Consider the following 144,179-nt stretch of genomic DNA (forward strand, 5'->3'; position numbering starts at 1 on the left):
TGGTTTTGTATGGCGTTTGTCAATTTCGGCTCTCAGGAGCAGAACCCCCCCCCATCCCTGCAGCGAGAGAGGGCCCCCATCCATCGGCCCACCCCCACACACACACACCCCACTTACCCCCGGCAGCGGGTGAGGAGGGAGGGTCCCCCGGAGGCCCTTCTTTCCCGGCTCCTCTAAAAAGCGCGGAGCTCCCCGCTTCTCACTCGTTCGCCTTTCCAAACCGGTACCCCTTGCGTCTGCGACCTCACCACATTTCCCTGTGAGAAAAGGTTTGAAAGCGTGAATATCTCCCCCCAAAACGGAACACCCGACCGCTCAGCGCGCCAGAGCTCCGCAGCTACCTTTCCATCCTCCAGGCTGAGGCCCGTTTGTTCACGTGACCTTCCCCCTCCGCCTTGGTTGCGTCATCTCTCTGCGCCGCGTCCTGAACCGAGGCCTTCCTCGCGCACGCGTACTCGTGCACGCGCGCACTGCAGGACCTGTGCAGTAAAGGGCTGCTGTGGCCGGGTCAGGAGGAACCCAGTGAGGCGCCTGCCGCGGTCCTTCTGGAAAGAAAGTAAGTGGAGCAGCTTGTCGCCCCCTACGACTTCAGGCTTCTCGGTCTCCCCAAAGGTCCGTTCCTGGCCCCCATTACTCGAGCGGAAGTTGTTCCTGTGACTGCAAACCTAGGCGCCTCTGGCATGTGACCGCGTGGGGCGGGGGTCTGTGAGCCCCAGGTGCTGGGGGCCTAACCCCGAAATCTGACAGATCTACCCCCACCTCACCTGCCACTGAGTCCTGACAAGATCTCGGTTTTCCACATGATTTGTTTCTTATTTTTATAGAGAAACACTAGGATTTTTCAAAGGAATATTCCATATGTAGTATGAATTTTAAATGCCCAAGGTGTGATCTTTGTAATTCGTAAAAAGGAAAAAAATCTGAAAATGCTGAACTATTTGGGAAACAAAGATATAACCATTTGAAATCTCTCTTCTGAATTTAGGACTCATCTCACTTGAATCTATGAAATGAGTAGCCTGGTATAATAGGAGATTGAAAACTCTCCTTAGAGTCAGGAAGGCATAGGTTCAAATTTCTTCCTCTGACATATACTGCCTTCCTAGCTCTTGGCAAATCACTTAACCTCTCAGTATTCCCACGCGACTGTAAGACTATGAGTAGGGAAGGTAAATGCTATATGCTAGTAAAGTGCTTCACAAGTATCAAATCATAGGTCTAGTTGCATCCCGTCCTTTCCTCACCCCCCGCCCCAAAAATCTGTTAAAATATAACCTCTGTAAGATCTCAGGTATACTTTGCTCTTTCCCATCGAGAACCTGGGAACATAAATATATGGAATTCCCCTAAAGGTAGTAACTATCTCCCTTTATAAGCACTCATACTTAAAATATAGATCAGCTTCATTTACCTAGTAAAGTATCCTGAAAAGATTCACATACATATCCTTAGAGTTAAGCCCCTATCCCTCCATTTCCTGCATTGTACCACCTTTCCCTTGGGGACTTATGCCAGGTAATTTATAGAACTATCCTAGGTACCTTCCCAGAAAGGGTAGAGGCCAGATTTCACTCCCTTCACACTGATGATCTTTGCTGCATTGCTCTTTTCCCAACTTCCCATCTGTGCTCCTCCACTGTTAACTATTCTGCCGTGGAGAAACAAATGTCATCAGGCATGCTAACTTACTACTCTAATTAGGGACCTTTGGATGACTTAAGGGGAATAGAGCTATCTCTTGCCCTTAAGATATTAGTTTCCCTAGGTGGTATCTGTCTCTCTGGTATAACCAGTGATGGAGTAGCAGTCAAAAAGCACTACTGCCTTTAAATTCATTCCTTCTCCCAATCTGTGCAGATGTCTGCTATGGACAAATCAACCCTGGCAGTATTCTGGATGTTTTTTTGATCTAGATCTTAACCAGGTTGTCTCAATGTGGCCCATCTAGTGATCCAGCTGCAAATTAGCTAATGGTGCCTTTGTGGTTCTCCAACCTTTCTTGCCACTTCTTCTCAGTGTCCTTTTCTAGCTTGTCATCTATATCATGCCTGCTAATTGTGGGTCTACTGCAGAATTCTATCATAGATCTTCTCTTTCTCTGCTTTGTGATATAATCCACTTTCATCATCTTCATGCAGATAACTGACAGATTTATGTATCCAGCTGTCTCTCTCCTGACCCTTTGTCCCATGTCACCAATTGCCTGTTGGATATTTCTAAGTGAATATCTTCAAGATCTCAAACATAGCTCATTATCTTTTCCCCAAAATTCACCTTCCATACTTCCATCCATCTGTCAGGGGTGCCAAATGTCCCAAATTCTTTCAGCCTTATCATTTTAATTTTCTTTAAGCATACATCTGATCATGACTCTGTCTTCTAAATAAACTTGAACACCTCCCTGTTGCCTCTAGAGTATACCGTGAATTCCTCTCCACCTTTCAAGGCCCTTAGAATCTGAACTCAGCCTATTTTTCCAGCCTCATTGTACATTACTCCCCCAAAATGTACTCTGATCCAGCCAAACTAACTACCTCCCTGTTCCTCCCACGTGGCACTCTCATCTCTAGAGCATTGCACTAGACATCCACCATTCTTGGAATGCATTCCCTTCCTCACCTCTGCTTCATAGAATCCATTACTTTTCTTCAAAAAAAAAAGTTATCTTTCTTTTATTTAACTACCTTCATGAACCCATTCCTTATTGTTGTAACAGTTATTGCCCTCCACCCAACTACCTCGTATTTATTTTGTATATGCTTCTATATGTACATGTTGTTTTCCTCAATAGATTATAAGCTAGTTGAGGACAGGCACAGTTTCATTTTTGTCTTTTGATCTTTAGCACATAAGGATCCTTTGTATCCTTAGCCTGACATATAGTAGACACTTTATAAATGCTTGTTGATTGATATATAGATCCCAGCTTCTTAAGTTGCCTATTCTCCTGCCCTTCTATTTTCTGCAAAATCCAACTGGTTCCCTGTGAGCAACAAGTGTAGCAATGACTTATTTTTTGAGGGTCCTTGACATTCTTTTATTATTATTATTATTATTATTATTATTATTATTATTAATTTATTTTGATTTATCAACAATCACTTCTATAAGCTTTTGAGTTTTAAATTTTTCTTCCCCTCCCTCCTCACCACTCTCCCCAAGACAGGGCACAATCTGATATAGGCTATACATATACATTCCTATTAAACGTATTTTCACATTAGTGATGTTGTAAGTAAAAATTAAAACCAATAGGAGGAACCATCAGAAAGAGGAAACTAAACACAAGAGAAGAAAAAAAATGGCAATTAGTATGCTTCAATCTGCATTCAAACTCCGTAGTTCTTTCTTTGGATGTAGATAGGATTTTCCATCATGAGGCCTTTGGAAATGTTTTAGATTCTTGTATTGCTGAGAAGGGTTAAGTCTATCAATATTAGTCATCACACAACGTCGCTGTTACTATGTACAACATTCTCCTGGTTATGCTCACTTCACTCAGCATCAGATCGTACAAGTCTTTCCAGATTTTCTGAAGTCAGCCTGCTCATCATTTCTTATAGCACAATAGTGTTCCATTACATTCATGTAACACAACTTGTTTTAGCTTTAATTATTTAATTTAATAATTTAATTGTTTAGCTTTAATTTCTTCATCTGAAAACTGCCTGTTCATATCCTTTGACCATTTATCAATTGGGGAATGACTTATATTCTTATAAATTTGACTTAATTCTCTATGTATTTTAGAAATGAGGCCCTTACCAGAGAGACTGGTTGTAAAAATTCTTTCCCAATTTTCTGTTTTCCTTCTAATCTTGTTTGCATTGGCTTTGTTTGTGCAAAAGCTTTTCAATTTAATGTAATCAAAGTTACCCATTTTGCTTTTCATAATGTTCTCTATCTCCTGTTTAGTCATGAATTCTTCTGTTTTCCATAAATCTGATAGGTAAACTATTCCATGCTCTCTCAGTTTGCTTACAGTATCAGCCTTTATATCTAAATCATGAACCCATTTTGACTTTATTTTGGTATATGGTATGAGATTTTGATCTATGCCTAGTTTCTGCCATACTCTTTTCCAGTTTTCCCAGCAGTTTTTATCAGAGAGTGAGTTCTTATCCCAGAAATTGGGTCTTTGGGTTTATCAAATAATAGATTACTATAGTCATTGACTACTGTGTCTTGCATACTTAACCTGTTTCACTGATCCACCACTCTGTTTCTTAGCCAGTACCAAGCAGTTTTGATGATTGCTCCTTCATAATATAATTTAAGATCTGGAATGGCTAGGCCACCTTCCCCTGCATTTCTTTTCATTAGTCCTCTTGATATCATGGACCTTTTGTTATTCCAAATGAATCTTGTTTTTTCTAACCCTATAAAATAATTTTTGGTAGTTTGATATGGCACTAAATAAGTAAATTAGCTTAGGTAGAATGGTCATTTTTATTATATTAGCTCGACCTGTCCATGAGCAACTGATGTTTTTCCAATTATTTAGATTTGACTTTATTTGTGTGAAAAGTGTTTTGTAATTGTGTTCATATACTTCCTGGGTTTGTTTTGGTTGGTAGACTCCTAAATATTTTATAATATCTACAGTAACTTTAAGTGGAATTTCTCTATCTCTTGCTGTTGGGCTTTGTTGGTAGTATATAGAAATGCTGATGATTTATGTGGGTTTATTTTATAGCCTGTAACTTTGCTAAAGTTGTTTATTATTTCAAGTAGTTTTTTACTTGATTCTCTAAGTGTATCATCATATCATCTCCAAAGAGTGATAGCTTTGTTTCTTCTTTGCCTGTCCTAATACCTTAAATTTCTTTTTCTTCTCTTACTGCTAAAGCTAACTCTTCAGTGTGATATTGAACAACAGTGGTGATAATGGACATCCTTGTTTCACCCCCCCCATCTTATTGGAAATGCTTCTAGCTTGTCCCCATTACATATGATGCTTGCTGAAGGTTTTAGGTTTAGATGCTATTTATTATTTTAAGGAAGACTCCATTTATTCCTGTGCTCTCTAGTGTTCTTAATAGGAATGGGTGTTGTAGTTTGTCAGAAGCTTTTTCTGCATGTATTAAGATGATCATATGGTTTCTGTTAGTTTTGTTGTTGATATGATCAATTATGCTGACATTTTCCTAACATTGAACCAGCCCTGCATTCTTGGCATAAATCCTACCTGGTCATAGTGTATTATTCTTGTGATAATTTGCTGTAATCTATTTGCTAATGTTTTATTTAAAAATTTGCATCTATATTCATTAGAGAAATTGGTCTATAACTCTCTTTCTCTCTTTTGATTCTTCCTATTTTTAATAGGAATGGGTGTTGTATTTTATCAAAAGCTTTTTCTGCATCTATTGAGATGATCATGTGGTTTCTGTTGGTTTTGTTGTTGATATGCTCAATGATGGTGATAGTTTTCCTAATATTGAACCAACCCTGCATTCCTGGTATAAATCCTACCTGGTCATAGTGTATTATTCTTGTGATAAGTTGCTGCAATCTACTTGCTAGTATTTTATTTAAAATTTTTGCGTCTATATTCATTAGAGAAATTGGTCCATAATTTTCTTTCTCTGTTTTGACTCTTCCCAGTTTAGGTATCAGCACCATATTTGTGTCATAAAAAGAATTGGGTAAGACTCCTTCTTCACCTATTTTCCCAAATAGTCTATATGGTATTGGAATTAATTGTTCTTTAAATGTTTGATAGAATTCATTTGTAAATCCATTTGGCCCTGGAGATTTTTTCCTAGGGAGTTCATCAATGGCTTGTTCAATTTCTTTTTCTGAGATGGGGTTGTTTAACTATTTTACTTCCTCTTCTGTTAATCTGGGCAATTTATATTTTTGTAAATATGTATCCATTTCACTAAGATTGTCAAATTTTTGGCATAGTTGGGCAAAATATTCCTAATTATTGTTTTAATTTCCTCTTCCTTGGTGGTAGCTTCACCCTTTTCATTTTGATACTAGTAATTTGGTTTTCTTCTTTCTTTTTTAATTAAATTAACCAAAGGTTTATCTATTTTTTTTTTTTCATAAAACCAGCTCTTAGTTTTATTTATTAGTTCAATAGTTTCTTAATTTCAATTTTTTAATTTTTCCTTTGGTTTCAATATTTCTAATTTGGTGTTTAATTGAGGATTTTAATTTATTCTTTTTCTAGTTTTTTAGTTGTATGTCCAATTCATTGATATCCTCTTTTTCTGTTTTATTCATGTAAGCATTTAGAGATATAAAACTTCCCCTAAGAACTGCTTTCGCAGATATGTTGTCTCATTATTATCATTCTCTTGAATGAAATTATTGATTGTTTCTATGATTTGTTGTTTGAATCATTTTTTAGGATTAGATTATTAGTTTCCAATTTTTTTTAGTCTATCTTTCCATGGCCCTTTATTACATAATTTTTATTGCATCATGATCTGAAAAGGATGCATTTAATATTTCTGCCTTTCTGCATTGGATTGTGAGGTTTTTATGCCCTAGTACATGGTCAGTTTTTGTGTATGTGCCATGTACTGCTGGGAAAAAAGTATATTCCTTTCTATCCCCATTCAGTTTTCTCCAGAGGTCTATCATACCTAACTTTTCTAATATTCTATTCACCTCCTTAACTTCTTTCTTGTTTATTTTGTGGTTAGATTTATCTAGTTCAGAGAAGGGAAAGTTGAGGTCCCCCACTAGTATAATTTTGCCGTCTCTTTCTGTAACTCCCTGGACTTCTCCTCTAAGAATTTGGATGCTATACTATTTGGTGCATATATATTTAGTAATGATATTACTTCATAGTCTATGGTGCCTTTTAGCAGGATGTGGTTTCCTTCCTTATCTCTTTTGATAAGATCTATTTTTGCTTTTGCTTTGTCTGAGATGAGGATTGCTACCCCTGCTTTTTTTACTTCAACTGAAGCATAATATATTCTGCTCCAGCCTTTTACCTTTACCCTGTATGTGTCGCTCTTTTTCAAATGCATTTCCTGTAAACAACATATTGTAGGATTATGATTTTTAATCCATTCTGCAATCCACTTCCGTTTTATGGGAGAGTTCATCCTATTCACATTCACAGTTATGATTACTATCTGTTTTTCTCTCCGTTTATGCTTTTCTTTTCCTTTCTCCTTTTCCCTTCTCACTAGTATTTTGCTTTTGACCACTGCCTCCCTGACTGTGGCCTCCCTTCTCTTAGCCCTTTACCTTTTCTTCCCTTTAACCTTACTACTTCTTTCCTCCTTCTATCTCCCCTCCCTTTTCTTTCCCCTTTTCCCTCCTACTGCCTATGGAGCAAATTAGATTTCTATACCTAACTGATTATGTTATTCCCTTCTGGAGCCAAATCTGATGAGAATAGGGTTCAAACTCAATGCTCATCCCCCTCCCTTTCCTCTGCTGTAATAGGTTTTTGTATCTTTTCCTGTAATTGTAATTTACCCTTGTCTGCCTCCTTTACTTTTCTCTCAGTACATTTTCTTAGATCAGATTAATCTACTTACTTGGATCCATTTAACCCACTTGATTAGATTTTTTTTTATCGTTATGTCAAAGTCAACTTATATCCACTCCCTGTCTGTATACCCCTTTAACATGGTGTAATAACAATACAGTTCTCAAGAGTTACAAGTGTCATCTTCCGTTGTAGGGATGTAAACAGTTTGCCCTTATTAACAATGTGTTGTGTCTTTCTCTCCCATTTAACTTTTTATATCTCTCTTGAGTCTTGTATTTGGAGATCAGATTTTCTGTTGAGCTCTGGTCTTTTTATCAGGAAGGTTTGCAAGTCCCCTATTTCATTGAATGTCCATCTCCTTCCCTGAAAGATCATGCTCATTTTCGCTGGGGGTCCTTGGTATTCTTTAGAGCTCACTGTTTTTTCGTCTTCTTGGTATGAGGTGACTCTCCACTATTCCCTTATTTTGTGTTTTTCCATCGCCACCCAGGTTTCATAGGAAGATTCTATTTCCCAGCTGGAATCCTGGAGAGGAAACTTAAGGATTTTTATACTGCTACTGTTCTTGCGCTCTGTGCTCTTCCAGGCTGACACCATGAAGTCATAACTCTCTCGACAGGTTTCTTAGTAGAATACAGTCACAGGTCTCAAGATCTTTCCCATCTTCTGAAACTCCAAAGCACAGGTCAGGGGCTTCCCTGTGGCTCTTATCCAGTCATCAGCATTTATGGAGTAAAATTGTAGAATCATTACCATTGGCCTTACAGGCAAGGAACAAAAATACACCATCCTATTTGGCCTCTGGCTTATTCCTTGGGCTTCAGTGGCTCCAAAATGTTTAGTAGGGTGCAAATTAAAACATTCTAACTATGAGTCTCCTTGATAATGTTGTAGCATAGTTCCGTATTTCTTAATTCTTGATGGCTCAAATACCTCTTTGAGTCACTTACTCTTAAAATTTCAACCTTAATCTGAATGAATCCTGGCTTTGAAGCTTTACTCCAAAATGCTTCCTCCATAATATGTTGGCCACTATGGATGCCATCTGGTTGCTCGTTGTAAAGACCTATATATAACAGTTCAAATCATTCACCACAACTAGAATGTTGCTCATTCCCTTTTAGAGACAAGAAGTCTGCACAGCTCCAAAGGTTCACAATTTTTATGTTCCTTAGGTCAGTGGTTTCTAAACTTTTTTGATTGCCTCATCAGTAAAAAAAAAAAAATTTAGTATTTCCTAGTATATGTATTTTTATAAATTATATCTCCATATATATAGATATACATGTGCTTATTATGGATGTTATAAATATACACAAAATGGAAATTTTACAAGAGTGAGAAAAGATGAAGTGAAGAATACTTTTAAAATAATTATTTTATTTATTAAAGCTATAGAATAGAAGCAAAGCACTTATCCTTAGGAACTATTTTCCCCTCTAAGGCTCCCAAACTTAAAGCCCTAGAAGGGTCCATACCTCTGGGTTAGCAGGACTGCTGGTTCCTCTTGCAGCTTGGGGTCCCCAGGAGTTGAGGTATTGTGTGGATCCCTGGCTAGATGACAAGCCAGATGTTCTCTGGAGTTCTCTTGGATGACTATCTAGCATAGCTCTTGTTTGGCTGAAGGAAGGAGAATAGTAAAGGCAGCTAGCAACTGCAAACATGATGAACAGTTTATTTACAAATCCATTATTTTTTAAATTAATTTTTTTTCAATTAACACGTCTCTTTTCTCTAGTTCCCATCTACCTTTGGGGGGGAAAGGTCCTTGTACCGGTTATGTACAGTCAAATAAAACAAATTCCCACAGTGGAGGGGCAGCTACATGGTGCAGTGGATAGAGCACAGGCCCTAAAGTCAGGAGGACCTGAGTTCAAATCCGGCCTCAGACCAAACACTTGACACTAGCTGTGTGACCCTGGGCAAGTCACTTAACCCCAATTGCCTAAGGAAAAGGCAAAAAAAAAAAATTCCCACACCGGCCATATCCAAAAATTATGTGTCCTTCTGTACCCTGAGTCCATCACCCCTATGTCAGGATATGGATAGCATGTTCATTCATCAGTCCTGGAATCATGATTAGCCATTGAGTTTATCAGAGTTTTCAAGTGTTTCAAATTTATTTGTTTTTATAATAATAAATATAATAAAGTATTTTCCTGGTTCCTCTCACTTTACTTTGCATTAGTTCATGCAAGTCATTCTATATTTCCCCTGGAATTTTGATTTTCATCTTTTCTTTTAGCAGTCTTATTCCATTATTTATATACTGTATTTTTTTCATTCATTCCCCAACTGATGGGTGCCTCCTTAGTTTCCAGTTTTTTACCGCCACAGTATTTTTCATACATGCATACGTACATACATATATACATACATATATACATACACATATACATACATACATATATATGCACATATATATGCTTTCCAGAGTGGCTGGGTCATTTCACAGTACCACCATCAGTGCCTTAATATGCCTATTTTCCTAAAGGCCTTATAACATGATATTTTCTTTTTGTTAATTTTGTCAATCTGATGGATAGAAGGCAGAACTTCAGAGTTGCTTTAATTTGCTTTTCTCAGTGATTTGGAATATTATTTTCATATAGATATTGATAGCTTGGATTTTTTCCTCTTCAAACTATTTGTTAATAGCCTCAACTTATCAGTTATACTTTTGAGTCATTTCATTATATATCTTAGAAATGAGATCCTCATCAGAGAAAGTCATTGTAAAGATTTTCCCCAGTTACCTGTTTCCTTCTTTTAGGGGAACAAAAAAAAAATTACGTAATTTCGTCTTCTGTGATCCTCTCTATGTTTTGTTTGGTCACAAGTTATTCCCCTATCTGTAGCTCTAGAAGGTAATTTCCTTGCTCCTCTAATTTGTTTATGATATCATTTTTTATATCTAAGTAACATATCCATCTGGAACTTGTCTTGGTACATACTGTGAGATGTTGGTCTATATTTAGTTCTCATTTTCTTCATGCTCCCCGGTGGGTTTTCTTGATTACTCCCTAGGGTCACTTTGGTGACTGCTCTACATACACTGTCTTTTTGATCTTGTAAAACCTGTTTTCCACCAGATCTAGACTTTTCTCTTGCCTATGATCATAAGATCATAGGTTTAGATATAGGTAATAAGTAGCAGAGCCAAGATTTGAACATAGATCTTCTAACATCAAATCCACCACTCTTTCCACTGTACAAAACTGAGGACTTTCCTAGCTATGAGTTACTAAGCTTCGATTAACAGTAATTACCTTGGAAGATTCCTTATAGCCAGGAGTTTACTGGTAAATTTTTAATAATAGGATCTCCAGAGGGATTGGGGAGAATGTAAGCATGACACTCTGATAAGTTTGCATTATTGATAGTTTCTCAAGTCCAGAAATACAACAGCAAATCAACACCTGATTCATAATGGTTGCCGATTTCCAAAGTGTAAATTCTCACATTGAAAATTTAACAGTTGACTTTCATGACTGGCCAAGCTGGCTCTAGTATTCCCCTTCTTTTATAGTCCATTACTCCACTATAATTTCAACTTTTGCTACTCTCTCAACAGTAGTTTGCCTTTAGCTTAATTCTTTAAGCATTGCATCCCTTCTTCATGGCCAGTATCACAACTTGGAGACCCTCATCCCTGTTCAAACTGGGTAATCGAGATTAGCTTCAGAGCTATGTATTTTTTTTTCTTACCAATTAAGGTGGCATACCCTTTTTTTTTAAAAAAAAATTCCAGATTCTTTGACATGGTTTCTTTGGTTTGAGGCCTTAATATAGTGCTTACTTCTTTTGTGTCAAAGATTACCTTCACCCCCACTTTTAATTCATCATGATCTCTGATGCATTGGACCTTTGGGATAGAGCACCTATCCAAAGTTGACTTTCATATACTGAAGTGATAGTTGGTTAAGGCAGCCTCCTATTTTTAGATGGTGCCATCTGACTTAGTGCTTGTCAAAATACTGGTCAACAAGTTTTCCATTCATACTAAAAACAAGCTCCATACATATAGTATTGAAACTTTTCAGGGTCAAGAATAGCTTGTAAATAAGATCGTGTCCTTTCCCCACTACAGCAGACTTCTGATAGTATAAGACTAACCCCCAAGCCATTTATACTGGCATCAGTGTGTAACACAGAGATCAGGAAAAGCTGTGTGAGGTAGCTAATCAGGTTCTTGAAGGCCTTACTGTATTTCTTGTCCTAATAGTTTCCTTAAAGCTCCAAGAGATCCATCCTAGGCCACTTCTTCAGGATGCAATTTGCTATTTCTGAACTTTCTGTCCTGCTTAAGGTTCTTTCCAACAATATATTTACAGTTGAGGTCATTGATGAGCTCTGTACTAATGACATCATTTTTTACAAACTCCATCAGTAAACCTTGGAATCCCAGAAGTACTTTCAGTTCATGATAATTTTTGAATGTCTGCAGATAAGGGGTGCTGCTATCTTTTGTGGACATGTATGTTGGACAGAGGCTTGGAAACATGCTAGTTGTCAAATGACAGCTTTAACTGGCAGTCTCCACCCAATCTCATACCTTGAGTAATTTCATGTACTTTTAATGTCTTTCCACCTCCCCAGATTAAATCATCCACCTCACCAATACCTCTTAAGTAGTTTGTGCTACCTTCTACTCTTTCCGTGAATCTCTGAAAAGGGAAAGGGACCCAAGAATCTCTTGACTCTAGCACAGTTGGATCTTTCTTGTCAAGGTCTCACAGTGTCCTTTGAGTCTAGGTTGAATGAATCCAGAGATGGTTGGGGCAGGGAATAATTTTTAGGTACCAGGCCCCACCCATATTTCCCAGCATCAACTCTGTGGCCTTCAGCTTGTGGAAGACTAATGATGTCTATCTTACAGTTATAACAGAATACTATCAGTCTCATTTGGGTATATCCTGTTGATAAATACAAAATAACATAATTTTACAATGCTCTCTAGATGCTTGCAAGGGTGTTGGTGCTATCTTAACTTGGCCACTGCTAGTGCAGAAGGCCTTTGCTCAAGGAGAGTGGGAAGAATGAATTGGGTTTTGCTGAGTCCCTGAACAGCCTTAACCCTAAATCACTCTGGTCCCAGACCAAGTCCTACTTGGTCACTGATTGGGTCCTTACTGAGTCAGTTTTGGCCAGAAACCCTGAGGGTCTTCCTCTCCCAGATATATTTTTTTTTTTAAAGAAGCCATTCTTTGCTTCATTTTTTTTAAAGCCTTAATCACTGAATGGGCGCTGCCTCAGTCAAACTGAGACCTGTTAAAGACCTTAGCTTGAAAAGGCCAAGGTCCCCCACTGTATCTTGGGCCATCTCCAGTTGTCCTGATCCATATCTGGCCACTGTACTCAGATGGCTCTGGAGGAGGAAGTAAGACTGGTGACTTTGCATAGCCCTCCCTCACTTAAATCCAATTCACTTGCATGTCATAGCATCACCTCCCTGATGTCACAGTCCTCTTTGAGGATGAAGGACAAACAGGAGCAACAGCAGCAAATGTAACATTTTTGTCAGAGGTTCCTTCCCTGCACAAATAAATCAAGTACACTTTAGGGACCTCTTTGTGCCAGCACCCAAGTAGATAGATTGGGAACTATGCTATTTGGCATTACCCTGGTAGCTTCCCTTAAAAACACTCAGACTCACAAGTCTTCTAAGCATAAAACTTATTTACATAGTACAAGCCAGAGGTGACTCATATCTGAGCTCCTAGAGAATCAAGAAACTATTACTAAGCTACAGACCATTCCCTTCTAAAGAGCCATCCTTCCTCTAGGACTTACACTTCTAAGGCCTGAACAAGCAAGGTGATTGGGGTTATTCCTCCAGGTCACTGATCTCTGTACTTCATTATTCTTTTATGAGAACGTCTTCCCTGGACACTGTTCCCAATTAGTGCTCGCATTTTGCTGTCACTACTTCTGATCTATAAATCCATTTAATCCTACTGTATCTCTATTATCAACTTACAGTCCCTCTCTCCACAATGATTCTTCCAAAACTTTTCATCCCTGCCCTCACTCTCAGTCAAGAACCTTGCCTCATTTTTTATAGAAAAAACTGAGGCCATTTGCCATAAGTGCCCTCTTCTCTCCTGCTCCTCATCTGTCATTCTGGTGCCTTCTGCCACTATCTCCTTCTCACCTGTCTCACATAATCAGGTGGCCTTATTCCTTACCAAAGTTAACCCTTCTATCGGCTCAAGCAATCCCATTCTATCCTATCTCCTCCAACAAATTTACTCCTCTGTCACCCCACTATTTCACTTATTTTTAATCTTTGCCTGTCTACTGGCTCATTCTTTACTGCCTTATTTCCCTGCTATCAGCCTGTATCTCTTCTGACCTTAGTAGCTAAACTTGAAAAAGCCATCCACGATAGGTGCCTCCACTTTCTTTCCTCTCACTCTCTTCATAACCCCTTACAATCCGGCTTTCTACCTTATTTTGCTGAAACTGCTCTCCAAAGTTATTAATGACCTCTTAATAGCCACATCAAATAGCCTTTTCCCAGTCCTCATCCATCCTGACCCTTCTGCATCCTTTGACACTGTTGATCACTCTTTCCTTCTTTTTTTTTTTTTTGGTGAGGCAATCGGGGTTAAATAACTTGTCTAGGGTCACTCAGCTAGTAAGTGTCAAGTGTCTGAGGCTGGATTTGAACTCAGCTCCTCCTGACTCCAAGACTGGCACTCTATCCACTGCACTACCTAGCTGCCCCCTACTCTTTCTTTCTTGTTACTTTTTTCTCTCTAGGTTTTCAGGATATCACTGTCTCCTCCTATCCATCCCCCAATTTTAGTGCCTTCCCTCTGCTATTTTCTGTTTCTCCTGTATATAGCTTGCTTTGCGTATGTTTATTTGTATGTTGTCTTCCCCATTAAATTGTAAGCTTCTTGAGGACGAGGACTGTTTTTTGCTTCTTTTTATATCTCCCCCCAAGTCCCCAGCTTAATTCAGTGCCCATCACATAGCAGGTAATTAATAATTTTTTTTGATTGATTATTCCTATCCTCAGTCCTGCTTTACTGTTCCCTGCTGTTATGCTCTTTAGTATATGGTGCTGGTAACTTTACAGAGCAGTTTCATTAAAGGAGTCCCTTCTCAGAATGCCTCTGGATCCAAAGGCCCAACACTCTTTTGTTTTATATTTGATTCCTAATCCCCTTCCCACTCCTTCCACAGAGTCTCTTCATGTTGCTATGTGAATACCTCTTCTTGGATTGCTCATATAGGATTTTGTTTTGCTCTTCAGGTCAGCCCAGCCCCTTGTCTATTTTGGCATCTGTCTTGTAGGCACTATGCCTCCTACTTGTATCAGCACTTCTCAGAGAGCTTTGAGGGATTCCAGAAGGTCATCTTCTTGTTGTTTATTTTTGTTTCATCTTCCTCTGCAGTAGCTTGGTCAAATTGTATAAATTACTTAGGCTACTTCTCCAAGATCCCACAATGGATGCTGTTCCCAGTGCAGATAGTTGTCACTTAGGAAGAAGAGAAATCCCTCACTAAACAAATATAGTGTGATACTTGAGGTGTTTTTTTTTTATATTAAGCATTTCATAAAGAAGTAAATGGTTTGACAAGCCCTGTTTATGAAATTACTACTATAAAATCCCAAGTCCTATTTGTATTCCTTTCCCCCCTCAAATAACAGGGTTCAATTTATGTGATATTTTAAAGAAGAAATTACTGCTAGCTTTTATGAGCTTCCCTATAATTTAAAACTGAAGGAGTATGTAAATAGCTTTCAAGTCTCTCATTATTGTTTTAGATTTCTGAGTCTTGTGCCTTTGTTGTGCATAAAATTCGCATCTTAATATATGTTTCTTCATGTGGTTCTTTTCTAGGCAGATTTATAGATTCAATATGCTGACAGTGAATAAGACATTGGGGGTTCTTTGTAGATTGCCCAAATGGCAAATACATGGATTTTTAAGAAGTTTTACTTTTCGTCCTGGGAAACAGTTTCTTCATAAGCTGGTATTAGGAATTGAAACCAGTTGTGATGATACAGCAGCTGCTGTGGTGGATGAAACTGGCAGTATCCTAGGAGAAGCAATACACTCCCAAACTGAAGTTCACTTAAAGTAAGTAACCATTATTATGATTGCTTTACTATAAAAAAAGAAATTAATGGAAGTGATCCTTTTGTATTTGTTATATGGTAAGAATAGCATTAATTTGTGTCATTATTATAATTAAATATTTTTGCCTATATTGATGATCACATTTGATCTTCTCAGTAATCCTGGGAAGTAGTGATAAGGAAGTTGAGATATAGAGAAATGAAGGGACTTGCCCAGTCAAGGTCACACAGTAAGACAGTAAGTAGAGCTGGGACTCAAATCAGGTCTGTGACCCATGTCTAGTACTCTTCAAAGCTAAGTTGCTTTTAACACCAGATATTTATAATGACCCAATTGGCCACAAAGAAGAGATGAGAAAATATGCTTTCTTTGAGAACCCTTTCTCCACCTTTTTAAATTGTCATCATTTTTTCAAGAGCTTACTTAGATCCTATCTTCCTCCTTGGAACCTTCCTTGCCTTTTAAAGCCCATACTGATTTCCCCATTCTCTGGAATCTTATACCACTTTTTGTGTCCCTTAATCTTGTACTACCTTGCACTGTTACAAAGTTAATCTGCAGGAAGCAAAAGGAACTTAAATGAAATGCTGATTGAAGAAGTTCACAACCTATTATGATTGGTCCTTCCAATGTTAGTAAGGTTTCTTATTTGTTAGCTTAGTAGTACTTACAAACCTACTTCCTGATCTCTGTCAAGAGAAGAGGCAGGCTTCAGTCATTGATTTCAGTATCTGTCTGAACTACTCAGCTCCACATTCTAAGGACAAATCACTAAGTGTTATTAAGCACTTAATAAGTGCCATGCACTATGCTTAATGCTGGGAGTACAAATGCAAGTAAAAGACACCCCCTTCCTTCAAGGAGCTTACATTCTGACAGGGGAAGACAGTATACAAAAAAGAGCTGAATAGGTAGGGAGGATACCCATGTAGGGACATGGTGGCACAATCAGAGAGTGAGGAACAGAGCCAGGAGAGGGATAAAGGGTGCCAGGCCTGAAAAGCTCCTCAATATAGAGGTTCTGGGAGGCATTCACCATTAGGAAGAGGAGACTTCAAAGGGTGAGAAGGCAGCAGAGGCCCGCTGGAGGAGGTGTGTGTATGTGTATACAGTTTTTTGCCAACTCCCCATTTAATTCTCTTGTTTCATTTGGATGAAGTATATCCATCTGTATGTACCATCTAGTCATGGATTTCAACACACCAGGTCTCAGGTATACCTGTGAGCTCAGATTTTCATTGAGATGTGTTTCCTCTTGCTTGTTGACTAAATGTAGACATTTATGTGTGGAAATTTCAAAATGTGAATTTTGCTAATGGCTCCTTAGATTTCATTTCTTGTGAACTTCCTGATGTCTCTCAGTCATTGTTCTCTCTTCGTTGAAGCTTGTTAGATAAATATAGGCAGTTTTCTCCCTCATGTATCCTTTTTATTTTAGAGGCCTTTTGATTAGAGTTTGCAAGATATCAGACAAATACATTTTTTCCAGCTTTTGTTAGAATGCTCCTTTGGTGAGATTTTTTTTTCCTAAAAGTTTTAAGCTATTTAGTTTGAAAAATATGCTTTCAAAATTATTCTTGTACTAAGAGAGAAGATAAGGTTTGATGAATCCAGACTTTCAGGGTTTTTTGTTTTTGTTTTTAAGTAGCATTTTTCCCCCCAGTTACATGTCAAGAATATTTGTAGCATTCATTTTCACAAGATTTTGAGTTCTAAATTTTTCGCTCTCCTTCCCATCCCCTCTTCTGAAAATGGTAAGCAGTTTGTTATAGTTTATACATGTGCTATCATGTAAAAATATTTCCATATTAGTCACAATTGTAAAAGACAAAACAGAGCAAAAGGAAAAAAATATGAAAGAATAAAGTAAGTGGGAAAAAATGTGCTTCAATCTGCAATTCAGAGTCCATCAGTTCTTTATCTGGATAGCATTTTCCTTTGTGAGTTCTTTCTACTGTCTTGCATCATTGTGTTGCTGAGAAGACCTGAGCCATTCATGGTTGATCATCACACAATGTTGCTCATGCTGAGTATGATGTTTTCCTGGTTCTGCTTGCATCAGTTTGTACAAGTCCAAGCTTCTCTGAAATCTTCCTGTTCATCATTTCTTATTGCACGATAGTACTTCAGTACATTCATATACCATAGTTTATTCAGCCATTCCCCGATTGATGAGTATCCCCCCAGTTTCCAATATTTTGCCACCATGAAAAGGGCTGCTATAAATATTTTTGCACATGTAGGTCCTTTTCCCTTTTTTATGATTTGTTTGGGATACAGACGTAATAGTAGCGTTGTTGTATCAAAGGGTATGCACAGTTTAGTTGCCCCTTGGACATAGTTTCAAATTGTTCCACAGGATGGCTGGTTCATTTCACAACCAGACTTTCAGTTTTGCGGTCTTATAATTTGATATGATAAACTCATGACCATTTTTCTCTCAGAACAGGTGGGATTATTCCTTCAGTTGCACAGCAACTTCATAGAGAAAACATTGAACAAATAGTGAAGAAAACTCTTTGTGCCAGTGGAGTCACCCCAAATGAACTCTCAGCAGTTGCAACTACTGTAAAACCAGGACTTGCTCTAAGCCTGGGAGTAGGCTTGGAGTATAGCTTACAACTAGTAAACCAGTACAAGAAGCCTTTCATTCCTATTCATCACATGGAAGCACATGCACTTACTATTAGAATAACTAATAAAGTGGATTTTCCTTTCTTAGTTCTTTTGGTCTCTGGGGGTCACTGTTTACTGGCCATAGTTCAAGGTATTTCAGATTTTCTTCTGCTCGGAAAATCATTAGATATGGCACCGGGTGACTTGCTTGACAAGGTAAGAGTTAATCTATGAATTCATTTCTTTTTGTTTTGGGGGCAGCTAGGTGGTACAGTGGAGAGAAGCCAGGAAGACCAGAGTTCAAATGTAGATTCAGATACTTAATAACTGTGTGACTCTGGACAAGTCACTTAATCTCTGTTTTCCTCATCTGTAAAATGGGGATAATGATGGCACATACCTCCCAGGGTTGTCAGGATTAAAAGAGATAATAATTATAAAGTGCTTAGCACAGTGCCTGGCACATAGCTAACGCCATATAAGTATTAGCTATTTTTATTATTTGTGTGTGTGTGTGTTTTCAGCATAGCACATAGTAAGTATTTAATAAATGGGTGTCAGTTGACAGTGTTTCAGTACCTGTGAATTTCAATTATAGATAAAGTAATTCCATTGTTACCATTCAATTCAATATTTTTAATAACTTTAATTAGGTAGAATAGTTCATAAAGACTTTATCTACAGTAAGAGATCAAATTGGAAATTGAGTATAGGATGGAACTTTGTAGTATGAGGAAATTTTTTTAGTATAGTTTCTATAAATCTAAACTAGGCCTTTTTTTAACTTTTATGTATCACTGTAGTTTTATAGAGTTTTCAAAACCTCTAAGATTTAAAATTGTATTTTGAGATGAATTTACTTGTAAATTTCAAAAATATTTGAAATTATCCTTCTTAGTAGGTTTCACTCCTAAAGACCTATTATTGGTGGTTGCAGGAACGCATTTCCTTCTGTCTGATTATTAAAGGACATATCATAGAATCATAGATTGAGAGGTGAAAGGAGTTTCGGAGGCCATGAAATTCCACCACCTCCCATTTTATAGGTGAAGAATCCAAGGCTCAGGGAGAGAGTGATTTATCCAATGTCATGTGAGTAGGAAACAGCAAAGCTGGGATTTGAACCTAAGTCCCCAGTTCTTTCTGTTATACCAGGCTAAAATCTTCCCTCTCCTAAAAAAAAACCTTTCATTTGATCCTAACATCCCTCATGCTCTCATCCTATAGCTCTTCTCTTCATAGCCAAACTCCTAGGAAAAACTACTGGTCCTTGTTGCTTATAGTTCCTTTCCACTTCATTCTTGGCCCTTTGCTTTCTGATTTCCCAGGTCCCCAGCCAACTGAAATTGCTAGTGATCTCAGCTGATAAGTCTGATGACCTTTTCTTAGTCTTTATGCTTCTTAACCTCTTCAGTTTTTGACAACTGTTGACTGTCCTTTTTTTTTTTTTTTGGGCTAGGCAGTGGGGTTAAGTGACTTGCCCAAGGTCACACAGCTAATAAGTGTTACGTGTCTGAGGCTGGATTTGAACTCAGGTCGTCCTGAATCCAGGGCTGGTGCACTATCCACTGCACCACCTAGCTGCCCCTCGACTATCCTTTTCTTCTGGTGACTTTTGACCACTACCATCACCCATCCCCAGTTAGTACTATACTCCTGGAAAGGGAGCGTCTGTTGACTGCTCAACTCCACATCCCTGTGAATCCCGAGATACTTCTTCCTTGGGCACCCCTCTCATGTATGTTTTGCCTCTATCTATGAGGAGGTTAAGCTCCTTGAGGGAGACTGTCTCACTTCTACCAGCACTAGCATAATGTTTCGCAGAGAATAAGCATTTAATAAATGTATTCATGCTTAATTGCTCGTCTGACTATTCTTCAGTCTCATTTACTGGATTATTATTGATGTTTGGCCCTTAAAAATGGGCATCCATAAAGGTTCTTTTCTAGACCCTGTTCTTTTTCTATACCTTCTCTATGATCTTACTAGTTCCTGTGAGTTTTACTCTCATTGCTCTATAGATGTGGTCAAGTATAACAGGCCTTGGTTTTGGGGTCACAGGAGTTCAAATCCTGCTGTTGATGATTACTTACTACTATGTAACCCTTGGACTCGATGAATTCTCAAGACTTTTTCAGCTATGTGGTTCAATAGATAGAGCACTGGACCTGGAGTCAGAAAGACCTGAGTTCAAATATGGTTTCAGGCACTTATTTACTAGCTATGTGCCCATGGGCAAGTCACTTAATCTGCATCTTTCTAGGTTTCTTTAACTGTAAAACAGAAATAATAACACCTCTCTTCCAGGGTGGTTATGAGGATCAAATGAAATAATATTTGTAAAACACTTAGCCCAGTGCCTGGCACATAGTAGGTACTTAATAAATACTTATTCCCTTCCCTTCTTTCTGTCTAGAAACCTTCAGTGCCTCACTCTAGGATACAAAACAAACTCCTCAGCTTAACTTCTAAAGCCATATATAATCTGCTTCCAGCTTGCCTTTCTGGATTTATTTCACTGTGAAATTTATTTCATTTATTTCTCACCAAACATTTCCTTGGTGTTCCCAGACTTAGCATTTTATCCTTCTCTTTCCTCCCTTTTTTCCAGGCTTTCTCTCATGCCTTAATGTACCCTTCCCTTATCTCACAGAATCCCTTGTTTTAGTTGAGGCTCAGCTGGGGTACCACTTATAGTGCCTTCCGTGATCCCTATAATTATTTATATTTTCAAGTTATCATGCATATACTCATCTGTTTCCTTGTTGTATCTTCCCAGGAGAAATGAATGCCTAGCATATATGTATAAGTACAGTGGCTTGCACATAGTAGGTGTTTTTAAAAGTATATGTGAGACTGGATTGGACACCAATCTAATGGCACAGTGTTGGATTTGGAGTCAGGAAGACCTAGGTTCAGATCCTGCCTCTGACATGAGTTCGCTGGCCATGGCCAAGGCAGTTAACCTCTCTGTGCCTCAGTTTACTTATATGTAAAGTGGAGATTAAAAATACCCATAGTACCAGCCTCACAGGGTTGTTGTGAGACAGAAATAAGATAATATAAGTAAAACATTTTGTAAAGTTCAAAGCACCATATAAAAGTCCGCTATTCTAAAGATCCTTATGGATTGTAATGTGCTTGCTGTTTGATCATTGAGGAAATATAAAACCAAAGGGCAGTTACTGTAGATAAAGTTCTTTGATTAAACTGGAGAAATGTTGGCATTAGAAAGTTGCAGATTTCTTTCTCTCCCTTAAAGCACTGTTAATTGTGGTGAAAGAGAGGGTGGCTGGTGACCGCACTGCTCTTGCTCAGGGTTAGGGAAGCAGTGATCTATCACTTCTATCTCCACTGTAGTTGAAAACAAAGAGGAGAGGAGATAGTGAGCTTCTCTTTCTAAAATCCCCTGGGGAAATGGAGTGGTTTCATCAATTTAAAACTGTCTAGCTCCTCACCTCTCCCACCTTCCCAACAAAGTGGAAGAGTAGAAGGAGGGTAATGAATATGATGAATTTATTTGCTTTGGTTCCCAGATGCAACAGCCTCCATCTATTACAAGCCAGTCCCCTATTATGAATTGTACCTTTAGTGGCTACTAGTCACAATCTTACTTTTCAAAAAATTATATTTTCATAATATAATATTCAGTAATAAATTTTGGTTTGTGTATATAGCTTGAAAAATGTGAGCCAATTATAATATCATGTCTTACAAAGCATTTTTTTTCTTTGCTAGGTAGCAAGAAGACTTTCTCTAATAAAACACCCAGCATACTCCACCATGAGTGGTGGCAAGGCTATAGAACATTTAGCCAAACAAGGAAATAGATTACATTTTGATTTTCAACATCCCCTGCATTACTGTAGAAATTGCAATTTTTCTTTTTCTGGACTTCAGACTGCTGTTGATAAAATAATAACACAAAAGGAAAAAGAGGAAGGTGTGTATGTAACAAAGTTGAATATATAATAAACCATCATGAAATAAACATTTAAAAATCACTAAACATTATTTTTGCAGGGGTTGAGAAGGGACATATTTTGTCCTGTGCTGCTGATATTGCTGCTGCAGTACAGCACACAGTAGCAAGCCACATTGCTAAACGAACCCATCGTGCTATTCTGTTTTGCCAACAAAGAGGTTTCCTAACTCCTTCTAATGCTATATTGGTAAGTGTTTACAACCTTTCTTATAAACAGTATTAGTAATACTTTGTTTTGACTTGTAGCAAAGAACTAGATTCTCTTGCATACACATGAAGAAGAAAAGATCTTTGTAACCATGCTGTTAGTCTTACAAGACTAACTATGTGCTTATGTGAAGTGAAGAAGAAACCATAACATACCTTGCCTTCAAGAGCCCTGCAGCTTTATTGGGCTTTTAATAATTAGCTGAATAGTCCCCAGAGACCCTTAATTATTGTTCTAGGGTATGGAGTATTGCAGGAATTGAAGGTGATGGGGAAGTTTTGTAGCAGAATAAAGGAAATTCAGCTTATTTTCATAATAAAATATTGTTGCAAGTGATCGATAAGTGTATCTGATGTGTACAGTTTAATATGCAATATTTTAGTGGGTAAAATACTACTAGCATCAGCATTTTCTCATTGAATTCTTTTCATAGCACATGTAATAACTTCACATAATACAGTTTGAAAAATGCTAGTTCATACTTATACTTTTGTGGTGGTTAATTTCAGCCTTTTAAATTCTTTCAGGTTGTATCTGGAGGTGTTGCAAGTAACTTATATATTCGAAGGACTTTGGAAATTGTAACAAGAGCAACAAATTGTGTTTTATTATGTCCTCCTGTCAAACTTTGCACAGATAATGGAATTATGATTGCATGGTGAGCAAAACAATATGTATTTTTATTAGCCTTAAACTATAATTTTAGTTCTATAGAAACATTATGTCTACTAGTAGTAAGCTGATAAGAGGGAATACTTTGTGGTAGAGACACTCTAGGATGAAGGATTTAAAATTGGAAAGAACATTATAGACCACTCATATTACAGATGAGGTAGCCCTACTCTTTGCCAAGGAAAACCTGTCTACCAGAACAAGTGATAACCTGTCCATCCTGTCTCTTCCAGCAGAATGCTCCTTCAGTCTTCCCCACTCTCTCACTTAATCTCTCCCTGCTTCCCTGTTGCCTATAAACATGTCCATGTACCCCCTTTCAAACTTCCCTATTACTTTCCAGGACACCACCATCCTTCAGGCCCCCAAGCTTGCAAGCTAGATGTCATCTTTAACTCCTTACCATCTGTCACCTCCCAGTATCAGATCTGTTGCCAAGGCCTGTCAGTTTCTCAAATTAACAACATCTTTCAAACATACTCCTGCCCCCTTTTCTCCCCTGAGATTGCCACCACCCCTGGTGGTATTCTGTTGTAGTCCACTCTTCACTTATGATCATCTCGGCAGATTTCTTAGCTTCTGGCTTCCTTCAAGTTCCAGCTAATATCCCACCTTCTACAGGATGCTTTTCCCCATCCCTCTTAATTAATTCTAGGGCCTTCTCTCTATTGGTTGTTTCCTATTTATTCTGTATGTAGCTTGTTTGTACATATGTGCTCATTGTCTCCCCTACTAGAATGTAAGTTCCTTGAGGGCAGGAACTGTTTTTTACATTTATTTGTATCCCCAGAGGCTGGTATAGTACCTGGTATGTTGTAGATGTTTATTGACTGACTGAGTCTAGAACGGTTAAACCACTTGTAACACAGAGAAGTGACAGAGGTAGGATTCAGAGTCAGGAAAATCTGGATTCAAGTCCTACTTCAGATATAGATCAGCTTTGTGACCATGGATAAGTCACTTAACTCCTCTGCGCCCCAGGCAGCTATCAAAAGCTGTAAGTTATAGATAAATATCTGAAGGAAGTTTCTGCACAGTTTCCCACACTGATGAATTCACAATTCTAGAACACAAGTCATTTTTTCTTTAAATCTTTGAAGTATTTATTTTGTTTCCATATACCTTCTTTAGGAATGGTGTTGAGAGATTGCGTGCAGGACTGGGCATATTATACAACACAGAAGGTCTCCGATATGAACCAAAGTAAGTGGCACAATTCCCATTTCTTCTTCAAGCTATCTTCTAAATGTCACTGCACTAATTTAAACTTGTGATCTCAAGTTTTAGTTGGAGTTTTATTAATAATTAATGTTAATATAAATATGCGGGGAAACCACACATAATTCCTTTTTTTAGCTTTGGTATGAAGGTGGCACCCTTCCAAGAAGTGTTTGACTTTGACTGTCTAAGAAGTCAAGTCATAAAAGTTGAAAGAGATTATGAGTTACAAACTAGACAGAGTTTGTGTATTGGAGCCAGGATAATAATTCTTCAACGTTTAAAGACTCAATAATGACAATATAATTTAGGCCTGTTGTGAACAGTGTTTCAGTTTTTTAAAGTTGTGAACAGGTGGCCATGATTGTATACAACTGAAATGACTGAACAACAACAAGAAGTGGTTTGGTAGAGTCAGACATGCTGGCAGCCCAGCCCCCCAGCTAAGTAAACTTCTTGGTTCAATGGTGTCCACCTAGGGCAGAGTGCTAAGGCTCGCTAAGCCATGGCAAGGGGACCTTGCTTTCTTTCTCTTTAGAGTAAGAGTAATCCCAGACCTAGGTTACTGTGAGTTTGTTGTACACATACTGGGCAAGAGGCTATTTTTTGGGAAGCGTTTAGCACGTGCCACCAAAGAGCAGGAACAGCCCTTCAGAAGCTGGGTCCGCAAACATAAGTTCTGTCCTTGGTACCTCATCCTCCATCCCACTTGCCCTAACTGTTGATGGACATTTTGAACAGAGACCTATCATACCTTTCCCAATTAAGAGTCACTCCCTAGAATATAGCAAGAGGATACAACAGATTCAATCCTCAAACGTACTGGCCTATATAACAAGTTGTTTATTAGCAGTTCCTCTCTCCATTCATCATTTCTAGCTCTAATGTACTTGAATAGTAAGAGACGGGCTAGAAGTTCTTCACAGGGTTGTTGTAATGAAAATACTTTATAACTCTGAAGCGCTATATAAAAGTGACCTGTTGTCACCAGTGATCACAAGTTGACATTTATAATAGGCAGCTGGTGGTACAGTGGATAGAGAGGATCTCCTGGAAGACCTAAGTTCAAGTCCTGCCTTGGACATTTACTGTGTAACCTTGGGGAAGTCACTTAACCTCCATCTGCTTCAGTTTCCTCAACTGTAAAATGGGGATCATAATAGTACCTACCTGATGAGATATTTGTAAACTGCTTAACACAGTGTCTGGCATATAATGTATGGGCTATATATATGATCAAAGTATACATTGTTGTTGTTTTTTTCTTTCACTCAGAAGGCCCCCATATTCAGTTTCCTTTACTAATAATTCATTTGACTATATGGTATATTATGGATTGTCTACTCTTTTTTCTTTTCTACATAAATAGGTTAGCTATTTCCATAAAAGATTGTTCTAAGAAAGTAATATGTCTGTTCAAGGACCACAATTTACCATGGATGGGAGAAAGATCCTTTATGTAGACTGCATCCTGCTATATCTTATAAACTGAGATTGCATATTGTTGGAGGACCTGGTCTCCTGATTCATTTTAAATCCTGGGTAAAGCTCTATCTCTAGCTCATGTAATATGACTGCTTGCTTTTTTATGCCAGGGCTTGGTTCTAGTCCAAGCTTCATCTTAGGGAAACAGAAACCTGGACCAACATCTCACCCAGGCGAACAAAGGACCATACATTTAGATTTCTGGAGAGGCTTCCAAATATTATCTGGTTGAGCTCTTCAATTTTATAGAAAACTGAGGTCCAGAAAAGTTAAGAGACACTCTCCCCCACCCCTTCCCCTCAGGGTTCTTAAAGGTAATAACAGATCTAGGAAATCAAAGCCCAGTGACCCTAAATCCAGGTCTCATACCCCTTCTTGGATAGCCATAGTGAGACTATAATGAACTAAAATAGGAAGAATGTTTTTTGGAATCATTTGGGCAAGAGGAGATTAGGAGGAACAGGAAGATGATTAATCTGGTCTCTCTGAAGACCTCCAGATCTGTAACCTAGCAGGATTCAAAAGGCCAGGTCTCTTCTTGTTCTGTGATCATCATTGTGGATCCCCTCTTCACCAGTACAAATATCAACCTAATCTATATGAATCTCTGAACTTACCAAAGTTATATAGTAATACATTGCATTTTTTATAATACAGATGTCCTCTTGGAGTTGATATATCAAAACAAGTTGGAGAAGCTTCTATAAAAGTGCCAAGCTTGAAGATTTGATACTTTATTTTCTTTAAGAAGAATTTTTTTTTTTTGCTTTTTGGTGAGGCAGTAGGGGTTAAATGACTTGCCCAGGGTCACACAGCTAGTAAGTGTCATGAGACTGGATTTGAGCTCATGTCCTCCTGACTCCAAGGCCAGAGCTCTATCCACTGCGCCACCTAGCTGCCCAAGAAGAATTTTCCGAAGGTATTGACTCAATGTTAGTACCAGATCCTGGATTTTTTATATGTTATATTCAAGAAGATATAAAATTGTAAATATCCATTAAAGCTCTTTTTAAGTATTTTCACACTTTCCCTGTTATGTTCCTATATTTAACAGGTCAAATAGGACTTTAGGGAGTCAAAATTTTGGTAACAAAAAGCACACAAAACGTAAATACAACCAAGGAGATAGTAGCCTAATATTGTAGAAAAATATAGAGGAAGTTTCTTTCCTTATTGTCTGAACACACTTAAAGGCTATAGGACACATGCACATATTCCCTTATGGCAGAGGAAGGGGTAAAGCCAAACAGGACAGCAGTAGTGAATCTGTCATGTGCTAATTTCATGTGATGGAGCTCTAACACCCATTTTTTCTTTCTATTCAAAATCCAGATAATAAAGGCTACCTTACAACTAGATACATGTCTGTGTTGGTGGGCCTAAGCCCTGTTAGATGAGGGAGTGGACTATTTCGAGAATGTTCTTCACCTAATGCCCAAGGTAGTTATAATATGAATGAATGAATGAATGAATACTTATGAAGTGCTTACCATATGCCAAGCATTAGGGATACAGATAGAAAAGTAAGATAGATTTTGTTCTCAGGGAGCTCATATTCTAAAAGGAGTAACATTTTAAAAAGACAGTTCATCTATCTGCAAGTCTCTTATAAATACTGGATGGAAATACCCAGTGGTCCTTAGGTGGCAGCAGCAAGGCAGATGGTAATGCATCTTTACTGTCATTTCTGTTGATAAAATGATATCCATTTCTGAAATTAAGCCATTTAACAGTGCTAAAAACTTTGAGGGCCAGCATCTTCTTTACCAGGTCTTTAATAATTGGGGCTTTTGAGGAAGAGGGGCCTGCAGCTCCCATTGCTGGGTCAAATCTGTACAGGGCATTGTTCCCCTACACAACGGCAGTAGGCCAGGCTGGAAGCTAGGCTGGGAGGTGCTATTATTCTTGGGGCTTATGTGCTCAGTGTTGGGCTTCCCCCCACCAGCATCTGAGTGGAGGTGATGGTTGATGTGGTGGCAGTGGTTTGGTATTCCTGGCATTCCACCTGCTTATTACTTCATCAGAGCATGTTGCTGCTGTTCTAGAATGTACCAAATCCAATTTATTTACTCTTACATGAAAGGTTGCAAATCTGACATTTTATGTGATCAGATAAAAGTAAATGAACTAACAGGGTGGTTCAGTCTGTAACAAAGTTACTTCTTTAGGCCTAAAATTTTAAATAGTAGTCATTATTACAACTAGTGATATGGTTTTACCTAATACAGAAAATATTAAAGTGGCTAAATGAAGTTTCCTTTTGCATATGAAGATGGCACTCACTTCTAAGTTTTCACAGTACTGATAGGTTTACATCGATCTGGTCACATTTTATCAAACAGTCTTTTCCCCATCCTGTTGACCACCATGATCAGTGGCATATAGTTTTAAGAGGTGAAAATTTGGGGTACAATCTGGGGCTGTAAAACATGTTGTTTTTCTAATTGTGGTTAAAATGACCTCTCTTGAAGGCTCACAATTGTGTGTTTTTAGAATTGTGATCCTAAATCATCTGTACAGTATTAGCAAAAAGTCATCCATTTTCTTTGGAAATGGAAAAAATTATGAGTGAAAACATATAAAGAGTATTCATAAAGTCCTTATATACTTTTAAACAGTAATATGGGTTGTAGACTTGCTACAGCATACATGTGTATATAGGCAGCTAGATGGTGTAGTGAATAGAGTGCCTGACTTAGAGTCAGGAAATCCTGTGTTCAGATTCAAATTCAGATTCAGACACTTATTAACTGTGTGATCTTGGACAAGTCACTTAACCTCTCTCTGCTTCAATTTCCTCAGTTGTAAAATGGGGATAATAGTGGCACCTACCTTCCAGGGTTGTTATGAGGATTAGATAACATTTGCAAACTTCCACGCTCTATTTAAATGCTATTATTATATGGCATTGAAAAGCAACCTTATTAATGTTTGGGATGGCTACATTACATAATTGCATGTGATATATTATTTCATACCTATGATAAGCTAAAAAAATAGTGACAGTAGACAAGGTAAATGATGACTATTACTCAGAACTACTAAGTTCACTAGTATTTCTTCTTATTACCAGAAAGATGGTTTCTGTTTTAACTGTAATCTAAGTTAATGAAAGTTAAAAGATTTCTGTGTTAAAAAGCATTAAAACTGTATGGTGTATTTAGGAAAATCCTGTACCTGTGTGTATATTTTAACCCCTAAAATTCATTAGAGAACAAGGAAAAGAGACAAGACAGAATATGGGATGAGAGCACACTATTCAGTGTTTCAAATATGGTGGCTGTGTAGCCACATCATGATTATTATGTAGCTATTGAGGTGACCCCGTTGGGAATCATGGAAAATGCCCTGATAGATGCTTTAGGGACCCCTGCCCCTCATACCTGAAAACAAACACATGTGTACAGCCCTGCCACTGTAGGAGATTTGAGAACCCTGCAACCTGTCATGGAGCCAGTTTCAAAGCTGACTCTAGCCAAAATAGTCCTTCCTTCTATAGTTTTCAGAAATGGCTCCTGGTTTTTTCACTTTGACAAGTGTATTTCAGTATTGTAATTTGTACATATATAGCCCATGGATGCAAAAAAATGGTCAATTCTTTAAGTCCTTTATTCACTCTCCCCCTTTTAGTAAATGTGTGTTTCCCCATTCCATGTATTTTACCTCACTTCACAAGATGCAGCATAGAACAGCAAAGCCGTTAATTTAGAATGTAGTGTGAAGGTTAAATGTCCAAATGTTTTTTTTTAATTACTTGTGTGCTTTTCAAGTAATAAAATATATTCAAATACTTAGCTACACTAGAAATCTGCTGAGATGTTCATAAGTGAAGAATAGATTGCAAAAGGATAGATATCGAAGCAGCTGCTCTGTGATGAGCTGAAGTGGGACGACTTCAAGCAGCATAGATGGGAAAAAGGTCTTTTAAGGACATACTGAATCCCAGTTTGCCCATCCAGACCAGCCATGGACTGCCATAAAATAACAGTGGTGGACAAGCCAGTCTGCTGTGCATCGATCAGAAATAGAGCAGTTTATTTTAAGCAAAGGCAGCAAGGATCCTAAAAAGGCCAGCCTTTGCAACTGCCAGCCAGGCCTTTACCCACGTGAGAAGAGAAGAGCTGATGATCCTTCTTTTACTTTTCAGTCCTACTTTTATACATGATGAAGTCACTGTCAGCAGTACTTTGTTTTACCTTCTTTTCCTCTATATTTTTAAAATATATTTTATGTTTTAGGACATACATTAATGTATTAGGCAGGGTTGTTTACCTTTTATGATCTTTTGTATGCCTTTTTAAATTTAGCCAGTTTTTAAAAAATCACCTAGAGGCAAGTGGTTAGCAATAATTGCATCCTCAGTACCTGGTACATAGTAGGTGCTTAATAAATACTTGTTGGTTGGTTACTTGATTGAATACAAATTAAGTGAAGGAAACTGACAAGCCTATATATATAAGCTCTTAAGCCCATAAGGACCAATGATTGGATGAAGAGATATCATTTTATATTACTATAATACATGTATACAACAAATGTGCTTGGAAGGCACTTTCCTCTTATCACTGCTTTGGGTCTATTGAGCTCCACCACCCTGCATACTCCCTTTGTCTCCCATACAGCACAGTCTTGCAGGGTCAACAGCTGATCAGGATCCTTTCTTGTCTCCTGCCTTTATTTGAAGGCTGAGGGACATTTGGGAATTAGAAACTAAAAGAAGAGAATCAGTCTGCTCCAGTCAATCCTCTTTATCCTCACGTATTTGTTTTGAAATGCTGCTTATGACAATATTCATTTGTTGCCATGGTGTTCATCATGAAATTTTATTAGGTTTGAGTGCAGTTATTCTAATTTACTATAGAAAGTTTTATTCACCGAAGCATATTTTTCACTATCAGTATTTGGAAATTCCTCTTTTAAAATGTTACCAGGCTGTCTAGCTAAGAATATTTTCATGTTGAAGTGGTTTGAGCATTTTCTTGAGCATCACAGGAGGCTTTCTTCTGTTTAATTTCCTTGATTTGACTCGAAGTCACTATTCTTGGCCTTGAGACTTTTATAATATCTGATGAAGCTGAAGTTGAAAAAGAAAAAAGTTTACGAGAAGTAGTGAACTTTGTTGCTTTGAGTCTTCCTACTAAGTTGCTTGAATAAGGTATTATAAGCAAAGAGTCTTTAGGCTGAATTTTTATTTTTGCTTTTCTTCTGTGTTCTTTACCTAGAAATTAGAGAACCAGAATCACAACTGTTATTCTCAGATTTTTGTCACATTAATGAATCATTTTCCTAAAGTGGAGTAAATGGTGAGATTGATTTTGATTTTCCTATTTCAAAACTCAGTTAGTGTTCTTGACCATTATACTTCAGTAGGCACAAAAATATTCTTTCCACCTCCTATCTGGGAGGTTGCCTCAGCCCAGAATTAACCCAACTAGCTCTCCCTCAAATATTGTCATATTATCACCCTGTAAACTTCTGGTTAACCCACAACTAAATCCATTGCAGCTAGCTCTCTGATAAATAAGTTCTTTTCCCCTCTTTCCAGGGAACTCACAGTTAAGCCAGCTGGCATTGCATCCTATGTGATCTGAAAAGGGTTGACAAGTAAGAATTCCATTCTCTTACCTATATCTTCTTGTAAATACCTTTGTAATTGTAAAATTTGGAGATTTCTAAGGTTACCAATCCTGTCTTCTAACTGGTTTCTCCTTTTATTTCGGATATGAGGCTTAAGTAAGTCCTAACTAAAGGTGTTTTTTTAGTCTGTTCGCTAGTACTAAGGACAAATAGGGACAAGCAACAAATTCTACAAGTAAATAATGTGTTATCTTATGTACAAGGAGACTGATATGTCTATATTAGGAGACAGTGAATAGAATCATAAAAATTTCATAATACAAAGTGCAGCTTACTACTTCTTTTTCAGTTTGAAAGACAAATAAGAATAAGGCGTTTCTCTTCAGGATTAGACTACTCACCTCTAACCACAAAAGGGTCTATTGACTACTTAGTATTTGTATAACATTACTAACTTTTAATTGATATACTAAAAAGTAAGAAAAAGTAGCAGACTTCAGTACAGGTTAGAGAAAATGATAGCAAGGGGTATTTCTAAGTATACAAAATGTGATAATATAGTAATGAGTCTGATTTTTGTCTGTGATTTGCAAGTTCTCTCATTTCTTTATTGACACTTCTCTTACAAGTCCAGAATGAGCACGAAATATAAATGAAATTACTGGAATAAAATCATTGACTAAATCAAAATGATTTAGAGAAGGATTGTTGGGTGTTGTGAGTCTTGTATGGGAGGGGAAGTGGCAGGGCTGCATTTTAGGCAGAAGGAATACATTTGAAACTTTGGGCATAGAGAATTTTTGGAAGGGAGGTTAGGGGTGATCTGATCCAACGTTTTTAAATAAGAAAACTAAATCTCAGAGAGATTAAGTTATTTGCCCACGTCTACATAGCTAGTTAGTAGCAGACTCAGGACTAGTACCTAGGTCTCCTGACTGATTATCTTTCTGTATTTTGCTGCATCTTATAAAATAGAAGACAATCACATTAATTCTCCCCACCACTACCTCACCCTCCCTCCCCCAAAAAAATCCGTTAGTATTCTAATATCACATGAATCTGCCCAGTCAAAATCTTCATAGATTAGTGGTGCCTAAGGGACAAATCATACTTTTACACCAAGCACACATTTGACTGAAGTGGAGAATGCATGAGGGTAAAGAGTTAGTTATGGTGTTTAATACCTTCATGTCCACAAAGAGAATAATTAATCCAGTTTTAACTAGCCAAAAATTTTATTAGAAGAAAAACATTACCTTTTTTAAAGACAGGAATTACGGATGGGCCTCCATTTATCTCTAGACTGAAAAGGAAATAAACAGAATGTATTTATTAAGTGCTTATTTTGTGTTGAACACTAAGAATACAAATACAGGGAAGGTGCTGCCCTCAAAGAATTTATATTCCAATGGAGGAAATAAGCATATATATGGGAATGATAGCCAGGGAAGGAAACGTCTGGGAAGTCACAGGGATGGTGAGTTGATCTATAGAAACATCATAAATACTTATACCATATATAGTTGGGTTTTTTTTAAAGATCATTTGTACTCCACATGCAGTCACTAAATGCTCTAATTCAATGCTCTTATTCCAGATTTAACTTGCTTTTGACACTGCTGAGTTGTACAGTTATATCCACACACACTGACATCATTAATGAGTTATAACTAAGTTCCACCACAACATGGCACCTCTCCATTGCCCAGTGATGGCAACTAATCCCTAGAGATATTAAGTCTCTTTTCTTACTGGTTGAGATTGAGAAATAATCTGCCTGTGAGTCTTTAAAACTCAGTCCAGTTAGGAGAGGGTTACTGAATAGAGCCAAGGCAACTGATAAATCACTAGGAAGGCCCCCACCTCAAAACCTGCCCTGTCCAACCCTAGATGGGCCTGTACTGTTCTATTTACATTTGCAGAGAAACTAAAACTGGAGAGAATAAGTTGTCAGTCTTTGTTGCTGTTTGGTCTTAGTGCCTCGGGGCTTTAGCATAGTGCCTGGCACATAGTAGGCTCTTAATAAATGGTCATTAGTTGGTTGATTGATTATGAGGTGGAAGAGGAATATATGAACTTGGAAAGATATGAGAAGATTGTAGAACTTGAGAGCCTACTTCACCCACTTAACACTAAGTCCTACCGTTTGTAAGGGCATATGTGGAGCAACTCATCTGTGCCTCACACACCAGGTGAGAAACTTCTGGGACTTCTGGTGGAAGGGAGGGAAGAGGTGGGAGGAGGAGTATTTGGTATTACCATTTTTAAGCTAAAATTTAAGATTTCTATGAAAATCTAATTTAAGCTTTTATAGTCTGAATTTTAGCTACCCAGAAATGAATGTCATTTATAATATTCCTAGGAACTCATGACTTAAATGCTATTTATTGCATAATAGTTTTTCATAGAACCAATTAGTAGAGTTTGGTGGCATATGCCTAGCAATAATAACTTCATATAGTAAATTGTGTTTGTCTAGCATTTTTTCATCCAAAAATCTCTATTAACTACATGCATCACTAGTTCACTGAAAATTTATATTTATAATGATGGGCCCCCAAAAGCACTTAAATATCTAGAATTTCCTTCTGAATCAAAGAGAAAAAATAAATTTTGTTCAAATTAATTTTAGTATTCAGTGTTACTGTATTCTAATTTTTTTGGGAAACTGGAAAACCTTCTGTGGCACATGTGGTAATTTTATATGAACTACAATATTTGATTATCCATGACACCAAATTCCCTGACATCTGAATAACAAATGTTAATTGTAAAACTCTACAACATTAGTTCTTTTATATCCCATTCTATAATTAAAAATCTTCTGCTAACATAAGCTGCAGTATAAAATTTGGGGGAAAGTAAGTCATCTTGGGCTCTATCCAAAGGGATTGAATTAAGGAAAAGTACAAGAAGATTGTTGTATAAAATAATACCTTGAAGCTCTAAAGAGTGATTTTATCATAAAGGGAAGAAAGCACCACATTATGTTTCACCTCACCTATAACCATGTGGTCTGATTTAGTCCCTTTCTGGCCTTCAGAGTTTCAGCCCAAGTGTTGGACCTGTTTCTGGATTAATGGCTTGCCCTCCCTGGAGGTCTTCAAGCACAGGCTTGATGACCACTTGTCAGATATGTAGTAGAGAGGATTCTTGTTCATATATGGGTTGGAGTAGATAGTCTAAGGTCCCTCCTAACTCTTAAGTTTTTACTTAACTCTAAGTTTTCCAAACTTTCTGAGCCTGGAAAAATCACTGCTGATACAGATTGTTTTCAAGGTTGTCCTGACATCCTACTTTGTTCTGTGATATTTAAGTCGACTCTAGGTTGATTCAAGAAGACATAAAACTCCTGGATCTTACTTGTAAATAACAACTTTCTAGGAATACTCTGGAATAATGATAACTCTAGTCAAACTATACCCCTCCTTATCTAAGTCTTTTGACTTAGATCAAAACTGAGTATGATCAGAACTGAGCCAAGCCCCCAAAGGTAAGCTTTCAGATTCACCACCTGGCATTGTGCCTGTCAGAAATATTTCTGAATATCTGGTTTTCATTGGACATCTTGAAATCTAATCTAGTCATCTATGTAAATCTAACTCTAAAAAGAAGCTACCTAAATATAACTTTGTTACCATAATTTCAGATAAAAGCTTGGTACCTTATAGAAGGCAGCCCAACTTTTTTTTGCATTTGAAATTCCTTTACAAAATCTGGGCTAATACTTGCATCTTTGCTGATGTTATTCATTAAACGAATGAACTGATTAGGCTTATTCCTGCATTCCTTTAACAGGTGGCGGTAAGCGTTTGCATTGTAAGTTAAGTAGCCAAGTGCACAGGCACAAGATATTCGAACCTAAACGAAACAGAAACATTTCCTCCTTAGTGTTTTAAAATTTCAAATTTTCTGTGTCCCTCATCAAATATTTAATAGGAATTAACCCAGTACATGTTTTTAATGGTAGATGTGTGTCTTCCTACAACAGAATCATAAAAGAATGATTTCTATTCCAACCACCTTATTTGAAAGATGAAACTGACACAAGTAGAGCAGTCTCATACACTGCTAGAGAGGGCAATAATTTCATATATTGCAGTGGTACTTACAGGATTTCCCAAAGGTCAACAGATGAAGAATATAGGGATAGATAGGTTAGGAGGTCACAGAAGAAGTCCATTAATTGTTTTTAAAAATCAGCCACAATGAGTATGAAGCAGAGCTTAGTATATATATGTTTCAGGACCTGGCAGAGGATTTCATTCCAGACTGGTATTTCTAGCTCAGTCTCTATTGTTCTTACTAACAAGAGGGTAGTGGGGAAGCACTTAGCACCAAACCAATATCATAACTGGCATACCACCCCTCACCCGTGTATACCAGTAACCAGCCTCTGGTTCTATTAGTTTATGATACTTACTTGGGCTTATAGTTATCCAACCCAGATAAATCATTTTACTTATGCCTTATGCATGACTGCTAAAAATGACTGAATTTTTTTCCTTTTTACCAAAGATGGTAAGAAGGAAAAATAAAATCTAAGTTAAAAATTAAAGAATGACCAATTTCTTCAGAATCAATTCTATTGCTTCTGGAGTTATGCTTTGATTTAAAAATTACATTAATGGCTTTTAACTTCTAGGTGGCATGTAAAAATAATCATGGATGATAGGAATAAAAGATGAGGAGTAAATAGTACTAAAAAAAAATCCTCCCACCTTTAGGCTGTTACCATGAATCAAAGTCTATGTTTTATGAACCACAATTATGAAGCTACTAACAGGGAAATGAGAAAAGGAAAAATCACACCTTATATATTATATATATATGTGTATATGTATGTATGTATATTATATAGATATAGATATATTACTTAGGCAGGGTGAAGTTTTCTATTTTACCTCTTCTTTTTCTGAGTACAAGTGGTGGCAAAGCCTTTGAATTGTCCTTAATGTGGTAAAGCCTTCTGTAATACCAGCTCTGACATGAGTCAAGCTAGCTATCAAATTTCCTATAAATCAATAGACAAAATTGTTACACAAAAGGATATGTAAAGGTATTACTTTTTACATTAAAAAAATCAAATGTAAATGTCTAATAAAGCAGTGCAGATGAAATTCTTTGAAAGATCAGAGTAGGGAGAATTTACTTTCAGCTAGAGAAGATTGAAGAAAGCTTTGTGGCCATGGGATAAACAATTGAATGTGACCAAACAAGTCATATATGTATGTTGTTATAAATGGATCTTGGTGTAAATCTGTCCAGTGCTCACTCTCTTAATGGTAGAGAGTACTGTTACCTTGTTTAGGGGGGAAAAAAACATGATTCTGTATCCTGGGAAAATAATTGAAACACAATAACAGAGTGGTTAAATTTGTTGCTTATGTTTTTCCAGAATTCTCCTAGTATTGGAAGTCTCTCCAAGGCTTCCCCTCACAGGTCAGTCAATCATCAAACATTTATTAAGTACCTAATATATAATAGGTACACTCTGAGGATACAAAGAAAAGAAAGGACAGTCCCAGCTCTCAAGGAACTCACAGTCCAGTGGAGGAGACACGTGCACAGGAACCTAAGCCCCAAACCATTGTTCAGAGAATTACTCATTATCACTTGAGTTATTAATAACTATTACTGTAAAATAATTAGTGAAAATAGTTTTACATATTACTTTTGTTAATTCCTTACCTGTTAGGACCAGAGTAGCTGTCTTACATGAATACAGAAGATCAACTAAAATAGTGATGCCTCTTGCAGACAAAGTAATATGATCCACGTCTACAATAACTTTGGCTAACACAATTATCTGAAAATAAAGCAAGACATCAGATTTGTTATCTAGAGTAGGAACCATAGGAAACACTTGGAACTAAAAAGCTTCCTTCATTGAGACTTTGTTTTCTCATACCAGGGAGGAAAGTGTAAGGAAAAAATTGGGAGGTGGCAATAACTAGATCCTCTATTCATCTTGGGGTCACTGCTACTTCTGCAGTGACTTTCAGGAGTAAATCTATTCCTTCTCACAGTGCGTGCAAACTTGAGAACTATGTGGAACTTGGAGAGGAAGTGGAAACAATTATGGTAGCTACAGTTATTTACCACAGGGCATGGAATAAAAAATAATGAGAGGAGTAAGGGTAGATGAGTTAGCAATTCATAGAAGAGCAAGGGCTATCTGGCTAATGAACAGACTAATTTGACATGTCCCCAGTGAAGCTAGGGGTAAACGTTACATGTGTGAGTAGACAATAACACCAGTGCTTAGCACCCATACAGTGTGTGCATTACGTGAAATTATATTGTGTTTAGTGATATATAGAATTGATGCATGCGTTTTTTCCTCTTTTTTTCTCTAAGAATGTTTATTGATTTTTGTATTAACATCATGCATGTGTTGTATAATTTTTTAACTATGCTTAATTTGCTGCAAGCAAATTAATCTACCCATTTGGGACATGGGGTTTTGGGAAAAACAAAGAGTAATGGGCAAGGCAAATACAAATTTTACACATCAAAATTTTGGAGATTTTCCAAATTATTTGTAATATTGTGCTAAATTTTATATATTTACTGATTTAGGAATTATAATCTACTTCTGTACCTGAAATGCTGCCATTGCCTTTTCAGTCTCAATATCCGATTTCAGAAAAGTTTCAAAAATAGATATTGTAATTGCTCCACTTTCTAGTATTAGGTACTGTTGATAACGATTATTGAATGCAAAAAGTGCTATTGCATAGCCTGCTCTTAAGCAAATATCCTAGAAATAAGAAAAACATCTTTTAAAGTTATTATTTTATCATATCGACAACTTAGTGAATTAGTATAATATGCAACATTTAATTCATAAACTAGACTAGGGATAGAGATTGGATTTAGGATTTCACTAATATGCAGAGCTCCTGTTTGAAGAAATTCCTTCTACCAATACAAGATTGTCATCTTCTCTGCAACTTATAGCATTATAGAGTTCCCTAGAGCACCGAGAGGATATGATTTCACCAGAGTCACATAATCAGTGTGTATCAAATGTGAGACTTGAACCCAGGCTCTCAGGACAACTCTCTATCCATTACAATGTGCTGCAAAGTGAGACAGGTTGCAGTCTGCATTGGTGCAGGGAATTCTCACACCAAAATCCTTTTATGTTAATCCAGTAGGTACAGAAATAGTACAAAAGATAGGCTTTAATAATAGCAGAGGACTTTATGATCCCATTGAAATTCTTCATTTCAACCTTTAATATTCATTTCAGCAGTGTTATTTCACAGAAGTCCGAGGTTGGCAGGGACATTACAGTACATCTCTTCCAACATCTTTTCCATCTATGACCAAGAATTCCCTCTACAACATACCATACTAGTGGTTATCCAGCCATTGCTTAAAGACTTTTAGAGAGGGGCAACCCTTTGGAGTTGTCCCTGTTTACTTTGGATGTTCTCTAATTCTTAGTACTTCATACAGTGCTTAACAAATAGTATTGATTTATTGATTGTTAGGAATCTTTTTCCTGATTTCAAGCCTATAAATTTGCCTCTTTGCAATTATCACCCATTGCTCCTACTTTTGTCCTCTGAAGCCAAGCAGAACTCTAATACTTCTCCCACATGATGGCCCTAAACATCTCCAGTTCTTTCAACCAGTTGTCATATGGAATGAACTTGAGGCTTCTCACCACCTTGGTCACTCTCCTTTGGAATCTCTTCAACTTATCAGTGGTCTTTCTAATAATGTGGAACCCAGAAGTGAGCACAGTACTTGAAATGTCACCTGAGAAGACTGGTCCTGGGCTAATGCCCTTCTCAAGCTGATGATTGCCTTAACTTTCTTGGCTAATATAACATGCTGTTGACGCTTGTTAAACTTGGTGCCCACTAAAACCTTGAGATCTTTTTTGAGATGTATGGCTGTTTACTCCTATCCCCTACCCCTCAGTCAAATCTTGGATTTGTGAAATCCACTTTTTGAAGACAAATATAAGACTTTGTATTTCCCTCAATTAAATTTTCTTATTAAATTAAGTCCAATGTTACATTATATTATCTGTGCCTCTCAGTTTTGTGCCATCAGCAAGTTTGATAAGCATCTTTTTTATTCCTTTTTTTCAAGTTATTGATTAAAGTGTTAAGCAGCATAGGGTTACCAAGCATAGTTTCTAGCAGCATTCCATGGGAGACCTCTGCTAAGTTGATATTGAGCTATTTATGAAGGCTTTTTGGATCTAATCATTCCATCAGTCCCAAATCTGCCTAGCTGAATGCTTAACTAGCCCACATCTCATCGTCTTTTCAACATAAATAACATGAGACTTTATAAAATTCTTTGCTAAAATCTAATTGAACTACATCTACAGTATTCCTTTGATCTGATGTCAGAAATATTTCTAAATATTTGGTTTTCACTGGACATCTTAAAATCTAGTAATCCTGTCTAAAAAGGAACATAGATTAATTTGGCATGGGCTGCTCTTTGTCATCACTGCTTCTTTTTTTTTAGATATTCACTAAACTTCCCTGTAACATTCTAGGATTTTTCTAAAAATTGAAATCCAGGTCATTAGCCCCTAATTTTCAGCTTCCTTTCTCTTCACTTGTTTTGAAATCAAGATAATATTGGCTCTTTTCCAATCCTCTAGTGTAAGGGTTCCTTAACCTGGTGTACACAAACATGTATTTTTTTAAAAAAATACTTCGATAACTATATTTCAGTATAATTGGTTTCCTTTATTTAGTTTATGTATTTTATTATATGCATTAAAAAATACTATTCTGGAAAGGGATCCATAGGCTTCACCAGACTTCCAGAGGGGTCTGTGACACAAAAAAAGGTTAAAAACCCCTGCTCTAGGGCTTCTTCTATTTGCTATGATCCTTCAAGGATCTGATGGGGACTTAGTACTTAAGAACAGCTAGGTCAATGGCTTGAACTTATCAAGGACAGCTGGTACCTTCTTACCCATTTCTTATCTTGTGTATTAACTCTGATATAATCATTTTTGTTCTGTTCTTTCCAGTCCAAAGATCTTTCTTTTTTTTTTTTCATATGCTTTTGAGTTGAAAATTTTTCTCCCTTTTCCTCCCCCACCCTCCCCAAGATGGCACGCAATCTGACATGGCTTTACATTTACATACACATTAAACATATTTTCACATTAGTGAAGTTGTAAGTAAAAATTAAAACCAATAGGAGGAACCATCAGAAAGATGAAACAAAACTCAACAGAAGGTAAAAATAAGTGATAGCGATTTGACTTCCATAGTTCTTTCTTTGGATGTGGACATCCCGAGGCCTCTGGAGATGTCTTAGATCCTCGTAATGCTGAGAAGGGTTCAGTTTAACATTCTTAGTCATTGCATAACGTGGCTGTTATTGTGTACAAAGTCCTCTTGGTTCTGCTCACTTCACTCAGCATCAGACCATATAAGTCTTTCCAGGTTTTTCTGAAGTCAGCCTGTTCATCATTTCTTATAGCACAATAGTATTCCATTACATTCATATACCACAACTTGCTCAGCCATTCCCCAATTGATGGGCATCCTCTCAATTTCCAATTCTTTGCCACCACAAAAAGAGCTGCTATGAATATTTTTGTACATGTGGGTCCTTTTCCCATTTGTTTGATCTCTTTGGGATATAGCCCTAGAAGTGCTATTGCTGGGTCAAAGGGTATGCACATTTTTGTAGCCCTTTGGGCATAGTTCCAAATTGTTCTCCAAAATGGTTGGATCATTTCACAACTCCACCAACAATGTATTAGTGTTCCAATTTTCCCACATCTCTCCAACATTTATCATTTTCCTGTTTTGTCATGTTGGCCAATCTGATAGGTGTGATGTGGTACCTCAGAGTTGTTTTGATTTGCATTTCTCTAATCAATAATGATTTAGAGCATTTTTTCATATGACTATAGATGGCTTTAATTTCTTCATCTGAGAACTGTCTGTTCATATCCTTTGACCATTTATCAATTGGGGAATGGCTTGTGTTCTTATAAATTTGTCTTAATTCTCTATATTTTAGAAATGAGGCCTTTATCAGAGAGACTGGTGTAAAAATTCTTTCCCAATTTTCTACCTTCCTTCTAATCTTAGTTGCATTGGCTTTGTTTGTGCAAAAACTTTTCAATTTAATGTAATCAAAATTATCCATTTTGCTTTTCATAATGTTCTCTATCTCCTGTTTGGTCATGAATTCTTCTGTTCTCCATAGATCTGATAGGTAAACTATTCCTTGTTCTCCCAGTTTACTTATGGTATCAGCCTTTATATCTAAGTCATGAACCCATTTTGACTTTATTTTGGTATATGGTGTGAGATTTGGGTCTATGCCTAGTTTCTGCCATACTCTTTTCCAGTTTTCCCAGCAGTTTTTTTTCAAAGAGTGGGTTCTTATCCCAGAAGCTGGGGTCTTTGGGTTTATCAAATAATAGATTACTATAGTCATTGACTACTGTGTCTTGCATATTTAACCTATTCCACTGATCCACCTCCCTATTTCTTAGCCAGTACCAAGCAGTTTTGATGATTGCTGCTTTATAATACAATTTAAGATCTGGAATTGCTAGGCCACCTTCCCCTGCATTTCTTTTCATTAGTTCCTTTGATATTCTGGACCTTTTGTTTTTCCAAATGAATCTTGTTATTATTTTTTCTAACTCTATAAAATAATTTTTTGGTAGTTTGATTGGTATGGCACTGAATAAGTAAATTAGCTTAGGTAGGATTGTCATTTTTATTATATTAGCTCGGCCTACCCATGAGCAACTGATGTTTTTCCAATTATTTAGATCTGATTTTATTTGTGTGAAAAGTGTTTTTAATTGTGTTCATAGAGTTCCTGGGTTTGTTTCGGAGGTAGACTCCTAAATATTTTATAATGTTACAGTAATGTCTACAGTAAGTTTAAATGGGATTTCTCTTTCTATCTCTTGCTGTTGGGCTTTGTTGGTAATATATAGAAATGCTGATGATTTATGTGGGTTTATTTTATAGCCTGCAACTTTGCTAAAGTTGTTTATTATTTCAAGTAGTTTTTTACTTGATTCTCTAGGATTCTCTAAGTATATCATCATGTCATCTGCAAAGAGTGATAGCTTTGTTTCTTCTTTGCCTATTCTAATGCCTTCAATTTCTTTTTCTTCTCTTATTGCTAAAGCTAACTTTCCAGTACAATATTGAATAACAGTGGTGATAATGGACATCCTTGTTTCACCCCCGATCTTATTGGAAATGCTTCTAGCCTGTCCCCATTACATATAATGCTTGCTGAAGGTTTTAGATATATGCTATTTATTATTTTAAGGAAGACTCCATTTATACCTATGCTTTCTAGTGTTTTTAATAGGAATGGGTGTTGTATTTTATCAAAAGCTTTTTCTGCATCTATTGAGATGATCATGTGGTTTCTGTTGGTTTTGTTGTTGATATGCTCAATGATGCTGATAGTTTTCCTAATATTGAACCAACCCTGCATTCCTGGTATAAATCCTACCTGGTCATAGTGTATTATTCTTGTGATAAGTTGCTGCAATCTACTTGCTAGTATTTTGTTTAAAATTTTTGCATCTATATTCATTAGAGAAATTGGTCTATAATTTTCTTTCTCTATTTTGACTCTTCCTGGTTTAGGTATCAACACATATTTGTATCATAAAAAGAATTTGGTAAGACTCCTTCTTCACCTATTTTCCCAAATAGTCTATATAGTATTGGAATTAATTGTTCTTTAAATGTTTGATAGAATTCGCATGTAAATCCATCTGGCCCTGGAGATTTTTTCCTAGGGAGTTCATCAATGGCTTGTTCAATTTCTTTTTCTGAGATGGGGTTATTTAAGTATTTTACTTCCTCTTCTTAATCTGGGCAATTTATATTTTTGTAAATATGTATCCATTTCACTAAGATTGTCAAATTTGTTGGCATATAGTTGGGCAAAATAATTCCTAATTATTGTTTTAATTTCCTCTTCCTTGGTGGTAGCTTCACCCTTTTCATTCTTGATACTAGTAATTTGGTTTTCTTCTTTCTTTTTTTTAATTAAATTAACCAAAGGCTTATCTATTTTATTGTTTTTTCATAAAACCAGCTCTTAGTTTTATTTATTAGTTCAATAGTTTTCTTAATTTCAATTTTATTAATTTTTCCTTTGGTTTTCAATATTTCTAATTTGGTGTTTAGTTGAGGATTTTTAATTTGTTCTTTTTCTAGTTTTTTTAGTTGTATGCCCAATTCATTAATCTCCTCTTTTTCTATTTTATTTATGTAAGCATTTAGAGATATAAAACTTCCCCTAAGAACTGCTTTCGCTGCATCCCATAGGTTTTGGTATGTTGTCTCATTATTGTCATTCTCTTGAATGAAATTATTGATTGTTTCTATGATTTGTTGTTTGACCCAATCATTTTTTAGGATTAGATTATTTAGTTTCCAATTATTTTTTAGTCTATCTTTCCATGGCCCTTTATTACATATAATTTTATTGCATCATGATCTGAAAAGGATGCATTTAATATTTCTGCCTTTCTGCATTGGATTGTGAGGTTTTTATGCCCTAGTACATGGTCAATTTTTGTGTATGTGCCATGTACTGCCGAGAAAAAAGTATATTCCTTTCTATCCCCATTCAGTTTTCTCCAGAGGTCTATCATACCTAACTTTTCTAATGTTCTATTCACCTCCTTAACTTCTTTCTTGTTTATTTTGTGGTTAGACTTATCTAGTGCGAGAGGGGGAGGTTCAGGTCCCCCACTAGTATAGTTTTGCTGTCTATTTCTTCCTGTAACTCCCTGAACTTCTCCTGTAAGAATTTGGATGCTATACCATTTGGTGCATATATATTTAGTAATGATATTACTTCATTGTCTATGGTGCCTTTTAGCAGGATGTAGTTTCCTTCCTTATCTCTTTTGATTAGATCTATTTTTGCTTTTGCTTTGTCTGAGATCAGGATTGCTACCCCTGCTTTTTTTACTTCAGCTGACGCATAATATATTCTGCTCCAGCCTTTTACCTTTACCCTGTATGTGTCACTCTTTTTCAAATGTGTTTCCTGTAAACAACATATTGTAGGATTATGGTTTTTAATCCATTCTGCAATCCGTTTCCGTTTTATGGGAGAGTTCATCCCATTCACATTCACAGTTATGATTACTATCTGTGTCTTTTTCTCCATCCTTTTCCCCCTTTATGCTTTTCTTTCTCCTTTTTCCTTTCTCCCCTTCACTAGTGTTTTGCTTTTGACCACCGCCTCCTTCAGTCCCTTCCCCCTTTTATTATCCCTTTCCCTTTTCTTCCCCTTTAGTCTTACTGCTTCTTCCTTCCCTTCTTTCCCCCCTCCCTTTTCTTTCCCCTTTTCCCTCCTACTGCCTATAGGGCAAGTTAGATTTCTATACCTAACTGATTATATTATGCCCTTCTTGAGCCAAATCTGATGAGAGTAAGGTTCAAACAATGCTCCCCCCCCTTCTTTCCCTCTGCTGTAATAGGATTTTGTGTCTTTTCCTGTAATGTAATTTACCCTTGTCTGCCTCCTCCTTTCTCAGTACATTTTCTAAGATCAGATTGATCCACTTATTTGGATCCATTTAACCCACTTGATTAGATTTTTTTTTATCATTACATCAAAGTCAACTAATATCCACCCTCTTTATGTATACTCCTTTAACAAGGTGTAATAACAATACAGTTCTCAAGGGTTGCAAGTCTCATATTCCCTTGTAGGGGTTTAAACAGCCCCCCCCTTATTAACAACATATTGTATCTTCTGTCCCATTTACCTTTTTAAGTCCTTCTTGAGTCCTGTACTTGAAGATCAAATTTTTTGTTGAGCTCTGGTCTTTTTATCAGGAAAGTTTGGAAGTCTCCTATTTCGTTGAATATCCACCTCCTCCCTTGAAAAGTGATGCTTATTTTTGCTGCATAGTTGATCTTTGGCTGCATTCCAAGCTCCTTTGCCTTAGGAATATCATGTTCCATGCCCTGCTGGTCTTTTAATGTAGAAGCTGCAAGGTCCTGTGTAATCCTGACTGTAGTTCCATAATATTTAAATTCTTTCTTTCTGGCTGCTTGCAGCACCTTCTCTCTCATCTGGTAATTTCATCTATTTTTTCATTTTTTTGTTTGTGTTTGACTGATTCTTGCTCTCTCATAGAGACATTAGTTTCCATTTGTCCAATTCTAGTTTTTAACAGATTGTTTTCTTCTGTTAGTTTTTGTACTTCCTTCTTCAACTGGCCAATTGTGTTTTTTAGGGACTTGTTTGCTTCAGTATACTCTTCTGTGTAGTTTTTGTCTCCTTCTTCAATTGGCCAATTGTGTTTTTTAAGGACTTGTTTTCTCTTATGCTTTTTTCCAACTGGCTAATTGTATTTTTGAAGGACTCTTTTACCTCTCTCATTTGACTATTAAAATCCTTCTTGAGCTCTTCTAAGAAGGCTTTTTGGGCTTCAGACCAGTTCATATTCCCTTTTGTTGTTGCAGATGTGGTTTGTTGACAATGTTGTCCTCTTCAGAATTTCTGTCTTGATCTTTACTCTTCTCATAATATCAATCTATGGTACATTTCTTTTTACTCATGGTATTTCTTTATTCCCTGTCTTTAAAGAGATTGAGCTCTCCTGCTGGGGAACAGAGGGTACTGACCCAAGCTTCTTGTGTTGGGAGCCTAGGTCTTGGTCACTGGCTTTGCGTGCTGGGGCCTCTTATGCTGGGAATTGGAGGCTCTAGGTTTCTGGCAGCTTACCTCATGTTGGGCTGGAATCAGCAAGGCTGGAACTTTCAGGCAATTCTAGGTTGCCTGCTTTTCCTTTCCTTTAGCTTTCTTCAGCTCCTTTTAGATGGATGCTGCAGGGTGTTTATCTGCCTGGGGCCCCCTGCAGTGTTGTCTCCCTCGTTTCTGCTAATGCAGCGGGAGATTACTTTGTGGTGGAGTGCCGAGACTCCTGGTGGTTTTCTGAGCTGGTTTCCACCAGTTCCCCTGCCCTCACTGAGGCAGTCGGAGGTCCAGGTGTTGGTGTTTGCCTGCTCTACCACATGGGCTTCAGGATTTCTTCACAATTGGAGGCTTCAGGGCTCCTACAGCTCACCTGGTGTTGGGTTGGAATCAGCAAGGCCAGGGCTTTAGGAAGCCCTGTTTTCTTCACCTCCTTTCAGATGAATGCCTAAGGGTACTTGTCCGCCTGGGGCCCCTTGTAGTTCTGCCTCCCATATTTTTCTGAGGCACTGGGAGACCCGTTTGCTGGGCTGCTGCACTGCTGCTCCCCGTCTTTCTTCTAGTTCAGGTGTTCCAGGTTTTTTTTTTTGGGTGATATTTTCTGGGTTTTCAGAGGTTGATAGGGGAGAGTGAGAGTGACTACCTTTTCACTCTGCCATCTTGGCTCCTGGAAGCGGAAGTCCCAAAGATCTTTCTCCATGAAAGAATATAAGCAAAATGAGAATTGAGCAACTCTGCCTTACCTGTGTTTCTACATCAATCCCGTCAGACAGTTTCCTTTTTCCTCTCAAGTGAAATTGTTTTTCTTTGTGTCTTCTGAATTTCATTCTCAAGAACTTCCTATCTGTCCTGGCTTGACTACCCCTATAAAATTTTAGTCTGTGGGTCACTACTTAGCCTTCCTTTTGAGTCCTTTGAAATTTACTCTCTGCAAATCTGCAGTGCATGCTATACTCTATGCCCAACTTTTCTCTCCTTCATCACAGATTCTAAGAGGAAGCTTTCATCTTCTTCCAAGGTTTCCATTATTTCCACCCAGCAACTAGAGTAGTTGGCTGGGGCATTGAAGTCCCCCATCACTACTATCTCATGTCTTTGTACTAAGCTTAGGCTATGTTTCCTAAACTCTTCATCTATTTTCCCTTTTTGTACAACTGTTTTATAGTCTACTCCAATGACAGTTTTGTTTCTGTGTTTGCCTCCATTGATCTTTATCCAAACGTTCTTCCTCCTCTGATTCCTTGATTTCCTCACATGAATAAATATTACTTATTTATTGAACAATAGTACTTTTCCTCCTCCCCTGCCCTTCCCACTCCACCAAAAAAAAATTTTAATCTATCCTTTTTATTGTGAATAAGATATACCCTTCTATATACCGGTCATCATGTCCCACCAGTCTCAACAATTAACTATAAGGTCAGATTCGCCTCCTTGAATTAAGATCTCTAGTTCCTTTTGCTTATTTACCCGTACTTTGTGTATCTGCATATATAAATGTGAGGCCCTGGATTCTACTACTGATTCCTTTTTTTGATATAGTCTGTTATGAACTTCAGTGTTTTTCTTCCAACACTAGAACTTCTTTTTATAGTATCCTTCTTGGTGGATATGCATAGACAATATTCTCCCACTTCCTCTTTTATTTTAAACTCCTTTTGATTTGATTTTAAAGTCTCTAGATAAATAACTTCTCACTGGTTCTTGTTACTTACATTCTATCACTGGCCAGGATATTTTCAGCTATGGTTTAGAAATTTAAATCCAGTCCCAGATACCAGCTTAACTAGTTGTTCACTTCAAATCTGCTTCTGTATTCTGAATCCCTTGCCTTTTTATGAGCAGTAGTATTGAGCCTACTACTTCTGATAATTATTTCTTATTTAACTTGTATATGGTTTGTACATAATTGTTTACTTGTCTCCTCCCATTAGATTGTAAGCTCCTTGTGGGACTATCTTTTGCCTCTCTTTGAATCACCAGGGCTTAGCACGGTGCCTAGCACATAGTAGGCACTTTATAAATGCTTATTTATTGATTGATTGCTGTCATTGCAGTTTATTTGGATATTCCTTCACTCCTTTCTGGGTTCTGCTCCTGACTACAGACTTTCCCTGCTGTGCCACAGTAGCCTTCTCACCCTAGAAGTTCACTGTGCTCCTGTGGTCCCTTCATTCAATTGATTGGTTCCTCTCAGAATCTCCATTTTAAACAGTGTGCCCAATCTAGTCATGTTCACTCTTTCTGCACCTGACTTACTCTCCAGATTTCCTCCACCACAAGCCACAAGCAGGTGCTTTTTTTCCTTCTTCTTCTCACACCCCTCACACTTTTCATGTTGCTTTTATGTGTTATCTTCTCCCATTAGAAAACGGGCTTCTTGAGGTCAGGGACTCTCCTTCTCCTTGTATTTGTATTCCCAGGACTTAACACAGTGCCTGATACATAGTAAGTGCTTAATAAATTCTTATTGAATTGTTGACTTCTTTATCCATTGGGCCATTGAGCTAAATTGTTTACTTTGTTAACCCACAACCACCACAAAACCTAATATTCAGAAACTACTCCAGAGCCCCTGTGATCTCCAGACTTACCCTGGTGGTTCAGAAAGAACCTGACTAACTGTCCCCAGTCTAAATCTGGGAGATGTGTTGTGTGTATATGTATGTGGTTTGTGTGAAAAGAATTATTGCATTACTATATACAAGTTGGGGTAAAGAATGAAATGCTCCCAAGGACCTTTGGAAGAAAAGAAACTGAGAAAGAGTAATATGTCACCAGAGAGGCTTTTTTAGCTTAATAAATGTGAATTGAATGGATTTATGAATGAATGGATGAATTTATCTTAATGAATAACTTTAGTATGGTTTCCATAGTAGAGCTTTCCCCACACTGAAGAATCACAATGCAAATGTGCATCCATGTATTTTTATGAAAGGCATCATGGCATAGTAAGTATAAACCTTGGAGTTAGGAAGACCAGAGCTCAAGTCCTGCCTATAGAAACAATGGCTGTGGGATGCTGGGCATAACCTCCCAGTGGTCTAAGTCTTGAAGTTATAGGACACTTGCAGACCTACATTGGTAGAGAGAGTTTTCTCACTAGGAGTTCCATTCCCCAGTGAAATCATGTGTTCAAGTGAAAACCAAAACAGAAGCTGACCACCCACCTTCTTCCTTCTCACAATAAAATCTCCCCAAATTAGACCAGACATAGTTAGCAAGTCTAGCTGCCTAACACCACTAGGATAAATCTGGAGATGATAGAATGGGTTCTAGAAATTATTCTAGGTTATCAGGTATTGTGCGGCAAAGGTTTGACAAAGTAAATCATTCAATGGAGATTTTACTTTTAATACTTATTTTGCCCCTTCGCCAAATTTCAAGGGAACTACAGTTAAAGCCAGAGGTAACACATGAAGGCTTTTGCATCTTCCTCCAGTGCCTCATCTTACAGAGGTGACCCTGAAATCATAAAAGTTGTGTCAGTAAGTTCTAGCAGGTCCCCTAAGCTGGGAGGGCTTCAAATCTCCGGACAATCATCTTTTGACCAGCCTAGCCAAGGTTACAGAAGCCCATCTTCAGATGAGCCACCAAGTCATTGTGGTTGGCCACCAAGCCAACAATTTGAAAAATTGAATATCAGTTTTCAGGGGCCCCAGCAACTTGGGAAACTTGTTACTAAGATGTAGAGGGGTTGTGAATTAGCCTTACGAAGGAAGTTGATGATGACTATAAATCTAAACTACTACAATTTCTTGATGAACTTAACTCAGGGTTATTTGATGGGTTTAGAGTTTGGGGGGGGGATGGGAAGGTGACCATAAGTGTTATTAAAGAAACTTTCCAAAAAAATGAGAAAAAAAAAAAGAAACTTTCATGGTAATTTTGTGTCCTAGTTATTACCCAACATCCATGGAAAATCATTGAGAATTCTATTTGCCTCAAATTATATTCTAAAATCCTTTCTAACTGTGTAACTCTGGACAAGTCATTTAGCCTCTCTGTTTCTCAGTTTTCTCATCTGTAAAATGGGAACAATACTTGTATTGCCTACCTCTAAAAGTTATTGTGAGAAAACCTTTGTACACCTTAAAAGTACTTTACAAATGAATTACTATTTAAATTTTTCAAGGAACAAAGGATGAGAACTTAGGAAACCTAGATTCCAACCTAAGCCTTACCCTTCTGGACCTCAACTGTAAAATTAGGGGATTGCACTATACTGTCTGTAAGTTCCCTTCCAATTCTAATAGTTTATTTTATGGGGCTATTATGTAGTATAAACATTTTATAACAATCGTATCTTTGACCACTTCTAGGTCTATATCCTATGATAAAAATGGGAAAAGGACCCACAGGTACAAAAATATTTATAGCAGCTTTTTTTGTGGTGGCAAAGAATTGGAAATTGAAGAGATGCCCATCAGTTGGGGAATGGCTGAACAAGTTGTGGTATGAATGTAATGGAATGTGCTATAAGAAATGATGAGTGGCAGACTTCAGAAAAACCTGGAAAGACTTACATGAACTGATGCCAAGTGAAATGAACAGAACCAGGAGAACATTGTACACAGTAACAGCAACACTATGTGATTACTAACTTTGATAGACTTAGCTCTTCTCAGCAATTGCATGGATCTAAGACAGTTCCAAAAGACTCATGATGGAAAATGCTATCCACATCCAGAAAAAGAACTGTGGAGTCTGAATGCAGATCAAAGCATCCTATTTGTTCTTGTTCCCTCTCTCTCTTTTTTTAAAATTTCTTCTTTCTTGTGGTTCCTTCTGTTGGTTCTAATTTTTCTTTACAAATTATGTTTAATATGAATGTATATGTAGAACCTATATCAGATTACACTGTGTCTTGGGGAGGGTAGAAAAGAGGGAGGGAGAGAACTTAAACCTCAAAGTTTTATGGAAGTGAATGTTGGAAACTAAAAATAAATTAATTAGTTAAAAAAAACCAATAGTATCTTTGAAGTACCTTATCTGGTGAATGAAGAAGATAAAGGACATCATCATACTTAAAACCTTCTTCTTCTTGCAATATATCTTGCAATTTATCATTCTTCAGGACAATGCAAGCCAAGGCACATGCCACTTCAACCTGAATATGTTGTTTAAAAAAATTCATGCATTATTTGCTAATAATTTATCCAAAGAATTAAGTGAATCAGTCAAAATATTTATAACATGCCCATTGTCCATAAGGCATAATAAAATAATATTATCTAGATTAAGTAAGCTACTGTGTTTAAAGCACTTTGCAAATCCTAATAAGCTACATAAATATCATTATCATCATCATAATCAAGGGGCACCTAGGTGACACAGATAGAGTGTTGGGCTGGAAATCAGTAAGACCCAAGTTCAAATCTGGCCTCAGACACTAGCTGTGTGACCCTGGGCAAGATACAACTTCTTTTTGCCTCAATTTCTTTATCTCTAAAATAGGGATCATAATAGCACCTACTTCCCAGGGTTGTTGTGAGGATCAAATGAGATAATTTTAAGGCTCCTGGAACATAGTAAGCACTATATAAATGTTAGCTATTATTATTGTCATCATTATTATTTACTTATTCAAAATGTAATACCTACCATTCCATTTTCTAAGCAGTAGATTCAAGAGTAGTTTCTTAAAACTCTTGGAGAGATGTTTCTTAAATCCCAGCTTGATTTGAAAAAGCAATTACAATGATAGCACACTTGTATATAACACTACACAACAATCCTTTAAGTTTGGTGCTATTATTTGCATCTTACAGACAAGGAAACAGAGGCTTTTTGAGGTTGCGACTCATTCAGGATTGCACAATTAGTAAATGTCCAAGGCAGAATTCAAGCCCAGGTCATGCTGGCTCCAAGTGCAGGACATTGTACCTGATCTCCTCTCTTAAAAAAATAAATGAGTGGAGATTTTTCCTTTCCCTCCTCCTCATACACAATACCATTAGATTTTTGTTTTTAATGCCATCAGATTGTGCACAAGTGAAACACAAACACAAATGTCTTGCTCTATCAGCTGGGGACAGCAGCAGATGCAAATGAGTGTTTGCTCAAGCAAACAGCTAGAACTATTCTACATCTTCCCAGACAACTTTCTGAGGGACTCAGTAGTTCTTTTGAAATCTGTTATCTGACATTTATAGTGACCAGATTCTAAGCTCTGGAAGAGCATCTATCTATTTAGGTAAAGAACTGGAAATGATATGGAGATATAAGTTTTCTTTCCTCTGCAGTTAGAGGAGGGAAAGGGAGTGCTATTGAATACATAAACTCATAAGCTAGAGCCAAAAGGGAGAATTTGAGAGACAATCTAGCACCAAATTAGAATGTTTTCAATGGAAGAAAGGTACAAATCAGTATAGTATCATATGCTGCATTTCTTTGAAAGATTGTTTTAAAATTATTGCATCTTAAATCTGTACTGTATTGGTATATCTGTATTGCATCCAAAATGAATTATTTGCAAAATATTTATTTTTTATTCTGTTTAATTTGTTCCCCTTTTGGCAAAAACAAAATAAAAAAATGCTAATTCTATATCACTAAAATACATTTGTATGTAAGTGTAGTTTAATATTTCCCTCTGAAATAAGAGTCTTCTCATGTAAAATGAGAAAATATTTGTCTTAAACATTTTTCATATTCATATGGGGTTTTGCTTTGAAAGATTTCATTTTAGAATGAATAAGCAGAAGTATGCATAGTATGTTTTTATATGTGTATACATATATAGACATATAATGTATATATAATGTAATATACATATAATATATATGTAATGTACACATATATTTGCATATATATGTGTCAAATGGTGGCCTTCTCCAGTGCAGGGTGGGGAGGGAGGGAGACAGTTTGGAACTTAAAATGTAACAAAAAATTAGTTTAAAAAAATTTCATTTAAAAATTATTGCATCTTAAACCTGTGCTGTATTGGTATGTCTATACTACATCCAAAATGAATTTATAAAATATTTATTTTTTTTATTGCAGCTGTTTAGTTTTTTTCCCCCTTTTGGCAAAAACAAAAATAAAAAATTGCTAATTCTACTTCACTAAAATTCGTTTATATATAAGTGCAGCTTACTATTTCCTCTAAAATAGGAGTTTACTAATCTAAAAGGAGATTCTCTTGTACAATTTTCGTAGTCTTATAGGGTTATTGTATATGCTTTGAAAAAGGTTAGTAAAACTTAAATAACAATTTACTAACTATAATTAATGACTAATAAGACGACAGTCTTATAAATTTTCCTAGATCATCTTCCTCACTAATATTTAAAGTGGCTCCATAGTCTATAATTATACCCCCTCTGATAACAAGTACAGTTAGTTTATCAAAGTGAAACAGTACCATATTTACTCATGTCTCCCCTCAACACCCAGCAAATATTCATTTCTGCACTTTACTTGCAGTTTTAGAAAGAAAATATTTTTCCCTTTGTATAATTTCTTCCTTGAATAAAATTGTTCATAGTAATAGTCTTGATTTTCTAAAGACTTGCTACAGGTATTTAAAGAGCTACACTATGTTAATTAAAGCTTATTTGGTGAAAGTAAATAGAAAAATCAACTATTTATAGCTCGTTAACTACTTATACCATTCCTTCAGATGCTTCACTCTGAACTGCACTACTAGATATTGCTAGTAGCTATGGTTGCCCAGGAGGCAGAAATGATGTTGAAAATCTGCCAGAATTTGCCCGTGTATAAGCAATGTCACCACATAAGCCCCACCTTCCTCCTTAGTCTCCTCTTTTAGTATTAAAATAAGTGCAAAACAAAAAGTGAAATTTGTGGATAAATACAGTATTTCCGATCGTGTCTAGAATTTTTCTCAGAAAAATAAATTTTAATAAAAATTTGACCTAGTAGAAGCATTACTTAGTGCATACAGTCAGAACCCCTGAAGCGTCATTAATTGGTTGAATTTTTAAATTTTATAGTTGCACAAAAAAAATAGATTCTCAGAAGGATCTATTCCAGATGTTTTTACAACATCATAAGAAAAGGTTAAAATCTTTTATACAAACCTTAATCTGAATAGATGGATGATTTCTCAGGAGCTGAATAAGTATAGGGAAGGCTTGTTCATCAACAATGTATTGCTGACTAGTAGTATTGTTCATATGGGCTACACCTGTAAAAGTCCACATGTCAAAAAGATATTCTATTCCTCCCAATGTATAAAAAACTTAACACTAAAAACAAACCAAAATCTCTGTCTTGTCACTAGTAACATTATATGATGGTAGATAATTTCAGTTGGCTTCACTGTGAAAATACAACCTCTGTACAAAAGGAATTGCCAAAACATCACTAATTTGATGTTGGTCTTAGATGTGTCTCTGTGAAAGCCATTTCATTTGTACTTGGTCAAACAGATCAGTAAGGGGCAACTGGGTAGTGCAGTGGATAGAGCACTGGCTCTGGAGTTAGGAGGACCTGAGTTCAAATGTAGCCTCAGACACATAACACTCACTAGCTGTGTGACTCTGGGCAAGTCACTTAACCCCAATTGACATATTTAAAAAAAAAAAAGAACAGACCAATAATAGAAAGATAACAAAAACACTGGAGGATTGGGGATTGAGGGGCAGGGAAGAACAAAAACTGTGGCTCATGTTTACCAAATTTTTATTATGTTGAGGAATCACCGAATTTGAGAATTGGAAGGAACCTCTGAGGTCAGCAGTCTAAACCATGCACAAAAGGAATCCCCACTCTAATATACCAGAAAAGTGGTAATCCAGCCTCTGAAGACCCCCAAGGATGAGTGAGGAACCTGTGTTTTTCTTTATCTTCTTAATAAAGAGCTATCTTGAAAGCTAGAGTACTGAAAATCCTTTTAATCTCCTCTTTTTATCTTTATGCTCCGCTGTTAGCTCTCTTGATTTTTTTCTTTTGATATAGTTGCCTCTAGCCTCCATTTTATGAACTAGTCACTCTCCTTTCATTGTTTAGTTAACCTATTTTATGGTCCTATTCTCTTCAAAGAATACAGACTCTTTAACAAACCTTATCTTTATGAAAGATTGGCTCACAGTCTTTGGATATGCCTCCACCAAGGTAATGAAATCCTAAATGTTCATGCCAGAATAGTGGCACTTTCTTTATCACATGAAGCCTAATGGAAGCAGTTCTCTTTGCTAAATTATAGGCACCCATGGGCTTTAAGAATTTTTAAATAGTGAAAAATCAGGGGAAAAATTTTCATGATTACAAAAGCTGACAAAGTCAAATCAACAATACTGGGTTACTGTATCTACTATGATGTGCAAAAGTGTGCTGGTCACTGGCAAAAGCCACAAGCTTAAATGCAGTTAAATGAGGCATTGCTTTCACAGAATAGTAATTATTCTGCACACATATTTCTTCTTGGTCTTTTCTTTTATGTACATTTTTAAAAAGTGAATAGAAATGGTAGATTTGTCATAGAGTTATACATATCCCTAGAATTAAATCCTGACCAACTACTTTAAAAGAGAACACCAAAATTCCACTGAGAACACTGTCTGCCTGTGCCCACTATGCACTGTCCTCATCTTTACTGACCATTTTAATTCCTTAAATGGACTTTCAAGGGGATATTGTGAGGTTCAAATGAGATAATGGTTATAAAGCACTTTGCAAAACTTAAAGCACTATATAAATGCCAATCATTGTCACCATCATTATTATTACTGTTATTATTGTGAGCCCACAGTCACTAGGCCTCCAGTCTGATAATAACCTCATTCCCTGAACCTTCTCTTATCATCCTGCTGAGCTTAAGAAATATTTATAGAGCAATACAGGGATGTACTAGTAAATGTTCAACAACAGGGCTGTCTGGGGGCAAAAAAGTATGTACAAAAACTTTTAAGTTTGATTTGTATTATTAACATTTTCTTAAGTCTAAACAATCTGCAAAACAATGAATCAAAACTTGATGTTTAGAAATTGCCAATTTCATTGAAAATTCAGTGTTACACTGAAAATTTAACAATCAGCTAAGGAGGTTGGATCTGATACCAGCACACCTGTACATATAACATATCTGGGAGAACTGTTGAAAAGATGAGTCTTTGCATCAGGGAGGAGCTTGAAATTCTTTTTTTTTTCTCTCTCTAGAATGACTCTTTCCTCTCTCTGTGCATCTCTTTTTGGATATTTAAAACCATAAATCTCTGTTACAGCTTGCTTTTTAAAAAACATATATTAAATTCAATGTTATTTTCAAAGTACTTCTTGTCTGTATTTCCCTCTGAACTTCCATCTTTTCTCTTCTGTGTGCTTTTAAAGATGATTCAACAATCTTCTTTTATTTCTTTATTTTTTGGCAATGCTGTCGCTACTTGATTTACTGCTCCCACAAATAAAAAGGGAAAAACAGAATTATGGAAACAAACCTAGGCAAAACAAATCCTGCACATTTCAAATATTCAAAACTGTATATATACTTTTGCATCTTGGTCCATCACCCTTCTGTCAGGAGCAGCCTTTATCATTGGTCATTGTTAGTCACTGTATTGAGTAGAGTTCTTGATATTTTCAAGTTTTTAAAAAATGTATATAATATTGATGCTATATAAATTATTCTCCTGGTTCTATTCCTTTCATTCTGTATCATTTTATACAAGTTTTCCCACACTTCTCTAAAACCATCCCTTTTGTCATTTCTTACAATGAACAATATTCCTTTATGTTCATGTACCATGAATTTTTCCAGTCATTCCATAACTGATGTTTCCAGCATTTCACTACAACAAAAATAGCTACTTTAAATATTTTTTGCACATGTGTGTGATTTCTTGCTTTCTTTGATCTCTTTGGGCTATAAATTTGTTGATGCTAGGTGAAAGGGTATGCACAGTTTGGTGACATTTGGGGCATAGTTCTAAAATGCTTTTCAGAACGGTTCAACCAATTCACAGCTCCACTAACTGCACCAGTTTAACTGTCATTCTGTAACTCTTCCCGCTATTGTCATTTCTTTTTTGTTGTTGTTGTTATCTGTGCCAGTATAACTATGAAGTGAAACCTCAGAGTTGTATTAATTTGCATTTCTTTTATTAATAGTGATTTTTTTCATATGGCTGATGATAGCTTGGTTTTCTTGCTTAGAAAATTGTTGTCCATATTTGTTGACTTGTTAGAGAATAGCTGTAATTCTTATATATTTTTATCAGCTCCTTATAGATCCTGAAAATGAGACCTTTATCAGATAAACTTGCTACAAAGAGGTTACCTGCATTGATTTGTTTGTACAAAATTTAAAAAATTTTACATACTCAAAACTGACCATTTTATCATATATAAATGGTCCTGTCTATGATTTTTCTACTTATGAGCTCTTTTCCTATCCATAGTTGTAAAAGGTATTTTCTTCTTTGCTCCTTTAATTTGTTTATAATATGGCTTTTTCTATCTAGTTCATGTATCTATTTGGTTTTTGTTTTGTTTTGGTTTTTTTGGAGGCAACTGGGGGTAAGTGACTTTCCCAGGGTCACACAGCTAGAAAGTGTCTCAGGTCCTCCTGACTCCAGAGCCAGCTACTTTATCCACTGTGCCACCTAGCTCCCCCATGTATCTACTTGAAAGTTGTGTTATTATATGGTATGAAATGTTGGGCTATACCAAATTTCTGTCAGACTACTTTCTAGTTTTCCTAGCAGCTTTTTTTTTGTTTGCTTGTTTTTTAGTAATGTGTATTGACCTCAACAATTGCAGTGCTTGAGTTTATCAAACACAATGCTATTGTGTTTATTAGCTTTTGTACTTTTTGCCTGTTGAATACATAATCTGTTTCATTGATCAACTTTTCTAATTTTTAGCCAGATGTAAATTATTTTATTCTTATCATTTTGCAACATAGTTTGAGATGTGACACTGCTAGGTCCCCAACCTTCTCATTTAAAATTTTTTTTTCCCTTGGACCTTTGACCCTTTGTTTCTCCAGATGAATTTTGTTATTTTTTTCTAGCTTTCTCTCAGAAGTAATCTTGTAGTAATTTGGTTTTCACAGCATTGAATAAGCAAGTTAATTTAGGTAGCATCGTCATTTTTATTATAGTGGCATGGCTTAGCAATTAATAGCTCTCTACTTTTTAGTTCTAATTTTATTTCTGTAAAGCGTATGTAGCAGATGTATTCATATAGTTCCTATGTGCATCTAGATAAGTGGATTCCTAAATATTTTATACATTCTAAATTTATTTTAAGTAGAATTTCTCTCCATCTCTTCCTGCTGAGTTCTGTTGCTTGGGATTCTTAAAAGCACTTTACTTTTTCCCAAATGCAATGCAGCCCTCTCTCTTCCTTTTTACCATTTTGATATTAACAGTTGAGTATATTAGCTATCCAATTGCATGTCATACTTTGGACAATAAGCGTTTTTCATTTCCCTTTAGTTCTTATGGATTTTTAGGCTGTAAAACTTTAATAATACCTTTAGTTTTACATAATCTTTATTTCTGAATATATTCCTTTCTCCCTTATCCAGCAAGCTTTTCCTTGTAATAAAGAATAAAACAAAGTGGAGGGAGGGGGGAGGAGCCATTCAGCAAAACTGGCCAATATATTAACCATTTCTGATGATATATGCAATGTTCTATGTCCATAGTCCCTCACTTCTGTAAAGAATGGAGGGAGGCACATTTTTTCCACTCTTCTCAAGACCTGAGCTTGGTTATTATAATTATATAACATTCAGTTTCTTTTTGTTATTCTTGCATTGAGGTCTTGTTATTGTCGCCCCCTAACTCAATCAACTCCAGTTGCTCCCTATTAATCTCCTGCATAATCAAATAAAAAAATCCGTGCTTAGTGTTCAATGCCCTTTATATTGTAATTCCCCTCTCTCTACTTTTCCAGTCTTCTTACACCTACACACACACACACACACACACACACACACACACACACACACACACACACACTCACACACACTCTCTCTCTCTCTCTCTCTGTCTCTCTCACCCACTCCTCCATCACTGAACTCCGTGAACAAGACATTCCATCTCTCAGTGTTCTGGGCGTTTTCTCTGGCTGACTGCTATGCCTGGGATGCTGTCTCTCTTCATTTCTGCCTCCTGGCTTACCTGGCTTCCTTCAGGTCCCAAGTAAAATCCCATCTTCCTCAGGAAAATCTTCCCAATCTCTCTTAATTCCAGTGCCTTCTCTCTGCTAATTATTTCCTACATATCCTGTATATAGCTTGTTTGTACACATTTGTTTGCTTGCTGTCTCCCCCATTAGATTGTGAGTTTCTTGAGGGGAGGGGCTGTCTTTTGCTTTTCTTTGTATCCGTAGTATCCCTTAGTATCCCTAGCTTAGCACAATCTCTGGCACGTAGTAGCACTTAATAAATGCTAATTGACTGACTGATTTACATTGTTGTAGACTGTGTGTGTATTGTTTTCCCTGTTCTACTTCCTTTATTCTGCATCAGTTCATATGAATCTTCTGATAAGCCTTTCTCTTTCAAATCAATCTGGTCACAGTAGCCCTGAAATATTTGGAGTCTCAATGCAGGTAGCATACTATCATCTGCAAACAGTAACACTAGAGGACCTCACAACGTATATATAAAGTATCTGTCTTCCATTTAGATCCTATGTAAGATAATCTCCATGACAGTGACAGATGTTGTTGGCAAGCATAGTCTTTTGTGCATATGGTAAGATCATATAAAATTCCTTGATAAATACAATCAGATATAGCTCTATTCAGTGACCTCAGATTCTTAACTTCAAGCAAGGCATAAAACAAAGAGATATATATGTCAACAGTACATAATAATGTATATTACAATCTTTGTTTCCCATATAGCATGCTCCTTTTATGTCTTAAAGGCTCTAATAACAATCAGGAATATTTGTATGGCTCTAAAGTTTCAGTTTCCCTGCCTGTTTATGTGAATTTACTCCCTCATTTCCAAGGGGGAAGAAAGTCATATTGACCGTGCCCAATTCCCTAGAGAATTGCTTGGCTGACAACACAGAAACTCTCCCAGTTCCCTGTGACTAAACAAAGATTTTTTCATAAACTCAAAAGTTGATACATAGAAAAGGGACACAGTGGAATGGGTAGAGAAGATAGGAAGCCATTTAGTTTATGGGCAGAATCATTGTAATTTCATCCTCCCCAGACCCAGTATGGTTGTAATCCAAGCTAAAATTCCCAAATGGATCTCAGTTGATTTGGCAATATGGGAATATGAGATACAAATTTCCCATCCCCTTGTAAACTTATGAGTGCTTTTCTCTGCAGGTTCTGAGAGCTTTGCTCTCTACTAGTGGAGCACAAAATTGAATTAATTGTTATTTATCCACTACAGATGTTAATACTGGCATATTTACTGTAATAACATACTGGTCATGTATCTAGGATATCAAGCATATCTCATGCTTAAAGCATAATAAGAAGCCAGAAAAAGATTGAGAGGGCCTCAACTCCATTCTAATAGGCCTCCAGGACTGTCACATTATGATTTATCCTGTGGTTTGTCACCCTGAATCCCATATTCCTATCTGTGTCTTCATGTACTTAAATAATGAGTCCTCTCCTAGATCTTCCTTCCTGACCCAGCATTATTAATACCAATATGACTAACACCTATGACCTTCAACAAATGACATGTCTGATGACATCCACCAAAACCTGGCAAAGGATAAAGGTAAAATAATGAAGGAGTAGCAATAAATTATCTGTTTTTTCAATCTATTTTAATTTATGCTAAATTGTTTCAACATCATTAAGTAGTGTTCATTGAATGCTCTAAAAAGAAATTTATAAAGCGTAGAAAAGGAGCTTATAGCTTTACAAAGTATTTGTAAGAGAAAATGCAGTTATAATTATACATTGATATAAATGGTCAACAAAGGGAAGTCCACAACTTGAATTTAAAATAGTAATTCTGTGTTCTCTCAATTTTAAATGGGAATCATTGAGAGAATGAAGTGCTAAGCACAGTCAGGCTGAGGTGCCCATTAGCATGCCACTGACTGGAGATATATGAAAGTCATGGTTTAACACAATCTTTGGAGAAGCAGGAGGGTTATTAGTCTACTTAAGATCTAAGATGGCCAAGTGCTATGGAAATGAAAACAGAAGACAAAAGACTATTTTCTATTTCTATTAAAAATTATATATCTTTAAGAAATATAAGATTGTACAAACCTATACACATGGTTCCTATAGCTCTGACAACACTTAAAAGTGTACCCACAGCTATCTTGTTAATTCTTAGTAGTCGAACCAAAGGTACAATACCATTTCCTTCACATATTTGGTTCTGGTGCAATCTGCTGTCCTTACTCAGAGCTATGACTGCTTCACCTCCTTGTAGAACAAAGGAAAAGAGATTATCTCTTAAGTACTGGTGAATATTTTGTAAATTTATATTTTTTTAAAGTGATACATCATTTTAGCATTTAGTTAACCACAGGTTCTCAAGGGTTTTTGCCAGCAAAGTGCAGTCAACAAACATTTATTAAGTGTTCCTCTGTGCCAAGCATTGTGCTAAGCACTAGGGATACTAAGAAAGGCTCTCTACTATTGAGCTCAGATTCTAATGAAAAAGACAACATTCAAATAACTGCATATACAAGATATACAAAGTGCAGATTGAAGGTAATCTTTAAAAGAATCTTTAAAAATCTTTAGAAGTTGGGAAGGGCATCTGAGAAAGTGGAATTTAAGTTGAATCTTAAAGGAAGACAGGAGGTAGAGGTGAAGAGGCAGAGCATTCCAGGCATAGAGACACAGTCAATGGAAAGGCATGATGTCTGGAGATAGAGTTTCATGTGCAGGAACAGCAAGAAGGCCAGTATCATTGAATCACAGACCATGGAGGGGAGTAAAGCATAAAAAGATGGGATTGTTCAAAAGAAACCAAATTGTTAAGAGTTGTAAAAGCCAAACAGAGGATTTTATATTTGATCCAGGTGGTAAGGGAACTACTGAAGTTTATTGAGTAAATAGGGTAACATGGTTGTACGTGTGCTTTAGGAAAATCACTTAATCAGATGAGTGGAGGATGGATTGGAGTGTGGAAATATGGCAGATAGACCAACTGGAAAGCTATTACAGTAGCCCATGCATGAGAGGATGGGGACCTACACTAGATGGCCTCTATGTGAGTGGAGAGCAGTGGACATTTAGGAGAGATGTTGTAGAGTTAGAAACAACCAGACTTGGCAACAGATTGGTTATATGAAGCAAATGTGCAAGTGTAGTTGAGGGTGACTGACTAGGAGGTTGGAGGTACCCTCGACAGTAACAGGGAAGTTAGGAAGAGGAGGGATTTGAGGTAGGGAACAGGGGAAAAAAATGAGTTCAGTTTGGGACACATTGAATTTTAGATGCCTGTAAGGACATCTAGTTCAAAATAGCCAAAAGTCAACTGGTGATGAGAGAATGGAGCTCAGGAGAGTTTTAAACCTGAATTTATAGATCTAGTAATTATCAGACAGATTATAATTGAATCCACAGGAATTCAAGAGATCACCAAGGGTAGAACAAGCTTTGACTTCACCAAGTTGAAAAAGCTTCATGTTGGGCCCTCACAACAGTGTATATTTTAGTTTGGCTAATTTAAGAGAGACACTGGAATTCTTTTAGCCCCAGCAATTTAACCCACTCACTAAGTAACGAAGGATTATGATCTGAATTGGTGGAGGGAGTGCCCACCACAGTGAAATCACAGATCCATAAGTACTGAAATGTACTCCCCCAAAAAAGTTACTTACCAACATACTGCATTTTTGCTGATGGTGATAAAAGCATGTTGATTATAAAATTATACCCAATCTGTTCTGCCATAAATTTCTGTTGTTTCAGAGTTTGCCCTGCCAAGGCCCACAATGCCAAAGCCCCTTGTTCCTTAACATGTAGTTGAAATGCCTGAAAATGGGGGGGAGGGGGAAGAGGGGAGAGTATTTTTATTCATTAAATAAGAGCATATTGAATAGCCTGTATCCGTATGAGCTTTTCACAACTACCGGTATCTATTCATATAAATCTTCACATGTTTCTCTGTATTCATTATTTTCTTTTTTCTTATGGCACAGTAATTATATTCATTATATTCATGTAACACAAACTTGTTGAGCCATTCCCCAATTGATAAGCATCTACCTGTGTCTGGTAGAATGTATCATTTATAACAATGAGTAAACAATGTTTACTCTATAAGCTCACATTCCACACTAAATTATGAAAAGTAAAAGAACTGAATTATTTTCTGTATAAATTGAAAAGTAATAAAATTATTTACCTTCAAAAGTTTTAAGAGATATTTAGTTAACGATCTTTCTAGAAATCCTTTTTGTATCGCAGAATTATGACTTGCCAGTGATTCTACAGCCATAGCTCCTTTCACTTGAACACTGATTTGTTTTCCTTTAAAAAGATTTACAAGAGGAATGATTGCACCTTCCTTGGCCATAGCATCCTGCACATCTGTGTTTCCACGAACAACTTCAGCAATTGCAGCCGAAGATACAGCCTGCAGCACATCTTTAAAGGAACAAAAGAGCTCACCAAATATTGATTGATTGATTGATTGATTGATTAAGGCATATCAAATTATAGCACTTCCTCTTTAAATATATTTCCTCTTTGGATATACTTTAACATCATTGAATTCATCTTATAAGTAGGTGTTTGCCTACACACACACACACACACACACACACACACACACACACACACACACACACACACCCTCTATTCAATTAAATTCGAATATGTTAAGCACATACTGCATGCAAGGCATTGTGATAAAATGACAAAAATGAAAAGCAACCCTTGCCCTCAAGGAGTTTACATTCTACTAGGGTTACATTTGATAGTTTGCATGTAAATTGATATGTAAATATAAGAAAATTAGAAGAAAGAGAAAGCACTAAGGACTAGGAAGATCTGGAAAGTCTTCCCATAGGAGGTGGCACCAGACCTGAGCCTTGAAAGAAGTTAAGGATTCTCAAAGGTCAAGAGCATGGGAACATAAGGGAACACTGAACTTGGGGAAGAACAAGTCGACTAGTTTGGCTGGAACATAGAAAAGAAATAATGTGAAATAATATGGGAAAGTAGGTTCTAACTGGTGTATTCAAGGTTCTCTATTGCCAAGCCAGGGAATTTTTATTTTATCTTCCAGGCAATAGGGAAAGGTAGCTCAATGCAGTGGAAATAGAACTTGGTCTAGAGGCAGAAGAAGTGGGTTCAAATTCTTGGCTCTGTTACTGCTTGTGTGACATTGGACTAGTCAATTAATCTCTCTTTTTTTTTTTTTTTTGCAACTGGGGTTAAGTGACTTGTCCAGGGTCAACAAAGCTAGTAAGTGTCAAGTGTTTGGTCTGAGGCTGTATTTGAACTCAGGTCCTCCTGGCTTCAGGGCCAGTGCTCTATCCACTGTGCCACCTAGCTGCCCCTAATTAATCTCTTTGAGATTTGATTTTCTCCTTGGCAAAAGAAAAGAGTTGAATTGCACAGCCTCTAAGTTCCCTTCAGGTCTGAATATAATAAGCTATTAAACATGAAAATGGTGCAGTGCTTTAGGAAATTTATTCTGGCAGTTTGTGTAGAGGATGCATTAGAGAGAAAAGGTTGGTGACCTGGAGATCAATAGGTTATTGTAACAGTGCACATGAGAGGTACTGAAAACCTAAACCGGGAGACTGGTCCAGTGAGAAAAGAGAAGGGAATAGGTGCAGGAGATATTATGAAAGTTGACTGGTACAAACCATCATACCAGGATCTGTTCATACAGGTCTTCATATGCTTCTCTGTATTCATTATTTTCATCATTTCTTACAGCACAATAATATTCAGTTATATTTGTGTAACACAACTAGTTACCCATTTGATAGGCATCTATTTTGCTTTCAGTAGAATGCACAATTTGTAAAATATTATTCTGTAAACTCATTTATATTCTGCACTGTTAACAAAATTGAATTTTTTTAATAAATTGAAAAGTAATAAAATTCTTCCATTCAGGAGTTATCTAGTTAGTAATGTTTCTAGAAATCCTCTCCTTTTTTCTAAATGAAAATAAGCTTTATTACATCAAGTAATAAATACATACAAAGATGCACATAACAGTTTTAGTCATTTATCCAGATTTTTTTAAAAATCATTCTGGGGCAAACTCAAGACCTGAAATCTAGTCTTCATCTGAAAAGTAACTATTTGGGTTCTTAATTTTTTAGTAGGCTAATCAGTCCTCTGTATATATAACTCATGCGTTTTAAATTTACTTCAAAGCACAATCATACAAATGCTCACCTACCAAAAACAAAACAAACAAAAAAAACGGAGTTATCCAACTGCCTGGTAGAACATGCAGTCGGCACTGACTCATGAAAAAATCCATAAGAGTTATTAGAGATTCTAGAAAAGCTGCAAAAGAATGACAATTTGGGTAGTTTTAAGTGTACTCAAAGATTGGGGCAGGTTAGCAGGGAAGTAAACTATAGTTGGCAGCAACATACGGAGAACTTTGTACATACGGTTTCTGGACTCAATGTATTAAAAAAAAAGTGACCTAGGTTGTCCTTGTTATGATGCAAATCTTAACTGCAAAGTTGCCTTTTCTTCTATTACAGTCTGTGGTGGGGATGGGAGGAAGAAAAGGGGAAAGAACCCAAATTTTTACACCATTCAAAATAAAAGATTCACATTAATGTTTTGAATGTCACCAGAGGGATAAGTGTTACTCTTTCTTCTTCACAAAGAAATGGAAAACTTTAGAAGTGAAATGGGAGGCTAGGATCTTGCACTTTGTTCAGTCTCTGCCAGGCATCCCCCCACTAATCCTTGAGCATGAATGATGCCTCACTTTAGCCTGCCCATGGTGCTTGTGCTCCCTGCATACGGGTCTGACCTTTTTGCCTAGCTCTTCAGTGATAGCTAGGAGTTCTGCATATTTGCTTTGGCTGCTCCCTGTACCCTGACTGTAGCCTAGAGCTGAAGGTCCACAGTCACTGATCAACTGTCGGTATTGGGTGGAGGCTGCCATGCTGGCAAAAGGAGAACGGACACTCCCAAACATGTTCAGGGATGCGTTCAAGTTGGGTTTGTAAGACATGCCCTGGGAGGCGAGCGGCTCTTGGAGCTGATAGGTCCCACCTAAAAATCCTTTCTGTAGAGTAGCATTGTGACAAGACTTAGTGGGATTTATACCAGGGAGTAAGGGAGAGGGAAGGGTTGTCAAAGGAGGTAACTAGAAGGATGGTTAAGTCACCATGAGATAGGGACATTTGGACAAGGGGAAAGTTTAGAAGGGAAGATTACAAATTCCATTTTGGACATACTGAGTTTGAAAATTGGTGATATGGGGCTGTAGTTTAGGAGAGTGATGGGGACTGGATTACGTAGATTTCAGTGTCATCTGCAAAGAGATGATACTTGAAGCCATGGGAGATGATGAGATCAACAAGGCAGACATTCAAATTAATTCTACTTTGTAATTGATTCTATATTGTATTGATTTCATATTGTAATTGATGCTGTATCTACTTAAGTCTCCTTTCTATCTCCTTGGGTTGAGCTCAGCAATTAAGCTTTCTCTCTAAGTTAATTTGAAGTTGTAATTAAAAGAAAAGTTGTTATCTCTCATACTAGTAGCCTCTGGGATACTTCCAGCACATCTGTTTGTTATTTAAGCCCCACAAGTTAACTTGCTATCATCCCCAAAAGATATGTCATCTGTCCTTGCCTGTCCTTTTACAATTAGGGGAGTTTTTATCTTTTCCAAGAAGTAGCAAGTCTGGTAGTTTGGATCTCCTAGCAAAGATTACAAGGTACAGATGGGTACCATAAAACAATTACGATGCCTTAATTGTCAGAGAGGGGTGGTTACTATCCCTATGTGGGTCTAGTCTACTTTCTTTGATGTAACCAGTCATGTTGTCCTCATGCTGTTTACCCTGTAACCAAACACAGTGTCTTCCTCACCTACCCAAATTGGTTCTTTGTTCTCTTGTACTTTTCAACACTATATGAAGGCTAATAAGCCCTACTTTGAGGTCTTTGGTCACTGAGAGAGATCATTGAGCCAATTATTGGTACTGCCTAAGTGATCATTCTCCAAACCTTGTCTCTCAGGTTACCATATATATATATATATATGTATATGGCAAATCAAAGACACTTGCCCAGAAGCAGATGATCACTTTATTGCACGAAATGAAAGCTCACCTGATTCTGAACTCAGAAAAGAGACAAGAGGTGTGATGCCTTTGTGTTCTTTCACAGCTCTCTGATTTTCCACATGTCCTATACATAATACCCGTATACAGTTCATTACATTCACCAGGAGATTCTCGTTGTCTGACTTCAAGAGACTTATCAGAGCAGCCATTCCATTCTAAAACAAAAAAAAAGGCCCATAGTTACCAATTATATTTGAGTTGTAAATTTTTTCATTTGGCATTATATCTATATTTTTTCATGCTGTTTATTAAGTAAGTATGTATATGGACCTATTAACTAGGGAATGAAAATTTATTATTTCTTATATATAGGCATGTCTATATGGTGGAGAATGTTTCATTTCAGGCCAATCTTTACTCAGTTAAGAAACTTTCACAACTTTTTCAAAAAGGGAAGCAAAAATGTAGAAGGCATCGTAGCATAATGGAAAGAATATGCATGAATATGGTCAGAAGAGACCTGGGTTCAAATCCTACTTACTAGCTATGTGACCACAGGTAAGTCACTTAATTCCTCTGAGCCCCAGTTTCCAATCTGTAAAGTGGGGATAATAATATCTATGGTAGGGCTATTGTCAGGTTCAAGTGAGAGAAAGTATAAAGAGCATTTGTCAAACCTTCAAGCACTGTAGCTAATATTAGGAAAGACCAACAGAATGAAGTACTACATTTACAAATACCTGCCAATGGAGACACTGGCTCAGTTATAGTAACTGCAACTATATTGTCTCTACAACATAAAACATTATGAACTCAATCTATTTTTTTTAATGAATGACCTGACCTGATTTGACCAATTACAAAATATGAATGGACCAAGAAAAATCATAAATTTTTAAAGGAAGGCTCTCTCCAAGATTATAAACTACCAGTTACGCTGTTGACCTGCATTTGGCAAAGGTTTCACATCCATTAGTGGCCCTTCCTAATGAAATCCCAGGTCCAGTCCCTATCCCTTAAGAACCCCATATCACCTGAACTTATTCTTTATCCTCCTGCCTACAACAAAGCAAACCCCCTGTCGCAGCCCTCTGGAATTCATCTCCCAGAAATACTCTCAACTTAAATTTGGCATCAAGAAACAAACTTACGTGTTTGGCAATTAAATCCTTGTTGTCATCAAGCTGAGCAACATCATAGAGAATAACTGCACAGCGTGACTGCAGCTCAGGCTCATCCAGAAGCAGCAAGTTGATGAGTACTGGAATGCCTCCTGCCTCCACCAACGCATTGCAAATAGACTTGTGGGTAGAGATGTTGCTCAGCAGCCCTGTGGTCTTACACTGCAGTTGGATTTTGCTACTTTTTAGCAATTGGATTAAGGCAGAAATGGTTCCTGGGAGGAGTCAGAAATGAGATAATTGTATGTAAAGCACTTTGCAAACCTTGAAGGGCTATGCAAGTGTGATTTATTATTATGAAGAAATCAAGATGAAATTCAAATTGTTTCTAGTAATTCAAAGTCCATTTTCCTGACATATTTTAAACCATGAACATGAGCGTTGAAAAGTAAAGAAAATAAATATAGGCTATTAGAGATGACATAAAGCTAATTTATAATCCATAGCATAATAAAATCTCATGCAGTCATCACTGTCAGGGAATTTGCAGTTCCACGTAAAGGAATTTTTCAGATGACTGAAGCTTACCTCCTTATACACCAAAACTTTTAAACATTTTAACTTCTTTTGATAGAAGTCTTTCTAAGACTTATTACATACTTCTGCCTTTTAAAGCTAAATATACTGATCCCAATTCAACCTTTCCTTGATGACTATCATTGCTGTAAATACAGCTACTTCATTGTTGCATATGTAATATTGTTATGCCTCAGAAGCTGTTGAAGAACACAGGGCTGACTGATTGACCCTCTACAAAATGCCTAGGCTTCTCAGAGGAACTACATTTTAGCCTGTGTCATTATCACTGTCACACAAATGCTCTGTCTTGCTTTGGAGCATAATGTCTGTGTGTGGAAGTTTCTGTACATCCATACCGTGGAGTTTGCTTGAAACAAGGATAGAAAATAGACTTTTCCCAAGAATCGACAAGCATATTCTGGTTGTGCAATGGTGTGAACTTTTCTGTCTGTACTGGATCCCCTAATAATGTCTAGGCTTTTATTTCTTCCTGTTCCCTGACCTCAATTACTTGGACAGTGAATTCTGTCCTCCAGTAAAGTCTGAATCTCTAGACAAGAACTCTTATCTAGAATAGCACTCACTTTTTGCCTTTTCTCTTCAGTTTGGCTTGAGTTAGGTGTTCCCTTCCAGTTCTAAATTGATGAGCCCATGATACTTCTTTTGCTCTGTGCTACATGACGGTACTCGGTCTTGACTTCATTTGCCAAATCCTGCAGCTATTCATGATACCCAACGACTTGTCTAGAAGTTGGACTAAATGACTGCTGGGGTCCCTTTCAACCCTCACATTCTGTGATTCCGTGCTGACATGCTTGAATAATCTTGTACTGGCTTTTGATAATTCTTCTACCTCCTCTCATTGTCAAGCTTGTAAACTGTCATTTCCTACTGCTTGTGTGCCTGCCACTGTGTTTATCTCCCCAACCCATTTCTACTCCTGATCATCTGTAGATAGGAAACCAGGTTAACCCAGAATGTTGGCGCTAGAAAGGATCTTAGAGACCATCTCATCTAAGACTCCCATTTTCTAAGAGAAGAAACTGAAACTCACACACACACACACACACACACACACACACACACACACACACACACCCCCAAAGTGATTTGCCTAAGCAACAAAATAACAAAATCTTTTGAGATGGAAGGGACTTTCAAGAGTCATCTAAGTCCAACTCCTTCATTCTATACAGGAATTTAGGAAAATTAGGCCCAGAATAGTGAAATGTTTTGGCCAAAATTTGTTAGAACTGTATGTAACATTTGGATACTGATTTAAGTGAAAAGATTATGTGTTAGAGTTTGAGGACTTCTCTTACAGAAGAGATGAAGCTGGGAAAGATAAACTGACTGTAGAATGAGAATGAGTTCATGGTCTTTATGACAAATACTTTGATGGCTCAGAGATTTTTTTTTTCACAGACTCACAGCATTTAGAGTTAAAAGAAACATTGGAGAGCACATAGTCAAACAAAATACCTCAGTGGGCTCCTAGCCCAACCAATGCCTCCTGTAATAATCTGTGACAAATGATTATCCAGCCTATGCTTGACGATTTCTAGTGTGGAAGAGGCCATTCTTATAAGGTGGCCTATTTCACATTTGGAAAGATGTAATTGTTTGTGTGTGTGTGTGTGTGTGTGTGTGTGTTTAATAATATTTTATTTTTCCCTCAATTATATGTAAAAACAATTTTTAACATTTGTTCTATTTTTTAAAGTTTTGAGTTCCAAATTCTATCCCTTCCTCCCTCCCCTAACTCCTTCCTCAGACAGTAAGCAATCTGAAAGAGGTTAAACATGTGCAATCATATGAAACATTTCCATATGTTATTTTGTGCAAGAAAACTCAAAACAACAATAAAGAGAAAAATAGTATGTTTCAGTCTGTATTCAGATTAATATTAGTTCTTTCTCTGGAGGCAGAAAGCATTTTCATCATAAGTCCTTTGGAATTGTCTTGGATCATTATATTGCTGAGAATAGCTAAGTGATTCACAGCTGTTCATCATAAAATATTATTATTACTGTGTACAGTGTTCTCCTGGTTCTGCTCACTTCCTTTTGTATCAGTTCATTTAAGTCTTTCCAGGTTTTTCTGAAATCCTCCTGCTTGTCATTTCTTATAACACAATAATATTCCATTACAATCATATACCACAACTTGTTCAGCCATTTCCCAATTCATGGGCATCCCCTCAATTTCTAATTGTTTGCCAACACAAAAAGAGCTGACATAGATATTTTTGTACATATAGGTCGTTTTTCTTTCTGGGTTTTTAAAAAATCTCTTCAGGATACAGACCTAGTAATGGTATTGCTGGGTCAAAGGGTTTTATAGGCCTTTGGGAATAGTTCCAAATTACTCTCCAGAATGGTTGGATCAGTCCACAATTCCGCCAACAGTACATTAGTGTCCCAATTTTCCCAAATCTCCTCCAACATTTATCATTTTCCTTTTCTGTCATATTAGCCAATCTGATAGATGTGAGGTGATACCTCAGAGTTGTTTTAATTTGTGTTCTCTAATTAATAATGATTTAGAGCATTTTTTCATATAACTATAGATAGCTTTGATTTCTTTGTCTCTTCATATCTTTTTTTCATATCTGAACTGCTTGTTCATATCTTTTGACCATTTATCATTTGGGGAATGATTTATATTCTTATAAATTTGACTCAGTTCTCTATATATTTGAGAAATGATGTCTTTATTAGAGATACTTGCTGTAAAAATTTTTTCTCCCAGTTTTCTGCTTTCGAAAGTTGTAATTCTTATACAATTTTTCCTTATATCAAGCCAGTATTAGCCTTTCCGTAACTTCCTACACTTTGCTTCTTGTTCTGACCTCTGGGTCAAAACAAAACAAACCCAGTCCCTCTTCCATCAGATGCCTGAATACATTTCTACAATAAACTCTCCAAATCTTCACTTCACTGGGTTAACCATCCTTAGTTCTCTCAAGTGGTCTTCATATGGCATGGTTGCCATTTCCCCTCTCTGGGCTCCATTATCCTTCTTGAAATGTGGCACCCAGAACTAAATACAATACTGTGCATGTGGTCTGATCAGAGCAGAATACACTGGGACTGTCACCTCCTTTGTTCTGGTCAATTGTGGCTTAGTGTAGCCAAGGATATAATCAGATATTTTGGTTGCCTTATAGTTCTGTTCATTTATTTTGAGGTTTGAAGTCTTATAAAACCCACAGATCTTTCTTGTATCACTCAACTTATTTTCTACCCAAGACTTTCTACTCTGTACTTCTGAAATGGATTTCTAAACCCATATGAAACTTTATCTCCATTAACTTTCATCTTAAGTAGATTTAGCCTATCCCTTTAACCAATCAAGATCTTTTTAGGATCCTAACTATGTTATTCATTGTCATCTGTATTTACCAGCTTCATGTCATATCCAAATCTATCTAGCATGCCATCTAATCATTCAGTAAACTCCTTTATTAAAATGTTGTACAGTATAGGACTAAGGACAGATTCCTGAAACACTCTACTAGATATCTCCCAACAAATGACATTAATGACTATTCTTTGGGATTAGTCACTGAATCACTTCTGAATCCGACTATACTTTTAATTCACTTGCATCTCTTCTCCTCTTACACAAGAGCCTTTTGTCAAATGATTTCTTGATATCTAGGTATGCATGTCTGTAGTTTCCCCCTCATCTACCAGTTTAAAACTGTCAAAAAAGGATAGGAAGTTAATCTGACATGACCTAATGTTCATGTAGCCATGCTGATTCTTAGTGATCATTACTTCCCTTTCTCATTGTACACAAAACAATTCTTTCATGATCAATTCTAGGATTTTCCTAGAAATTGAAATCAAATTCATTGGCCTGTAGTTTATAGACTCCACCCTCTTCCTTTTAAAAAATTTTGGAACATATCTTCTCTTCTTCAGTTCTGCAGCATCTCTCCCATTTTTCATGACCTTTCAAAGATCACCAAAAGTGGTTCAATAATCATTTCCATTTTCTTTTTTTCAATACCCTACTTCTTTGGGGTCTGTTGATTTGAACTTTGTGAATGCCTTTAGGTGCTCTCTTCCCTTCCTCTCACTCAGCTTAGCTCACAACTCTCTCTTGTTATCCATGTTTGATCATCCCATCCATCTCACTCAGAAGCCTTATCTCTTGTTTCATCTTCCTTCTGCCCCCAACATAAATTAAAAAGCAAACCTCAGCTCATTCTGTGTTTTCATGCTACTCAGATTATCCTCAAAAAGGGCTATTCTTTTATATCCATCCTCTACTATCTGTTCTTGCCTTCACTTTCTATATGTCTTTTAAAAGTCTCAGGAAATTTTTTGTGAATGTCACATTAGTTCCTATAGATAGCTGCCTATTTTCTTTGTCAGAATTCTTTCTCTGTCTTCAAAATTTTGTTTTTTAAAAAAAGAATTTATTTTGATTTATCAACAATCACTTCCATACGCTTTTGAGTTTAAAATTTTTCTCCCCCTCCCTCCTCACTACCCTCCCCAAGACAGGGCACAATCTGACATAGGCTATACATATACATTCCTATTAAACATATTTTCACATTAGTGATGTTGTAAGTAAGAATCAGAACCAATAGGAGGAACCACCACAAAGAGGAAACAAAACTCAACAGAAGAAAAAAAATAGCAAATAGTATGTTTGATCTGTATTCAAACTCCATAGTTCTTTCTTTGGCTGTGGATAGCATTTTCCATCATGTGGCCTTTGAAGATGTCTTAGATCCTTGTATTGCTGGGAAGGGTTAAGTCTATCAATATTAGTCATTGCACAACGTGGCTGTTGTTGTGTACAATATTCTCTTTGTTCTGCTCACTTCACTCAGCATCAGACCATACAAGTCTTTCCAGGTTTTTCTGAAGTCAGCCTGTTCATCATTTCTTATAGCACAATAGTATTCCATTACATTCATATACCACAACTTGTTCAGCCGTTCCCCAACTGATGGGCATCCTCTCAATTTCCAATTCTTTGCCACCACAAAAAGAACTGCTATACATATTTTTGTACCTGTGGGTCCTTTTCCCATTTGTATGATCTCTTTGGGATATAGCCCTAGAAGTGCTGTTGCTGGGTCAAAGGGTATACACATTTTTATAGCCCTTTGGGCATAGTTCCAAATTGCTCTCCAAAATGGTTGGATCATTTCACAACTCCACCAACAATGCATTAGCAAAATTTCATCTTTGAGTGTTTCATTTTCTTCTTGAGCTTATGTGCCCAGCAGAATTTTATTCCAAGTGTTCTTTTCTGTGCTTTCTCTGAACTCTTGGAAATATTCCTCACTTTCTTGTCTTCTACCACAAATTCTAAGATGGAGTGCTCACTTGCCCCCAAGGTTACCATAATTTCTTCTTGGGTGACCAGTTCCTCCTTGTTAATTACAATTGGTTCCAGAATAGCTTTCACCGAAGAGGTAGTTTCAACAGGTGTCTAGATACTTGAAGTCCCCATTAATACTATATTATGAATCTATGTCAGGTTTGGTTCCCAACTTGTATATCTTGGTCATTATGTCAAAAAGTCTGAAATATACTCCCACAAAAATATTTTCTATTTTTCCCTCCAATAAAATGCTTTCCACTGAGCTTTCCCATTCAGTTCCTGGGTTTGCTCACATGCATGTATTTTCTTCATATATGATTCTGCTCTACTACTGCCACCACCACCACCACCTCCTTTTTTTTTTTTTAATACATATCCCATTCCTTTTGAATAGCAAATACCTCTCCAAAGTCATTATCCAGTCATGAGTCCCATCCAACGTGTCTTGACAATATGTTAGTTCAAAATTTCTCCATCTATTTCTTTTCTATCCTTCTTATTTGTATTCAGACATAAATGCTGGTCCCTTTTTTAGATATAGTTCTTGTGGATTATTTGTCTTGTCTTTTGCAATTTTCCCCTTTATGTTATACCTGCTATTCTCTATGATGTCACATTTTACAGATATTTGTGAGCAGTTTTCTTTTATCTTCCATTTTGACTTTTAGACTATATGAATTAGGTTAGAAAGAATTCAGATTATATATACATATATACATATACATATATATATGTATATATATATGTATATATTTACTCCCCCCACCACCACTGGTCCTTGTTAGGTACATGCCATCATGACCAAGAAACCATCTTTCCCATATTTTAAGCTTGTATCCAGAAATCTAAATGCCATTGCCTCTTACTTTTCACTCCCTCTGCCCCCAATTACTTCTAGCTTCCTGACTGTGTTCTGAATGGTTGATCTTGACAGAGGTGTGACCTATGGTTAAGTGCAGCATTTCTGTACTAAAGTATTCAAAATGTATTCATTATGAGATGAGATTTTCCAGCTAAAATGTTTGTTTGTAGGGCCAATAATATATTATTCTCAAAATGACACTTTTCCAATGTAATGTTATTTTAAATCTCTATATTGTCTATAATATTCATAAATGAAACCTTTTCTTTTTATCCACATATTTCCCCCCTTTTTTGTAACTTCTTATATAATTTTTACATTGCCTAAAAAGTTCAAGTAATGTGGGCATTTTTGCAATATTATATTATTCTGTCTACTAAAAAGGCAAGAAGATAGCCACACATTTAGCACATGTGTACTAAACAATTCTAACTGTGCTAGATCCAAGATTAAATCTGGACCTGCTTCAGTAATGCAGTTAACTTTGCGAGATGAAGGTTGGCCTATCTAGACTCCAGTCTTCCAGAACAAGCCTAACTATGTCACCTCCTCATAGTTTTAAGGGTTACCCATGAGAAGTTGGGAGTGATTCTTCTGTAATGCTATCAGCCTGAACTCCCAATCTGGCATGACCCTCACTGTTAGTGCCCACTGATTAATGCCCCATTTTTATTTAATCGCAACTTTTAAATTAATCAGTTAGCTTTTAAAAAAAAAGGCATTTATTGTGAAGTTATAAGAACAGAAGTTAGTAACCATTTCCTCCTAAAACCTGGGAGCAAACTCTCCCCTATACCACCTCAGACTCTGACAAGAGTGGGCTTAAAAGTAATGCAGTTTCAAATACTATTCATCCCACGAAGTTCATTTCCCAATGTGGAATGGCTGATGAATAATAAGTCTGAATCTCTGCTACTGCTAGGTTAAATTGAGCCCTTCTCTCTGGACTTTGCTTCTCACTGTCTGGTTTCTGACAAATATCAGCATGTATTCCAGCTCCTGGAATTCTGGTGACTCACTTCACTGACCTTTCAAAGTTCACAAGATCATAGACATCTCCAGTGCCCTTCACCAAAAAACATGAAACAATAAACACAACAGAAACAGAAACCATCGCAGAGCTATTCATTCTTGGTTTCATGCCAGCTCCAGGAGAGAGAGATGGCCCAAGGCCCTTCAGTCATTCAGAGGACCACAGTAGTTCACCCTTCTCCTCCAAGGCCAGCCAGGCTTAGAAAAAGCAAGAACCAAGAATTTTGCTCTAGCTATCAAGTGCCTTTTGAATATATTCCTCTTTCAGCTAAACAGCTGATCAATAGCCCATTTCCTAATCATGTGGTTAGCAGACTGGAGCTAGTTACAGAATATCTGCATGTGCTCCAGACTGGGGAGCAGGATACTTCCATTACACAATGTAATGGCTTTCCACAATCAGGCAGCTCAGCCTCTTCCAAATGAGGATTGTCTTCCCTCTCACACCCTGACCTCTGCCCATTATTCTCAAGTCAAACCTAAACTACCTTTCTGTAGCTTCCTCCTGTTACTCCTAGTTCTGCTCTTTAGGGCCAAATAGATGGAGTGTAACCCCTCTTTTTCATGACATTTGTCCAGATGCTTGAAGACTACTCTCATTTTCCTCATAAGCATTCTCTTCTCCAGGCTAAACCTATTTAATTCCTTGAATCAATCCTTGCATGTCATGATACTCATTCATCATCCTGTTTGCCCACATCTATCTGTGTGCCCTTCAGTTTATCAATACTCTATTAATCATGACATTCAGAATTGAATGCAATATTCCAGATATGATCTGTCTAGCACAAAATACAATGGGACTATCAGCCCCTTGTTCTGGACATTATACCTTTCTTAATGTAGCCTAAGGCCACAGTTTATAATCCACTAAAACCCCAAATCATTTTCATACAGTTTACCCCATCCTATGCCTGTGAAACTGGTTCCTTGATTCCAAGTGCATGACTTTACATTTATCTAGATAAAATTTATCTTCAGTCCATCATTTTAACCTGTCCAGATATTTTTGGATCCTGTCTCATCCAGTGTCTTAGCTATTCCTCCCAGTTTCAAATCTTCTACAAATCTGGTCCCTTGGCCAAGCCATTATTTAAAATGTTGAACCTTGAGCCCATGGTCAAGGACAAATCCTTGAGGCACATCTTGTGATGTGCCTTGAGACCTCCCAACAAGTTGACATCTACCAATTAATGACAGTTTTTAGGGTCTGGCAATTTAACAAGTTCCAAATCCATTTAATTGTACTTTTGGCTAGTCTACATCATTCCATCTTGTATACCACTTGTCATTGGTGCAGTAACTGTCCAGTAACTGGAATTTGTTCAAACAGAGGCTGGATACTAATTTATTATGTATGTAATATAAGTAGTTCTATATTAGACAGACAGTTGGGCAGCTAGGTGGTACAGTGGATAGAGCACCAGGCTTGGAATCAAGGAGACCTGTATTCAAATCCGTCCTCAGACACTTGTTAGCTGTGTCACGCTGGGCAAGTCACTTAACCTCTGCCTTTCCTCATCTGTAAAACGGGAAAAATAGTAATAATAGCAATTAACCTCCTAGCACAGTGAAGACTGAATGAAATAATGATTGTAAAGTACTTAGAACAGTTCCTGGCACATAGTAAGTGCTGTACAAATATTAGTTATTGTTATTATTACAGTTGAGATACATGGAAAATTCCAATTCCCTTCCCAAGTAAGATTTTATGCTAATAAGTGAGCTTAGAAATAGAACAGAAACACATTGGGACATAAGTATTCAACAAGTATTTGTTGAAATTAATTTGTTGCAATCAAATAAATGAGATAATGAGCTAATTTTATGTGTTGAAAAAAATGTGGAATTCCACAGAAATTGAATCAGTGTGATTCTAAGAGATAACACTTCTTCCAAGGTAAAAAGAAGATAAAATTTACTTTAAATATTCCCTTCTTCTATAACCAAGTAATTAGGCAACAATGAAGCTATTTCAATGAAGCCGATCTAGCTATAAAATGGCACTATATAAATTAGTAAATATTAGAATAAGTAAAAATGAGTTACCAATTTGTTTCTTTTTATATTACCTGCAGCTAAAATACACCTCCAGTAGTTTTCACTTGCTAAGCAAATTACTTCCAAGGACATGACCGCCATCATCTTTCGTTTATAACTTTTAGACTGTAACATTCCTGATGGAAATTAAACAGAAAAATTATAAAATATGATTCTATAAGATACAACTGTGTGATTTAGGCTTTCCCTACACAGATAAAATGAAACAGAAAATTGAGGTCACAATCACCAACTCCAAAAATCAGTGAAGCTTTTGCCTGTGCATGGTCCTGTACAAGGTAATGAACAGACTGACATGGTTTCTGATCTCTAAGGTCTCAGTTATATAATAATTCAAAAAGAGGGGGGAAAGTGGCCTTGCTATTGAGGAAATCATCATTTTCTTTGGTCTGTCATCTAGATGGATTTTTCAAATGGCTCAAATCTATAAGAACACTATTCACCTCTCTAATTTACTTGTTATGATAGAGTTAAATGAATAGTCCAAACTATATTACTGTCAATGAATGTTTGTTCACTGTGATTGGGATTTGTTGTTTGTTGTTGATAAGATACTTTTTTCTGCCCTTAAGAAACTTGTGATCCAAAAATGAAAATAATATACAACAATATATGCTTCTAATTAGTTCTTAAAGTAAGAGCAAAGAAGAGCAGCATGATTTCTCTTTCCTTCCTCCATCCCCACTAATCTTCACCGTCACTCTTCCTTAATGATAATCCATGTCTGACTCCTCCAAAACCATTTGACTTCATTAAACCCGACATCTCTAACTGTATCACTGATCGGTCTTGTAAGCACTGTTGGTTGTGGGTATTCACTCACAAGGAGCAGAAAGTCTTTAAGGCTGTTCAAGTAGTAGAAGGCCTTAGGCAATTGTGAAATTTGGATTGTCACTTCTTGTCCATTCTCTGTTCTTCTTGGTTATAAGACTAGAATACCTCTAAGGTCCCTTCCAAACCTAAACCTATGTTCCTATGGTGGTGGACACTGGCAGGCATATCAAGCTCTATATGTCTAAAATGCAACTCATTATATTTCTCCCCCAAACCATCCCCCTTACAAATATCCTTGTTTCTGTTAAATGACCACCATACTCCGAGATACACAAGTTTGCAACTTCAAGTAACCTTGAAGTTTCTCTCTCCTTTGCTCTCCATATCTAAATCGTTGCCAAGTCTTGTCAATCATATCTCCACAGCTCATATCTGGGCCCCTTCTCTCCACTTTTATGGCTATCACCTTAATTCAATCCCTCATCACATCTCACCTGGACTACTGCAGTTGCCTTCTAATTGGTCTCCCATATTCCAGTCTCTCTTCTCTCTAGTCTATTTCCACATAGCTTCCAAACTGATATTAGTAAAACACAGATATAAATATTTCACTCTTCTGTTCAGAAATAAGTAATTCCCTCATTTCCAGGATAAAATATAAAGTCCTTATCCTGACGTGTAAAGCCCTCCACAATCTGACTCTTTCTACCTTCCCAGTCTTATTTTATAATATTCCTCTTCTTGAATTCTCCATTCTAGTCAAACTGACAATGACTACTTCCTATATGCTATAGTTCATTTTCTTTCTCTTTACGTTTGCACAGATTGTCCTTCAGGTCTAGAATGCACTTCCTCTTCTTCTCTGACTCGGAATCAAGACACAATGCACATGTCACTTCATAGGTGAGGTCTGTCCTGAATTACTCCAGTTATTAAGTTTCTACATTTTTTGAAATAACATTGTTTTATTTCATATACATTTCATTTATACTTATCTATGTATAGATCCTATATCATCTCCACTAGGTATGACATAATGTCCTTAAGGGCAGAGACTGTTTTGGTCAGTGTTTCCTAGTGGCTGTCATGATACCATACCAAAAGCAGGTGCTTAATAAATGTAGAGTTGAATTAAATTGCGAACAAAAAACAAACCAAACACAATTGTGTTGCATTCTGCCTCATTTGCATTAGCCTATTTTGCTAAAAGGCTATTTTAAAAAATAGCCTTTTCATTTTGCATCTACTGTCTCTGACAAGGATCTGTTTATACAGGAGATAACAGGGATATATCATAAATATGTACCAAAAGTCTTCCCCAATGTTTATGTGAACAAAGGATACAAATAGTTCTCAAAAGAATCCTAAACTATTAACAACCACATGAAACATTGTTCTAAATCACTAATAATAAAAGAATCGCAAGTCAGGATAACTCTGAGATTTCCCCTTACATCAGACAGACTGGCAAAGAATGCCTAACATAGGAATTATCAATAATACAAAGGCTGCAGGAAACAGGTACACAAATCTTGGGGCTATGAATTGGGTCAATCATACTGGAAAGCAATCTGCAATCATTCCAAGAAAGTAACTAAAATGTCCACAGGCTTTGGCCCAGATATACCACTTCTAGGCATGTACCCCAATGAGATAAATGGTTTTTTAAAAAATACATATATATGTGTAAATATATACATGCATATAGAGAGAAATAAAAGTGATATAAAAACAAAGATATTAATATTTTAAAATGTCAAGTAATACATGCAGTTCATTTGTGGGCCCTATTTCAGAGTGAGTGCTAATAATTAAAATGAATAGCAATTTCAAAATGTATTTGAAAAGAAAATCTTTCTACTTACCTACCAAGGTTTTCCATACTGGGAGTTCAGGGATATTTAGTTCTATAATATGCTTCAAAACTTCTGTGTGAAAGTTTAGCACTGACAAATGAATTATATTATTTCCTTTGCTGTCTGTTTTTTGCCAATCAGCACCATGAGAAAACAAATAATGGAGAGTGTCCAACGCTCCAGATGTGGCTGCAAGTAGTAGTGGGGTGCATCGATTCCTGCAAAACACAAGAACACACTGCAAGAACATGGCATGATAGGGTACAGAATGTTAATCAAGTTTGCTTTTTCACTTGAGTACTCTGATTCAAAGTGGTTTTTTTTTAAATGAAAGTGATCAAAATGTTCAAATAGTTTTAGATATTGTCTGAAGTATAGTATTGTGTATTCATCACAGTGCCTAAGCCCTGTTCTTCTCCTTCTGACTTTCTCAAGCAATTATATCCTGCCAACAGAGAAATCTCCCTCAGTCTGCTATTACTATGTTCTTCTGCCTACAAACTCGTCCTTTCCTTCTTTCTTATTATTTATACCTCTCTTGCCTCTACTCTTCCTGTTTACCCCAACCTCTCACTTCAATCCAGTTCCACTTCACCCCTGCCCACTTCTATTCTCCTTGAATTTACCTCTCAATCACCTCCTGTGCCTTAACAGAAATTCTATTCTATTGTGGGAAATACTTTTGCTCTGAGTCTGCTTCATCTCCTATGTCTACCTCCTCCAACAGTGTCACGTCACTGACTTCTTCTGTGGAAACTTAACCTTTTCTTTTGCTCTGTAATTCAGAGCTAAAGGAAGACAGATTGTTCTCTTTGTATCATCAAGCTCACTTTTATTCCACTGATTATTCTATCTCTATCATCTTTCCTTTCTTCATTTGAAGCCCATATCAATCAGTTATACCACATTTTACAAATCTTCTGCTGCTGTCATCATGTACTACCCTCTATGACCCTCTTCTACATTCTTCAGTGACATTAGGACCTGACTTAAGGTGTTCATTTATATTGTTCCATTCCATCTCATTATCATGCTCAGCAAATTACTGTATTCACATTAATAATTTGACTCCCTTACTGTTGCTTGACCTCCTTGGTTCCATCTGCAATTCCTTACATCAAAAACATACCAGCAAGGCAATGCCCTTGACCTCAGTGTTCTATCCATCATATCTCAACTTTGATAATTCCTCTTTTCTACCACCTTAATTAACACTAGCCAAGACTCACTGAACTAGCTTTTTACCGTCACCTTTAACCTCCTTTAACCTTTCCTGTTTACATAGTTATATCTAGTCCTTATGACCACAGGTGACTTTGTCATGGTCAACAATTTCAACACTAATTTCAATACACTAGGCTGTCTTAACCCCTGCCCTCTTAAATTTCCACAATATCCCAATGCCAAACCTTGTATCTCCCCCACTATTCATTTTTTCATATCTATTTCTAGGAACACAGCTGTGTATGATATATAAAGTCAAGGACATATGCCAACTTGGCCAACTATAAAGTCATGGTATCTAATGTGAACTGGGCTCTCACTATCGCTCTGTAATCTTATATCCTTTTCTTGTTGGTTATTTAACAGGATACCTAGAACAGCTATTCAAAATCTTCTCTATTTTGTTCATCCAACAAATTACCTCTTATTATGCAAATGGTGCTGTACTAAATGCTGTTTTACATATATATATATGTGTGTGTGTATATATATATATATATATATACATATATAAATATTATTTATATATGTGTTTGTGTGGTTTAGACATGGTACTGCCCTGAATACCCTTATGATACCCTTATAATCTCTTAAAGGAGATAAAATACACACACAAATAATGAATGATGTTATTTTGATTAGTTGATTGTTTAAATTATGGTGCTCTATATGAATATTTTTTTCTTCTTCCTAATCTGTCCTAACTTCTTCAAATAAATAGATCTTGCCTGCCCATAGCTCTTCTTCATTCTGCCACTATTATCTTGCTCAATCCTGAACCAAAGTTGCTATTCTCTTTCTACTTTTATTCTGCTGTTCAATCCATACTTGTCTCTCCCAGGAAACAATAGTTTAAAAATAGAAGAGATAACTTCTAGTTAGTGGTCATTATGGAAATGTCTGAGGATACATTTGAACTAGATCTTAAAAGATGGGTCAGATTCAGCACTGATGTACTGTATGCTTCTGCCATTAGAATTCATCTCACCCTTTCTCAACCCAGTGTCTTTGTCCTATGCAAGAATTTCCTATATTTGGAATGAAGGTGGAGAGAATGACATGAGCAAGGCATGGGGTGGGAAAGCTTGAGGAATGTACAAAAAAAGCTGATCTTTAAGTTTTCCCTCTGAATTACCTTTTTCTTTACACCTTCAAACATGTTCAAGAAGCCAATAACAAAAACAAAACAAAACAAACAAAAACCACTTTCACTTGAACCTGCCATTCTAATGAGCTATAATATGATTCTGTCCTTTTCACTGCCAGATTTCTCAGATGATTGGTTTATACCTGCTGGCTCTACTGCCTCCATTCCTGCTAGCTAACTTCAGTTCATGACGATCGCCAATGATCACTTTCTTTCATTTTTCCTTCTGATTGATCTCCTTGCAGCACTGGATACTGTTAAGTATGTTCTACTTCTAGAAATTCTCTGCTTCCATCATATTAGAATGGTTATTCCAGTTAGCTTTATCACCACTACAGTGGTTCCCTCATTCGCTTTTCCTCCTGCTCACCCATTTCCTTTAAATGTAGGAATTCCCAAAGGATCAGTCATTTGACTTCTGCCCTTTAGTCATTATATTCTCTTTCTCGAAGTTTTATTCATTCACATAGCTTCAGCTAACAAACTTTTACAAATATTAAGACTTAAATCTGTATTGTTAGCCCTGATCTCTCACCTAAGTTTTACTTCTACATTTTTGGTTACCTGTTGATCATTTCCATTGGGATATCTTGCTATTACCTCATACTTAAAATCTCTAAAACAAAAAGTATCACCTTTCCACCAAAATTATCTCTTATTGACTTTCTTACTAATTCTCTCAGTCACTCAGTCTGAAAAATTTTGAGTCATGTCCCTTGATCATGGCCAGTCTGAACAAGTATATAAAAATGGTAATATTACCCAAATAAGTGTATAGAGTCAGTGTAGTAACAGTCAGAATACTAATGGGATGCTCATAGAAGCAAATAAAGAGTTGACCAGATTCAAGGAACAAAGAGAAAATAATAGCTGTGGGATTTTTTTTTTAATTTCAAAAGGAAGAAGGTAGACCTGTACTAGCAGATCTCAAAGTGTATTGTAAAGAAGTAATTATTAAAATTATTTTGTACTGGATGAAAAACAGGAAATAGATCAATTAAACGAAATGATTAATTCATAAGAGGACCCAAACGTAGTGTGCTAAGCACTTTACAAATATTATTTCATTTGCTCTTCAAAACAACCCTAGGATCTGGGTGTTATTATTATCTCCATTTTACAGTTGAGGAAACTGAGGTAAACAGAGTTTAAGTGACTTGTCCAAGGTCACACAGCTAGTAAGTGTCTAAGGGTAGATCTGAACTCAGGTTTTTCTGACTCTAGACTCTAGTGCTCTATGCCCTGTACCACCTACCTGCTTATAACATAAAAAGTCAATTAGCAAATAACTTTTAGAGAATTAACAGAAGAAATAAACAATCAGAGAATTATTTGATGTTTGTTATTTTCTCTTTTTTTTGTTAAGTTAGATAATAACTTTTGTTCAATTATTATTTGTTATAATGAAAATAAAGGTGACAGTATTATCCAAATTGATCTATAGATTTAACATTATGCTGATCAGTTACCTATAGCTTACATTACAAATTTAGACAAAAATAATAATTCATATAGGAGGACAAAAGGTTAAGAATATAGTTAGGTCTTGATTAGTGCAAATAATGAACTCCCTAAAATGCTGGCATTTTTTGAATTTGTACAACATATTTCCATTGGGCTGAAACGAGTTATCTTATTTTACACAAATATGGCTTCAAATAAATCAAATTTGAATACATGCAACTGTTTCAGGGGATTCATTGTTCACACTAATTGGGAACTAAAGGAAAATGTAGAAAAGAAAAGAGAGGTTTCAATTATACTAAAAAGATAGAATTATCAATATCTTGTGGAGCTGGATAAAAACATAAAAAGAGGTTAGTAGAATAGTTTAGGCAGTAATCAGGTGCATACACAGATCTCATGTTCAATAAACCTAGCATCATGAGAGTGGAGGGAAAGTATTCATTATTCCACAAATATTGTTGCGGAAACTGAATAGCAGCATGGTGAAAAATGGGAACAGAACAAAATCTTACACTACATATAAGAATAAATTCCAAATAGATGAATCATTGAAATACTTGTAAACTTCCATTAAAGATGATTTCTGTGTGTTGCTCTAAGTTGTCTTCCCACTTAAGATTCTACTATTCTTGGACAAAACTGCCTTAGTAACTTACTCAGCTGCTGTCTCAGCTTCTAGCAAACTAGGTTCCTTCCTACAGAGAACGCTGATGATACAAATATTGTCATAGAAAGCAGCAACATGTATAGGCATCCATCCTCTTTTTTCACATAGGGTATAATCTGCTTTGTGACTTAGCAGACAGATAGTTGCTTCTAATGAGCCAGCCTGAGCAGCAAGGTGTAGGGGTGTTGGACCTAAAATAAGTGAACAATTTAGTTAGGGTTAGAAAAACAGCTGATATTTGTAATAATATATTTCTATATAATAATATGTTGCTAAAATATAATTATACAATGCTTCAATGCTTATAAAATGTTTTAAAACATACATTAATTCATTTGATGCTTCCAACAGCCTTATGAGGAAAATTCATAGCTATTGCTATCCCCATTTTACAAATAAGGAAACTGAGGCTCAGGGAAGTTAAATGATTTGTCCATGGTAGCACAACTAGTAAGTGCTGGAGGCAGAATATGAACCTAGGTTTCTCCTGACTCCAGGTCACTTATTCTACTAAATCATACCAAGACCTAAAATTTCAAAAAAGGGCGTTATGCTTTGTTTTGTACTTTAAATAGTGCTCTTAAGTTATCTCTTCATGCGACATATTTTTAACAAGTGGGATTTATTAATTTTAATCTTATGAGTATTAATTAGTGAATAAATAAGCAGGGTGACTTGAGATCTGTTCAACTACTTAAGTGATCCAGGCCATTTTCAATATGCAATATTAAAAATTTCCTGAAAAATAAACTACTAAATAATTTAATGTAGTAGAATTGTATTAAGGCCTAGCTTGTCATTATTTGTATTTAGAAATACCATGGATCATTATATTCCCCCCCATATAAACAGAAGTGTATATAAAAAAAAAGTTTATATCACTGACCTCCTGTTCCCCCCAACTCCAACAATATAAAAAGTCTCTTGTATTGGATTTAGAAAATTCTTTATGTGTTATTTGTTTTACTTTGGAAGTATGAGAATGAAAAATAATGACAAAGTAGAAGAAATCACATTGAAAATAAAGAGAATTGGATGAGTCTAAGGTTAGGATGCATAGATATACTAAAGTGATATATCTTATTTAAATACCTTTCTAATTTTGTTCAAATATGATGTTCTGAAGTAAGGAATCTAGCCTTTTTTTTAAGTACTCAAAACAAAACCCATTCCTCTGTTACTGAGAAATGTTTAATCAGTAAACTTTACTTGTATATATAAAACCACTGGCAACTGGAGAAGAAAAAAAAAAAGAAAGCTATTTCATTTGTCTACCTAGGTAACAGAAGAACTACTTGGGCATTTCTGAGGATTTTTTTTTTACCAGTTCCACTCTTTCAACTTTTCTAATGCAAGAGGGAGAAGTAAAAGAAAACAGGGAAAAGAGATACATGAAAAAATATCTTTTTTTTTCCTACTTGGCAGTTTCTTCTACTAATAAGAAAAAGAAACAGAGAAACTAGAACAACAGGTATTAAGAGTACAAAGAAAGAACTGAATGAAGAAAGCAAGGAAAAAGTAGGGAAATCATGGAAAAATCTTTCACACTTTGTAAGCCTAAAGGTTGGTGATAAATGGATATAGCTCCAAGTTATGTTGTACAGGATGAATCATGTACTGAATTAGCGCTGTGCTCACAAAGACTGGGCACAATCTTGAAGGCTTCTCAGTAATGATTATTTTCTGTGACTCATTTTGTTTCCACCCAAGGTCCCCCCGAGAACATCAGAATTTCTTCCCAGACTTGCACAGTTCACATGATTCAAAGTACCAGCAAAAAGCAAGGTCTAACTTTGTTCCTTTTCCTCATCATCGTTCTTTACACCTTTGCCCTTGAGTTCCAGCAAATCCTGTGGTCCAAAATTCTTTGCCAAAGCCAGCTCTTTTTCTCCTTTAGTACTCTGTCCCTCAGCTGCTGCCACCTCTGTGTGGCTCATCATTGCTCTGACCTCTCATTTCTGTTGAAACTCTGAAACTCCATTGTCTTGCTACACTATTGTTGCCTAGCTGCCATCCATTTATTACTTTCTATCTAATTCAGGAAGTATTATAACACTCATAATGTGAAACCTGGGCCTCAAATACCTCTAAAATAGTTAACACGTTTCTGGCTCTTCTGTTAGGCTCCCAGCCCTACCTAACTGGCACAAAAAAGGGTTCCTTAAATGGCAGTGAAACCTTCTGATCCCATCCTTACAGCTTTAACTATCACCTCTTTTTTTTTAAAGAATCTCCCTTATACCTCCAGGCCTGAGCTGAGCTCTAGCTCCACCTTTTCAATAGTCTGTGCATATTTTCAATTGGATTACTTGCTGACATCTTTAACTCAACAGGTCTAAAATGGAACTTTTCCCCTAAAAAATAGGAAGATAATATGGAATAGATACACTGGTTCCAAATCATGGAGAATCCTAAATGTCAAGCAAAGGAATTTAGAATTCATTTTGTAGGCAAAGGGGATCCATTGGTGTTTTTTGAGTCAAAGAGTGATGTGTTAACAGCAGTGTTTTAGGAAGATAAGTCTAGAGACTTTTTGGAAGGTGGGTTGGAAGGAGAAGAGACTGCCAGAGAGATTGGCCAGGAGGCTATTGCAATAGTGAAAGCTTGAGAAGGGGAGCAGCTTTAATGGAAAAAAAGAGATCTATTCATTCACTCACTTGTTCATCATACATTTATTAAGTGCCCACTATGTGCCCAATACTGTGCTAGGCACTAGGGATACAAAAAAGGGAAGTCTCTAACCTTTCTACCGAGGGTATGAATGACAGAAACATTTTTAGGAAAAACTAAGAGTTTGACTATTCAAACCCAGTATATCCCCTGAGATGCCACTCGAGTCCCATATACATCCTCCATTGGGCCTTTCCTAACAATTCCAGTGCATAGTTATCTTCCTTTTCTCTGTCTCTAACACTTTTAGTCATTCAGACGTTTAATCATAGACTACATTAATATCATTTATATTCCCTCCAGTCCCACTGCAATTATTTTAGCAGGCTCTCATTACCTCTTGCTTGGATATTTTTTTCTTTCATACTGCTATAATCTTCCTAATGCACAGGTTTGTCCATTTCATTCTCTACTCAGCAACTTTCACTGACTCTTCACTGTGTACCAAATAAAATATAAACTCCATAACATGGTATAAAAGGCCTCCTCAACTCTGGATCCAAACTACTTTTCCAGCCTTATAACAGCTATTTTCCCTTTCTTATACTCTATGTTCCAGCCAAACTGGACTACTCACCACCCCCTAATCCTGTTCTTCCTTTTCCCATCTGTGTAATTTTCATGCATGCTGCCTCTCATGTCCAAAATGGTCTTTCTGTACATTTCTGCCTACTGACATCCTTCCCTGCTTTCAAGGACTGGCTCAGATGCCACCTCCTCTATTAAACCTTCTTCTAGCCTCCTTGACTCTCTCATATCCCTGTGTTTGGACTTCTACCTTGTACTTATAATACAACGATGATATGATTATTTTATGTTTGTCTTATCTCCCCTATGAGTTCATAAGCTCTTTTCTTTTGAGTTTCATCTTTGTACTCCTAACACCCAACACATTACATGACACATCAGTTGCTTAATAAATGTTTGCTGAATTGCATTTCTGCTAACTGTTTTTTGAGAGTATGTCTCTTCTTCTTCTTCTTCTTCTTCTGCAATTGCGGTTAAGTGACTTGCTCAGGGTCACACAGCTAGTAAGTGTCAGGTGTCAGAGGCTGGATTTGAACTCAGGTCCTTCTGACTCCAAGGCTGGAGCTCTGTCTACTGCACCACCTAGCTGCCCCTATGTCATATCTTCTTAACTACATTGTAAAGGGTAAAGATTGTCCTTTACCTTTCTTAAATATCTCCTCCAGTCCGTAACACAAAGCCACACATGTAACACTCATTACTCAGTAATAGTTAATGAAAAAATAACAGTTGAGAGTAGAAGGAAAGATCTTTAATTGTAGCTTAGAAGTCTGAGGCATTGCTAACTTTGAAAGAATTTATCTTTAGATCTAGTGACATTTATTGATTTAACTCCGTGGTATAATGGCTAGAACACTGGACGTAGAATCAGGAAGACCAAAGTTCCAGTCTTACCTCAGACATTTATTAGCTATGAGATCCTGGACAAGTCTCTTAACCTTTCTGTGCCTCAGTTTCCTCATTTGTAAAATGAGAATTGAGTTAGACTAGTTGACTTCTAAGGTCCCTTCCAGCTCTAAATCTAGAATGCTATAAAATATATTTTTGATGATTAAGAAAGTGGCAGTATTAATATCTTACCTAAGTCTGTTCAGAGCATATGCAATACTCAAATTCTGGGTCAGTTTTTGGAGAGAGGAAAAAAAAATCTCTTCGAGAACTGAAGCTGAAAAATTAGTAACATCAAATTTGAGGGAAAATAGAAAAACAAGTACTTTACAACCTTAACAAAGGACCGTATCTATAACCTTTAGAACCTTTTGTAGATAAAATATTTACATAGTATTAAAAGGAATGAACTTTTTTTTAGCATTTGTGACAAATTTCAAAAAGGAAATTTTATTAATATTTCATTTATGTCTTACCATTCTTGTCCTTTTTCATTTCTGCTTTGGCAGACTCTTTTCCTAAACAGGAATGAACAAATGAGTATGATTAACCATCACTTTGCAATTAGCTAATTTATTTACAATATAAAACTCATACTTAAGAGAAGTTGTCTGAGGATGTGCTTACATAAACAAAAGCAAAACTGTGATAATAGCCTCAGAACTTAGCAGTGCATCAAATAAGCCTGGAAAGGAGGGAGTCTACAATGGGAGCTGACAGTGGAATTTTTCAGAGAAAACAACTAAGAATAGAAATCCTAACCCATTTCATACCAGAAGCTTTGAAAATACAGGTAATATTCTCAGTAGAGATTCTGTTATTTGTCTTATTGAAGAAGATCTCCAGCCATCTCTGTATTAAGTAATAATAGATTGCATTTATATGACCCTTTTAGGTTTTCAAACTGCCTTATAGTATAGTGTCTCATTTAATCCTCACAACAACTCTGTGGTGTACGTAAGTGTTATTATCCTCATTCCATAGATGAAGAAACTAATGCTTAGAGGTTATATGATTTGCCCAGGGCCACACACGTGCTGTCTGAGGCAAGAGCTGAACCCAGATCTTCCTGACTAGTTTCTATGTTTGGGGCAGGGGTGTGCTGAATCAGCTCTAAGAGTAGATTGTTAGGGGCAGCTAGGTGGTACAGTGGATAGAGCGTTGGCCCTGGAGTCAGGAGGACCTGAGTTCAAATTCGGCCTCAGAAGCAAGTCACTTAATCCCATTAACTAGCAAAACAAACAAACAAAAAAAGAGTAGATTGTTAAATTTTCCATGTAAATATTTACATCTCAGAAACTGAAGTTACAAATTAGAGCTCAATTTATTGTTTTGTTGATTGTCTAGACTTTAAAAAGTGCTAATAATGCAGATTAAACTTTTAATATATATGTACATTTTTTTCCAGAGAGCCTAGTTGTTAAACATTCACCAGCAAGTGTAGTTGAAGGTTTAGGGAATGAAATCATCACCAGATTGGAGGCCTGATTACTACAGGCTAATAATAAAAACAATCATGATGATAGTAATAGTAATAAAAACTACCACTTATATAACATTGTAAGGTTTGCAAAGTGCTTTATGTTTAAAATCTCATTTGAGCCTGTCTTATTTGGAGTATTAGGTAAAATCAACAGTTCTCTGATTGGACAGAAGAAGTAGTCTAAAAAGAAAAACAGAAAGTAAAAGATTAAATGGAAATACACAGAAATTGAAGCAAAGGTCAAGAGGATAGAGAACACAAGAACGTGCCATAAAAGAAAAGGAAAAAGAAATTGAGTCATTGAAGCTGTGCAACAGCTAGGAGACCCTTTCCAGAGAGGGAAGCACCAGCATCTCACTTTCCATAAAACAAGGAGGAATTGCAATTATCCTGAGGAATTAAAAAAAAAAAAAACAAAAAAGCTTGTTGCTGGACCCAGGAGGAAGAGAAATGTGGAGGCAGATGATGACTCCTGCTGAGGAACCATAGAAGGGTCTATAGACTATGTAGTGTTTGTTGACTAATATCGCACAGATTACTGCAATGTGTATTCAGTACAAGATAGTGAACCTTACCTCATCACTACCCACTTTTAGAAACCTAAAAAAGCTCTCTTAGGACTATGAAATTCTGGGTAGAAAACTAAATTAGTTATCCAACAAACATTCTAAAGGTTTATACTATAGGTCAAATCCTGTGATAGGCACTGAGGGTACTCAAGAAAATTCCATTCTAGAGGCAGAAGGATCAGGAAAGGTCTCTTGTAGGAATTTGTTAAGCTGAGCTTCGAAGGAAGCCAGGGGCTTCTAACAGGTAGAGCTAAGGAAAGATCACATCCAGACATGGGAAGTAGTTTGTATACAATCATGACAATTGGAGATGAAATGTCATATGTGAGGAGGAGTAAGAAGTCAAGTTTGGCAGGACTGTAGAGTGTGTGAAGGGGAAAAATGAACAATAAATACGGAAAAGTAGGCTGGGGCCAGATTGTGAAGGATCTTAAGTGCCAAACATTTTGAGTTTTCTCTTAGAAGTAACTGGTATCAAACACAAACTCCTCTATTTGAAGTTACTCACTAACATGTTAATTTCCTTTTCCACTCCGTGGTGCAGCCAAACTTGCCTTCGTATTGTCCTTTACATACGGCGCTTCATCTCCTGATCTGGTGCATTTGCACTGGCTGTTCCTCGGGGCTGGAACCCACTTCTCTCTCATCCCAGTCTCAGTTTGTCCTTCCAGGCATAACTCTTGGAATCCCTCCTTTCCTTCAGGACTCACCTATAAGCACTCTACCTTCTACATGAAGCCTTTCTTGATCTTCTCAGTTGCTTGTGGCTCCCCATCTCCCAAATCACTTTTTATTTATTTTGAGTATATTTTGTTTATACCTACAAATGGACATATTGCCTCTCCTGGGTAAAATGTAAGATCCTCAAGGGCAAGGACTGTTTCACTTTTGTCTTTGTAACCCCAGTGCCTAACAAGGTGCCTGCTTCATAGTAAGTATTTAATAAATGCCTGTTGAATAATCAATTGAACTAAGAATTTAAGCATTGATCAGGAATCTCTTAAGTCATTAAAATTTATGTCCCTATCAGATTTAAATGACTATCCAAAGAAGCAATGCAAACAAGGAGTTGGTATTATATTATTTGGGGCCCAGAAGTTCTCTTAATGTAAAAGACAGACACAGACACAATGTAATTTTAGTTTTAAAGCATACTGGTACCTAGGTTGTTCATCACAGATCTTCTCTGGTTAACATTTATATTAACACTACACAGGTGGCATATAATTGACACTCTGTTGTATAGAGCAGCATAATGGAGAATAGAATAACCCAATTCATCTGCAACACTGATAGTGGAGGATGAGGTTTTTCGACAGAATGTATGGAAGACAGCAGATAATCCTCTTTCAACAGCACACCTCATGCCATAGGGCAAACTCTAAAATCATGTAAATGTGTCAGAATTAGTTTTCCTTTATCAAAAAGAACAAATAATACTTTTGTATTATAACATTATTGGAACCCAGGGGATTAAAACATAACTTTAATAATAATGATGATGATAGTTGACACATATAATGCTTATTATGAATGCACCGTGCTAAGTGCTTTACAATTATTACAACAACCAGGGAGATAGGTGCTATTATTATCATCTCCATTTTAAATATGAGAAAACTGAGGCAAACAGAGTTAAATGACTTGCCCAGGGTCACACAGCTAGTAAGTGTCTAAGGCCAAATTTGAATTCGAGATTTCCTAACTCCAAGGACTCTAGGCCCAGCCCTCTATCTGCTCTGCTACCTAGATGCCCCCCCTTTTAAAATTAATTTTTAAATTAATTAATTTATTTTTAGTTTTCAATATTCACTTCTGTAAGTTTTTAAGTTTTAAATTTTCTCCACCTCCCACTCCCCGCTCTTCCCTGATATAGGCTCTACATATACATTCTTATTAAACATTTTCACATTAGTCATATTGTAAAGAATAATTAGAACAAATGGGAGGAACCATGAGGAAGACGAAATGAAACAAAAAGAGAGAGCAAATAGTATGCTTCGATCTGCATTTGGACTCTATAGCTAACCTCTCTACTTGTGCCCTTGGTCTCTTCCAACCCTTCCTTTTATTTTTCAATAATTCCCCTTCCTTCCCACTTTTAATCTCTCAGTGTATTAGCTTATTCCATTCCTTTAGACATGCTCTTTTAGAGCCCATTCTCACCCCTAGTAATTGCCTGCTAGCTCATCTCAAAGACACAAGACACACGACACACTTGTATATGAAAAAAAAATTCCCTAAGGCAATGTTAACCTATTTGCTGAACCTATCACAAGTTCTAAGGTCTTGGAGACTGGCTTATCATTAAGAGTTGTCAGAAATTTAGGCCATGAACAAACAATGACCACTTTCTGTCAAGAGCCCCTTTTGAACTTAAGGACACTTTTGCTCACAATTAATTCATTCAAGCTCTTGCAGTCTCATCATTCTATTGTAACTTTTCTTTCTAGAATCACTGACTTTCTTATTGACAAATCTATTGGCTTTTTTCAGTCTTCACCTTCCTTCACCTTTTAAACATATTTCATTCTTTGATCACATCCTCTTTTTTTGGTGCTTTGTGCTCCTTTGGATTTCATTCCTCTACATTATTCTTTTGGTTCCTCCCCACCTCTCTCATCCCTTCTTTTCTGTCTTCTTATCTGGCTCCTCTTCCTTCCTCTACACTTAAATGTAAGCATTTCCTAAGGCTCTGCCTTTACCCCCTCTTCTTTAGCTTTATCCACTCCCATAACTTTGATTATCATCTCTATGCAAATGACACCCCAATTTATGCCTCTCGTCCCATATCTCCAATTATCTGATGGATAGATGTAGTGGCAATTCAAACTAAACAGACCAAAACTGAACTCATCATCCTCCCCACAAAACCTCCCCCTAAATTCTCCCCTTCTGCTATTTTTTTAGGCGCCCAGGTTTGAAACTTCAGAATTACCTTTGGTTCTTTCCTCTACCTTACTTTTAACATATAATCATTTGCTTCTACTTCCATAGTGTCTCTCATATATCTGGCTCTGACTTTCCACTCTCAATGCTACTATTTTAATTCAAGCTCACCTATGCTATTTTAATGCCTTTCAAACTAGTCTCAACATGTCTAGTCTCTCCTCTCATACTACTGCTGAAGTAATACACAAATGTAAAGATCTGATACTATCACTTCTGTACTCAACAGTAGTTCTTTCCTGTAAAAAGTCTTAACAATTATTATCTTGGCATTAAATGTCCTCAAAAATCAGACTCCAGTCTACCTTTTTTTTTTGCTTTGTTACACACACTGCAATGTTTCAGCTAAACAGACCATTCGCTGTTCCCCAATCTCCATCTATCCTTTCTTACCTTTGTATACACCTACATTTCTTTCTGCTTAAATTTTTTCCTTCCTTCAGCTTTAACTTCATCCTATAAGCTATCTTTGATGCTTCTAGCTATAAATGATCTTTTTTTCCTCAATTCTTTCATACCATTGGAATTGGACCTTTCTTAGTCATAGCATAACGCATATAGTTAGTTGTATATTTGTCTTAAACTCCTTGAGGTCAGAGACTATCTCTTATTTCATCTATATCTCTAGCAGCTAGAAAAATGCATCAAATGTAGTAAGTACTTATTAAATATCAAGGGCACCCCCATCTTCCCAGTTCCCCAGGCCTACAACTAAGTGTCATCCTTGACTCCTCACTGTCACTCATCCCTGTGTCCAATCTATTGCAAAGACCTGTCGAATTCCCCTTTGCAACATTTCGCCAAAACATTCCCTTTTCTCTTTCAATACTGCCACCTTCCTGGTGCAGATCCTCATCTCTTCATGCCTGGGCAATTGCAATAGCTGGTGGTTGGTCTGCCTGCCAGAAGTCTCACCTCACTTCAGTTCTTCCTCCATTCTACCACCAAAGTGATTTTCCTAAAGTGCTGATTTGACCACATCTTCCTCTACTCAGAAATTTCCAGTGGCTTCCCATCACCTCCAAGATGAAATACAAAATGTTCTGTCATTCAAAGCCTTTCATAGCCTAACTCCCCTTCACCGCCCCACCCATATATACCTTTCCAGTCTTCTTACACCTTACACTCCCCTCTCCCCCACATACTCTTTAATCTGGTGACAGTGGCCTTCTGGCTGTTCCTCAAACAAGACACTTGGGCATTTTCTCTGGGTGTCCCCTTGGCTTAGAATGCTCTCCTTCAGCTCTGCCTCTTGACTTAAGTTCCAAATAAAATCTCATCTTTTCCAGGAAATCTTTCCCAATCTCTGTTAAGTCTAGTGTCTTCCTTCTGTTGATTATTTCCCATTTATCCTGTATATAACTTGTTTGCACATAGTTGTTTGTGTGTTATCTTCCCCATTAGATTGTGAACTCCTTGAGGTCAGGGACTGCCTTTAATATTTCTCAGCATGTAATAGGTGCTTAATAATTGCTTAATAGTTTGTTGAAGCAAAATGCCCATGGTAGACAAATAGACAAGTCTGTCCAAGGAAAGTAGATATGTGTACTTGACAGAACTTATACCAGATAGAAGGCTGAGATTGATTCTCAACTGAGTTTAGTTCAGCAAAAGGTAACTTGTTTTATTTCATAGATTTATGATGCTAAAGGCTTTTTACCTACTGAAATGTATTTTAGTCTGATAGTGAAGGTCAACATCTTTTTATTCAAATCTCTAAGAAAATATTTTCTCTAAAACACATGGTTTTATATAACATTTAGCTCCTTAAACAAAATCTTGTTTATAGATACTAGCACCCAATTTGCAAAGTAACAGTCAATGAGATACCTTGCACTTCATAGCTTTTTTGAAGCCAAATTTTTTCTTGAATTGCTCATGTATTTGAATATCAGACAGTGGAAGTCTTTTTGGTTTAAGGCTGTTCATAATTTCATTTATGGCTCCCCACCACTGGGTCTTATGTAACTGCTGATAGAAAGTTTCAAGTTCAAAATAGATTACATAGTAGCTGTTAAAAAAAAAAAGGTGCAGAATAAGAAAAAAATTTTTTTCCAACTTCTAAGTGATTATTTCAATTAATTTCATATTTTTGTGCAAACATATCTGACCTTTTATTATAATTTTTTTAAATTTAGCTAGTAAATACCAATAACATATAAACAAACAACTGAAGCATAATGGCTCTTTTTTATCAAAAGTTACACATTTGCTCACGTATTATGTTTTGTCCTTTCAAAGTAAAGAACACATACCTCAACAGATTCATATATGTGTTTGTTCTCTTTCCCTTGACCACATTACAAAATCTCTCTTATGCTCTTCTCCACCCCACTATTTATTTTCATCTATGAGCTAGCACAAATCTGCTGTCAGTCCAAATTCAGTAATGTGTTAGTACACTTGAATTTAATCCATTTATTCATTTTAACTAGTTATGCGTCATTAACCAACCCTTAGCAGCTAAAGTAATTTAAAATCAGCAAACATAATTTTAGGGACAAAAGTATTAGAAAAAACTTTACTTAAAATTATACTTAGAAACTATATTTTAAAAAAATAAATATTTGAATAGTTATGGATTTTTCAACAAGTTCTGTAGCCAAGAATTTATATTATAAATATCTGGAATGCATTATTGAATGATTCCATAAAAGATTGTTTAATTTGGTATATTCCTGAAATATTTATTCTTTTGAAGGTTAGCAGTAGAACAGGTGGACAATGGGGAAAAGAACTTAAGCTAAATGTTATAGGTCTATTTTTTGAGGAAAGAGTATGATTATGCTACAACAGAGAAGGCCTCAGTCCTTGTGAAAATCCATCTGACTTATGAGAGAACAAAATGTGGAGTGGAGAAAAAGAGAGGTAGTGTGTGAAGACAGGGTTAGGTATAAATAATGGATCAAGCCTAAGGAGTTGGAATGGGTGTTGTATTTTGTCAAAAGGTTTTTTCGCATCTATTGAGATGATCATGTGGTTTCTGTTAGTTTTGTTGTTGATATGGTCAATTATGCTGATAGTTTTCCTAATATTGAACCAGCCCTGCATTCCTGGTATAAATCCTACCTGGTCATAGTGTATTATTCTTGTGATAAGTTGCTGTAATCTATTTGCTAATATTTTATTTAAAATTTTTGCATCTATATTCATTAGGAAATTGGTCTATAATTTTCTTTCTGTTTTGACTCTTCCCAGTTTAGGTATCGGCACCATATTTGTATCACAAAAAGAATTTGGTGAGACTCCTTCTTCACTTATTTTCCCAAATAGTCTATATAGTATTGGAATTAATTGTTCTTTAAATGTTTGATAGAATTCGCTTGTAAATCCATCTGGCCCTGGAGATTTTTTCCTAGGGAGTTCATCAATGGCTTGTTCAATTTCTTTTTCTGAGATGGGGTTATTTAAGTATTTTACTTCCTCTTCTGTTAATCTGGGCAATTTATATTTTTGTAAATATTTATCCATTTCACTAAGATTGTCAAATTTATTGGCATATAGTTGGGCAAAATAGTTCCTAATTATTGTTTTAATTTCCTCTTCCTTGGTAGTAGATTCACCATTTTAATTTTTGATACTGGTAATTTGGTTTTCTTTTTTTTTTAATTAACCAAAGGTTTATCTATTTTATTGCTTTTTTCATAAAACCAGCTCTTAGTTTTATTTATTAGTTCAATAGTTTTCTTAATTTCAATTTTCTTAATTTCTCCTTTGGTTTTCAGTATTCCTAATTTGATGTTTAATTGAGGATTTTTAATTTATTCTTTCTCTAGTTTTTTTAGTTGTATGCTCAATTCATTGATCTCTTTTTCTATTTATTCATGTAAGCATTTATAAATATAAAACTTCCCCTAAGAACTGCTTTCGCTGCATCCCATGAAGGATATAAAAATGTTCATTCCCTTTGACCCAGCAATAGCACTTCTAGGGCTATATCCCAAAGAGATCATACAAATGGGAAAAGGACCCACATGTACAAAAATATTTATAGCAGATCTTTTTGTGGTGGCAAAGAATTGGAAATTGAGAGGATGTCCATCAATTGGGGAATGGCTGAACAAGTTGTGGTATATGAAAGTAATGGAATACTGTTGTGCTATAAGAAATGATGAACAGGCTGACTTCAGAAAAACTTGGAAAGACTTGTGTTATCTGATACTGAGTGAAGTGAACAGAACCAGGAGAACATTGTACATAATAACAGCCACATTGTGTAATGACTAATATTGATAGACTTAACCCTTCTCAGCAATATAAGGATCTAAAATATCTCCAAAGGCCTCATGATGGAAAATGCTATCCATATCCAAAGAAAGAACTATGGAGTTTGAATGCAGATCAAAGCATACTGTTTGCTATTTTTTTTTCTTCTGTTGTGTTCTGTTTGTTTCCCCTTTCTGGTGGTTCCACCTGTTGGTCTAATTCTTACTTACAACATCACTAATGTGAAAGTATGTTTAATAGGAATGTATATGTATAGCCTATATCAGATTGTGTGCCATCTTGGGGAGGCAGGTGAGGAGGGAGGAGGAGAAAAATTTAAAACTCAAAAGCTTATGGAAGTGATTGTTGATAAATCAAAATAAATTAAATAAAAAAAGAAAAAGCCTAAAGAGTTGGATAATGGGCCCTATCCAGGAGGCATCTGACTCTTGTGATCGTGGCTTAAAAGTCAAGTGACATAAGGCTCAAGACGAACAAAACGTGCTACTCACTCGGTGCCTCTGGGACAGATATAGGCCTGGAATAGTCACAGCTACACTGGATCTCCTGGATAAGCAGTCATCTTTTGACACCATTTTTGTTTGGGAATATTACTGATTATTTTAACCCTGAGACCTAACTACTACAAAAAGGAAATCACCTTGAGCTCCTGGGAGATGCTGTACTTCTAAATATGCCAAACTGGGAAACTCATTTTGTCCTGGAATGCTACCTTCCTTGTACATACAGTTTCTACATTTTTCCTCTGATGTACCCTTTTGACATTGTGTAATGCCTTTATCTCAGCACTATTTTCTAAATTTCCCCTTCGCTCTGGTGCTTTGTGTGGAAGGAGAGCAACCTGTGGCCATAGAGAATATGTTCTGAATATTACTTACCTTTTTCCATTATATTCTATGACTGGTATGGGGTAGAATTCTTTGTATCCTAAATCTGCAAATGATTTAGAAGCACAGTCTTGCAATTTTTCATAAATCTCCTAAAAGATGAGAGTTGCTGTGTTACTAAATACTTGCCTTCAAACCAATTGAAACAAATCTTTCAAGACTTTTTTTGGTAGCATTTTAAAAAAAATTTTCAAATGACTAAAATTCTTTCAGAGTTACACATAATTTCACCTCACAAATAGCTGATAATCTTTATATAGTACAGGGAAAAATAAAAGGATAAAAAAATACATTGAAAAGAATAATGATGACTGTAATTAACAAAGTTGCCAATTCCAATTCAATTAAAAAAATATTTAGCCCTAAGGCATTTTTATCTACAAGTTACAGCAAGAATGCTGAAGTGGCTAACATCTCTAATATCCATAGAATGAATTTCTTACAAATTCATAACACAAGAAAGAAGTTCAATTTTTAAAAAATCTCTACTGTAATAAAATTTTATATAAAGAACACACAGTGGGAAGGACATCTCCATTACATTAATATATACATTATTCATAGCCATCTTCATTTTTATTAGAGAATCACTCTGTTTAGTGTCTCCTAATAGTTAATTTGACATTTTCTTACGTTTCACCTATTTGGAAGAAAGCCAAAATAATGGCTTCTGCCAGGTCTCAGAAAAGTACGTATCCTGTCATCCTGAGCAAATGATCTCATCAGTGGACCAAGTGCCTGGATTGAGGAAGTGGCTCTCTTTTGCTAGCAAAGCTAGACCTGCTTGATTCAAAATTGATGTTACTTAAAAGGATGGGGTGGGAGGGAGGGGGAAAACAGCACCCTCAAGATCACTGACTCTAACACAGAATAATAATATCAATTGATAGCATAATATTAGTGACTTTGCGCAAAATGTATCATCCAGGACAGGTACAGTTGGAAATTGGGTCAATCACATAACAGCATGGGAAGTCTTGGAATGCTGAAAGGCCTGAAGAAAATCTCCAAGAGGATGTATGTGAGTACATGGGCATGAATCACAAAGAATGAGGTATGGATAGGTTATGATCTATACCACTTGAGAGAATTCCCACACCAATGAGATCATAGATCAGGCAAAATATTAAAGTCTCCTATAAGGACCAGGCTGGCACTCTTTCCTAAAATGCCTCTAGTTCTATATAACTGGGTTTACTCAAAACCCACCTTCCGGTTCAGGCTCTAGGACCAATTTGAGGCCTAGTCAGGGAGAACATGGATGCCCATAGATCTATAATTTAACAGTTCAGCATCATCAGTTTTACTGCTGGGTCTTCTCTAACCTTGTAACCTGGATCCAACATCCAGAATTTTGCTTTATTCCCCCTGTTAAACCCCAACCTTATATCTGATCTCCAGTGACGAGGGGGAGCAACATAGTGCAGTGGAAAGAGCACTGGATTTGGAGGACTTATTTTGAAATCCTACTTCTGATTACCTGTGTGATTTTGGGCAAGGCCCTTATCTCTCTAGGCCTCAGTTCTTCATCTGTAGAACGAAGGGGCTGAACGAAATAGCCCCTGAGTTTCCTTCTAGCTCTAAAATTATGATCCTACAATCCTGAGGCCATATCTAGTTCCTGTATGCTTAAGTCTTTGTTTTGGTTCCTGTCCTCACACCCTAGTTCCTCCAAGATGAGAATTCTGCCTCCTTCTACCCAGTTATCTCAGGGTTTGAAATGCTGCCCCTGAAATCTACTTTTCATGCCTCAGTACCCAATAATGGCTGTCAGATCCCTGATTACATAAAAATTTTTATTATGCAAAACAATTGTTTAGAGTCACTCAGTAAATGGGCCTGATTCCCACGCTTAGAGGACAGATTCACCTCTTCAGACTAGGGAAGATCTACTCTCAATACCCTATGGAACAGTCTGTTAGTTCTAATGCTAATCTTTGAAAGTCACTAAAGAGTCATATGGTATTGATCCTAGGGGTTTATCGCTATAAAAATAGGGCCCATTATATAATCACCAAGTTATGGGCATTAAATAAATTACATATTAAGCAGAATTCTATGCCATGGACATGCTGTACAGTTATAAACAATACAACTAAAGATCAGTGAGGAAATAATCTTCTAGCATTAAAGAACTTTTTTTTCTATTTCCATAGCCACTACCCCTTTCTGCCCTGACTACAGAGAGAACAAATTATGAGCACAGCCTTATGCTTTATCAGTAAAAGTAAAACTTATTAAACCTGAAAGGCATCTGAAATCTCCTCAACTGGAGGTGTGACAATGTCAAATTGAACTCCTCCATGAACATGAAAATATTGATTCTCTGGGTAATGAAAATGCTGGCACTTAAAATTCGGTCCACAAATAAATGGTGGTAATTCGCGTTCTGTCTTGACTTTATCATCTTCAAAAGCAAAAACACAGTTTTATTTAAAAAGAAAATGGCATATAAGCAATATATTTTTGAAGGGTCTGAGTGGGAGGGGGCCAAATTTTCCTTCCCATGTGTAAAAGGGACACTAACACTTCTTATCCAAAAGCCATTTCTGGAGGAATTTTGCTGATTTTACTTTTTTGTGATCTTTTGAGAAAACTTATATCTGAATACAGTGTATATGAGACACCCAACAAATAGGGTTGCTGTGAGGATCAAATGAGAAAGTATTTGTAAAGCCAGTCGTGAATATAAATGATGTGGCTATTTTCAGGACACTTAAAATATCTTACTTTTTTTTTTTAATTGGGGATTCAGCCAAAACAAAGAAAGTTAAAAGGTTAAAGACCAAATAATTAGTGGGAAAATAATTCATCCTATGTCATTATGGATCACCTAGTTACAATGCATCCAAACACCTTTTTTGTTCCCAAATGTTTCCCAGCACCAGCCTATCCAGATCTATTCTACCTTTGTCCTTAGTTTGAAATTCTGATTAAGGGATTAGTAGACAGCCAAACAGGAGTCCAATCTCCACAAAACCACAGGAAAAGTGTACATATTGGCGAGGAGCTGTCCCACCCTCCTCACATTTCTAAGCTCCAAGTAGTAATTTGGTAGCACTTAAGTACTCACCATCAAAGAAGTTATTTCTCTCCATCCATCACTTCCTTTATCCATTCAAGTCATTAACTTCTAATAATCTTTCTTGTCCTATATCTCTCTTCAGTTCCTGCTTTTAAGGCTCAAGTTCATATCATTTCATTTCTAAACTACTGTAACAATTTTCCAGATGCTTCTCTGTGTCTAATCTAATCCAACTTCATTCCTGCTAGAACAATAGCCACCAGATTTTCTCAAATATTTTCTTTTAATGGCTGACCTGAGTTCAAATCTAGCCTCAGACACATAACACACTATAACAAAGGCCAAAAATAATAATACTTACCTCCCAGAGCTGCTGTAAGAATCAAATGAGATAATATTTGTAAAGTATAGCACAATGCCTGGCATATAGTTGGTACTTTATAAATACTTATTCCCTTCCCTTACCCCTCTATTGTCTTTTTCCTTTCCCTTCTATTACCCCTTCTGTTCCTTTGCCCAGTTCAGGGAGTAAAGGAGAAGATATGGGAAGCAGGCATTCAAGGTTGGAAGAAATGGTTAGAATGGAAATACTATAGAGGAAAACTATTTTCATTTCCTTAGTCTCACTCCAAACCCTGTCCCAGTGGACATAATTCTCCACTAAGGGTACATCACTTGCTATAAAAAGCCTGATCGCTGGTTGCTTTTTTAAAACTTCTTACCATCTTACAAAATGCTAGTCTTTGCACACAGAGGATCAGTCAATTAATAAACATGTGTTAGGATAAGAGGTTACAACCAGAAGGAGAACCTCATGTAGCTGGTGGAAAAGGCACTTCTGTGTGAGCTGCATAATTTTCTTGCTTCTCTTTGTGATTCTAAACCACATGCAGGGCTCTAGTTGGTAGGAATGATGCATGTGCAGAAGCAACTACTTAGCACTCCCAGTAAAATCTGAAATCTCTTTAAATAGCATAAACTGATTTTCTTTCTCTTCTTCCCTATCTCTAACTTCCTGCCTGACTCTATCTCAGTATGTAAGCAGTTGGGACATATTCCCAGGCCCACACTTTGAGAGAACTCCAAGTCCTATACTTGGAAAAAGATACATTTTTTTAAGTGAAAAAAAAGTTGGCCTTCTGGTGATAATTATTCTTACCTGAAAATGGTGGAAGCAGGGTACTTAAGTTTGGAACTTTCATCTTCTTTTTTAAGCTAAGCAAGAATGGAGTCATAAAGCACATTAATCTTAGATATGCTATATTTTGCCGCATTTCGGATTTCTTCTCAAGGTGTTTCTCTATCAGTTTTTTCTGAAGAGCTAGTCTTTGCTGTAATCTCTGGTAGGTACAAATATCAAGATAGTCATCAGTACACCTTATTGTATTAGAAAGCCAATAGACTGCTTCAAATAAGAAGACATTGTCATATTGCTGAACTAATGTGTTGCTAAATGTCAGCATTAGATTTATATTTTCAACATATTTCATGAATACAGTCTTTTCTTCAAGGCTGTTAGGATCATAGGTTGGGTCTTCATTCATATCTTCATCATATATTCCATCATAATCTGGATCCATTGTAAGATCAACGAGACCTTCAGAGCAAAGAGGAAACAGTGAAAACTTCATATTTTGAAAGCAAAATGATTTGAGATGACCAACCTGATAAACATCTTTGTAGTGTGAAAGTGTATCTGTCAATTAATTAAATCTTAAACCTTACAACATATACCTCCCATAAGCACTTTATAGAGTGCTTTTTTAATTTAGATCTCCATTGGCACTGAAAGGCAGCAAGATATGAGACAATAAGTGCAGATTAAAGCAATTTCAGAGCTTACCAACTTCATCAAAATTCTCTTTAAAAATAGAGGATAGTGTTATGAATGTCTGCCAGGAGGCACTGTCATACAATGTGATGTTTGTATTCCTTTGAGAGCCTATTAGTGTTTTGTGGCTTTTGAGATGATGTCAGAAAATTTTTCACCTAGGGCAAAAACAGGGGTGGGGGGTGACAGCCTTGGGTGACTCAGAGGACAGGATGATTGTAGGAACAGTCTGGTCCTCTCCCTGTAGAAGGGAGGAGACAGACACCTGGAAAGGATAAATGAAGCAATAAAGACCCTGTCATGATGGCATTCCTTTTCTCAATCCTGTGGGCCAAGAGCCAGACTGCTTCCTCTCCCAGCACTTCGGTTCCCCAGGCTGACTGTGGGGACAGTTGTGTCTTGCAGTGTTTACCTGGTTATGCTGAGGACCCCAAATGAATATTGTGGGCTGTTGTCACAGAGAGGAAGTCTCTGTTCACGGGATAAACTGTGTTGCTTTCTTACTAGAAGTAGGAGCTCTGGGGCAAAGTCCTTTTCACTCCATGCTCATGGGATTCTGACTATTTGCTACAGTGATCTCTGAGGTTTGTTTTTACCCTGCGGGTGGTTGTGCAGCAATAAAAGGGCAGTCATAGAAAATCTTATTCCTTACATGTTTAGTGAATAACTCAAAGGAAAAAGTGATGGATTTGGAGGCAAAAACCTGAGTGTATTTCCCAGCTCTGCCACTTAACATGTGCCTTTGGAAAATCACTTCCTCTCAAGGCCTCAGCTTTCTTATCTGTCAAATGCAGGTGTTGAACTATATGGCTTCAAAGGTTCCTGTAAGCTCTAGATCTAATCCTAGGTCCTTTTCTAGCAGTGAAGGTAAGATACTGTCATGGCTAAGATAGTCACAAGTAGTGTTATTTAGCTCTCTAGGACTCTTGGCAAACAACTGATGTGACCTACACTCTGATATGTAAACATACTCGTGTCAAATATGCCACCAACTCCATGACTGTTACATCAAAACAGGTACTCCTTCCCCTGTTCTGGCGGGAACTGTATGTATATATGGTCTTTGATGAGCCAACTCTGGGGCAGAATTTGTAGTGGTTTGGGGGACAGCTGCCAGCACTCAAACAGTGACTTCCTGAGAGCAACTTTATCCTTCAGAGGGAACTGCCTTTTTTTTTTTTTTGAGAAGACCAGATCCTTATCCTGAAGGGAAATGACTATACTATTCCATTTGTGACTTCTTTACAAGGAATTTGCCCTTTGAGGGAAACCATTAGCTCATCCCAATGACCTTCTACCCAGAAGTGGGATAACAGTTGTCCCCAAAACTGACATACTGAAGATCTCTGACAAGAAGAGACCAGGTATTTAATGGCAGTTAGGGTTTTCTCTGGGGAATATTAAGCACAACCCCATCTTTGGGATGCTTCTGGCAATATGGGGAACCACTTCTTCCATTTCTCCTAAAGCATCATATCTAAGTTTGGTCACTGGCCTAATAGGCTTGCACACTGGCATATTTTCTTGGACAGAGGAGACGCTGGGAAATATATAGCCTGCCCACTTCAATGTGACTCACTAAGAATCCAGTAGAACCCTTCAATGACTCTTTCTGACAAACCCAAATTTGACATTTGTTGTCATCAAATACAAGATTCCTAGCACTGAGGTTATACCCCTGTACATCAGAAAATAAAGGAACAACTTCTAATACGTGCTATCCATTACACACAGTGATGGGTCCCACCAAGAGTATCAGTGAAACACAAGGAATGCAGACTCCATTATTGCTGAAGGTTGGCAAAGACATTAAATGCCTGGTCAGGCTGTAGAGGCTTATAACAAGGCTCTCTTTGCTAATGGAAGGTTGGGTAGTACAAATTCAGTAGAATAAACGACTTCTTCAAGAGAAAGGCTGCCTCAGAATCAGTTAGAAGGCCAGAAACTGTCCACTTAGCAAGAGGTCATCTCAGTTTTGGTCTGTGGTGACTGCGACGCTAGTAGTCTCTACTGCTCTGTTGGTCTTGTAGAATTTGTGTACATTCTTCTACTGGCATCATGGCCTCTTTGTTGGGTATGTTACTCTGTTGGTCCCCTAGTCTCAGTTGAATGCTGTTGATGGGGCTAATACCCTAATGGTCCTAGAGATTTGATGAGTGTGGACTTGGTAGCTGCCAGTTGCTTCTTGATTCAATCTTCAGGGCTCATCACTTTGAGGTCACAAAAGCATTCCCAGTTTCAGTCACCCAGGGTAAAATGGCTAGAATCTCTTCTAGATAGCAGCAAATTTACACTTCTTTGATCTTAGCTGCCGCACCTAGATAACAAAAAGCAGGCAGAGTAGCTCCAGGCTAAAAGCAGGTATTTCTTTTCAAGTCTCCAAAATCTGGGTGGAAACCAAAATCTTCCTTTGCTGATTCTTATTGTGAAAAATGATTTTTCTTAATACTCATTTATCTTGGAAACTCAGAGCTTCCCCATCTCCCCTTTCTTTCTAAGTTCAGTCCTTCTTCAGAAAGACATTAAGATGTAATCTAAATGGGTCTATTCCTGCTCATTATGTTGCCTAGATAGGTCTGAGAGAGTGTTGATTCCTTCCTATTGTCAAGACAGGTCATATGGAAATTGATGTCTGTTTGACCAGGATTGAGTGACAGGGGTCACATACTGAAACACCCTTATTTTAATATGGACCACCTCCCAGAGTTGATTGTCATCCCTTGGGAACACCTACTCTTCGAAGGGCATATAAGCATGTACCCCAAAAATCCAATTTGAGCCAGTTCTGAACTGGCCCCCTTAGGGGGGCCCAGTTTTGGACCGAAATCCCATGCAATGCATGTTAAGCCAGCTTTGCGAGAAATTAAACTGTGAACATACACACCCAAATTTTGTTTGTCTCTTTCTTAGAGCTGACTCTGTTCAAAATTGGGGTTTGTTTTTTGGGGGTTCACATTATCTAGCTGAGGGTTAGATATTATCCTCCCAAGATCCTTTCTAGTTTAGAATTCAGATGAATTTGAGTCAGATCTAAAAGTAAGCTAAAGAGGCAAGGTTAGGGTTCTCCATCCACCTAGCCCATATTCTTGTCTTTATTATGTGTACCTGTCAGCAGCAAAGTCTGGCTATTTGGGGGCTTCATTCTGACCAACAAAAACCTCAGTCTCCATACATTCTCCTTCCCACCCCCAGCAATGAATCTGCAGTCCCGGGGAATTACGTGGGTATATATGAAAATCTGTGAACATTGTAAGCAATATAAATTGAGAGATAACATCCAACTATATAACACAATGCAAACATAGATATCTAACACATTACACACCCTAGAGCTGCATGCAGCTAACCTTAATGTGAGTAGCATAATACACACTCTATGATCAATAGTTTCCATGACAATGGCATCTATTAAACAAAAGACACTAATCTCAAGGCAGTGCAAAACATAGCATTACATGACAGTTGCATTAGGTGACCAAATAGATCACACGCAGAAACATGCAACTTTGTACCACTGCAGTTTTATCTGTAATACATTGGAGAAAAGCACAAAAACCAATGATGCTTAACACAGCAATGTATGTCAAACGTATAAATTATATTTAACACATAACACGTATCAGTTACACACAAGGCACACATTACCTATCCTGTGATAATCAGCATCAGTCAGCTGCATGAGTAAACGTTTTCCATTTCTCCTACAGTAACATATGGTAGAGTGCTCACTAGTTCAACATCCAAGGAAGGCACTGCTAAAGCTTGTCTTGAAGAGCTTGTCTTCATCCTGAGAACTACCAATCTATAGTCCTAATGCAGAGATTATATCTGTTTCTACGCTCTATTAAGTACAAAGAGAGTAGGTCTTTCCTTTACTTCTATGTTTGCTAGAAACTAGAACTGGGCCACCGTGGGTTTTTGCTCTTATAACTGACTTTAGGAGGCCTTTATGGTACAAGAGGGAAAATGGAAGACTGAGTAGGGTGGCCATGTTGTTCACCTTCAAGACCATTTCTCCCATGGTGACTTTACTGTGATAAAACATTTAAAACATCTTATTTTGAGCCATCTGGCATTGGATTTTTAGCTACACCTCCCAGAGATTCACAAGAACCACAAAACGAAGGAAGCAATAATAACTCTCTGGTCACACTATATAGTAGTTGTTCAAGTGGACACCTACTGGAATAGCACAGAGAAAGTCTCACATAAAAGGTATATCCTCTGCATGCTTGAAAGATTATTAGCTAAGGAGGAGTTTTATATGTGTTGGTGCAATGTTAAGAGTTTTTACCGATTTGAGTTCTTATTAAGTATTTTGTTCTCTTTAAGTTCATGTATGGTGCAGGGATTTCTTGAACAGTGTTTTTAGTCCCAGTGATTTTGTAGTAACAAAAGGACTATCCTGTGGCTTTGTTTGTGCAAAAACTTTTCAATTTAATGTAATCAAAATTATCCATTTTGCATTTTATAATGTTCTTTATCTCTTGTTTAGTCATAAATTCTTCTGTTCCATATAAATCTGACAGGTAAACTATACCTTGCTCTCATAATTTGCTTATAGTATCAGCCTTTATTATATCTAAATCATGTACCCATTTTGACTTTATTTTGGTATATGGTGTAAAATGTTATAGTCTATGCCTAGTTTCTACCATACTCTTTTCCAGTTTTCCCAGCAGTTTTGTCAAATGGTTGAGTTCTTATCCCAGAAGCTGGGGTCTTTGGGTTTATCAAACAGTAGATTACTATAGTCATTGACTACTGTGTCTTGTGTACCTAAGCTATTCCACTGATCCACCACTCTATTTTTTTTTTCTTCTGGCTAGGCAATGGGGTTAAGTGACTTGCCCAGGGTCACACAGCTATTAAGTGTCAAGTGTCGAAGGCTGGATTTGAACTCAAGTCCTCCTGACTCCAAGGCCAGAGCTCTATTCACTGCACCACTTAGCTGCCCTGGACCACTCTATTTCTTACCAATACTAAGTAATTTTGATGATTGCTGCTATACAATACAATTTAAGATCTGGTATGGCTAGGCCACCTTCCCTAGCATTTCTTCTCATTATTGTTCTTTTTTATTCTTCCAAATGAATCTCGTCTATAAAATAATTTTTTGGTAGTTTGATTGGTATAGTACTGAATAAGTAAATTAGCTTAGGTAGAATGGTCATTTTTATTATATGAGCTCAGCCTACCCATGAGCAACTGATGTTTTTCCAATTATTTAGATCTGACTTTATTTGTGTAAAAAGTGGCTTGTAATTGTATTCACATAGTTCCTGGGTTTGTTTCAGTAGGTAGACTCCTAAATATTTTATAATGTCTACAGCAACTTTAAATGGAATTTCTCTTTCTATCTCTTGCTGTTGGGCTTTGTTGGTAATATATAGAAATTCTCATGATTTATGTGGGTTTATTTTATATCCTGCAACTTTGCTAAAGTTGTTTATTATTTCAAGTAGTTTTCATTTGATTCTCTAAGTATATCATCATATCATTTGTAAAGAGTGATAGCTTTGTTTCTTCTTTGACTATTCTAATATGCTTAATTTCTTTTTCTTCTCTTATTGCTAAAGCAAACGTTTCTAGTACCATATTGAACAACAGGAGTGATAATGGACATCCTTGTTTCACCCCTGATCTTATGGGAAATGCTTCTGGCTTATCCTCATTACATATAATGCTTGCTGATGGTTTTAGGTAGATGCTACTAATCATTTTAAGGAAGACTCCATTTATTCCTATGCTCTCTATTGTTTTTAATAGGAATGGGTGTTGTGTTTTGTCAAAAGCTTTTTCTACATCTATTGAGATGATCATGTGATTTCTGTTAGTTTTTTTGTTGATATGATCAATTATGCTGATAGTTTTCCTAATATTTAACCAGCCCTGCATTCCTGGTATAAATCCTACCTGGTCATAGTGTATTATTTTTGTGATAAGTTGTTGTATTCTATTTGCTAATATTTTATTTAAAATGTTTGCATCTATATTCATTAGGGAAATTGGTCTATAATTTTCTTTCTATTTTGACTCTTCCTAGTTTAGGTATCAGCACCATATTTGTATCACAAAAAGAATCTGGTAAGACTGCTTCTTCACTTATTTTCCCAAATAGTCTATATAGTATTGGAATTAATTGTTCTTTAAATGTTCGATAGAATTTGCTTGTAAATCCATCTGGCCCTGGAGATTTTTTCCTAGGGAGTTCATTGATGGCCTGTTCAATTTCTTTTTCTGAGATGGGGTTATTTAAGTATTTTATATTCACATTCACAGTTATGATTATTATCTGTGTCTTTCTCTCCACCCACATCCCCTCCTCCATTTGCTTTTCTTTCTCCTTTTTTCCTTTTCCCTCCTCACTAGAGTTTTGCTTTTGACCACCACCTCCCTCAATCTGCCCTCTCTTCTATCCCCCCTCCCTTTTCTTTCCCCTTTCCCCTCCTGCTCCCTATATGGCAAGTTAGATTTCTATACCTGAGTATGTTATTCCCTCCTGGAGCCAAATGTTCATCTCCCTTCTTTTCCTCTACTATAATATATCTTTGTGCCTCTTCATGTGATGTAATTTACCCTTTTCTGCCTTCTCCTTTCCTCTTTTCCCATTACAGTTCCTTTTCACCATTTCATTAGGTTTTTTATCATCACATCAAAGTCAACTTAAACCCACTCCCTCTATGTATATCCCTTCTAAATGTCATAATAAAGATACAGTTTTCAAGAGTTATAAGTATCATCTTCTCATGTAGGGATGTAAACAGTTTACCCTTATGGGATAACACACTGGGTTTTTTTTTTCCTTTTCTTGTTTACCTTTTTATGTCTCTCTTGAGTCTTGTATTGAAGATCAAATTTTCCATTGAACTCTGGTCTTTTCATCAGGAAAATCTGGAAGTTCCCTATTTCATTGAATATCCATCTCTTCCTATGAAAAATTATGCCCAATTTTGCTGGGTAGTTGATCCTTGGTTGTAATCCTAGCTCCTTTGCTTTACAAAATATCATACTTCAAGCCCTCTGATCTTTGAATGTGGAAGCTGCAAGGTCCTGCCCTGACTGTGGTTCTACGATATTTGAATTGTTTCTTTCTGGCTACTTGCAGGATTTTCTCCTTGACCTGATAATTCTGGAATTTGGCTACAATATTCCTTGGTGTTTTCTATTTGGGATCTCTTTCAGGAGGTGATCTGTGGATTCTTTTGATGACTATTTTACCCTGTGGTTCTAGGGCCTCAGGGCAGTTTTCCTTGATGATCTCCTGAAAGATGCTGTCCAGGCTCTTTCTTTCTTTCATCATAGCTTTCAAGTAGACCAATAATTCTTAAGTTATCTCTCCTGGATCTCTTTTCCAGGTCAGTTGTTTTTCCAATGAGGTATTTTACATTTTCTTCTATTTTTTCATTCTTTTGATTTTGTTTGACAGATTCTTGATGCCTCATAGAGTCACTAGCTTCCAATTGCCCAATTCTAATTTTTAATGAATTGTTTTCTTTAGTTAGCTTTTGTACCTCCTTTTCCATTTGGCCCATTTTACTTTTTTAGGAAATTCTCTTCAGTGAGTTTTGTGCCTTCTTTTCCATTTGGCCAATCCTACTTTTTAAGGAGTTGTTTTCTTTAGTATACTTTTTTTCCATTTTGTCAAAAGAATTGTTCAATTTTTCTTCTATTTCTTTTATTTGACTTTTAAAATCCTTCTTGAGCTCTTCCAAGAAGGCTTTTTGGGCTGGAGACCAGTTCATATTCCCCTCTGAGGTTTCAGATGTGGGTATATTGACAATGTTGTCCTCTCCTGAATTTATGTTTTGATCTTCCTGTCACCAAGATATTTCTCTATGGTCATTGTTTTTCTATGTTGCTTTTTGTTCATGTTGTTTGCCTTTTTTCTGGCTTTTAAAGTTGACCTCTGTTTCTGGGGCACAGTCCTAGGCTTCTTGTGCTGGGGGCTAGGGGCCTGGTTACTAGTTTGCTGAGGTAGGGCTTGCCACTGGCTTGCTGGTAGTCCCCTTCAGCCACAGCAAGCAATCCCTCTAGACTCATGAGCTTAAAGACTGTTGTATCTCATCTTTCTGCTGACTCCACTATTTCAGGATTTTTCCTGGGAAAACATTCTCTGGGTTTTTCAAAGTCAGCAAGGGACGATGATAGCAACTTACTGCTTACTCCGCCATCTTGACTCCCGGAAGTTGAAATAGGTGACTTTCAAACATTCAGTCTGTGGGATAAAAAGACTCCAGGAGAAGTCGCTGCCCCTGCTGTCACTGCTACTGCTACTGATTCAGTCACTCCCAAGGCCTGCTCCTGGTTTGCTGGTGCAGGGGCTCTATTGGCTGCCTTGCTCTGGACTGTGCTTCTCTCTCACCCAGTTCTGGCAGTACCCTCCCACTGATCTTGTAAGTAGTCTCTGGCATCTGTGGGCTGAGAAGACTGGAAACCACCAGTGCTGCCAGTTATTCAGTCCCCCAATGCCTGCTCTGGCTTTGCTTAGGCTCTGCTCTGCGCCCTGTACACTGAATGCTCCTTTCTCAGACCGGTGCAATAGTCCTTTCCTGTCGACCTTCCAGGTTGTCTTGGGCTGGAAATCTGCCTCACTCTGTCTTTTTGTCGATTCCACCACTGTAGAATTTGTTCAGAGTCACCTTTTAGAAGTATTTGAAGAGGTTTGGGGGAGAGCTCAGGTGAGTCCGGGCTTTCACTCTGCCATCTTGGCTCTACCTGTCCTATGTTATAAGACAAGGACTATTTCTCTGGAAGGGATGGTCCCCTGAAACAGGCCAAATTTCAACTGTTATAAGACAAGGACTATTTCTCTGGAAGGGATGGTCCCCTGAAACAGGCCAAATTTCAACAACCTGCCTGTACTCACTGGATTATAAATTGGAGAGCTGTGTCCCTGATCTGTTTCTTCCCATGTAGTTGAGGTGGTTGGACAACATGGTCTCTAAGATCCTTTCCAGATCTATCAGTCAGATAATTTATAACACTTGGACATTTTATTCTACTTCAGTTCTGCCTCATTTTCAGTTAGAGCTTGACTGACCTTTCTCTGTGACTCCTGACTGACCTCTCTCTTACCCACATGGGTAAGTCACTTCCCTGCTTGAGAGTGGGGGAGAAGGCTCAGCTTCCTCTACTGAAAGTTATGTTGACTCAGTATCCCATGATCCCAGTCCTGCTTGTCAATAAGTGTTGAGGGAGGTGTCACCCAGTCCCCTGATATTGATTACCTAGTCCCCTGATAATTGATCACATAGCCAAGTCATTCCCTACCTGTGACCTGTCCCATTCTTGCTAGCTTGGTGAGGAATTGAGATGAAAGGGCCCAGCCTCTTCTGCTTAGGTGGACATATCTGAATTGTCTTAAAGTTACCTATAAACACTGAAGCCATCTTCAGTGATCAGCTCATCTATGTGTTGCTACCTTGATGTACTTATAATTTTAATTCTCTTTGTCCTGAATTTTCCCTTGTTAATCAGTGTGAAAAGCCCAAATGAAGAATTTTCCTTTCAATACCTCCTCTATAAAAATCAAGGAACTGAATCGTCCTTAACAGGTGATGCTTGAGTTCCCTTTCAATTCTAAAAAGATATTTTAAGGATTGTTTTGTTACAGTTTGGTGGGGAGGGGGAGATGGTGGTTTTAAGTCCTTTTTTCCTCCCCTTCTCCAAAAGTATGTTTGCTATATGTGATGCCAGTCCATTTCAGACTTTTTCAGTGCCAAGTGTGAAGAAACAACTGACCTTGATAATTAGAATCTAGTTATGAAGAACAATTAGTTTAAATAGGAAGCTACCAGGTCTCTCTCCCTCCACAGGGTAGTATCCACCCCACTCTCTCCCCACTTCCAACTGACAATATCTTTAGTGTCACTTGCCCTGAGAGTAGTTTATAGTATTTGCCTCCACATGCATAAATTCCTAGTTACAAGCTCTGGCTCACAGTAAAAATTTTTGACCAAAACGCCATGATAAAAAAAAAATGCAGACATGTTAGAGTATAGGGTACAACATAAAAATGGGTAGCAAATTCATCATTATTTTTTAATGACTTAAAACCTCAAAGTATTTACTTATTAACTTTTGGAAGCACTTTTTGTGTATGGGAGAGAGATGTTCCATCTACTTTGTGAAATGATCTAGAATGATTTCAAATACAACTGTGAAAAGTATGATTTGAAAAGAGTATATGCTTACCTGCTGCACTAAACTCTTCAAAGATATCTTTATCTGTTTGAGGCTTCCCTTCAACATCAATATCCATAAGAGAACGCCATATTTCAGAGAACCGCACCCTTTTTTCTTTTGGCATATATATTCCATGCCAGAGTGATTTTATCATGTAGTCAACATTAATCAGAATTTGTCCAATTCGAGTGTCAAAATAAGCAGGAGGCAGCTGGCAACATGAACTTTGATCATAATTAATTTCAAAAGTGACAGAAGGAATTTGATTCAAACAATAAATTCCAACAGACAACTCTCTTAGGATCTGATGAACTACTCTATAATCCAGGTTTACATTTGGATCCACTGGTGCTAGCAGGACTGCAGTGGAGAAGCCTACATTTTTCAACTCACTTATAAGTCCATCCGGGAGTTGTATATGGCTGCGTATGTCCTCTTGTGCAGAGAGCCAACTAGCAATCACAGTAGCAAGTAAGTCTTGAACCTCGCTTCGGTCATACTTTTCAAAAAGGGCACTGGCATTCCTCTTCAGTGCCAAATTGGACCGATAGGTAGCCTCATCTGATTGGTCAAATCTAACTAATCCTTTTTTTGGATACCTTAACATTTTCTGAAAAGTTTCTTTTTGAAGTTCCTGGAATTAGAAACAAACAAACAACCACCACCACAAAGGTGACAAAGTTCAGCATTGTTATGAATCTGGATTTCATAAGAAACAAATATGAAATCTATTATGCAAGTATTCATTCCATTGTTATAAAATTATTTTTAATAATGAATTATCAAATGTCAAAATTTCAGTGCAACAAAAATAAGGGAGCAATCACACATGTAGGTAACAGTAATAAAAGGCAGTGTGGCAAAGCAAAAAGAGATCCAGGACTTGAAACCAGGAAAGCCTGGGTTCAAGTACTGTCTCTGGCATATGCCTTCTGTGTGGCCTCGGACAAGCAATATTAATCTCTGGAGGCTCTAGGCAACCCTCTGAGACTGTAAGTTGCAGAGAAGGTGCTAACTTATAGGGGCCTTTCTTTTGGAAGGAAAAGAGCATTATGTTTTTGTGGTACTGGATTCAACATCACAGGACCCCAATGATGGGAAAAAAGTGAATGAAAACAATAGAGGATAGCTACCATCTAAATAATTTCTCAGAACAGAGAGGGTGTCCTAATTCAAAACAATGATTTGGAAAATTTAAAGATTTGCAACCCTGCTATTTTAAGCAGGAGAGGTGAACTTATTTGTAATGGCTACCATGCTGATATTCTTCAGTGTAGATGGCTAACAACAAACAGTATCATTTCAAAACATAACCCACTTAGGACTCTTTCACAAAGCAATAACTTCTAAGTGCCTTAATTAATACTTTAGTGATTTAGATGAAGTATTTGAATTCTCATTTGCTAACTCTAGAATGTTTATTCTCCTTAAGAAGTCTGTACTGCCCACTGTCATGCAATACATGTGTCTTTGACAGCAGTGTCCATGTAGATAACTAGTATCCTTTATATTGAAGATTACATCTTTGAGTTGCACTTTTAATGTAGTCTTTGAAAAGAGGCTTCTCTATGCAAGAGACCAGCATTTTGAACATACATTTAGGCATCTCTTTTGCCATTTCTTCATGATGAAATCTTTCTCTTCTCTTTTATAAATGTGAGGATTGTTTTGGACATTCTATAATACTTGTTCCCTGAGGTGTATAAATAGTCTGTAAAAGTGATATCAGCTGACTGGACACTCTAGTCCGTGTTTATGCTCATGAATTGTGATGTACATTTCCATTAAGTGGGAAGGGTGAATATAGTTTAGGTGTAAGGTACAGGGCCATGCTGACTGAATACCTATTTATAATACTTTACAGTGAAGGTATTTGAGGCTAGCTGGCACAAAATTTTTCTACTCTAAATATTTCATTCTACTGTATCTATTTTTGTGACCTTGTCACTTTCAGACTAAAATGCTTAATGTGTAAAAAATAATGCTTACATCAATAGAAAGGAATAGATTCTCTATCCCTTAAATATCCTTGGCTGTAATTGCTTTATGCTTTCTATAAATGTAAAAACATACATTCAAAGCTGGAAAAAAATTTAGAAATGAAATGCATTCTTTGGCTATTCTTCTATATGTTACACTTGTCACACTGTCATACATTCAGTTTATTTTTACTTTTGCACTTCAGTTGGAAAATTTAAGCTCAATTTTCAACTTCTTATACAACAAAGGTGTCAGGAAACATCTTGATTCTTGGAGGAGTATGTGTCTGGGATGGTTACAATAAAACTACATCTTGAACCTATCACACTGGCTAAAATGATAGAAGGGGAAAATGACAAATGCTGGAGGGGATGTGGAAAAATTAGGACACTAATACACTATTGGTGGAATTATGAACTGATCCAACCATTTTGGAGAGCAATTACGTGAGAACTTAGGAACCTTCCCTTTTACATAGAGGGCAACACAATCCTCCCAGTCCCCCAGGCTCAAAACCTAGGAGTGTTTCTGGATTCCTCACTATCTCTCACCCCCAAAACACCTTATCCAATCTCTTGTCAAGGCCTGTTAATTCCTCCGTTTCACCTTTGCATCAACTCTCCAATAAGCCCTCTTCTCTCCTCTGACACTAGCCACCCTCTAGTGCAGACCCTTATCACCTCACACCTGGATTACTGCAAAAGCCTGCTGGTGGATCTGCCTGCCTCAAGTCTCTCCCTACTCCAATAACATCCTCCATTTGGCCTCTAAAGTGATTTAACTAAAGTGTAGGTCTGATCATGTCAAACTTCCCCAATACATCTCCTGACCTGCCGCACCGCCCCCCCCCAACTCCAGTGGCTTCCTATTATCTCCAGGAACAAATGCAAAATGCTGTTTGTGGTTAAAAGCCCTTCATAACTTAGCCCTCTCCCCCCTACCTTTCCAAGCCTCTTAACACCTTACTCCCTGACGTGCATTCTTTTATTCGATGACACTGGCCTTCTGGATGTTTCTTGAACAAGCCCTTCCAGCCTCCAGGAATTTTCTCTAGTTGTCCCCGATGCCTGGAACACTCTTCTGCCTGCTGACCTCCCTAGCTTCCTTTAAGTTCCAACTAAAATTCCATCTTTTACTGGATATCTTTTCCAACCCCACTAAATTCTAGTGTCTTCCTTCCTATTTATCCTGTTTTGTATTTGCTTTGCATATATTCATTTGCAAATTGTCTCCTCCCTTTAGATTGTAAGCTCTTTGAGGGCAGGACTTTTTTTTTGTATCCCAGTCTTATAACAAAGATTGAATGTTGATTGAATAAATACAGTGGATAAAGGGCTGGGTCTGAAGTCAGGAAGAATTCCTAAATTCAAATCTGGCCTCAGACACTTATTAGCTATATGACCCTGGGTAAATAACTTAATCCTGTTTGCCTCAGTTTCCTCATCTGTAAAATAAACTGGATAAGGAAATGACAAATCACCTCAGAATCTTTGCCAAGAAAACTCTAAATGGAGTCAGGAAGTGCTGGACACGACTGAAAAACGACTGAACAACAACTATTTAAACTTTATGTCACCTAATTTTATTTTTATATTGACCTATGATCTCATCTGTGTAGGAAACACCCCATGATGAAATTCCCTTTCACAGAAACAAAAACAGAAAGCAGCAGCTCCTTTCTAACTCAGTCAGCTGGTGACCCTAGACACGTGACTCCACCTGGCTGAGCTTCATTTTCCTTTCTGTCTCGTAGGGACAATAATAGCACCTACTTCACTGGGTTGTTGTGAGGTTCAAATGAGTAACATCAGTAAAGTACTTTTGCAAACCTTGAAGGGCTATATAAATTCTTTTTCTTCGTCGCTGGTGCCACCGAGAGGTTAAGATGCTTGCCCACAGGCATCCAGCGTGTATTAAAGCAGCGCTTGAATGCAGACCTTGCAGCGCCCTCTTGGCAGGCTCTTCTTCTATCCCATGGGCCGCAGCCAGCTCTAGCACCTAACAAATGTAAATAAATACTGCGCCGTGTGTGGGAGGAGCCAGTCTAAGGGATCTCCGGCTGCGAAGGTGGGGGTGGGGGCTTGTGGGGAAATCCAGTCCCCCAGACACGGACTTAGTAGGGTCCTGCCCACTCCTTCCCACGGTGTTACCTTCGTCTGTGGTAGGGCAAGGGGGCGGAGGCAGCACTTGCGCTGCCCAGGTTCCCGGGGCTGGTGGGTCGGGCCTCCGCCCAGGCTCGCAGGGTCCAGAGGCCGGTGGGCCGGGGTTCGAAGCCGTTCCTGGACTCTTGTGGGGGAGGGGAGGGGCGGAGGCAACGATCTGGACATCTTTGTGCTCCCCGGATGGTCCTAAAGGGCAGTTTTAATATGGTTTTTAAACTCCATTGGTGGGGGGAATTTTCTCACTGGGACTCCCTGTACCATTGAAATCAAAGGTCTTGTTAAAAAAAAAACTGGACCATTTAGTGACTAATATTAGAACAATCAACCCAGTGGAGGCATGGATTGCAAACAGAACTACAAAGCACAATCCTTGTTCTCAGTTTACAAATGAGTAGGGGAAAAGATACATATATACATAAAGATATACAAACACAACATTGTGCAATAAAATGAGAAATTTGCAAATCTTAAAGAGTTATATATATGTATGTATATATAAAAACACATAATACACATATACACATAAGTATACAACAAATACAGTGCAAACAGTATACTGATAATGCCACATGAATGCTAGATACTAAGAGTACTGCAGGTGTTCTGAATTGAGATTTGATTTGGGCCTTAACGGATGGGCATGAATTGGAGGACCAACATGAGGGAATATAAAGAATTTTGCAGGGACTGTTATTAGACCACTTTGGCTGCAGCAAAATCCATAGGGGAATAGCAGGAGATAGTTTGAAAAATATCCCAGACAATGCATTTCCACTTCTCAAATATCCTCTATGATTTTACCTCTGTTCTCTTAAGTTCCTTCCATGTATCACACTGATCTATGTGCCTGTCACATTATCTAGGTAAACTAAAAGGTCTTTGAGGACAAGGACTTATAATTTTTTTCTTTGTATTTTCAGCACTAAGCAGAATGCCTTGCATGTAGTTGTAGCAGTGATGTTTGATGGTACTTAATTACTTGACAGAAACCAGTAATAGTAGCAATGATGGTTGAATTAGATTTAGGTAGGTATGTGCTAAATTGTATTAAGCCTTGAATGCTAAGGTGTTAGGAAGTAAAAGCAATTAACAAATGTATTATCGTATTTGGTACTTTTTCCTGTGGGCTGGAGAACATTTTGGAATTTGTGCAGTGTTTTGAATCATCCCAAACCACTTGTGACCTTACCAACAATTCTCCTGGTGATTCCATTTGGCCACGAATGAGAAAACTGCAAAGAACATTAAGAGCAAATAGACACATGTATAGCGGCCTTAAGAAAGCTGTAATTAATGAACAATGATGAGCATGAGAAGTGGCATTAAAAGCATGCCAAATCTAGATCATCAGAATGAGGTTACTTCCTGATAGTCCAAGTGCTTCAGTGGGATACCCCCAAGATCCTGAAAAACCAATAGACAAGAATTACATGATGACTGCATTACTCTCCCTCAGTAGAGGCATCAACCACACCAAAAAAAATCACAAATTCTCACAAGTAACAGATTAAGCAGGAGAACTACTCAAGTATTGTTGAGTTTGGGGAGTAGTGATGAAAGTATGTTTTTGAGAGATTAATAGTAGTGGTCAGCATGGGCTACAATTGAGACTAAGGGCAACAGAATGCTTTTCTTTAACTTGGAGACTGTCGAAGTGAATTCTTTCAGGACACTAGGACCCACAGGTCTATTCCTCATCATTTCAGGTAGCGCCCTAACATTCTTGGGGTCCACCCTGAACTCATCACCAATGGCTTCAGAGAAGGTCTAAGTGAATTCTTTCACACCTGAACCAGCTCTCCCAACTCTAACCTCAACAGGAAGGTTGGTAAAGTTAAAGAAAGCATTTATTGGGGTGATGTACCCAAGAGGGGCCTGCTTCCAATGAGGGAGAGCCCCAGTGGGCTGTGCTGCATGTGGGAGGCAAAGCATAGGCCACAGGCCCTGCTCCCCTAAGCAGAGTGGCCCCTGCTTCCTGTAGGAGGCAAAGGCAATTAGCTAGGTCAAAGGTATGGTTTAAATACAATTTTATGGAATAGGGGGAAGGGGACAAGAGAATGGGAGAGGCAAGCATGGCTCCAAAATGCCCGGGATATCAGGTAGTCTGGAGGTGATAAGCAAAGAGAACAGAAAAGGGGAGGGGAAGAATTGTTCTGGAATTGAGGGTGCTTTGTGAAAGTACACAGATAAGTGATGCTGAGGGTTTCAATGCATAGTCTTTGATCACTTTTCTGCCTGGTCACATCCTGCATACTATCCACTATCTCATGTGCTGCTTGCTTCCATCTGCCTCAAGCACTCTTTTCTACCTCATCATTAGTACACATATTTGGGACAGATATTCCATATTATAGGCAAGAGGGAGAACAAGGTAGATTTCCTTCGATAAACTCCATAGCACTTCTAAGAATCCCAAAGTACTTCCTGGTACGAAGACCCAGCTTTTCAACACCAATTTCTCTATTGTTGGAAATCTTGGAACACTACAATTTCAAAGAGATTGAAGTGGATATAGACAACAGCATTCCAAAGACAATACTTTGGCAAGGATAGAAAAGATAAAAGTCTGTTCTAACATCATCTTTGTGGCATCTAGAAGAAACTCCTTTAGATATATTACAAAGATGATGCAAATTCCTACCCATTCATTTAAAGGAGTTGAAACAGACATATCCTGCCATTCCCAGGATATATTTCCAATATATCCCAAACGAATTTTGCTGTAATAACTTGTGCTAACATTAGAAACATATCAAACCTTTTCTTCTAAAAACAATCTGCCACAATATAGTTATTAAAGGCCATAAAATAGCCTCTTTATACTCATCTTCCTGTGTTTCACAATTTTATTTCACTGCAACACAGATATAGATGTCTAAGCCTTCCATTTAACCTGTAAACTGAGGGAATCCACACAGGAACAAAATTTAATTTGATGTGTGGAAGAGGGATTGTGGGGATAGTCTATATATATTTGGTTTTTCTTTGAAATGTATATTACTGAGTTCACTAAGATAATGGGAAGAGGAAAGAATATTGTGGTTATGAAGAGAATGAGATAGGAAAGCAAGGTGAAAGTTAAAGAAGTCAAAGTCCTTGTTTACAATGTGAAACAAAGCAATTTGTGAAATTTTGTTTTTGTTTAGGCATATCTGACTCTTCGTGACTCCATTGGGGTTTTCTTGGCAAAAATACTAAAGTGGTTTGCCATTTCCTTCTCCAGCTCATTTTAAAGATGATGAGCTGAGGCAAACCAGGTTAAGGAACTTGTCCAGGGTCACACAACTAGTAATGGGAGACTAGATTTCAACTCAGGAAGGTAAGTCTTCCTGACTTCAGGCCTGGCACTCTATTCATTGTGCTACCTAGAACTTCTGTGTAAATGGATTTAATGGCTCAGAGCTTAAGGCTGATTGTAAAATGTGAGTAAATTCCCAGGATCTTAGAATTGTAGCAGTGATCTTTTTCAGAAGTACAGTGAGAGAAATTATTATTAACCAACGCTTTGGGGATACCCAGAGTTCTCCCCTTTTTATTAAATCTTGATTTAAAAAACTTCAGTCTAAGGACATTGCTGATGAGATTGAAATAATTTTCTAGTTCAAACCCCATCCAAGTGAAGTAGCTACTGTGTTCTGCTCGGGCTCTGATGGGGTATTCATTCTTTGAATGGATTGCCCAAGGCTGGGGGTGATCTGGGTATAAAGTGTCTTGGTCTAAGGGTAACATGTCACTCTCAGCCCCTATTGAACACCTACTACTCCCCGAAGCATATGTAAACTGTGAGCCTACCACCATGATGTCTTTTGGTCTGAGAGATGGCCAAATGACCAAATTTTTTATTAATAACATACTGGCCTTATTAATAAAATTATTAAATTACCCAGAAACTATGTCTCTTGAACTTTTAAAATCACGACACGACACCTTGAGACCTAGGCAACATAGTGACTCCTCCCCTATAGACCCAGATGCTTACTTTTAAAACTGTGGAGAATAGGAGAGCTAATATTACATGTCCTAAGCTTAAATCACGTTGTCCTTCATTTTTACTCAGTAACTGAAAATAAATTCCAGTTGCCAACTCAAAAATGTTAGAAAGTATTCCTTGTATTTTTATGAATTGCCCAGTCAAAAGATTTTGCCTGACTTTCCATACATAGACAATGGAAGGGCAATTCAAACAAAGTGGTTTAACTAAGGTACAATAATTACTACATGTAAATGCCCTGTTTTAGGAAAAGGCAGATAGGTGGCACAGTGGATAGAACTCAGGGCCTGGTGTCAGGAATACCTGAGTACAAATCCGACCTCACACAATTACTAGCTGTGTGGCCCTGGGCAAATCACTAAACCCTGTTTGCCTCAGTTTCCTCATCTGTAAATGAGCTGAAGGAAATGTCAAACCACTTCAGTATCTTTGCCAAGAACACCACAAATGGGGTCATGAAGAGTTATGAAACAACTGAACAAGTAAATACCCTGTTTTATGGAAACTCACAGGCCTGAAAACTTTTTACAAATTTGGGATTACATTGAGATTCTTTCACCATGTTTGGTAGTCACTAACACCTCCACTTAATTTGTCCAGAGAACCTAGTCTTAAAACTTGTTGACCTGTCTTGAAACCAAGTTAAGCACTGGCAGCAGATTAATCGTTTTAGGGATTAAAGGCAACAAGGCAATGTGAGAACTTCTACCAGCTCAGTCTTTTGCTTTTATTCAAATAGCTCAGGAGTAGCTCTTGTACTGAAAGAGGGTAATATTTACTCAAGTCAAATCTTTATTAAGCTCCTACTACCTAGAGATTGGTCCTGTGATTTCAGTCAACATTGAGAAGTTATGTGCCTCACCTGGGATCAAGTAGCCACTATGTGGCAATGCAGGATTTAAACCGTGTTTTCTGAAATGTTCCTTACACTTTTTAAGAAACCTAGAATTTAATCTTAATCAGAGATATAACTTCCTCAGAATAAGTGGGGTTTTGTTCCTGGGGCATTAAAAATCTGTGATCCTGCTGAGAACACTTTCAGTCCTTCAACAGCCTGAACAACTTAGCTTAGCACCTAGTTAGAAGTAAGAAAATAGAACAGGAGGCTACCAGATGACATATTCCTCCCCAAATCTTTTTTTTTTAAGGCAATTGGGGTTAAGTGTCTTGACTAGTGTCATGCAGCTAATGAGTGTTAAGTGTCTGAGGCCAAATTTGGACACAGGTCCTCCTGACTTCAGGGCCGGTGCTCTATCCACTGCGCCACCTAGCTGCTTCCCCCCCCCCCCGCCCCCAAATCTTTAAGAGCATTTTGTGCAACTCAATCCAGGTACAAAATTCTTAGTTACAATTCTGATCTTTAAGCAAATGGCTAAGGTATTGATTTCATGGGTTACTTGACTTAAATACCTTCAATCACAAGTGAGGTTTTTAGGATGCACTCAAGTGTTTCAAGATTCACATTATGCTACCTATGTTTCAGTGGATGCAGCAAATATGGATTCAAAAGTCTGTTAACATCACTGTCAGATTAAAATATCAAAGTTGTACTTTCAAGTGTACTTTTTAAAAAAGCAGCAATTTCTGTTAGTATTAAGCAACTGGTTTGTAAGTTAAGGAAAACAGTCAAATGTGTTTTAAATTGATTAACTACAACACACAATAGAAAAATATTTTATTTTATGTAATAATTCAATAAATGTTGTAATGTATACACTAATACTGAAGAGCCTATTCAACAAGATGTCATTCTGAGGATAACACTTGGAGTCGACTACATTTATCAGAGGCCTTTTCATGGCTATTTTCCATTTTTGCGATTTTAGATCCAAACTGCATGGCTCTTTTTGGCAGAACACTGGAAGCTGTAAGACCAAGTTCTAATGCTGCAAGGCGCAGAATCAATTTCTCACCAACTCCACGGGGCAAAGTCAAGTCTGCTTTTTCCAAAATCGACAGAGAATTTAGAAAGGAGACGACATTTTCATCAAGGAAAGGAAACCTAAATTGAAAATAAAATTTTTATGAAAACAGGTTGAAAAACAAGTCCATCTGTGTTCATTACAGTGTTTGTTTTTGGTTTTTTTAGGCAATTGGGGTTAAGTGACTTGCCCAGGGTCACACAGCTAGTAAGTGTCAAGTGTTTGGTCTGAGGCCACATTTGAACTCGGGTCCTCCTGACTTCAGGGCCGGTGCTCTATCCATCATTACTGTTTTAATACAGTTATTTAACACATGCAATTCTAGCTGAAAATTGAACTTTGAAGGTACTACTTCTAGCAATGTAATTGTGAAAACTCTTCTGGTTATGGAATAAATGAATACAAAATACAAGTTAATCAAGGTAAAAAGACATATTTCTCAATTATCTGTCACACAACAAAGAACAGCTTTAAACTGTCAAATAAATATCTCTAGGATTTACTTAAAAAGAAATATGAACATAAGGAATATTTTTGTCTTTTGTATCACTTCCAAACCACAGAAATAAAGGTTGTGGGGCATGAAAAATAAGGTATCAAGAAGTCAAATCCTTTATGTTTCAAAGTAGTAATCATATTTAATTATATTCAAATTTTAAGAGTCACTGAGATAGTATGACAAATCAAGTATTATTTTGAGGGTCAAATATTAGGTTATTAATAACATTAGCAATAATCTCCAACTTCAGACTTGTCTCAGCTGTTTTCACTTCCTCCTTTTCTGGCTCTGCTAATCTTTTACTTACCAATAATTATTAGCCTGTTTACTACTTTAAAGTACTACTGACCAGTCCTTATCACCCCTCAAAAACAAATATTACTATAACACAAATGGTAAGTGCCAAATAATGTTTCTGTTATATATTAGAGTGATTCCTCATTAACAAAAGCTGGCCAAAAAAGCATATAACATAGTACTTTTTGATATGAAGAATTGTAAATAACAATAAATTACTTTTGCTGTGGTTCAATTACCAAGACATATAGTAAACTAGCCTCTTTACTTATATTAAAATGTAATAGTATTTATTAACAGGATTATGATCTGTATAATGGTAACATAGTATAATTCCTAAGAACTTTCCTAATGTATTTTTTCTGAGCGTAAAATAATGTTTTATATATAATAATTCAGGTCTTTTAAAATTTGTTTTAACTAAAGGAAATAAATTTCCTCTCCCTCAACTAAACAGGCACATTTAGGATATAAATTCATAGAATATCAATGACAAAGCAAATGGTTGTTAACAGTACAGGCTTTGAAAATTTACTTTGTAAATTTTAAATATATGTAACAAATAACTGGGCAAAATAAAAGGCCAAAATTAGTGATATAATATGCACATTTAACTATTTTAGAGACTTATTTCATTGTCTGTGTCTTTCTTTACATGCTGCCTCCAGAAACAGTTATACATAAAAAACCTTAGAGCAGGTACACAAGATTATACATTTGAAAACATTTTGTGTTCTTTGGAGGTTATTTGTAATATAAGTCCAAGATGGTATCATTAATATTTCTATTTATGTTATCACCCTTAAAGAGAAAAAAACAGGGGCAGCTAGGTGATACAGGGATAGAGCGCTGGCCCTGGATTCAGGAGGACCTGAGTTCAAATCTGGCCATAGACACATAACACTTACTAGCTGTGTGACCCTGGGCAAGTCACTTAACCCCACTGCCCAGAAAAAACAAAAACAAAAAACCAACCAAACAAAAAAAACCCCAAACAAACCCTAAAAGGCCCAGCTTAGGTAGTATAAAGTGCCCTGGACTGGAAGTTGGTAAACCCACATACTCCCACTAACTTGCTGTGTGACCTTAATCAAGCCATTACTTTCTACTTTGTTCATCTGTAAGAGAAAAGTGGATTATATTATCTTTAACAGTTTTTAATTGAGAATCCTTTTCTAACCTTCTCCTCACCAAAACCACATCACTTGGATTACCTTGCTTCTTTTCCATGATCGCCAATAACCCTGTCATCACGGCCAAGATTTCTAGAAGAAATTCGACCCAATTCCATTTCTAGTTCTTTATTCAATCCCTCTAGACCGTGTGTCTTGAAGCGAACACGATGACGAGAATATCCTGCAAGCTGTTCATCTGCACCAATCCCAGTAAGAACTACCTATAGAAGTTTGAATAAGTTAATTTTTTTTTAATACAAGGATAAGTAAAATAAGACTATAAGGGAAAGCCATAATAAAACTACAGCAGAAAGGAAAACATTTCCAAATAAAAGAATTCATAAATCACAAAGGCATAAAATTTTTTTAGATATACTAAAAAAGATTTATGTATCATGCTGACCTACAATTTAAGCATGCCATTGTTTTTTATGTTAAAAAGCTGTTCTAAAATAAGCTAGTAAGTGAATTAAATTTTCATTCAATAAACATTTATTATATGTCTGCTATATATGTTTCTAGCCTTGGCATATTAATAATTTAGGAATAAAGTTCTCCCTTCATAAAAACTTCTTTTTTTTTTTTTTGGTTAGGCAACAGGGTTAAGTGACTTGCCCAGGGTCACACAGCTAGTAAGTGTTATGTGTCTGAGGCCCGATTTGACTCAGGTCCTCCTGAATCCAGGGCTGGTGCTCTATCTGCTGCACCACCTAGCTACCCCTATAAAAACTTTTAAAGCAAATGTATGTTTTATGATGGAGAACATCAGAATTTTTCCATTATACAAACTGGCTACCATTCACTGGTACTAAATATATTGGCCAAAGATTTATCTAGGTTATTTCTCTAACAATTTGATGATGCAATTATCTGCTCACCATTTACTAACCTGTTATCTATAGTAAGACTAAGAAATTATTATGATTTAAAAAACTTATTCCATACCTTTGCAGCACTTTGGTATGGTTTCATTTCATCCTCCTTCATAACATAGCCAACTCCTCTAGAAGCAAACCAGACTGCACAACCAATGCTGTCATCCAAAACTGTATCCAAGGGTTGAACTAACTGGCTTATCTGGTGGTTTCTCATTCTCTGCAATTCTTCCAGGGAAACATTAATTTCAACAAAATTCCAGATTCTTAAAGGGTTTATAGCTTTTAATTCTTTTAGTCCTGCTCTGCCAGTGAGTCGGTCTGGCACATTAAAATTCTGGTCCTTAATATTATCAGTTGTGGCAGCAAGTCCTTTAGTGTTTTCCTCAGAAGATGTTTCAAGATGTTTTTTAGGTTGACCACTTTTTTTTGTGAAAGTAGCATGCCCAGTCCGTACTTTAGTCATAAAAGCTACATTAAGAAGATCAATTGGTTCATCAAAAGGAACATGTCGATCAGCAAGGTTTGCAATAACCATGGAATCAATGCCACCAGAAAAAAGTATTGCAATATTTGCCTTCCTAGTAGAGGCTTTAGAAAGGTCATCATTTAGGAACAGAATTTCACTTCTAGATAAACATAAAACCCGTGTCTTTACTGCTTCACTTAAGACATGAATTAACTGATGAACTGCTTTCTTCATGTGCTTATCTTTGAGAAAAACCTGAAGATTTTCTATAGTAGCTGGGATATGGGAACTATGATCAGATTCAAATGAACCTTGTGGCAACTTTGTATTTAATGGAACAACAGGTGTCTTAAGACAAAGTCTGGCTTCATTTATCTCAATAGATACAAATTTTGGCAAATCATCTAAAATCTGATTAAGATTCTTGTCAACTTCCTCTGCTGTATTCTCTTTAGAAATGTATTTCCAAGGATACAATTTTAAAACTATGTGTTTGGAAATGGCAGAGGATTTGAGATCAATTCTGAAAATTCCACACACTGGAACTTCTTGCCACTGGTTTACTATTCCAGCAGCTTCAGTACCCACTGAAGCAAGGCAGAAACTCTTCCCTGTGTTACTAAAATGCCAAAGTAAGCTACGACGACCAAAATAATCCCTACCAAACCACACACAATGACTAGAGGCCTGGTAATAAATAAAAGCCCATGGACCATGGATGCTTGAAAAAAGTGACATAATTTCAGATTCATTATTAAATGAGGAAAGATGATTAAACATAATTTGAGTATCATTCTCTTTAGCTCCTACATATACTCCACCAAAGATTTCTCCGTTCCAAAGGAATACATTGCCTCTTTCATCTTCAATAGGCTGGGGAGTCAAAAGGCCTCTTAAGTGAAGGACATGACCAGAAAACAAACAATGATAATCAGTATCAGTCTTTAACACCTGTTGACTACTGTTGGGTCCTCGTCGTTGAAGATTATGGAGCAGATTCTTATGCAAAAAATCATACCCACCATGTTCAATAGATAAAGTGACTGAACAACAAATGCCACACATTATGTGCAATTTAGCAAACTTATTTCTTGATTTTGCTTTTTTCTGTATTTTCTATTTCCTGGTGGATTTTTTTCAACTCATCTAATGTGTCTGTGGAAAAAAACAGGAAATATTAAATTAAGTAAATCTTTTAGACACCTATTAACTTATAATGCAGGTAGTCCAACTAAACCAGTTCTACAGAATGAGACACCCTGTTAGTACACAAGAATACCAATCATTCTATTTGTTTTATTATGTTTAAAGTACAGGATAAAAACTGCCTGGGTAGAAGGCAAGCTAGTATAATTTTGTGGTCCTCCATATTTCTGAAGGTTTAATTCAAAGATAAAACAACCTCATTTAACTGAAATGCACATGACTAATTCTTTACTACTATATAGTAATTTAAGACTGAGTAATTTAAGACTATCGATTTATAGAAAGGGACCTCAGAGACCATCTAGTCCACTGGGGAAATTGAGAACTCAGAAGGAAATGTGACCAAGGTCATATAATTATATGCATCAGAGGGAGAATTTGAAGCCAGGTCCTCTGACTTAAGAGCCTACATATCTAATATGACTTTTTTTACATGTTAGTAAAAAAAAATCAATTATCTTTTTTTCCCTGGAAGTCTACATAAATATGAATAATAAATATATAACAGAAAAAAAACTCACTTTTACTTTCAGAGAGCATTTCTGTTCTGTCTGCAAGAAAGAATATGTTGCTGTTTGGCTGCTGCTTATAAACTTTCTGCAAAAAATAAAACAAAACATTTTAGGCATATATCAAGATTTGATACATTATGTAGCAAACTTTTTTTAAAACATTTGCAATCACTGAATGACAACTTCTAAAATCTACTTAAAAACTAACCATACATGGTTATATTGGCAGTTACCAACTACCAGCAACTAATAAGCTCTAAAATGGTTTTGTTTTGGGGCAGCTAGGCGGCACAGTGGATAGAGCACTGGCCCTGAAGTCAGAAGGACCTGAGTTCAAATCCAGCCTCGGACCAAACTCTTGACACTCACTAGCTGTGTAACCCCAGCTGCCCAAAATAAATAAATAAATTAAAAAAAGAAAAGTGGTTTTGTTTTGTCTGAATCAACAATTTCATTGGTGTAAGAAGCTCTTGCTCAGCAACTTAAGTCTTAGAAAGCTGCTTGGGAAATTTATAGATAAGTGCCTTGCTTAGTGCAATACCGCCAATATGTGTTGGTCAGGACTTGAATGCCAGCCTTTCTGACTCAGAGACTAGCTCTCTATCCACTATGCCACATTGACTTGCATGGTTTCTAAAATATTCAAATGTGTTATTTTGCCAAAACTAATAACAAGCAGTTTGTATGCTTACTGACTGCACTAAATGGACAAGTGAAGCTTGTGAAAGATTTATAAAAATCGTTTTGTGTCATGCAATTTATTCTTTTTTTATTCACCAACCATACCTATTTCACTTAAATAAGTATTTCTATCTGTTCTCAATGTAATTTAAAATGAAGTATACTGTACTTGTGAAGCAAGATAGTAAAGACAACATGAAGTAGAAAGGGTACTATAGGCTCTTAAGTCAGAGGACCTCGCTTCAAATTCTCCCTCTGATGCATGTAACTATATGACCTTGGTCACATTTCCTTCTGAGTTCTCAATTTCCCCAATGTAAAATAAGGGGGTGGACTAGATGGTCTCTGAGGTCCCTTTCTATAAATCAATAGTCTTAAATTACTCAGATATAAAACAGGAACTTATTGCTTAAGAATATAAAAGATAAGGAAACATAACAGAATTGAACAAAGGAAAGGCACTATAAACTACAAACATAATTAAAAAGCCAGAACAGTGAATTTTGCATATATCATAGATACAGCTGTGGTTTTGGTAATATATGAACTAGAAAGGAATAGAAATCTTGCACTTTTCAGATCCAAGCCAGGTTCTGTTATGATATTGTGGCAAAGCCTGCCTAATGGGACTACAGCAATGTCTTTAAGATCAATACTGATCCCACAGGGCCAAGGCTGGAGTACTAAAAGAGGCATCTGGAAGGAAATGGCTACTGGCTTTACACAGTGAATCAGAGGGCTAGAAGTATCTGCTAAAGGTTATCTGGCTCACTTACCCCACAGATTTATTAAATACTATCATGCCCAAAGAGATGGGGTTAGAGTTTGTTTCTAGGAGGAAAGATTGGATTCTATTTTATGTGAAGAATTTCCACCATCTTGCTTAGTAGCATACTTCATCACTAAAGTGGAAGCCCATCACTAACAGTCCAATTATTCTCTTTTCCAGATTAAGCAATCCCAGTGGATGTGAGAAGGGGACAGGTAGCAAAAGTATATAAAGGATCATGGTGCTGGCAAATCATTTACTGAAGTAGGTGATTAAGATTCTAGGAAACTTTTAAAGAATCTAGGTTTTGAATTATTTAGTTAAATTACAAACACATAAGGAAATTTTGTGGCATGATGGACTTGAAGTCAGGAAAATCTGAGTCTGAATTCTGTCTTTGCTATTTAACAGTTGTGACATTAGGTCAATCATTTAACTTGAATCTTAGTTTCCTCATGTGTAAAATGGGAATAATACCTGTACCTACTCCACAAGGTTGTAAAGCTAAAATGAGATGCAGAAGACTGCTCTTCAAACGTTAAAAGTGTTACATCAGTTATTATCATATGCCCTACTGGGCAAAATTAATTTGGTGATTACTTACTCTGTTTTTCTTCAAGTTGGAAAGTTCATCCACGACAACTTTTTGTTCTTTAATCTATTAAAAATAAGATTGAAACAGACATTTTCAAGTGTCTTTTGAGAAGATTTTCTATGTGATAAGGTGGCTGGCATCATCTTAACATTAGGAACACATGACAATGTCTATAATGGAGGCTGATAATATCTAAAAAATAGTCTACTAAGAACTCATGTAATTTTTCTGGAAAACAATCTGACAATACTCAATAAGGTCTTTTGACTCAGTCATTTACTACTGTAAATACATCCCAAGGAAATAATTAAAAAGAACCACTTGTAACTGATGTTTATCACTGAACTACACAAAAGAACAAAAACACATGCTTAAACAGACTGGCACATTATAAGAATCAGAAGGTACTATTGTATATATGTTCCAATAGTTCATGGATTTGTGATGTTGTCCACAAGAGCACTACCTCTCTCTATCAATGGAGAGTGTAATCCCTCCATGATGTAGCAGACGGTTCTTGAAAGTTCTTGTGACTGAAAATTTCATCACCTTGCAGCCAACCCAAAGACATGTTTCTCCAGTTTGGTCTGAGGACAGACTTACAGATCACTGGGTCTATTCTAAAAGCCTTTCAGCTTGACAAGACCATCAGAGCTTGCATTCTGCTGCACAGCCCAGGATCATCTCCTCCCCCACCACAATGGGCAGTTCAGAAGATGTTTGTACATATAAAATTAGTTTTTAATATAAACTTTCTTAAACACAGATAAAAAAGGTAATAACTTAAGGTTCTAATTCATTTCCTCTTGATGCTGGACAGAATTGGGGAGCTGAACACCTAAATGAAGTATGGAGGTGGCATGGTGGATATACAGTTATTCTGGGAAGTAGGAAAAAAAGTACTTGTATGACTGTATGTGAATCCCTACAAGTTGGCCAGGAGACTGTCATTAGTGGTGGGGACTGGGGTGTGGTAATAGCCACACAGATTACCACCACAGTTAAACAAATGATTTGGATTAGGTAACATCTAAGACAGCTGCCAACTCTAAAGAATTTGTTGATTACAGTAGCAAATTGCTGTATTGGAAAGAACACTAGACTTAGTAATCAGAAAAAATCCAGCTTCTATCCTGGCTTTGCCACTTAATAGCTGTGTGTCCATAGGCAAGTCACAACTTCTATGACCATCTAATTCCCTACATGTGAAATGGGAATACGAGTATTTGTAATACTTCATAGGGTTATGAGACAAATGTGAGACAAATTTTTAAATGGTATATATGTGAGCTTATTTTATATTCTGCCAACATAAGAGTGCACAGTGTCACCAGCACCACCCTTCCCAAGCTAACAAATACTTTACTTCCCTTTGAATAGCCTTACTTGTAAAGACTGATTAGTATATTATATTCCCTTTAGGCCTAATAGTGATTTGACTCTTGCCTTATCACTAAATCTCATAATGAATTAGCCATGAAATGTCTTATACAAATATCCAAGAACAAAGCCAAAGTCACAACTGTCATAAAGATAATGAATTACAGTTGCACAATAATAAAAACAGCTCACCATTATAGTTTTTTAAGGTTTAAAAAGTGTATCCCTAATAACAAACCTGTGAGAATGGTGGTGCGATATTAACATCCCCATTCTACAAAAAAGGAAAATTTCCCTGAGGGAATCAAATTGACTAGGATAATGATAGCTAACATTATATAATACCTTAAGACTGGTGAACACTTTGCATACGGTATTAAATTTGATCTTTCCAATAACCTTGTGGGATGGATTCTATTATTCACTCTTTATTACAGGTGTGTTATGTTCCGTTCAGAAATTAAGTGATTTACCCAGGGTCAAAACAATTTCTGAGTCAGGGATTCAAACCTTGGTCTTTCTCTATGTCCACTGATTATGCTCCTTAAGGGCAAGGAGTATCTTTTGCTCTTTTTATGTCCCTAGTGCTTCACATTATGCCTGGCACATAGTAGGTGTTTTTTGTTTACTGACTGACTAATCTAAGTCCAGCATTACCCCAATGCAGCTGTCAGATTCAAAATTCAGACCTAGATGAACTTGTCAAAGGGGTATTTGGAGTCATGGGCCAGAGGTCTAAATTCCAATTCTCTGATCATGACCAACTCACTTTAATAGGCTGGGCTTCAAATTCCTCAGATCTAATAATAATAATAATAGCTAACACCTATATAACCCTTACTGCATGCTAGGCACTGTGCAAAGCACTTCACAACTGTATTTCATTTGATCTTCATTAACAACCCTGGGAGGTGAGTGTTATTATCCCTATTTTTAAATGAGGAAACTACAGGGAACAGAGATTAAGTGACTTGCCCAGGGTCATACAGCTATTAAGTGTCTAAGGCTGTTTTTGAACTCAGGTCTTGCTAACTCCAGGGCCCTATCCACTGAACCACCTAGCTGCCCTAGAAAATAAGGGTAGTAGACAAATTGATCTTCAAGGTGCTTTATAGCTGTAAATACCAAGATTCCAATTCTGAGTAGAAAATCAGTGCTCTTTTCCTCACAACATTTCCTAAACCACAGAATTCTTTTCCATACACCTTTTTAGCTTGAAACGACGTGTCCCTTGAACTTTAAAGAGGGAGAAAAGTGTCACTGGGGCCTAGGGAACCTGCCTCAGGTGTTCTCCCTGTAACACCTTGGCCCCAAGGCCCACGAGGTGGCCTTCTCCCTGCTAAACAATACCATTGTAACCTCCCTCACTACCGACAATACATTCAGGACAAGTCCACGACCCAGAACTAGAATCGTGACATACACATGACGCTTAGCTCAATCCCACCTCACGGACCCTTCCAGTCACCCCGGCTCTTGCCCACACAACGCCCCAGGCCGCTGGACCCAGAGGGCTTACTAGCCCTTTAAAAAGGACCGGGCAGCAGAGAAGCCTTCCCGCGGATTGCTGCTGCCTCTCCACACACGGTCAAGTTCGGGGACGGAGGGGTGGGGAAGGAGCCCCAGGTGTACGTGTGTCGCCCACACTAACCACGCTTCCTCCCGGCACCATCGCAGGCGCACGAAGACCTTCCGGCTCCCAGGAGGCAGCTTCCGGCCGAGTGGGAGGCGCAGGGGAACCTGGGAAAGGGGCGCAGGGTAGGACATGTGAAGGCGCGGCTCACCCATAAACCCTCCCTTCGCCTGCAGGGGGCGCTCCCACCGTGATGTTCCCAGCCTTACCTTCGAGTTGAGTTCCTCCTTGTTTAGGGGAAGTTTAGCGGAAGTGGCGGGCTCGGTTCCATCCTCCCGGCGCGACCGCCTGCCTGGCATCCTTGCCCCAATGCCACAGTGAGAAGATGGACAGGACGGGGCGACTTGCAAGCACCGTCTCAAAACTTCGGCGCACTTCACCCTTTCCCTCCCCCCTACCCCTTTCTCTTTCTCTCAGAAGGACGCAGGGCACATAATCGATTTTGCACGGTTTGTCTGCTCATCGGAGCCGCTCACGGGGCCAGTGTTTCTACGCGTGCGCACTCGCTATTTCCTGGCGTGTCTGCGCATGCGCAGCCGCCTAAGTCGGCTCTGGGATTCTCAAAAGCGTCTGGCTGCAAGGCGGAAGTAATCCTCAGTCTCCTTGCCTCCGCCTTTCTTACAATATCCTTTATAATACATTGCCATCCTCTGTAAAAAATAACCTTGACATGTAAATTTACATGCTTGTTTGGAATTAACAAGGTCTCACCACGTGCCTGGCTTCATGCAAAGCACTGGGGATACAAATACAAACAATCCTCAAGTTTTCATCTTCCTTTGCTTTTGGAGGGTCCTTTGCCTAGAGATTTAACAGGCTTGGATACTCACATAAGCTATGAAATGGGGAAAAGGGAGGTTCAGTAACTTTTCTGCAACTTATGATCTGGAAGAGTTGCCTAGAGATTTAAAGGTTAAGTGATTTATCCAAGTTCACCCAGCCACTAGGTGTCAGCCGCACTTGAACCTATGTGGTCTGGAGGCCAGCTCTATCAATTACAGCACACTGCCTCTAAATCTCCTATATTATTTATTGTTATAAACTAATTTTTAGTTAAATTTTTTTTAATTAGCAAAGATTTGGTTTTTTCTCTCATTTCTTTTCCCACTAATGAAAAAGAAAACCATTGTGAAAAATATGCAGAGCTAAGCAAAGTAAATCTCCACATTGGCCATATCCTCCAAAAATACATATTTCATTTTGCATATCCATCTCTGTCGTGGTTTGTTGTTGCATTGATCAGAATTCTCTCCGTCTTTCAAAGTGGTTTTGCTCATTTTACTCTCAATCAGTTCATCTTCCCAGTTTTCTCAGAAACTATCAGTTTCCTTGTTTCTTATAGTACAGTAATATTCCACTGTATTTATGTACCATAGCTAATCCCAAAAGATAGCCCCACTTAGTTTCTAATTTTTTGCTACTACACAAAGAGCTCTTTAGATATGTTTTGTACAAATGGGTCCTTTTCTTCTTACTTTGAACCCTTTGAGGGTGTAGGCCTAATGGTGGTATCACATTGGATCAAAGAGTAAGCACAGTTTAGTGACTTGGAGCATAGTTTCAAAATTCCAGAGTAGCTAGACCAATTCTAAATTCCAGTGAATTAGTGTGCTTGTTTTGCTGCAGTCCTTCAAACAATCATCAGTTTTGTCATTTTAGTTGATCTAGTGGTTGGAGCACTTTTTGTATGTGTGTGTGGTTGTTGACAGAATGGATTTCTTCCTTTTGAAAACTGCTTATTTACAAGCTTCAACCTCAACCAATTGTTAGCAAAGCTCTAATTAGGACATTAATTCATTGTTGGTAGCCAATGGTGAACTGATTCAGCCATTTTGGAGAGCAATTTGGAATTATGACCAAAGAGTCATTAAACTACCTATACCCTTTGATCTAGCAATACCTCTACTAGGTCTGTTTCCAAAGATGACTAGGGGAAAAGGAAAAGAACCTATCTGTTCTAAAATATTTATAGCACCTCTTTTTGTGGTAGCAAAGAACTGGAAATTGCAGGAATGCCCATCAATTGTAGAATGGCTGAACAAGTTGTAGTATATGATTGTGATGTGCTATAAGAAAGGGTGAGCTCAATGATCTTAGAAAAACATGGACTATAAGAAAGGGTGAGCTCAATGATCTTAGAAAAACATGGACTTACATGAAATACTGAATAGTGAAATGAGCAGAACCAAGAGAACATTGTATACAGTAACAGCAACAATAATATTGTTTTAAGAACAACTTTGAGTGAATATTTTGACTATTATAAATACACAAATTAACTATAAAGGATATATGAAGAAAGATGCTATCTGCATCCAGAGAAAGAGCTGATAAATAGAAATATGTATAGAATAATTTTACATACATACATCCACACATACATATACATATTTGTGTGTAATGGTAGCCATCTCTAGGACAGGGTGGGGAAAGTGGAGAAAATAAAGGAGAAAAAAAAATTTACCTGACAATTTTGTTGTATATTTGAAAGTAATAGCAATTTGTGCATGTTAGATTTACAGTTTCATGTACAATCATCTTTTTTGTTCTGTGTTATAGAAATGCTTTATTCCATAAATATATATTAATGTAACAAAAAAAAAGAAAAGAAAAAAAGGGAAAAAAGATACCACAGAGGTTCAAAATGTGTTAAAAAACAAAACAAAACAAAGCTCCCTTGTAATACATACTATCCTGTATGCTTGCAATGGGCTGCCAGGTGATGAAGTGGAGAGTGCTGGGCCTGTATTCAAGATGACTTGAGTTCAAATATAACCTCAGACATTTATTAGCTGTATGACCCTTTGCAAGTCACTTAACCCTGTTTGACTCAGTTTCCTCACCTGTAAAATGAACTAGAGAAGGAAATGACAAACCATTCTAGTATCTTTGCCAAAAAACAAAACAAAACAAAAAACCCAAATGGGGTCACAAAGAGTTGGACTGAAATAACTGAAACAACAACAACATATGCTTACAAATGAGAAAATGGTGCCTGCCTGCTGGATTAGTAACATAACTCCTAGAAGGGTTATTTACTCAGGTTGCTAAATGGGGACTTGATATAGGAGATATGCCTAGGCCTCTTTTATCCACTGAAATCTTTGGTCAAATGTCTACCCACACATACTTAATCATGTACTCACAAATAATTTTCACCCCTAATCTCCCTTTTCTGTAGGGTAATAAGATACTTTTTTTCTGCTTTGCTCTTTTTTTTCACTTCTACCCATCAAATGAAAAGAAACTCAGCTGGTTGACTCTCAGGATTGAAGCTGGTGCCACTAAGTGTCTTCTGCTATAAAATAATTTTGATTGAATACCATACTTGAAGTATAACTAAAAAGTAATGAAAATTATTACTTTTATTGTACCACACAAACCATTCTCAACTTTTTTATAGTCACATCTAGTTTTATAAATTGAGAACAACATCATCTAGCTTAGTGACCCACCTTATTCACCAGATTTCACTCTAAATATTAATTTCAGAATATAAAAAAAATCAAATCCATAAAGACTTATATGAACTGATGCTGAGTGAAATGAGCAGAACCAGGAGAACATTGTATACAATAATAGCTGCACTGTGTGATGACTGGCTTTGATAGACTTTGCTCTTCTCAGCAATTCAAGGATCTAAGACAACTCCAAAAGACTCATGATGGAAAATGTTATCCACATCCAGAGAAAGAACTATGAAGTCTGAATGCAGATGGTAGCATACTATTTGCTCTCCTTTTCCTTTGTTGTTTTCTTCTATTGCTTCATTCTCGTGGTTCCTCCCATTAGTTCTAATTGTTCTTTACAACATGACTATTGGAAAAATATGCTTGATATAAGTATAAGTATAAGTAGAGCCTATGTCAGACTGCATGCTGTCTTGGGGAGGGCAGAGGAGAAAGTGGGGGAGAAAATTTAAAACTCAAAATCTTATGGAAGTTAATGTTGAAAACTAAAAATAAATAAATTAATTATTAACAAAAATCAAATCCATAGATATAATTCTCTGGTTCTACATCAGTATGGTAGAGTGGCTTGAGTACTGGGCTTGGATTTAGGAAGATCTAGATCTGAAAACTACCCCTGATAACTTACTAGATCTGTGATAATGGATGAAGGAATTGCTTAACTCTCAGCCTGTTTTTCTTTATCTGTAAAATAAGGATAATAGTATTTGTAGTATATGTCTCACAGGATTGTTGTGAGGTTCAAACCAGGTAATGGATATGAAATTCTTTGTGTGAAACTTTAAAGCACTTCAGAAATAACAAATGTCAATTATCCTCAGCACCTAACCCAGTGCCTTATTGAGAATAGACACATAGTACATTTCTACTGAATGACTGAATAAATGTAGGCATAATATGATGAGGGACTAGATTAATAATTAGTTAAATAGTGTTAATAACTAACATCACTGTAAGGTTTTGGTTAGGAAGTTCTGGCACTCACTTTGGACCATGTAGGGATATCAGTGTCAGCCATGATAGGTTTTTCATCCCTCTGGATTAAAAAGACGGAAGCAGCTTGAGTGTTACTTTTGCTGCATTTTCTTAATTTGCCTTCCTTAGCTTTGGCAGATTCTACAGTTTTTATTTTAAATCAATCAATTAATTACTTTTTAGTTTTCAGCATTCACTTCCATAAGATTTTGAGTTCCAAGTTTTCTCCCTCTCCCTCTGCTACCCCCCTTCCCAAAATGGCAGGAAATCTGATATAGGCTGTACATATACATTCATATTAAACACATTTTCACATTAGTCATGTTGTGAAGAAGAATTAGAACTAATGGGAGGAACCATGAGAAAGAAGAAACTAAAAAAAAAAGAGAGAGAGAGAGCACAAATAGGATGCTTCGATCTACATTCAGACTCTGTAGATCTTTTTCTGGATGTAGGTAGCATTTTCCATAATGAGTCTTTTGGAGTTGTCTTAGATCTTTGCATTGTTCAAAAGAGCTAAATCTATCAAAGTTAGTCATCACACAATGTAGCTGTCACTGTGTACAATGTTCTCCTGGTTCTGCTCACTTCATTCAGGATCAGTTCATATAAGTCCAGGTTTTTCTGAAGTCGGCCTGCTCATCATTTCTTATAGCACAGTAGTATTCCTTTACATTCATATACCACAACTTGTTCAGCCATTTATTGACTGATGGGCATCCCCTTAGTTTCCAATTCTTGTCTATACAGAAAGAGCTGCTATAAATATTTTTGTACATGTGGGTCATTTACCCATTTTTATATCTTTGGGAGATTCCTACAGTTTTTAACTCAGACTGGCAACCAACTTACCATTTGTCTCAACCTACTTGGATTTTGGTGCTCTATCTCGCCATATAACAACCTTATAGACCTAAATTTAGGCTCCCTTTTACAGAGGGACAGAGGAGGGCCTTTTTCCCCTATCCTTGCTGGCTTCTGTATTTCAAAATGACCCTCTAGTACCTTCATTTCCACCCCCTCCATCTTGCTTTTCAGCTCCCTTTTTGTGTCATCTTCTCTCATTAGAATGCAAGGTCCTTGAGAGTAAGGACTCATTCTTTTTGCTTGTAATTGTATCCAAGTGTATACTTGGGATACAAGTATCCCAACTGCTTAGTTCAGTGCATATAGTAAGTATTTAATAGATACTCATTTCTTTCCTCTCTCCCTCTCTTTCTTCCCACCCTCACTTCTTCTCTTCCTCCTCTTCCATTCTTTCTTCCCTTCTTTCCCCTCTTTTCCTTCCTTCCCACAGTGGAGACTGATTACAGCAGCAATGTAGGGTTGCCTGCTGTTTTGCTTCTTTCCCAGCAGGGGGCTGCAGAGACCATGGACCTGTAACAGCTGTTACCCTAGACTTTACACCTGAACAAAACAAAACGAGATAAAACCTTAAGAGGAGCATTTGAGAGACTGAAAGATGTAAATTCCTGACTGAAGCAGTGGCCTAGGCCCCAGATGGCACTTAAAGTTCCCCATATTTATTTATTTGTTTGTTCCCTTTTTGCTTTGCAGGGCAGTGACCCTGACCCTAATGATACTGTTTGTATAGCTCTGCTCCCAGAGATTCCTGATAGCTTGATAAAGGTGACCTTTAAGGTATTCCTAGCAGGGCAGGCTGCCCACTGGACACTACCTAAATCAAGGGTAATAGTTCCCCCAATGAATGATAGAGAGGGAATTCTTGAGGAGACCTCTATACTGTGATTGCCACTTTGCTGCCCCCCCCCAAAAGACTAATTTGGCTAAATAGAGAAATCAACAGGTACCATAAAGGGAAAATGCATCATAATACCAGTTCCTACTGTACCCTGAGTCAGAAGTTGGCATGGATTCTAGCAGATTAGTTTCTGGGAGGTTTCATCTTAACCATTTAGTAGGAATTACCCTACACAAGGTATATTGTGCATATACCTTCTTCTTATCCCAGGAACATGTCCCAGAAGAATGGGAAACTGAGGCTTTACCATAACTACAAAGCCATGAGGGGCCATTACTATTCAGGTCCAGGAGATAATAGGTTACCTATTATTCTTGATACTCAAACTGGTGGACCAGTTGGCAGCTGTATTTATGAAACTGGACCTCTGAGGAGCATACAACCAATTCAGATTCAAAAGAGTAATGAACAAAAGATGGCTTTTTAGACTTATTATTTCTTGTCTGAATAATATATATACTGTTTGGGTTGTACAATGACACACAATTTTTCTGCAGTCAGTATTTTAAGACTTGCTAAATAGTTCATGGGAAGGAGAGTTCATCTTGATTTTATTTTCAATCTAGCATACTACACTGGTCTGAGTCATTTTCCATCTCCTGTATTAGTATAAGATATTTTGTGATGTTGATAGGTGTCAATCTGAGAAAGAATCCAGGAGAATAAATTTTAACTTGAAAGGCCTGTGTTGGAAACCTGGCTTGGACACTTATATGATCTTAGGCAAATCACTTAACCTCTCTGGGCCTCAATTTCCTCATGTATAAAATTGTAAGACCAGACTAGGTGATCTTTTTGGTCCCCCTACAGCTTGAAATCTGTAATAATATGAATTTCTGAGACTAATACTATCCCAAACAGTAAGTCAGTATTGACCCTCGCAAGGTTGAGGCCATAATATAGTAGAAAGATCCTTGCCCTACAAAAAAATCTGTAGTGGTTTCCCAACTTTTCAGAGTATTCCTGTTGTTTTATCATTAGGTTCTCTCCCGTGATGACAACCTTCAACCACCTGCTGAAACACCCATCTTTCCACCAAACACCCAAGGCAGAGGACATTTAGTAATATGAAGCATGGATTCTCCTCAAGCCCCTATACTTTCCCTTTGGATCATTTTAATTCTTAGCAAATTTCTCTTTTTGTCAAACCTAAACCCATCACTTTGCAACTATATTCATTGCTCCTAATGTTTCCCCCTCAGGGCAAGCAGAACAAGTCTAACTCCTTTTTCACATGACTGACCTTCACAAATTTGTAGACAGCTATCATGACCTTTTTAAAATCTCCCTTTCTTTAGGCTAGTTTATATGCTATGGTCTTCAGTCCTCACTGTCCTGCTTACCTTATTATCTTATTAGGACACATTTCTACTTATGTCCTTCTGAAAATTTTGTTCCTGGAATTGGTCACTATACTCCAGTTATAGTTTGATCAAGGCAGAGTATACTATATGACCTCACTTTTTCTATACAGTATGCCTCTTTTAGTGCAGAGGATAGCATTAAATTTTTTTGGTCTGTCATGTCACAACGTTGGCTCATATTGACCTTGTAGTCAGGTAAAATCCCTAGTTTTTCCTACAGGAATTATTGGCTAACCAGTCCTCTTACATTCTCTATATATGAAGTTGATTTTTTAAAACTCAAATTTTCTCTAATTTACTATTATTTGATTTGCCCCATTTTCCTAAACTCTTGAGATCTTTTTGGCTCTCTACTGCTATTTAACATATTGGATATCCTTTCCAGCTTTGTGTCATTTGCAAATTTGACAAACATGCATTTTTATGACTTCTTCCATGCCACTGAGAAAAAGGACACATTCTAGGGGCATTCCCTTTGATAGGTCCTTCTAAGCCAGCATAAACTCATTAATGTAACTACTTTTTGGATTGAATCATCCAATCAGAGATCCATCTAATAGAAATGTTGTCTAGCCCATATTGTTCTATCTTGTCCACATGACTAGCATAAAGTACCTTGTGTGATACTAGTCCTTAAGTAAACTATCTAAAATATTCCCCTTATCTGCAAGTAATTCTCTCAAAAAAGGAAACAGGATTGGTATGATATGACATATTGTTTTAAAAATATTATTATGAAATTGAAAAACATTAAGCAACAAGATCATTTCTATATAAAAAGAACAGAAAAAGGGAATTGTATATGAAATAATAATAATGGCTAGTATTTTTATACCACCTACTATGTGTTAGATACTGTGCTAATGGCTTTACAAATATCTCCTCTGATCTTCATTATAATCCTAGGGGTAGGTGCAATTATTATCTTAATTTTGCAGTTGAGGAAACTGAGGCAAACAGATGTTAAGTGTCTTGCTTAGGGTCATATGACTAGACAGTATCGGAGCCCAGATTTGAACTCAGGATTTCCTGACTTCAGGCCCAGTATTCCATCTACTGTGCTACCTCTCTGCCTACATGAATTTCTGTTATGTACAGCATTTTTTCTTCTTAGGATATAATAAATATGGAATCATAGTTCCAGTACTGTCCTGATTATTTTCTAGTTCCAGTACTGTCCTGATTATCTATTTCTCTTTCCAAACTGTCTTCTGTTCTCTTTTGTGTATTTAATAAATATTTCATTGATGTTCTTTTCTTCCTATCCTTATCAATATTCCATCTACTCTCTTTATTTTTACCCCTCCCCCAAATAAAAGATCCTTTTATAACAAATAAGTGTATATATTTATATAAAAAATTCACATATTGTCTGTATATAAGGATGAATATCTTATTCTATACCTTTAGTCCCTCATCTCTCTGTCAAGAAGTGAGAAATATGATTTCTCTATCACCAGTCTTCTGGAGTTGTGGTTGTTCATTACATTGATCAGAGTTCTTAAGTCTCTCAAAGTTGTTTTATTTTACAATGTAGTTATATAAATTATTTTCATAATTCTGCTTACTCCAGTTCATATAAATTCATATAAATATTCCCAGGATTCACTGAATGTTTGTTATTTTTTAGGGAACAATAATGTTTAATTACATCCATATGCCATAATTTGACTAGATATCTGTTCTCTTATTGATGGGGACTTTCTTTATTTCCAGTTCTTTGCTGTGACAAAAAAGTGCCATTATAAATTTCTTATAAATATATGTTCTTTTCTTTTTTCTTTGATCTCTTTGGCATGTATGCATCATAGTGGTATCATTGGGCCAAAAGGATACAGAGTTTTAGTGCCTTTTTGGGAAACAATTCCAAATTTGAATTCTTCTTA

General features: G+C 37.0%; 4 protein-coding genes and 2 pseudogenes across 14 annotated transcripts; 1 reads left to right on the plus strand and 5 right to left on the minus strand.

The window, feature by feature from the left end:
- Window positions 1-450: 450 nt before the first annotated feature.
- On the plus strand, window positions 451-65,733 carry OSGEPL1 (O-sialoglycoprotein endopeptidase like 1). Of its 5 annotated transcripts, none has more exons than XM_078146938.1 (8): window positions 451-556; window positions 15,322-15,561; window positions 18,006-18,393; window positions 21,916-22,120; window positions 22,201-22,349; window positions 22,898-23,028; window positions 24,174-24,245; window positions 63,442-65,733. In XM_078146938.1, exons 2-8 carry the CDS (start codon window positions 15,341-15,343, stop codon window positions 63,584-63,586), a joined length of 1,311 nt encoding a protein of 436 aa, XP_078003064.1. In that variant the 5' UTR covers window positions 451-556; window positions 15,322-15,340; the 3' UTR covers window positions 63,587-65,733. The 5 variants fall into 5 exon arrangements, with proteins under 5 accessions (XP_078003064.1, XP_020849212.1, XP_078003065.1 ...); XM_020993553.2 differs by lacking the exon at window positions 63,442-65,733 and adding an exon at window positions 54,697-56,272; XM_078146939.1 differs by lacking the exon at window positions 63,442-65,733 and adding an exon at window positions 31,291-31,623.
- LOC144454238 (ankyrin and armadillo repeat-containing protein-like) lies at window positions 37,915-54,202 on the minus strand. The gene is made up of 3 exons (XM_078145733.1): window positions 54,080-54,202; window positions 51,022-51,144; window positions 37,915-38,085 (listed from the first exon to the last, which is right to left on the minus strand). The coding sequence occupies exons 1-3, from the start codon at window positions 54,200-54,202 to the stop codon at window positions 37,915-37,917; spliced, it is 417 nt and encodes a 138-aa protein (XP_078001859.1).
- A 68-nt stretch (window positions 65,734-65,801) lies between the features above and the next one.
- On the minus strand, window positions 65,802-66,177 carry LOC110213261 (cyclin-dependent kinase 2-associated protein 1 pseudogene; annotated as a pseudogene).
- Window positions 66,178-99,519: 33,342 nt separating this feature from the next.
- Window positions 99,520-104,161, minus strand: LOC110213258 (ankyrin and armadillo repeat-containing protein). Its single transcript, XM_020993549.2, has 3 exons — window positions 103,717-104,161; window positions 101,776-101,939; window positions 99,520-99,624 (listed from the first exon to the last, which is right to left on the minus strand). The coding sequence occupies exons 1-3, from the start codon at window positions 104,135-104,137 to the stop codon at window positions 99,520-99,522; spliced, it is 690 nt and encodes a 229-aa protein (XP_020849208.2). The 5' UTR covers window positions 104,138-104,161.
- Window positions 104,162-107,513: 3,352 nt separating this feature from the next.
- Window positions 107,514-115,183, minus strand: LOC144454363 (ankyrin and armadillo repeat-containing protein pseudogene; annotated as a pseudogene).
- A 9,184-nt stretch (window positions 115,184-124,367) lies between these two features.
- On the minus strand, window positions 124,368-135,235 carry ASNSD1 (asparagine synthetase domain containing 1). Of its 7 annotated transcripts, XM_020993602.2 has the most exons (7): window positions 134,932-135,235; window positions 134,741-134,829; window positions 131,719-131,772; window positions 129,674-129,749; window positions 127,548-129,101; window positions 126,642-126,823; window positions 124,368-124,711 (listed from the first exon to the last, which is right to left on the minus strand). In XM_020993602.2, the coding sequence occupies exons 5-7, from the start codon at window positions 129,009-129,011 to the stop codon at window positions 124,456-124,458; spliced, it is 1,902 nt and encodes a 633-aa protein (XP_020849261.1). In that variant the 5' UTR covers window positions 129,012-129,101; window positions 129,674-129,749; window positions 131,719-131,772; window positions 134,741-134,829; window positions 134,932-135,235; the 3' UTR covers window positions 124,368-124,455. The 7 variants fall into 7 exon arrangements, with proteins under 7 accessions (XP_020849261.1, XP_020849259.1, XP_078003063.1 ...); XM_020993600.2 differs by lacking the exon at window positions 134,741-134,829; XM_078146937.1 differs by lacking the exon at window positions 129,674-129,749.
- Between the last annotated feature and the right edge of the window lie 8,944 nt (window positions 135,236-144,179).

Source organism: Phascolarctos cinereus, unplaced genomic scaffold (assembly GCF_003287225.1).
Source record: "Phascolarctos cinereus isolate Bilbo 61053 unplaced genomic scaffold, phaCin_HiC Scaffold_726;HRSCAF=1367, whole genome shotgun sequence".
NCBI classification, from domain to species: domain Eukaryota; kingdom Metazoa; phylum Chordata; class Mammalia; order Diprotodontia; family Phascolarctidae; genus Phascolarctos; species Phascolarctos cinereus.

What these genes read in the sequence shown, in the direction of transcription:
- OSGEPL1 (XM_078146938.1), top strand. Translation starts at nt 15,341, where the DNA reads ATGCTGACAGTGAATAAGACATTGGGGGTTCTTTGTAGATTGCCCAAA. An exon ending in ACAAAAGGAAAAAGAGGAAG is followed by an intron (nt 22,121 to 22,200) that starts GTGTGTATGTAA and finishes TTATTTTTGCAG; the next exon opens with GGGTTGAGAAGGGACATATT. An exon ending in CTCCTTCTAATGCTATATTG is followed by an intron (nt 22,350 to 22,897) that starts GTAAGTGTTTAC and finishes AAATTCTTTCAG; the next exon opens with GTTGTATCTGGAGGTGTTGC.
- LOC144454238 (XM_078145733.1), bottom strand. Translation starts at nt 54,202, where the DNA reads ATGTGGACTTTTACAGGTGTAGCCCATATGAACAATACTACTAGTCAG. An exon ending in ATCCATCTATTCAGATTAAG is followed by an intron (nt 51,145 to 54,079) that starts GTTTGTATAAAA and finishes CAACATATTCAG; the next exon opens with GTTGAAGTGGCATGTGCCTT. An exon ending in TTCTTCATTCACCAGATAAG is followed by an intron (nt 38,086 to 51,021) that starts GTACTTCAAAGA and finishes TCTTATTTCTAG; the next exon opens with GATATTTGCTTAAGAGCAGG.
- LOC110213258 (XM_020993549.2), bottom strand. Translation starts at nt 104,137, where the DNA reads ATGGATCCAGATTATGATGGAATATATGATGAAGATATGAATGAAGAC. An exon ending in CCTGCTTCCACCATTTTCAG is followed by an intron (nt 101,940 to 103,716) that starts GTAAGAATAATT and finishes TTGCTTTTGAAG; the next exon opens with ATGATAAAGTCAAGACAGAA. An exon ending in AGATTTCAGATGCCTTTCAG is followed by an intron (nt 99,625 to 101,775) that starts GTTTAATAAGTT and finishes CTCATCTTTTAG; the next exon opens with GAGATTTATGAAAAATTGCA.
- ASNSD1 (XM_078146935.1), bottom strand. Translation starts at nt 129,011, where the DNA reads ATGTGTGGCATTTGTTGTTCAGTCACTTTATCTATTGAACATGGTGGG. An exon ending in CATACCAAAGTGCTGCAAAG is followed by an intron (nt 126,824 to 127,547) that starts GTATGGAATAAG and finishes AAACTTCTATAG; the next exon opens with GTAGTTCTTACTGGGATTGG. An exon ending in GATCATGGAAAAGAAGCAAG is followed by an intron (nt 124,712 to 126,641) that starts GTAATCCAAGTG and finishes TTTTCAATTTAG; the next exon opens with GTTTCCTTTCCTTGATGAAA.